The sequence below is a fragment of the Nicotiana tabacum genome, chromosome 16 (genome assembly GCF_000715075.1).
Source record: "Nicotiana tabacum cultivar K326 chromosome 16, ASM71507v2, whole genome shotgun sequence".
Lineage (NCBI taxonomy): Eukaryota > Viridiplantae > Streptophyta > Magnoliopsida > Solanales > Solanaceae > Nicotiana > Nicotiana tabacum.
In genome coordinates this window covers 44344015-44488193 of record NC_134095.1, presented here as the reverse complement: position 1 = coordinate 44488193, position 144179 = coordinate 44344015, and the positions used below count along the sequence as shown (strand labels likewise).

Genomic DNA, 144179 nt, shown 5'->3' with positions numbered 1-144179 from the left:
AGATATTGTGGGATTTGTAGCTCAGTGTCTCAATTGTCAACAGGTGAAATATGAGCACTAGAGACTGGGTGGCTTGCTTCAGCAGATGGATATTCCAGAGTGGAAGTGGGAGCGGATCACCATGGACTTTGTAGTTGGGCTCCCATGGACTTTGAGGAAGTTCGATGCTATTTGTGTGGTTGTGGATCGGCTGACCAAGTCCGCGCACTTCATTCCTGTGTGTACTACCTATTCTTCCGAGCGGTTGGAAGAGATCTATATCCATGAGATTGTCCGTTTGTATGGTGCCCTAATTTCCATCATTTCAGATAGGGGCACTCAGTTTACTTCGCAGTTTTGGAGGTCTGTGCAGCGAGAGTTAGGTACTCAGGTTGAGTTGAGCATAGCTTTTCACCCTTAGACGGACAGGCAGTCCGAGTGCACTATTTAGATATTGGAGGACATGTTGCGTGCTTGTGTCATTGATTTCGAAGGGTCATGGGATCAGTTTCTACCGCTTGCAAAGTTTGCTTATAACAACATCTACCAGTCGAGTATTCAGATGGCTCCGTATGAGGCTTTGTATGGGAGGTGGTGTAGATCTCTAGTTGGTTGGTACGAGCCGGGTGAGGCTAGGCTATTGGGGACAGACTTGGTGCAGGATGCTTTAGAGAAGGTGAAGGTGATTCAGGAGAAGCTTAGTACAACGCAGTCGAGACAAAAGAGTTATACTGATAGGAAGGTTCGGGATGTGTCCTATATGGTTGGTGAGAATGTTATGTTGAAGGTTTCACCGATGAAGGGTGTTATGAGATTTGGGAAGAAAGGAAAATTGAGTCCTCAGTTCATTGGGCCTTTTGAGGTGCTTTGGAGGATTGGGGAGGTGGCTTATAAGCTTGCTTTGCCACCCAGCTTGTCGAGTGTGCGTCCGGTATTTCATGTTTCTATGCTCCGAAAGTATATTGGAGATCCGTCTCATGTTCTGGACTTCAGCTTGGTCCAGTTAGATGATGATTTGACTTATGATGTGGAGCCAGTGGCTATTTTGAAGCGTCAGGTTCGAAAGTTTAGGTCAAAGGATATAGCTTCAGTGAAAGTATAGTGGAGAGGCCAGCCCATGGAGGAGGCTACCTGGGCGACCGAGCGAGAGATGTGGAGCAAATATCCTCACCTATTTGAGGCTTCAGGTATGTTTCTTGACTCGTTCGAGGACAGACGTTTGTTTAAGAAAGGGAGGATGTGATGAACTGGCTAGTCGTCTCATGAGTTACTGCTCTGTTTCCCCTATTTCTGCTTCTTATTGCTTTTTTCACTTGTATTTCATGTCATCGGGTTGATCGGTTTGGGTTCGGAGAGGTTTTGGCAAGGTTTGAGACACTTAGTCTAGTTTGAGGAAGCTTAAGTTGGAAAAGTCAACCGGATGTTGACTTATGTGTTAGAAGGCTCGGATGTGAGTTCCGATGATTCGGATAGCTTCAAGAGGTGATTTGGGACTTAGGAGCGTGATCGGAATGTGTTTTGGAGGTCCGGAGTAGATTTAGGCTTGAATTGGTGAAATTGGAGTTTTTGTGTTTTTCGGTTGATAGGTGAGATTTTGATATAGGGGTCAGAATGGAATTTCGGGAGTTGATATAGGGGTCGGAATGGAATTTCGGGAGTTGCAGTAGTTCCGTTGGGTCATTTGAGGTGTGTGTGTGCAAAATTTTAGGTCACTCGGACGTGGTTTGGTATACTTTTTGATTAAAAGCGTAATTCGGAAGATTTTGGAAAACTTAGGCTTGAATCCGATGTGTTTTGGTTGATTCAATGTTGTTTGAGGTGTTTGGAAGATTGGTACAAGTTGGAGTGGTGGTATATGATGTGTTTGTGCTTTTGGTTGAGGTCCCGGGTGCCTCGGGGTGTTTTCGGATGGTTGACGGAGAGTTGGAATTTTTGGGAAGTTGGAGAATTTTTCTGCTTCTGTTGTTTCCGCACCTCCGGATTGGGGAGCGCAGGTGCGATGCCACAGATGCAAAGAAATGGCCGCAGATGCGGTATGCTGAGCGCACCTGTGATGGCGCATGTGCAGTTATTTGATCGCAGATACGACTTTTAGTCATTTAAGTGGAAACCGTAGGTGCAGTGGTCAAGACCGCAGAAGCAGTTAAAGGGCCGCAGGTGCGGATTCCATGGGCCAGAAAGTATATAATGTTTCCTTCGCAAATTTTTGCTAAGTTCTCCATTTTTGAAGACGGGAAAGGGGCTAAGGCAGTGGATTTCAAGGGGAAATCGAGGAATATCAGTTGGGTAAGTTCCCTAAGCTTCATTGCTTGAGTTTATGATCATTTTTCCATTTTTTAATCATGGTAATAGTGGAAATTAAGGAAGAAAATTGAGGGATTAGGGCTTGGTATTGGAGACCTTGATTTGGGGATTTGAGGGCCAATTTGGTCGGATTTTGGTACTCTTAGTATGTATGAACTCGTGGGAGGATAAGGATTCTGTTGATGTGACTTTTATCGAATTTCGAGATGTGGGCCCGGGGGTCGGGTTTGGTCAATTTCGGGATTTTAGGTATAAATTGATTAATTTTGCATGGGCTTCATCCTTTTAGCATATTCTAATGATATGATTCTGATTTTGGGTAGATTCGGCGCAAGTTGAGGCCGAGGCGAGAGGCAAGGGCATCGCAGAGTAGTATTTCTTCTGGTTTGAGGTAAGTAACCATTATAAATCTGGAACTGAGGGTACAAAACCCCGGTATTTCGAATTGTTTTGATAAATGAGGTGATGCACATGCTAGGTGACGAGCGTGTGGGCGTGCACCGGTAGGGATTGTGACTTGGTCCGTCCCATAGTGACTATTAAGCCGCGTACTGATTTGAAATTTTATGATATCCCGTATTTTAGAAATTTATACTGTATTATAGGCTGTTGCCATGTTTGGGGCCTTGTGCCGCCCTGTTGAGACCCTTAGGGGCATTTTTACTATTTTTTATCACTCTATTTGTTTGAAAGCATATCCTCAGTCATGTTTTACCTGTTTATTATTTAAAACTGGTTTTATCACTTTACTTTTTAAAATGTGAGAACTGTTCGGACTGAGTTCCCTGATTTCTACTGTTATACCTGAGTGGTTGTAAGGTTAATGACTGAGAGAGGTTGAGGACCTAATGGTGAGTATTATATATATTATGGATTGGGCTGCACACCGCAGCGATACTTATATGGATCGGGTTGTGCGCCGCAACGATATGACGCTTAGACTGTAGGAGCCCCTCCGGAGTTTGTACACCCCCAGTGAGCGTAGTCGACTATAAACTATGAATCGGGTTGCACGCCGCAGCGGTTACTATGATTATTACTATTATGAGATATTAATGAGTCTGAGTGCTGAGAGTGAGTACTGAGTGACGAGAGTTGAGTCACGAGTGACTGAGAGGCTTCCCGAGAGGCCATATTCTGAGTGATACCTTGCCCGAGGGGACCATTTATGATAGTTTCACTGATTTCAATCTTCTTTTAAAACAAGCCTCTGTTGAAAATTGCTAAGTAAATGATTTCAAGTATTCCAATTGAAACTGAAGTTTTTATGACAAAACTGGTTTTTAAACTGTGGAGTTTAATCTGTTATTCTGTTGTTTACTCCTTTATATAATTTTAACTGCTTGTCACTGCTTTCAGACCTTATTTACTTTAGTTACTTACTGAGTTGGCATACTCACGTTACACGTTGCACCTTGTGTGCAGATCTAGGTGCCCGAGCGGTAGAGTGAGGGTCCTCAGCATTTTTCAGAGTTTGCCAGAGACTGCAAGGTAATTGCATGGCATCCGCAGCCCTGCTTTCGTCCTTCCTATCTTGTTCTTTTCTGCATTTTAGACTTGTTATGTATTAGACAGTCGGATTTGTATATTTAGAGGCTCTAGACTCGTGACACCAGATGTTTGGGCTGTGTTGGTCTAATGTATTACTGATTTCCGCACATTTTAGTTGTTGTATACATTTCTTATGAGAAATTGAGATTTAAATCCATGCTAGAAAATGGCTTTATAAAAGAAATTCGCTGTGATTAATGGTTTGGGTTGGCTTTCCTAGTAATGTGATAGGCGCCATCACGACCAGGTATTTGGGGTCGTGACATTATGCATGTATCTCATGTATGCATGTCAAATGCAATGCATCTTAGTGATGAACTCATGTACTCACACTCTCAGAGTACTCAATCTCACTGTCTCTCATTCTCTCTCACCATGCTCAATACTCAGCACACTCAATCACTCAGCACCGTACAATACCTCATGCGGCGTGCAACCCGATCCATATATAGCCATAAGGCCCGTTGCGGCGTGCAACCCGATACACACACACACACACACACACACATATATATATATATATATATATATATATATGTATACAACATGCGCTCACTAGGGGTGTGTACAGATTCTGGACGTGCTATAGTATAATATAAGAATCTGCACGGCCAACTCACGTGCTGCACGGACAACTCGCGTGCTATAGTATCAATATCTCACAATCAGGCCCTCGGCCTCACTATAGTATCAATAATCTCACAACCAGACCCTTGGCCTCACTCAGTCATCAAAATATCTAGTCTCTTGGGCTCACAATGTCATGAAACTAGCCCGACAATGATGATATGATGTATCAATAAATAACAACAGAGACTGAGTTATGATATGAAATGAATGAACATGACTGAGTATGAAATTGCAACTTAAACAAATAATTTAACAATAATATGATCTCGGTGGGTCCCAACAGAATAAGCATGTAGCCTAGACATCGTTTTTAACATGGATCACAGCTCAATAGCTCTAGTACGTTGAGATTTTATGGTTACAGATAAGATCAGGTAACTACGCAGTACCACAGGAATAACGGAGTCACAATTCACACGGTGTATGCCCACACGCCCGTCACCTAGCATGTGCGTCACCTCAACGCCAAACACATAATACGTAATTCGGGGTTGCATACCCTCAGCACCAAGTTTAGAAGTGTTACTTACCTCGAATAAGCCAAAAACCAATACCGAGCAGGACAAATGACACTCCAAAATTCCATCCCACGTGTACCGACCTCCGAACAGCTCGAAACTAGCCAAAAACAACTCAAATACATCAAATAAAGCCCAAGGAAACAATTCCAAATGATAAAGGTCGAATCCTTAATCAAAAGCCCAAAATCGGCCAAAAAGTCAAAACTCGGGCCCATGCTTCGGAACCAGACAAAATTCACAAAATATAACAATCTATTCAATTACGAGTCCAACCATACTAGTTTTACTCAAATCCGACTCCAAATCGATGTTCAAAACTCAAAAATTCGCATTATGAAACTTTAGGCAAAAATTCCCCAATTTCCTCTTTAAAATTCACAATCCAATTACCAAAAATGAAGATAGATTTATGAAATATAACCAAAACCGAGTAGAAAATACTTACCCTAATCATATGGTGAAAATCGCCTCAAAATTTCCCTAATCTGAAAATATGACCAAATGAACAATCCCTTGATATTAAATATTTTTGCCTAGCTATTTAGCCTCATTTTGTGTGCCAAACAATTTCGAAACTTACTTTTGATGCCTTCAATGGATTTCTTGTGAAATTTCAGTCAAGATAGGTTTTTGAATCACCCAATTTGACCTTAAAATGAGGGAAATATGATGTTTTGAAGTTTTAAATGATGTCTTGAAATTTAAGAGATAAAAAATGTCATTTTCGTTATTATTTTACACCAGAAAATCATCAACGAAAGAATTTTTGTTTTTCCACCCAAAACTCATTCGGAACCTTCCGGACAGAAATCATATGTGCGTTTCAATCATAAAACACGCTACGAACCTGCTTGCACACTTAAAACACCGAAAAGAGGTCATTTTGACCCGATATTGACCATGGTCAAACTCCAAATCCTTAACTAGTTTCTCAACCAGTGATCCAAAATATGCCCGAGCCCCTCGGGACCCCATTCAATCATACCAAGAAGTCATAAAATACGATACGAACTTATTCAAAACTTCAAATCACATCAAACAACATAAAAATGACGAATTGCACCTCAAATCAAAAATCAATGAACTTTGAATTTTTAACTTCCAAAACTCGCGCCGAAATATACCAAATCAACCCGGAATGAACCCAAATTTTGCTCACAAGTCTCAAATGACATAGCGTAGCTATTCCAATTCCCATAACCACAATCTGAATTTGATATCTTCATAGTCAACTCTCCCAGTCAAACATAGAACTTTCCAAACCTTCAATTTCCAACTTTCGCCAATTTGTGTCGAAACCTTCTAGAAACATCCAAATGCAAATCTGGGCATACTCCTGAGTTTAAAATCACCATTTGGACCTAAAGAAAGCATCAAAACTCCGTTCCGAGATCAAATTCACAAAAGTCAAACTTGGTCAACTCTTCCAACTTAAAGCTTCCTATTTGAGAATTCTTCTTCCAAATCAATTTCAAATAATCTGAAAATCAAAACCGATAATTTACACAAGTCATAATACATCATACGGAACTACCCATGCCCTCAAGTTACCGAGCGAAGTACAAATTCTCAAAACAATCGAGTCATTACAGATTTGTAATATGGGCACAAGATGCCAAGTGATTAGGGTTCGTTAATTGGGACTCGTGATTGTGATTATGAGGTGTGTTAACTCGAGGAAATTCTTGTATAAACCTTATGTGAGAGCGATTTTTATATTGGGTTGTTACATGTTTTCCCTTACATGGTTTTGGCGGACTTTAACCGTATTCTGCTTATTTTACAACATTATTACTTGTTGTTCCTGGTTGCTAATTGTTGCTTCTAGTTTTATATTGCAAGTATTGTTTTGTTATTCTTACCATGCTTAGCTTTATATTGATATTGTTCCTTGTAAGTTTTACATAGGTTATTATGTTTAGTGGGTATCTGGACTGTTCCTCGGCACTACTCCACCGAGGTTAGTTTTGATACTTACTGGGTACCACTGTGGTGTACTCATACTACACTTTCTGCATATTTTTGTACAGATCCAGATACTTCGGAGCACGCTGGTCATTAGTTAGCTGATTGTGAGTTGCGGAGGAGAGTTCAAGGTATATCTGCCATCGCGTTCGCAGGCCTCGGAGTCACCTTCTAAAATTTACTTTGTACTATTTATTTCTATTCCAGAACAATTGTACCTAGAGATTTGTTAGAAAATTCGGTAGAGCTTATGACATGTACCACCGATTTTGGGATATTGTATATCTATTAATGGTTGTTGGCTTTGTATAGAAATTTCTAGTTCATGTTAAATGGTTGATTTGTATAAATTTGTTAAATAACTCTCTATGCATTAGGCTTACCTAGTCTTGGTGTCATCATGACTCTTGAAGAGGGATTTTTTTGGTCTAACCATCTTTTTATGTAGAAAAAAACACCTGAAATGATACTTTTAGGGGCATGATGGTAAAAACAAGCAACACACAATATTCACTTTGTTATACACGGAAATCTCTACTGTCTACTATTTTTGCAATATTGTTACATTGTCCGATTGACCCGCTTGAATAAAATCCTGAGTCTGCTATTATTAACAGTATAGGTAGAATGACAGTAGTACTATATACATAACGGGCATCAAAACTTGTGAATATCACAAGATCGGAGGACTTGCATATGGTGTTCATTGACCTAGAGAAAGCTTATGATAAAGTTTTGTGAGAGGTCCTATGGAGATGTTTGAAGGCTAAGGGAGTGCCTGTAGCCCATATTAGAGCGGTCAAGGACATGTATGAGGGAGCTAAGATACGGGTAAGGACAACATGAGGATACTCAGAGTACTTTCTAGTTGAGATGGGGTTGCATCAGGGATCAACACTTACTTCATTTTTTATTTTCCTCGGTGATAGATGCATTGACGCGACACATCCAAGGAGAGGTGCCCTGGTGTATGTTGTTTGCAGATGACATAGTTTTGATTCATGAGATGCGAGGTGGTGTTAACAAGTGGTTGGAGGTTTGGAGCCATACCCTTAAGTCTAAAGGTTTCAAGTTGAGCAGGACCAAGACAGAATACTTGAAGTGAAAGTTCAGCGGGTTAACCAAAAAGCGTTGTGGATGTGAGGCTTGATACTTAAGTCATTCCTAGGAGAGAGAGTTTTAAGTATTCGTGGTCTATGATTCATAGTGATGGGGATATTGATGAGGATGTCACACATCGTATCGGAGCGGGGTGGATGAAGTGGAGGCTCGCTTTCGGTGTCTTACGCAATAATGCCATTGAGACTTAAAGGTAAGTTCTACAAAGTAATGGTTAGACCGGCTATGTTATATGGGGCAGAGTGCTGGCCAGTCAAGAATTTCATATCCAGAAGATAAATTAAAGTTGCTGAAATAAGGATGTTGAGATGAATGTGTGCGCATACTAGCTAAATAGAATTAGGAACGAAGTTATTATGGACAAGGTGGCAGTGGCCTCCATGGAGGACAAGATGCGAGAGGCGAGGCTTCGATAGTTCGAGCATGTTCAAAGGAAAAGCACAAGTGCACCAGTAAAGAGGTGTGAGAGGTTGTCCTTGGGGGGTCAGAGGAGGGGTAGAGGTAGGCCAAAGAAGTCTTGAGGATAAGTGGTCAAGCGGGACATAGCGCAGCTTGAGCTAACCGAGGACATGACCCTTGATAGGAGCGTGTAGAAGTTGAGGATTAGGGTAGAAGGTTAGTAGGCAGTCTAGTATTTCCCTTGCCTTCTTATTTCTGCAGTATTAGTGTTAGTATAGTATTATTTTATCCTTAGATGGCTATTACTACATATCTTGTATTGTATTACTTGTTATCAGTGCTTCTTTCATCTTGCATCTTGCTATCTTGGTCTCAGTTTTTTAAATATCTTGTTTTGTCATTACTATTATTAGTGCTTCTTTCATCTTTGCTTTAGCTGAGGGTCTTTCGGAAACATCCACTCTGGCCGTCCAGGATAGGGGTAAGGCTGCGTACATCTCTCCCTCCCCAGCAGGGGCGTATGTAGGAATTTTTATAAGCGATGTCGAAATTTATAGAAGAACTAGAATATTACTTTGATTATCATACTTTTAGACAAAAAATAACCTTAATTTATTGGTTTTGTTGGGTCTTAAGTTAAAAAAAAAATTGCGTTCAATTCTACTTCATCACAATTTTTAACTACAAAAGCTCTTTCAAATATTTACAAAAGAAAAATGTGCTAGTTGAGGTTTGAACCTTTGACCTCTTATAGCAAAATCAAGCACAAAACCAACACACCAAGATACAATTTATGTCAAGTGGTATCATTTTTTCTTACTTATCTGTTTCCGTACGGTATTAATACATATATTTAGTAAAATTTTCCGACGAAGCGGTGTCGCATGACACCGCTTGAGGAAGCGTGCATCCGCCCCTACTCCCCAGACCCCACTTGTGAATACATTAAGACATTGTTGTTGTTATTGTCGTCAAAACTTGTGAATAATTAACAAAGATGAGTAGAATAAACACACGTACCAAAGTTATGATGGGTGTTTAAAACTTGGGAACACGACAAGCTTTGCCTACCTTTCATGACTTATGGATAAGGGTATTTTTGTTGAGATATTAGTTCTAAGTTGATTGGTAGAAGTCTTCGACATTCTGCTCCAAGTTGGAAATATAAAATATGAAAAGTAGAATACTATATAAAGTACAGCTTGAAATGAAGTACAAATTAAACATAAAAGAAAAATGTTGCTTGATAATCTTATATACGTGTCTTATTTATCCAACTGTTGTCTTATAGAATACAGAAGCGAGGAGAAGTGATCTATATACATGCAAAAAAAGAATGAATAAAGATAAAGAATTGAAAAATTCAAGTCATGCAGTCAATGCACTAATGAAGTTGGGCAGATTTGGTTTTATAAAATCTGATGAGTATATTCTATGCATTTTATGCATGTCACCAAGATTGCGTTAGAGAACAACTTGGCAGATCCGTTTACTAAGAGCTTACCACAGAAGACTTTTGATAAGCATGTAGAAGGAATGAGTGTCAAAATTGTAGACGCATGGTTATTAGTCTAAGTGGGAGATTGTTAGAATATACTATAAGTCATGCGTATTGTTATAGTATTCTTTATGAACAATTATTTATTTACTTGTTTAAATTCAATAAAGTTTCATTTTAAATAGATCATGTGTTGGTTTGTGCGTCCATTGCTTACATTGTAGATGATTTAGTGTATAGAGTTTAGCTTATACACGGAAGATTAAATCATCGGTTCTTGTAAGACATAAAAGTTAATGTTCACAATCTAATGATGGAATTGGACAAATCATCGGAATGATTGTAGCACAAGATTAAATATAATTTATCTTGATTATAGGAATGGTTTAATTCCAACTTCTTGTGCTAGTACATTTTGTATGTATTGAACGGATCAAGTAGAGATGAGTATTTTATACTGACTTTATAAAATAATTTCTCTTGTCCATTTAATGTACTTATACTCTTAATCCTGATATAATTATTATTAGCTGTGTATGTCACTTGTTGTTTTGATTTATTAATAGGCGAGATTCTTTCGCGAGTCAATAAGCCTGGTAAATTGGATGACAATGATATACATTGGCGAAGTAATAATTAGTTGATGGAATCTATGTCTCGATTTTGAGATTGATGATACTCCTTTATGAAAGCTTATAAGTTTTCATGTGTAAACCCGACCGGTGAATTTTGTATCCGACACATGAAATAAGTTAAGTGTAAGTCTAAAGGAAGTAATCAATAAATTAAATAGTCAGTAATTTAATTTGATTGATTAGTATCTGAATCTTAACATGGAGAGTTAAATAATGTTTTATGGAAGAATTTCGAAATTGAACTAAGGAGTGTAATTACGAATTTTTAGTGGAATAATTCGTAATTTATTATGATGGAAATTAATTTTAGAATTTCGAAATTAATATCATAATAAGAAGCCTTGTTAATTAAATTCTGTGGTCCCTACTGTGCCTAAATAATAGAAAATAGTGAAAACTGTTACTTAGTGGAAAAGAAAACATGGAAACCGTCCCTTAGTGGGAGAAGGAAACCTAACAGGTTTTGAACATGGTTTTGACCTAAAAACGCAGCTATATATATGGATATAAGGGCTGGACGTTTGGGGAATGATTCTGACTGCAGTTTCTACTAGAATTTTGCCCACCCAAAATTCTCTATTTTCGGTTATTGTTTGGGTAACACAGTAGAAGACTGTGAAAATCTGCTGGTGTGTGGTATCAACTGAGCAACTGGAGAACGACATAGATTTGTTGTGTTTACGCTTCAAGAGGTAACCTTAAAATCTCCATACGTGCTAGTTGTTTAGATTACACGTGAATAAAATTCTGCTATTGCTTCCGCTGTGGTATATATTCCAACATAAATGTCACCCTAGTTTCTATATGAATTGCAGATTTGAGATTGCCCTTCTAATCGAAAAAAAAAAACAAAACAAGGCGGGACATAAAAATTAATTTGACCGCCGAAAAGCAAGTTTTTTAGCTGAAATCCAATCCGATGGGGTGACGGAGCAACTGTTGGGCCTAGCCCATAAGAGCCATCAGTCACCACTGTTGTTTCAATCGGATCTGATTTTCTGGAACCCATAACAGCCACCCGCCGCTATACGTTTTGAAAAAAGCAATCTTTGTTCTCTGTTTCCATTGAAATTGAAAGAGAGCAATCTTTCTGCAGTGGTGCATCTGTTTCAATTGAAAAAGAGCAATCTTTGCTTACCAGGTAATACTACTACTCCTATATTTTAGTTTCAATTTCTTCTCAATATCTATATATTAGTCTTTTGCTCTTCCCGCTTGTACCTTGAACTCCTTTTTCTTTTTAAAAATAAATCTTTGCACAATTTTACCTCTACAAAAAGACAGTAATCAAGACTCCTCTTTTCCCACCTATTTGTACTTGTAATCCAAATTTCTGCTACAAGACTTCTGCTACTATTTTTTTTTCTCATAGATTGATGTGATGAAACTGCTTTTCTTCTCTATATTCTAGTTTTCAAAACGAATTTGCACTGCAGAGGATCGCATTAGTCAGTTTGCCTGATGAGATTCTGGTACATATACTGTCTTTCCTTGGCGTTAAGGAAGCAGCAGACACCAGTGTCCTCTCCAAGCGTTGGTTAGTGGTTACCCTTGTGGAGATATATTTCTCGGCTTAATTTTGATGCTACCAAACCATTATACGAAGTATTACTGGATCACAAGCTTCGGAAAAGGCATATGAAGAAGTATGTGAGGTGGGTGAACCATACTTTGCAGAGGTGTAAAGCTCAGAGATTAGACCAATTTCGTGTTTGTTTCGATTTAAACAAATTCGCCCAGCATGAGATTGACAAGTGGCTTGAGTTTGCCTTTGCTAGGCAAGTTCAAAGGCTAGAGTTAGACTTGTTAAAAGGTGGGGAGAACCTTCGACTTTTTGATTATTGTTATACTTTTCCGGCCCAACTCCTTGATCTCAATCATTATGCTGGTCAACCTCATCCGAACAATGTCAACAAGTTCCCACCACTTAGGAATAATTTTAACTCTGTAAAAGTACTGTTATTGAAGTCCGTAAAAGTGACAGGTAATGTTCTTGAGTTCTTCCTGCACAATTGTCCATTTCTTGAAGAAATGGTGGTTCGTGGAGCGGCAACGCTGGTTAATTTGGAAGTTGTTGGTCCTTCCCTCAAGTTGAAACACTTGGGGATATGGTCCTGCCCCGATTTAGAATCACTTAAAATTCGGGATACAAACCTTGTAACGCTTGGGACTTCAGCAGGACACAAATTATTGCTTTCGAATGTTCCTATGCTGATTGAGGTAGACATTATGGACGCCACACGTATTTTGGATGATATATTGGCTCCGGTTTCCTGTGTTTTCTCTCAGCTGAAGGTCCTCAAAGTAACTGCTAATTTAGGATTGGTCAGTGAACAAAAATTTTAAATGTCTATTTGCCTTTCCTTTGCTTGTGCTAATTGGCGTGTTCTTTATATCTCCCACGCATATTTGGGGCATCACAAATTTCCTGAACTCACCAAACTCTAGAAATTTGTGGTAAATGTGCATATACTGGAAGACATGAGTGTCTTAGATTGCATACATGTGATAGGCGCTGCTTTGAGTTGAAGGTAAGTGTCTGTCAAATTGATTATTTCGAGTTCTGGTGGAAGAAATTAGTGCTGCTTGTGCTTCAATACTTCAATTCAGTTACATCACAAATCAAGCTTGGGTAGAATAGATTATGACAAGCAGGACATGAATGCGCGTTACTTAACAGGCGTTGTCTAATTTCTATCTATTGTAACCAGAGAGAATAACTTGTTTGTCTTCTATTCATGAATACAATGTATTTATATTTATACACTTATATAAGACTCTATTAAAGGAAACTAATCAAACCAAGTAAATGAAAATATCCTAAGAATCTTCTCCTACAATTGACTCACCTATCCTAAGTTGCTCCGACACTGCAGTTGAGGTGCCGCAGACGGAAAATTCGAGATGATATACAATTTAATTTCGGAAATCAGAACTAAAACTAGGGGAAATTTGAAGAAAATAGCACATTTTATCTAGGAAATCAATCATTTACTTATCTACAACTTGAGAATAAAAAAAAATCCGCATTTTACAAGCTATACGCAAGTATTCCACAAAATTTCTCATAATTTAGAGATATATTTATTTTTTTGAATTATTTTTAGCCGGATCCCCGCACCTGTATCCATACTAGGATCTGCAAACCCGAATCTTAGAAGTTACATTTCAAAGGATTCGACCTCTAGATCCGCACCCGTATTGGACACCCGCACCCGTGTCCGAGCAACTTAGCACCTATCTATGGAAAGTAATATATTTACAGCTCACTAATTATTCTGTAACAACTATTTTTACTGTGCCACTCTAATAATCTCTGCCCTTATATAGGTGTCCAAACTTCAATAGACTGTGAATAGTTGAGCTGGCTTAAGCTTTGACCTGTATTTATCACCTGAAACCAAATCCAATCTTCCATAGCTCTTCCACTTAAATTCTCTTATCGAATTACTGCCTTAAAATCTTACAGCTCGTTTGGTATGGTGGATTGACTCCAGAATTGAATTCTGATTCTGACATTTCATTGGTATTACTAATTCTGTCGGTGACTTGATAGTTGACCGATTCCTCTGTTAACCGAGATTTTCATTTCTTAATACTTGCGCATATAGACATTTGTTTTTGTACTTGTACAGTGAATATTTTGCTCTCAAACTTTTCCTAAAATTACTTAGACTGTAAACCCACTTGTCCTCATTTGGTGAACCAATTTCAGAAAAGAACAAGCCAACAAGAAAGTTGAGAAGTAAGTTGCCATTGGTAGTCGATAGGTAGGCCTGTCGCCTGTGAAGGATGAATAGGCTAGAATAGAGGCTGCGGAGATGACTACTTGGACGATGTTGTTGGAAATCAAGAGAAGCATTTGGCAGGAGGAGCATCGGGAGTTAGTATCCCAACCAAATTACTCTGAGGAATAGGGATTTGAATTGATGGTATGTTCTGGTAATAGAATCGGTGCTGTAGAGAACACTTGAGGTAGAGGTTTATGTCATGATCTCTCTTTGGAGAGGAAAGTTTAACCCTTTTTTATATATACTGAATGATGAGATAGATAAACTATTGTGAAAATTTAGTAGAATCTCATTTAGTATAGAGCAGTTTGTTCATGGATATAATTTTCACCAACTCCAGCTATTTCATTGGTACACCAAGTTCAGTTTTGAACGTTCCCAGACCCCAGTGTATTCCAATGCCATTTCAATGTATATGAACCTGGTATGGGATGAAGAAAGGCAGAGGTGAATTTAGGATTTCAAGGAGATGTGTGCACAATTAAAAAGAGGTGAATCTAAAATTTATATTTGACGGATTTAAGCTTCAAGTTTTTACTGTGAATTCATTACCATTTAGAAATTATAAATTAAAATTAAAATTTTTTTCTTATAATTTTAGTGATTTGTAACATGTGTGTGTGTGTGTATATATATATATTTGTATCAAAAATATTAGGATCATTGTATTATGCTACATCATCCACTGCTATTACTTTTAATTATATAAATTTTTGTGATGACAAAAAGGAAATAATGGATTTCAATGTGTTAGATTTGGAAATTTTGAATGAAAAAATCAAACAAAAAAAGAAGGAAAAAGAAGAAGAAAAAAAGACTTAATTAAAACACAAGAAAGGACACTAGACATGCCTACAAACCGAGAACATCTAACACAAGAAGGTGCCCTAAATATTTATTGCACTATGAAATTCTTGAGCTTGGATGCACACACGTATATTTAAGCATATTTTAAAAAATATAAAATAAATATATATAGTATAGAGAGAGGAGCATGGGTGCATGTACCCCATGCTCCAATACATACATACGCCTCTGAAGAAAGAGGACAATTGTCTAATTTTTCTTATTTTCTGTAATTCAGATATTTTAGAGACTAAAGAGTATTTCTCAACAAGATTGGGTAGCAAGTAATTACGTGGAGTCAAAGTCATCTCTTGCAGATGAAGTCACGAGTCTTTGCTGGCAAAATTCTTGGTCACCGAGTAATCATTTCTATATGTTCTGCAGCCGTATTGATAGAATCCTTGAACAAACTTTCATTTTGATATGAAGTTGTATCTAATTCGGCGAGTAATTATTTCCCAGCACGCCAGCCATTTGTTTTCATATACCTTCTTGAGTATTGGCCAAGGAAAAGATAGAGGAACGGGGAAGAGTGGGGAGCAGTTATTCATTTCCTATGGAACTCATTGCCTATGGGCATCAAATGACATTTGAAAACTATGAGATAAGCTCATCGGAACCTACTTGTGGGATTTCACTAGGTTTGTTATTGTTGAAGCGCATTGGATATGCACATCCTGAACAGCATTAGCACAGTTGAAAATTAATTGTTCGTTTAATGTCTTCCAACATTCTTTCAAAGACTTGACCTAAGCTTTTCTCTTAGAATATTAACCTGAAATGTGATAATAGGCACGGAAGTTGATAACTGTCAACAACAGGAATCCTCAGCATTTGCTTCTGAGTGATATCTGATTAAAAGTTACCTGACTTCATTGTTGAATAAAAACATTTGAGATTGTAGAAGGGTCAGAGTAACGTTCGATGCTTTGAAAATTGAGAGTTCATTTGTACTATGAACCTCAAAAGCTTCAAGCGCTCAAGCATATAAGGACAACATATGAAAAGCTGCTAAAATTCTCCTATCTAAAAGTCCTTGGTGTTGATTTTGTTGTTTGAACAAATTTGAAATGGAATTGTAATTGTTAACAACAGCGCTTTGCTCTCCTTGATCAAATTAGCAGAAGATATATGAAAATCTTTTTGGATGTTTATATTTTGTAACTTATGAATGTCCAGAGGAGAAACGGTGGTGCTGTCCGGGGAATGGAAATTTTTACTTTTGTGCTAGATTAGTTCTTTACTAGTTACTAATGAATTTATGCTGATAGTCAAGGATGGCTAATGAGTTTGGCTACCAAGTTACCAGCTGATTAGTCACTTAGGGTTTAATTTGTACCTGATTCCGAGGCTTGTTTTAGAAGTTTTGCGTTTTATCAAGTGTAATGGACAACTTATAGCGATATTTGTGAAATGTTGAATTTGTCAACTTGAGAACATGTTATATTATGTGGTACCAGGTGTTGGTTCATTTAGTCAAATAGGGTTAATAGGTTTTAGACCCATTTATCATATTGTTCTTACTTCCTATTGATTCATGTTTTGCATGTGTGTCCTTTTCCGATGTTATCTTTGACCAATAACCACTAAAGAAGAACTGGTGTCCTATTGATTCATGTTTTGCATGTGTGTCCTTTTAAGATTTCTCGATTATCAAAAAAAAAAGGAAACTTCATTTTCATATTTTGCTTTCTTTTTGGGAAAAGGGTCAAATGTTCCTTGTACTTTGCAAAATGGTCTAGATATGCCATTCATTAATAGTTGGGGTCAATCATGCCTTCGACATTACAAAATTGGTCCATATTTACCCATATTGCCCAACTTAGCAAATGGAATCAATAAAATATAGTAAAACCCATAAATAAAAGGAAAATAGAAAAAAAATTTAAAAAGAAAATAAAAGGAAAAAAGAAGAAAGAGGAACACAGATTCTTCCTCCTACACCTACTAATCTGAATACTAACCTTCACCTTGCAACATCATCTCCTCCAAAGGCCATCATTATCTTCATCCCCTTCACCATGAAAAAGCCAAGGTGTCGTATATGGCCTTGTTAGAGAAAAAGAGAGCCAAAAGGTGAAAAATAGGGAGCCCAAAAGGTCATCAAAAAAGTTTTCCGAAGACCTCTACTCCCTAGTAAAGAAAGACTGAGATGAGAGGTGAAGATTTTTGGGGAGGGTAATCCGGAAATCAGCGGATCAACTTTAGGAACAGAATAATCGTAGGGGAGGACCTTTATACTCAATGGCGATGGTGTAATTTGAGTCGTTCTTCCTTCGCCAACAGAGCTCTGGCCAGCATCATTCATCGGATAAGGGCTTGCGGCGGGACATGTTTTACAATATTGTTGCCCACGAAGGACTTGAGCAGTAATAATCCTTTTTTTCTTTTATTTATATGGATTTATTATATTTTATTGTGTCCATTTGCTGAGTTGACAAATAAAGGTATATATGGGGCTATGGGCTAGTGCTGTAACGGCGAGGCATTATTGACCCCAACAATTAATGGAGGAAATATCTAGACAATTTTGCAAAGTATAAGGGCAAATTTGACCCCTTCCCTTTTTTGGTTTCAAAAAGAGGGATGCTAAATAGTAGAGATACTAAAAAAACATAAGAAAAGCACCAATGGGGATTGGGGGGGGGGGGGGAGGGGGAGGAGTTAAGGGGAGAGGAGGCCAGATGTTTATTGCCATTCTGGGTGACATTGGGACAAATTGACCTGAATATTGGTAACGGTATGTGGATTTTTGCTAGTTAAGCTGTAACTTGTAAGTTCCCATGAATTGCTTTTACCTTGATGCTCAGCTGAGTTATTCTTCTCATTTCCAATATATTTCTTTTGTCATTTGAGCTTCTAACTGTGGTGATTCAATTTTCGTATTGGCAGTTGAAGTGGATAGAACCCATGAGGTCAAAAAGATAGTGTAGGAAGGCCGCAAGATGTCCCCTCCATCACCTCAAAGTGCTCAGGCTGTGCGGATATTATGGACGTACCAGTGAACTTGAACTCGTTAGGTACTTTTTGGAAAATGCTATTGCACTCGAGAAAATCATTGTTGATTTCCGCGCTCAACATGTCTCAAGTGTCCCTTTGACACTTGACGAAATTGAGGAGGAGCAAATGGCAAGAAAATCTGCTAAGCTCCAGCTTGAAGGTGAAGTACCTCAGCATCTTGAGTTGGTGATACTGTAAAACTAAGTTAATTACGGAAATAATGTGATGGTTTTCAGTTATTTTAAATTTTATGCTAGAGTAGAAATGTATGATTGTATTTCTAAGGGAGCTATAAGTTTGATCTAATTTATATATTGAAATTTCTCAACGAATCCAGTAGTATGCTGTGTTGTTGGTTGTAATATTTGTATCAAGTCAAATATACTACTACAACAGATACAACCAAATAATTATTACTCTAAAAAGGAACGGCCATTTCAAAAGATTGCCTTGTGTTTTTTTCTTGCCCGATGATTGATGCTTTCGATTTTAAGACTCTTATTATCAATAAGCCGAGTGGACCTTGTTGTAGTTAGTAAGCAGGTACTTTCTGAAGTCTATTCCTTTGGTGCTAAGCTTAGAAAGATTTTAATTTTGAAGTTCAACAGGTTCTTTTTCCATTTTAGCCTGGTAATAAGTTGGCCCTTACCAAGGGCTGTTGTCAGGTGGAATCTTCATTAAATATCTTTTTTTTTTTCTTCTCCCGTTATATATTCACTTATCAAATGACTCATATTTATCCTTCCAAACTGAGACTGCACCAGGAATTAATTATGCTTATACTGGGCCTAGAAAATCCAGATATTGTGTTTTGCTTTCTGCCAAATGAGGTGAGTGCTCAAAGGCATGCTTTCTGTGTTATAACCACCCACGTGTTGTTTACGTTTCCTTGACCCCTATAACTATAATCTTGGACCTAAAACCAAGTTTTATAAGCAATTATTCGTTCCATTTATTTTGAGTTTAAAACTGGAATGGTAATCTGTTTGTTTTCATTTCAATAATGAGAAAACACACTGTCGTACCTTAAGTAGAAAAACAACAACATATTTGGTGTTCTCACAGTGTGGGTTTGGAGAAGGTAATATGTATGCAGCCCTTATCTTTACCTTGTGGAGATAGAGAAATTATTCCGATTGACCCTCGGCTCAACAGGTTGAAAAAGAAAAACGATAGTGAAGAAGGCATGTTAAAATAATGAAGAGAAGAAAAATAACTACATCAAAATAACATAGCAATAATAAAATCGACACAGGGAAAACAACAGGTAGTAATAAAAATTGCAGGCTAAGATAATATATAGGAGAATGATAATAATAATAATACACATGATATGGAAAACATGGAACACATACGGTATCTCAAACTCGGTTGCTTATTAACCTTCTACCCTAATCCTTGACCTCCATATCATACTATCTAGGGTTATGTCCTCAGTAAACTGGAGATGTGCCATATACTGTCTAATCTCTTCTCCCCAATACCTCTTCGTATTTCTACCTCTCCTTAGACCCACAATAGTTACTGTCTCACACCTCCTCACTGGGGCATCTGTGCAGCTCCTCTTCACATGTCCGAACTATCTCAGTCTCGCTTCTTTCGTCTTGTCAACCACGGAAGTCACTCTCACCTTGTTCTGAATATCTTTGTTCCTAATCTTTATCTCTCCTAGTATGTCCACACATCCATCTCACCATTCTCACTTTCGCTACTTTTATTTTCTGGGCATGAGAGTTCTTGATAGGCCGACACTTCACCCTATACAACATTGCTGGTCTAATAACCACTCTAAAGAACTTACCTTTAAGTTTTGGTGCAACCTTCTTATCACACAAAATACGAGATGTGAGTTTCCATTTCACCCACCCTGCTCGAATATGATGTGGTACATCATTGCCAATCTCCGTTTACTTGGATTATTGACCCCAGATATTTGAAACTTCCTTTTTTGGGATGACTTGTTTACCAATCCTCCCCCCCACCCCCACCCCCATGAGGTATGTCACTGAACTAGCACTCTAAGTACTCCGTCTTGCTCATGCTCAACCTGAAACCATTAGACTCTATAGTCTGTCTCCAAACCTCTAGCATAGCGTCTAACTCCGCCGCGTGCTTCGTCGGTCAATACACTTTAATTAGAAAAAATATCGTCAAATTCAACTATGATCTAATTTATATATCGAAATTTGCTTATTTTGACCTAATTTTCTTAATGGATCCACCCCTTCTCTATTTGGTTGTAAAATATTCGTATCAAATCAAATATACAAATCAGATACGACCAGATAATTAATTAGTAGTATCTATATCTAAAAGGAATAGTTATTTGCGCCTTTTGGTCTTCGATGATAATGTTCAAACTAGTAAAACGTCGTTAAATTTAGAAATAATCTTTTCCTAACTCTTGAATATTAAAAAAAAAAACTAAAAATACCTATAATTTTTCTTTCAAAGGCTAATATATTTATATAAAAGTTCATAACTTCAATCCAAAGGTACTTTGCAAAACTTGATCTTCAAAAACTAGTAAAAGTCAAATCAAAACATCAATTCATGTCTTTTAACTAAGGTATATAAATGGATGTCAAAGTATCTCAGAAATAAAACAGAACTTTAGGGGAAGCAAATTCATTTACTAGGAATTTGGGTGATCACGTCCTTCATGTGGTATTTATTAGGATTAGGACTGAATATTTTTATTTCAGGCAGCCCGATTCATCGCTTTTATCATCAACAAAGAGAATCGCTCGATAAAGGAAGTCAGCTTTGAGAATAAATCATCCCTTTGCTGGGCGCTAGTTGAAACCAAAAATTACAAAAATCTAAGATTCACGACGAGAAGAGGAAACAACAATAACAATATACCCAGTATTATCCCACACTGTAGTGTCTGAGGAGGGTAGTGTATACACAGACCCTATCCCTACTTTGTGAGGATAGAGAGGTTGTTTTCAATAGACCCTCGGCTCAGGAAAGCATAGGCACCACATTAATGAAAATATAGACAAGAGGGGACAACACCAAAAGCCATATAAAAGCAGAATAAGGACAACAAGATAGTACGGTGATCAATAATTAAAAAAAGTAACGATTAGTCATAAAAACTACTACCAACAGGAAGCGAGACTGTGTGCATTACTTGTAGGCATATAAAATTCGTAAAATTAAATTCATAACTTAATTTGGACTATATTTTAAATTTAAGATATATTAGTCCAAATAAATTTATTGGGCTAATATAATTGGATTAATTATATAAGTCCGATATAGATGGACTTAATAAATTAGTCCAAGTTCATTGGGCTACAAGCGACGAGCCCACTCTATTAAGCCCAAGATGCTATCTTCCTAGAGGCCTAGTTGGTGACAGCCAATAGGACCATGCCATGTGTCAAAATGACAAGGCATGCCAGCCACATTAAAATGCTAATGAAATCGCGCCACGTGTGCAAGTGACATGTTCTGGCCAATCAAATGCGGTCATGTCACACTTCAATTTGATTGGTCGGAAAGAGTTTGTTCTTATCACAACTCTCCCTTCCACAACTATAAATAGGGGTATTCATAACTCAGAAAAGACACTGGAAGTTATAACAAGAAGCAAGAAAGAGCTCGTGGATCAAACGCTACAAATTCCTCCACAAGATTCAACCTTCAAGCAATCAAGTTCAAGTTCAAGAAATCAAGTTCAAGCTCAAGAACGAAGAACAAATCAAGTTCAAGCTCAAGAACGAAGAACAAATCAAGGTTCAAGGAGTACGAGTTCGAATCAAAGTTCGTGCTAGTTGAATTCAAGATCATCGTTTCTGGCAACAAATATAGATTCAAAATCAAGCTCGAAAGCCCTTGAATTTGTTTACTATTGGAAAGAAGAATCAGAGGATTCATAGAAATTGTAACACTCAAATATTTGAAATAAAATACTACGATTGTTGCGATATTTTTCGGTCTTGATTTTATTTTCTCGACGCAATTTATTGTCTACACTACTGTTATGATCACTCTAGACTACCTAATCTACTACCCTAATCCTCGACCTCCATACATTCCTAGCAAGGGTCATGTCCCCGGTCAGCTGAATCTGCGTCATGTCTTGCCTAATCACCTTTCCACACCTCTTATTTGGCCTACCTTTACCTCTCCATAGGCCCTCCAATGTCAACCTCTCACACTTTCTCATCGAGGCGTCTGTTTTCCTCCTTCTCACATGACCAAACCACCTAAGCCGCGCTTCCCGCATCTTGTCCTCAATAAGGTCCACACCCACGTTGTCGCGGATAACCTCATTTCTAATCCTATCTAACTTGGTGCACCCGCACATCCATCCCAACATCCTCATCTTAACATGCAACTTGCTTCTTGTTTGACATATAAAAATTGAAAATTTGGAACCACAATTTCAAGAAGAGGTCTTAACATGCAACTTGCTTCTTGTTTTCACCACCTAGAGCCACCCGATCATTTCTCGAAGAGCATTGGGCCCAGGGTGAAGCTATATTTACTTAAAGGCAGTCAATTGACCACCATTCGTCGAAAAATTACACTATATATATATTGTTAAAATATTAAGTTTTAGAGATAAATAATATATATTGAACACACTTCGTCGTAGAAGAGAGTGGCAAGAAGTCAGGGGGAAGCTGCTGAGGGGCTAGTTCATCTAAGCACACAAAGAGATGAACCTGGTTCATCTACTGAAGAAACCCTAGCAGACCTGCTAAAAAAGGTTGGGGAAAGCTATGATCCAAAGAAACGAAGAACTCCCAAACCAAAAGCCCCCAGTGTTCCTAAACCCTCCAAGAAAAGAAAGGCCTCATCCCCAACAACTACTGAAATTTTATTGCCAAAGAGAAGAGCTACAAGAAGCAGGGTGAAGTAGAGTGAGAGTGATCTTCAAAAGGCTCTAGCTGAGAGTAAAAATAAAAAGCTGGCTAGAGGAAAATGGAAGGTTGCAGAACCCTCAGAGACTGTGGAGGTTGAGGATATGGAACAGGTCCATCAGGAGGAAGTTCAAACAGTGGAGGTTCAGACCCCCAAGCCCAAAAAGCCCAAGACTTCTTCCAAGAAGTCTTCCTCTGTGTCTGAGGCTGCTGAACCTTCATTAGCCAAGAGGACAAAGTCTGTTGTGAAAGGAAAAAAAATGAAAATTTCTGAAGATGAGGAGTGGAGTGGAGAAGAAGTAGAAAATGATTTTGAAAAGGACAAGCTTGTCATGTTTGGCAAAAGAAAGATTTTGAAGGGTAGACTGTTGAATGACCTGGTGGAGCCAAGAATGATGAGACTGGTGGATGCCTTAGCTGCTCAGGGGTGGAAGGACATGGTCCTTCAGATGGATGATAGGCTAGCCGGGAATGAGATAATTGAGTTCATGGAAAATGCAGAGGTTCAGGATGGCAAGGTTAGCAGCCTGGTGAAAGGGGTTCAAGTGTCCTTTGATGTAGAAAAACTTGGAGAAGTCCTTAATATACCCTCTGAAGGGTTTGATGATTACACAAGGCAAATGTGGCCTTGTCTGGACTCCCTTCCTATTGCCCTTGAGATTACCATGAGGTTTTGTGATGCAGAGAATGTGAATGAAGCCAGGGATGTTCAGAAAAGTGAAATGAGGCCTCAGCACAAGGTCTTGTTTGAATTTGTCAACAAGTGCTTATTGCCCAGACAGGAAAAAAGGCACATTGCCAATTACATGGACCTATTTCTTATGGAGTGCCTGGAAAGTGGAAGGCAAATCAATTAGCCTGCCTTCATTATCAAGATGCTAGACAGGGTCATCAATGGCTGAAAGGCTCATGCTACCCCCTATGGCTTTATTCTGACCACAATTCTGGATAGGTTCAATGTGCCTCGGAAGAAATGGGAAATGACCTCAAGCAAGGAACATTTCGGCATTAACACTCTGATTGCTTGTGACTATTTAGTTAGTGCCATCCCAAATGAACCCGTTTCATCTAAGAAAACTCCTATCAACAACAAAGTCAGGGCTCTGGTCTAGGAATGTGAAGCCAAGGATACTGAGTATCTAGGCTCAAAGCTCGTGTGGCAGAGGTGGAATATGAGAGGGATGCTCTCAAAACTGAGCTTACCAAAGAAAAGGAGAAGAATGATAGAGTTCTTCATAATATGTTGAATCTTCTCCAACCCAAAAACCAACCCTCTAGCTCCTCCAAGCCTTAGGAATCCTAGCTTGTCTCTTCTGAACCTGTCTAGTACCTTCAGTGACCCAGATTAGGGATTTTTCTATCTTTTTGCTCATGTTTTAAATGTTTTTGCTTTCTGGTTGTGGATTGTGGTAGCAACATATCTCTACCAATGATATCTACTGTTTTTTGCTCTTGTTTATTGTTAATCTTTCCTTGATAGTTTAAATATGTTGGCTTGATTACTGATGATTAAACCATGATTGCACTTGCAGTTGCCCCAGTGGCCATGCGTACTAATTAAAATCTGGGACTCACACTTTGTATACAACTTTTCGATGATGCCAAAAGGGGGAAGAGATATTGTGCTTTACACATTTTGAAAAAGTAATATTTATAACCTAATTAACCTGGTCTTTGATGATAAGTGAATTTTCTAAACTTTGTATTGATTGTTAAGCTGAGTTCTTACAGGATCCATATAAGTAAAAAGCACAGAGTTTGTCATCATCAAAAAGGGGAAATTTTTTGGCCCAAGAACAGGTGAAGTTTTGAAGATTGACAAAAGAACTCATACATGGACCAGGTCCATCTTGTGAAGCACAGTCATGATCAACCTGTACATGTGAGATGCATGTGAAGGAGATAAGTCTAACTGATCAAGCAACAATATCTCCTGATCTGATCGAAAAGGTTGCATATTGGATAAGGAGAAAAAGATTCCTTACATGAAGAGAGCACAATTTAGGATTAAGATAGTGTTAGAGTTTGAGATCATCATGAACTCTTCTACAATAGAAGAGTAGCAATTGAATCCCACTCAAACTCTGATTACTAACCTATTAAATGTTAATGTTGTTCTCTTTTACAGGTAATGCACATAAGCAGAAGTTAAACTTAAATTGAGAGCAAAAGAGCAAGGCGATTAAGCTAGCAATTTACGTGTGATTTGAGTGTGCAATCTTGAAGATACTTAAACGAGATAGAAGAACCAGTTCCATGTGTCTATCTTTTATTCTAGTTCAATTATAGTAGGTGATTTTACATTGTACCTTTCAGCTTTCATAGAAGCAATTGTATTAGGTACCTAGAGTGTTCAAGTTAGAGTTAACTTAAAGTTGTCGCAACAGTTGAGGCTGTGTGCCACAACGGGATTAGAGTTAATCCTTAGGTTTACAAAGAGTTTTTGTAAATGCTATTTTGGCTCAGTGATTTTAGTGGAAGTTTGGGAAAATCCTACTGAGTAGTAGGTCGTGGTTTTTTCACCTTTTGAGCCAGGTGTTTTCCACGTAAAAATCTCTGTGTTCTTTATTTTCTTTACTTATTATTCCACAAACAGTAGTAGTTGGAACGCATAGAAGAACCAGGTCCTTATATAGTTCAGTTAAGCGAAAATTGTGTACCACACAAATCACCCCCTCTTGTGTGGTATTGACGTTTAAAACATCAAGGTTAAACATGCTAAATATTTTATTTTATATGAGTTTCTTTAATTCTTTTTAGTTTTCTTGAACTTTTAATGCATCTTTTATATATTATTGTGTTATAATGCTATATTATTAATTCATAAATTTAAACAATTAAGGATCTGTGGGGCTTACGTCCCATGTCTCGAGGCTTTCGTCTCGCTCTGTATTAAATAAAATGGCCCGCCTCACGCCCTCGTCTTTTAAAATACTGATCACAAATACGGAAGTAAAAAAGTAAAGATAGAGATTTAGAAGAGAGAACACTTAAAAACAAACATCCACTCAGTTAGCTATTAGATGAACCAAATCTATTGTAATCAACAATGGATTCTATTCACACACTTGCAAAGGAGTTCATCAATGTCTTTATCAAAACAATCTAAAAGGAGATATTTATATTAGGGCTAAAGGATAACTAATATTATCCTAAAATTATACAATTAGGCTAGAAAAGGAAAAATAGCTCCACGAATGGGAAACGTGGAGACGCTTCCTGGAGCCGTTTTAAAAACATGCCCATGGTTACAAATTGTGGAGCCGTTGCTCCTGCAGCTGTCTCTCCTTTTGTGTGCTTCCTTGGATAAGTTTGACTTGGGATTTGGTTTCCGTGACCTCTTGAAGCACTTCAAACTTTGCATGTCCATCAGAAATCCTTAATGATTAAATGTGATTATCCTTACTCCTTTGAAAAGAATCCGACCTCGAATTCAAGCCTTGAAACATGAGCAAAGGATCATGAATTAGTACATTATCATATCATGAGCATAACCTAGCCTTTACAAATTCCAAGCGAACCGCATTAATTTGCCCATCTCTACCAGCAAAACTAACTCTCAGATTGCTAACTAAACGCAGACCAGTGTCAATCTCCTGGCCTCCCTGGAAACATTTTAATTAGGAATTCAGCAATAGAAAACTATTACAGCATATAAAGGGCTTGTTTACTTTAATAAGCAGTCAATTACTCTCTCAACTGAACAATGGTTCCATCTCCCGGCCGATTTGGGCTCAATGACTTTATACAACTTTCAAAATGTATGATAAATCGGCTTCCAAGGAAGGTAATAACCACAAACTTTTTATTTACTTCCACTTTTTTAATCCTTCATCCTTCCACTTCAGTTTAAAATATTGTTAAAGTATTCAGCCAATTTCATAGAAGGGATAAGGCACTTTGTTGCTCCCAAACTCACACGCAAATATACGTGGTCGACAAGTAATATAGGATTGTAAGTCCAGATATCGTACCCACAGGGACTTGTAATTAACTATCAACTAAATTAAACCAAACAATTAATCTATTCAAGCGAATCCTAACGCCTATATTCCTATGGAATTAGAATTAACAAGAACGCATTAATAATTCCTGTATAGTAACTAAGCAAGGCGATTACGTATTTCCTATTCTAACCGCAAATCCTCTCCCCCGCAGAGTTAAGATCTTGCTCTACTCAATTTTATATGCAATCTAGAATTCCTTCTCCCGAGTTCAGCCCTAGATTCGTAGATAGTATTCAATTGGTGATCAAACAATCAAATAATTAAGTGCAAGATTGAATAAATAAACCAATATGATAAAATAATAAGAACAATTCAAGCTTCAAACTACAACGTTCATGTAGCACCCAAGACTGTAGAACTAATAAACTATGAAATTAAAGGAAAATAAGAGAAGAAAAACTAGTTAGAAGCCTCCTCCACGCGTGGTGTGTGTTGCCCCACGTGAATTCTCTTTCAAAGTATGTTAGATCCCTCTAAAGTGGCGTCCTCCCCTTCAAAAATAGGTTTAGTCTTGCTTTTATACATTTTTGGGTAGGTCTAGAGCCGAAATAACCTTGTCCCGTGTAAAATAGGACGAAATCCGCGTCAGCGGCGCCCAGCTCGACGCTAGGTGCCCACCAAGGCGCTCCATTATTTTACATTCTGTTTCGGGCGCCACAGGTAGGACTGTGGCGCCCAAATTCGCAAGTTTCCCGGTTTCGTTCGTTTTGGCTCAAATCTTGCGCGTTTCGCCCCCAATTGCTCCCGAATCATTCTTACACATAAAAACACTTCAAATTAACATAAATCAACACATTTAACATCCCAAATTCACGACATAAAAGTAAAATATGAGGCGATATACATAGAAATATATATGCTTTAAGCTAAACATCAACACCCCACATTTAGACTCTTGCTCGTCCCCGAGCAATTGGACTATCTAATAAACCCCCCAACTACGTACACGTATCAATTATAGAGGAGCACTTTAACTTTTAACCACACACTATACCCTTGACTATTATCAATACCGACACACAAGTATGAACACATACAATTTCACATTCTTTCCGTTTAAGCATACCCAAGTATAATATTTCAATTCAATAAATTCCAACAACCTATTTGTCACCACCTAACCTCAAGAGCCGACTTGCAACCACTAAGCACCCTCAACTCATGCACTTACCCAACAAGAAAGTTTACAACATCACCAATCATTCATGAGATCATGTGCCCTTACCAACAAACAAAAGAGTGAATATAGGTAGTCCACACATTCAAATATACTTTTGAATATAGATTAAGGACATCACACAATTGAGCAAAATTCGCTCACTCTCACAAATAATTCATATGCATCCCGTGGTCGTACCATAAGCTTGCCCGTAGTGTATGTCTCTTCTAATTTAAGCTAGCCAAATCTAGGATCAATTAGGACTTTTAAGGTTGCAATGTAAGCCAAGGGACGAGTATGATATATTTAGAAATAGTGACTAACCCTCCTAAGCACTTTAATACACTACATTCACAATTTAAGAATATATTCTTCTCAACCAATTTACTTGTCCCAAACCATATGCAACATAGCCCTCTTTTCAATCAAGCAATTCTATAATTCCACTAGCACAAATCAATAAGAATTGGAGGTGCGTGTTTTTCTACATTATTTGAACTATCATAATTTTTTTTCTTTTCTTGCAATTTTTCTTTTCTTTTCTCTTTTTTTTTCTTCTTTTCTTCACACACTCCATACATTAAAGTTCATCGGCTAGTGACTTTTGATTTCAACTTTAGTGCACCAACGGGCCCTTCCATGGTTCCACTCAAAAGCTACTCCCCAATCTCTAATCCTTACTTCTTTTAGCGACTAAGTGCCTTAGGAGGTAAAGGTTCAATCAATATCAAAGTAAGAACAAAATAGGGGTATGGCTTGTAATGTGGTTGCCAAAGAAAAGGTCTATAGGCTCAAAGAGGCTAGCAACGGATTTTTTTTTATTTTCTTATGTGACAAGCACATCTATGATCAAGCAAGAAAATGCCTACGTCATCTCCTAGATTAGCACAACTTACAATTTCGCTTCAATTAACACACGGGGCAAGTTCTAGACTACACAGGATAGCACAGAAAATCACAATCCTCACACACACGTTGCACATGACTCAATCAAGACGGTTCTGTTCAACTCTCAAGTTAAGCAAGCACAATTAAATGAGAAATTTAAGCAACATTGCACTATGTGGTATACAAGTCAAGCAACTGAGAAAAGGCTTCACAAAATATACTATTTACTTTACTTAGGCTTCACAATTCAAACCAAATACACGGAAAAATAGAATGTATGTCATAGCCTAATGTGCCAGCATCAACCATGTCAATGAGTATCTTAGAGCGACTCAGTTTCTTCCTAAACTACTCCTAAAAATAAATAAAGTACCCGGTTCAAGCTACACCCTTGGAAAAGAACCGGCGCCCAAAGAAAAACCAAGTAATACTACCTAACTATCTTTAAAAAAAAAATCTTTTTGGTGTCCAAAAAGATCCATCGTCAGGAAAAGTTTGAACTTTTTCTAAAATTTTTTTTTCAATTTTCGTTACTTTTTTTACCTAGACTATGTCTATAACGAGTTCTAAAAGAAAAACTAAATAAAAAAATAGTTTTATACAATTACACTTCTGAAAATAGTTTTCTCACACCATACTTATTTTATACATAGTCCTCGATGCATGATCATAGAGAAAAATATTAAAACAAGGGTGAGAAATACTCCCTGAGACCCTCTCGGGCCTAGCTCGGACATGATCCTCAATTTGAAGGGTCGGGACGACCCCACACTTAAGCTCAAACATGCTCCTCAACTGCAACTTCGGGTACTCAGACTTCCCCTACTCTGCAAAACAAAAACAACACGAAACTTGACACTATATAAAAAAATAAAAAATAAAATATTAAAATACAGACTGGGTTGCCTCCCAACAAACGTTTGATTTAACGTCGTGGCACGATGCCATCACTTTCACCACTTTTTCTTCCACTTTGAAGATACGAATTGCGCTTCCAATTTTGCATCAATTTTTCTGTCACGCTCTTGGGGTGGTGGTGCGAATACAAAAGAACCAAATAAATAATATCGCATCTTGCACTTCTTGGCTTTTAAGTGAGGGATGTCGTTTTGTCTCCTTGGCATTGCAAATTTCAGAATATAAACACTTTGTTCCTCATCTATTGGCTACTCCATATGCTCGAATGGATCAATTCCCATGTCACCAACCAAACACAATGCTGAAAAGTGTTTAGAATGAGGTCTAATACGCTCCAACTCCAAAATTGCATTATGTTTGACATCCTCAATTTTGCACTCTTCGTCAACCTTGGCATCATTCATAATAATTTGGTCGAATTGTTGAAATTCCTCTTTCCGCTCCACAAGCTAGCCAATATCCACGACAATTGGTTATAAGGCATCAGACGCCTCAACCTTCTTATTCAATTGAGCCTGCATGTCATGGATATCTTAGCCAAATTGGTCTATCTCTTGCCTGAGCTTAGTTCTTCCTTCTATCAGTTGTTCTGTCATATTTGAAAGACCATCACAGAGAAACTCCTGAGATTTTATCAGTTGAGCTTGTTCCTCTAGCCAAGATTGGCTCACTATATCTGCTTCTTCAAAATAATCTTCTTGTGGGAACTCGCTCTCTTCATCGAATTGAGGTTCTTCTTGGAAATTGGCCATTAATTCGTCCATTCTAGCCTGGAGTCTTTTGATCGTTAAGGCATCAAGACTTTGTTGCTCGACTATTTGCCTCATCATGTTTTGTTGCTCGGCTATTTGTCTTATCATGTCCATAATACGAGCCACGCTTTCCATATCCTCCACTTCATTGCTCCTATCAAACTCATAAAATTATTAGAAACATTATAATAAGAACTCTGAGAAGCATAGTAAGAATTAGGACAACCATCCCAATGGCTACCTTGACAACCACACACATTACAAAAATTCCCCACATCAGATTGAGATGCACAATTTTGCCCTAAGTGTAGTCCTCCACAAGATGGACAAGGATCACCATAATAAGAATAACCAATATTCGACCAATTATCATTCCAAGATGCCATGACAACAAAGATAATAAAATATAACTAAGTTAAAAAAAAAAAAAAAAACTTGAATAGGCAAAAAGTAAAAATCCAATCTAGTAGAATAGTTAATTTCTAAGTCCCCGGCAACGGCGCCAAAAACTTATTGCTCCCAAACGCACACGCAAGTATACGTGGTTGACAAGTAATATAGGACTGTAAGTCCAGATATCGTACCCACAGGGACTTGTAATTAACTATCAACTAAATTAAACCAAACAATTAATCTATTCAAGCGAATCCTAACGCCTATATTCCTATAGAATTAGAATTAACAAGAATGAATTAATAATTCCTATATAGTAACCAAGCAAGGCGATTAGGTATATTCCTATCCTAACCGCAAATCCGCTCCCCCTTAGAGTTAAGATCTTGCTCTACTCAATCTTATATGCAATCTAGAATTCCCTCTCCCGAGTTCAACCCTAGATTCGTAGATAGTATTCAATTGGTGATCAAGCAATCAAATAATTAAGTGCAAGATTGAATAAATAAACCAATATGATAAAATAATAAGAACAATTCAAGCTTCAAACTACAACGTTCATGTAGCACCCAAGACTCTAGAACTAATAAACTATGAAATTAAAGGAAGAGAAGAGAAGAAAAGCTAGTTAGAAGCCTCCTCCACGCGTGGTGTGTGCTGCCCCACGTGAATTCTCTTTCAAAGTATGTTAGATCCCTCTAAAGTGGCGTCTTCCCCTTCAAAAATAGGTTTAGTCTTGCTTTTATACGTTTTTGGGTAGGTCTAGGGCCGAAATAACCTTGTCCCAGGCAAAATAAGACGAAATCCGCATCAACGGTGCCCAGCTCGGCGCCAGGCGCCCACCAGGGCGCTCCATTATTTTACATTCTGTTTCTGGCACCACAGGTAGTGCTGGTGGCGCCCAAATTCGCAAGTTTCCCGATTTTATTCGTTTTGGCTCAAATCTTGCGCGTTTCGCCCCCAATTGCTCTCGAATTATTCCTACACATAAAAACACTTCAAATTAACATAAATCAACACATTTAGCATCCCAAATTCACGAAACAAAAGTAAAATATGAGGCGATATACATAGAAATATATATGCTTTAAGCTAAACATCACACTTTAAGCTAAACAGAGCAAAATCAGTATCAATAAGTGCTCACTAGAAACTAAAAATGAAAAATTAAAGCCTGAATGCACATCTCACATCTCAAAAATGAAATATTTGAATTTGGACGTACTAGAGAAGCTTATCACACAAAAAGTAAAAGGGAGAGGCCACCTGATACTAAAAGTCAGAGGTAAATGTCCTGTAACAACAGTTTATTGAGAAAAGGGTATTAAACGAGGCCAGCATCATTTCACAAAGAATATTTTAAGAAAAATGTATAAAATAAGTCGTTAGATAGATGATATGTTTGTGGACCATTGTTGCAGATATTGTAATAACATAGACCATAATCGCATCAATCAAAAAGGATATGGACCATAATCTCCATAAAAACCTAAATTTACCTCCATTCATGTCAAATCAAGAAGAATATCGAGCAAATCAAGTATAACCAGTGTTTGGAGCTGTTGTAGTTTCACCAGTTGGCTTAAAAGATTTGGCAACAACCTGTTCAATCCCAAAAATGGAAATGACTCTCCGGCCAAGACCTGCAATACGTGGTGGGATCCTTTGCCAAGGAACACATAGCAAGTACACACTGAGAATATATTGCATTGTTTAGAGGCCTCGGTCTTGTATGATTTATAAAACCATTCGTAACAGCATCACTCAAGATTCAGGAATCAGAATGTTGAGTGGAATCATTAGATAAGGTAGATCCATGCATGATGCCAGGTGTTGCAAGGGGGCTACTTGTCGAGGCTCTCCCATTGCGAGATATGCACTGACTGTTAGCCCCACTCCAAAAAAAGGGACAACAGAGACGGAACTCCACTTCCATGTGGAATACAATGACTCAGGATTGTATACACACTACCTGAAATCTTGACTGTGAAAGAAGGCAAGCAATTAGCCTGAGGCTTCCAATATGCAGCAGCAACCGACTTCAGGTGATTGTTACACCCAAAGCAAAACGTGCCAAAGCTGCTAAAGGTGGCAAGAACATGAAACCAAGGATCCTACTGATGTGATTACACTAAAGAGCCACAATATTATTGGATGTACAGTCACAAGATCGAGAAAGACTAATGAGGAGAAATCAGAGAACTGGACATGACTGTAAGGCAGCAGATACTTGCATCCAAGAATCAGAACTCACACAAGCATGGATTTTGCAACTTTCATGCTGAACCACTAAGAATACAATAGAGCACCAACAGAAAAATTTCGCCATTCCAGCATGTATATCACTGTTTTTCTTATCCTTTCTCCTATTTTGAAGCAAATCATAGATTTTGAACAAAGAAGTGACATGACAGTAAAGAATGATATCTTTGGCGTAGTGAGAGAAAAGTAGACATGATTATTATGTAACTTGGAAAGCTTTAATGTAGTTACGACATACGGTGCACGGCTGAGTAGGTGGTAGCATTCAATATGAAATTGGTGAACAATTATTAAAGGGCATGATTCTTTCAGCAAGTAAAAAGTTTCTGAACAATCTCTGAAACATATTTAGCAGATTTGAAACTTATACTTCAGAAAGAGATTAATTTACATAAATCGTGAGAAGTGCAACAATCTAAGCTCTAAATCGTGGCATAAAATAACATTAACATGCATTTTGGTAGGTACTAGCATACAGAAAGGCAATGAAAATGGAAATTCATCAATTTGCAAAAATGGTGAGATCAATCTAACTGTTACTATGTGGTACAGAAAAAACAAATTGTGAATCAGTTACTTAGAGACTGAAAACTAACTTTTTCGAATCATTGCCTAGTTTTCCTACTTTCCTATATAAAGAGGAACAGAATTCAAAAAACAAACGAAAAAGACTATTATTTCTTGGTAACTTTGATTCCATATGCTTCCAAAGCCTCCTTCATCTCCTTCTTAGTCTTGGAATCCTTGCAAAAAACCCTTACGTTGCCTTTAAATCCCCCAATATTTCGGGAGATTTGGCAAAAAGTACGAGCATGAATAGGGTTCTTAATTATCACCTTCCTCATTATTTTGAAGCAAGCTTCAACCTTCTCTAGATGCATGGACGGAGTAAGTTGATCGGAAGCTCGGTGGACTGCTTTTTCATACGGACCGAGGTGTTCATCATCGAGAGTGACCTCTTCAGAGGATGACTTGGGAGTGGCTGACTTGGGACTACCTTCGGAAGGGGACTTGGGACTGACTTCTTCCTTTGGGGCTTCACTGGTTTCTCCTTCGGCCATTTTACCCAAAATTGGGGCTTCACTGGTTTCTCCTTCCACTTTCTCCAAATTTTCAATATACCTTTCAAATAGCACAAACTCAGTTTCCCCAATACCCCTAACCTTAGGCTTGTTAGGATGACGATTTCTCCTATCCATTTTCATTTTGTGATTGATTGAACTGATGAGTGGGAAATTCAAATGATATATATATATACTAGTTTCTAAATAATGACATGCAGATGTTTAAGTCAATTTTATATACACGAGAAAAAATTATTTTAAAGCAACTGACATGGAAAAATGCAACAATCATTTAGATGCGAAAAATTAATATTATTACATTATCACAGTACTAGAAAAAAATAATTGGACGCCCTCTCTGAACCTGAAAAACATCATCTGAAACTGGAAAAAAAAAATCATTAATTTAGTTAAGTTAGTTCGATATATAATATGTGTACCTGTAGTTTTTAGAAATTTGTAATGTGAATGTATCTTACCTACGACTTTAACATGTTTCTATTTGACCTGCATAATATACATAGTATATTAGCAAACCTTGATAATTGCCCAGTTGCCTCATCAATTTTTCTGTAAGACGCAAGCACAACTTTTATCATAATGATTTATCTTTATATATATGTGAACATAACTCTCGTGCAAAGTTGATTTTGAAATCAAAAATAGATAAAGTGCTAATTAATGTTTGCATATTTTGACCGTAGATCGAAATTAGATAGCTAAAGTCCCATCATTTAGCATAAATACCCCTAGAATGAAATACCATTATAATATTATGCACATACCGCTACATACCATAAAGTACCTTAAACATTTCTCAGCACCCTTAAAGTCATCTCTAAAAGTAATAGTATTAGTAACGTTTAAATTTGTTGCGTCTTTGGAGCTTCAATAATAGGTAAGATATAACAACACCAACATCGACAACAGATTTCCAAAAATATAAACCCAAAACCAAAACCAAAACCAATAGAGTTGGATTGAAATCATGATTTTCCCGAATATATATATATGTATTTTGGTCTAAAGTCTCACTTATCCTTTTGCTTGGTTCGTGCGGTGCTTAAAATAAATCTTGACCAAGAATATGTAAGATGTGCCTTAATTATGGTAGAAGCAACTTTTCCATCATCACCAATATTGATTACTGCGATCTTCATTAAAACAAAAATTAGATTAGATTGTCAAGTCGCGGCATAATAGCCAAGATCTCTTCTCTAATATATTATAAATATACACGTCCAAAGGAAACTTGACGAAAAGAGTCTGCAAGCACCATAGAAACAAATATATCATTAAACTGATATCATAGTTGTTCTTTGATGAGATGGTCAATAATATCTATTTTAAAAGGCTAACTATAATCAATATTACAGACTTACACACAAATTCTGTCCATCGTGAACAGCTATAGATCCTAAATACATCCTTCGTGAATTGTCCTAGTTGCTTTTGAAAGATGCCGAAGAGGTAGAATGTAGCCAAGAAGATCCATTGGCCTCGAGATAATAACTTGAATATTCTGCTGAAACCAAAAAAGAAAAAAATCGATGAATAGATTGAACTGTAGTGTTCTTAAGTTTAAGGTAAGAATCAAACTCGCACTAAATATAACATGAAGAAATTAGAACACCATTATACTATAACAATAATTCTAGATGATATTTTTGTGACTTGCACCACATTAACTAAATTCTCATCGATCCATCAACAATGTCGTTAGTTTTGAAATTAATCTCGTTGCCTTGTAAATATATTGATGGCAAATTCTTATACCTTATCAAAAAGCAATTCTTATTCCATTCATAACTATACTTCTTCCACGCCTTCTTTTATTACAACTCTTCTTCCTAACATATAATATTTCCAGTTGTGTCCTTCCCTTGTGAGATCTTGTCAAAATAAATATAAATAGTTAAGAGTATAAAAGTCGATTAATATTTCGGGGATATTTTTATCGTTAAACATTTAGTAATTTAACATTCGGGCTTTTATAATAACTAGTCTTAGAGTATGCGCGTTGCACGTGTATTTGATATCACTGAATATAAATTTAGTAAAATTACATAGAGGTTATTTACAAAATTGTCTAACTTATTAAATAAAAACTAAAAAAAAACTGAAAAAATGATGAATGTAATCATATTTACCTACCTCAATAAAAGAAGGTCTCTGCTCTACAAATACTTTATTATTATGAAAGAGATTATATATACTAATAAATGTTATTATTTCCTTTAGCTCAATATTGATGAGTAATATCAGTTAGTCACATATTCCTAATAGATTTATCAACACTATAAGAAACTATAAAATACCATGGCAACAATTTTGGAATATGTTTTTTGACATTGTCTTAAATAAGAATAGCTTGAAATAGCCACTGGGCATAGTCTCTTGTACAATTCTGGTATATGCACGTGTCCAATCTAGGATGAAAAAATAGCTAACATTACAACTTAAATCTTTAAAGTTTTGGATGATCTGAAAATAATTATGAGCTCCTGAGTACAATTTTTGTATAATTTGCTTTAAGTCTTCTTCTATTGGTATTTTGAAGGGGAAGACTTCTAATGTTACCTGGATTATTGTTGTTCCATATGAAATAACAATTCTTAAAATTATAAATTCTTGTGAAATTAACTTACTCGACTTAAAGTTTTATTGGGTTATATTCCTAAATATTAGGAGTTTTTATTTAGTTCAAATAAGAAAAGATTTAATAGTCAAAATTTTAATTAATTTTGACGTCTTAAGTAATAATAAAAATACTAAGTAAACGGTAATCTGACCCAATATGAATTTATTTTAAATGATAAGAATATCAATCAATTTTGCGTTGAAGTTTCGTGCTTTTATAATAGTCTAGATAGATTGACTGAAGAGGACAAAATTAATAGAAAAGTAAAACATTATTTTTCTATATATTTAGTAGTTTTTAATTTTACTCTCACATTATTTACCATATAATAAGAACAAGTTAATATAATTTATTAAAAATTTAAGTGAAGTAAAAATTGTTTTTCAAAAAAAAAAAAATAATAATTATCCATTGATGTTAAATAATTATTTTATTCATCATAAATAAAATCGGAGTACCATTGTTATGTCACTTTCCATAAAGAAACTACTTGTACTAATATTGTTCTACTGTAATATCATCAAATAGTCAAAAGAGCGTCTCCAAAATATTTATGTAAGGTACAAAATCTAATTGAATTTAAAGTCTTATAATTTAGGTATCTATCTTAAATAGGGAAAGATTTAATACTCAAATTTTGACAAAATTTTAGGTCCTAAATATTAGGAAAATAACAAAATGATTATTTTATCTAGTGTGAATTCTATTTTTAAAGGATAAAAAAGACGAACGATATTTTGCTAAGGGCCTTCGTGCTTTTTACCCCATCTCGATGAGTAATTTTGTAAAAATAAAATCACATAATATTATATATGTTAAAAACATGTTTGTATTTGAGTTATAGAGTAAAATTTTAAGCTTACCATATTTATTAATATTGATTCTATATATAGCTAACTCAATAAAACAATAAACTTTGTCACATAAAAGTCCTCATTCATCTTTCAAATATATTTAACTTAAATTTAGTTATTTCCTATGAGCAAAATATAATATTGTTCTATTTCTCTAATCAATACGTAGCATTATATGAATTGTTTCTACTCTTGTTTTCGTCTTGAAGAGCTTTCTTTCTCTATCCATGCACACGCACATACATGTATTATATGCCTAGTATATAGATATCAAGTGCAACAAGTTCTGTATAATAATAACGACATGAAAAATCTCATTTATTAGGTATCTTAACTAAGAGTATACTTCATTATTTTTTTTATAGTACCTATTGTCAATCTAACTCCCTTATGATATCAGTAGGACACAATATATAGTATAAAGACAATTAAACTACATGAAGTTTAACTTCTATCAATTTCACATGATCGATGATTATTTGACTTTATCACAATCCTCATACATAAATTATATTATACCATTAATTATTTGAATTCACGAAATTGAGTTAGCTATTTTCCTATGGTATTCAACTTATTCAAACAGATTTATTTCTCATGTAAATATCTCTTATATTACCTTTCATTCACGAAAGTTCATAAGAAGTGCCTACCTATTTTTATTAAACTATTTAACATTGAAAACTCATGATGAATCCTTGTTTTTGATACTTGGATACGATATTATAGAAGAAAAGGGTAAACCTACTATTAATATAAATTCTTTATGCTCTAAGACAGAGAATCTAAATACCAAAAAAAAATAAAGTTGGAAAGCAAATTTAAGTTACGAATGCAATGACCCAAACAACCTAAGCAAAATTTGTAAATAAGTCAAGTTTTGAGCTGGTAAATGGTAATCGTATATAAAACATTGTAACGTACCTTTCAATTTTCAATTATATATCAACAATATATCCTAGTGCATGTGCAGCATTAATTTAACATGCGGCAGTATGGGCAATAAAAGAATCCTAATTACAAGGAAAGAATGAAGAAACAAAGAAAAATCTAAAGAAGCCTAAACCTAAAAGAAACCCACACACGGCAGTAAAGAAACTGAATCCTAGTCAAAGAAAAGCCTAAAGAATCCTAAAGAATTCATAAGGTATTTTCCTAATATTTAGGTTTTAAGTCAACTAAAATTTTGATAATTAAATTTTTTTTCTTATTTGAATTTTAATATTTTCTAATATTTAAGATTGTAAAGTCAACTAAATTTTACTTAATAATTCCTTCCTTACTTGAAATCACACACAAATCCTAGAACGTCCAACAAACTACTTGTTGATACTTTAGGATTCATAAGGTATCAGAAGTGATTTAACTACTTCCTTATTTGTCCGTATTGACAATAATAACTGAATTTCTATAAACAGTTATAATAATGCAAAGATAACTCCTATCAACTCATCGAAGTCATTAAGTAGAGTTCCTCTTCTTTTTTCTATATATTTTTTTTTAGGAATATTAGTTCTAACTTTTTAATAACCGCCAATGAAGGTTCACCTTTAGCTACTGCTGATATTTGAAAGTCAGGTATAATTTGCAATTGTTAAGAGAGCTCTAGCTATAGCGGTATACATAGGAGTTAGGAAAAAGATAGAGGTGGAGCAGAAGAACATTACTTCATTTCTGAATATTGAAAATGTACGGTCTACCTATTTACAAAACACTACTACTATTAGTACGATTTAACCGCTAACTACTTGTATTAGTCCACTAATTAGTTATAACTAATCACTAACTAACTCTACACTTAAATATGTGGAACTCACATTCCTCAACACTCCCCCTCAAGCTGATGGATGTTATACATTCTTCATTCCCAGCTTGCTCAGTAAGTACTCACGTTATTTCTTTGCACAATGCCTTAGTTAGTAAATCTGCAATTTGTTCTGTTGTCCCAACATGCTACGTTTGAATTAGTCCTTGCACCAATTTCTCCCTTACAAAATGACAATCAATATCTATATGCTTAGTCCTCTCGTGAAAGATAGGATGTGCAGCAATTTGAATAACTGCTTTGCTATCACAGTGCAAAGACACAGGTAATTTGATATCCTCGCTTAGTTCTCTGAATAGTCCAACTAGCCATACAATCTCAGCAACTGTGGTTGCCATACTTTGAAATTCTGCTTTCGCTGAGCTTCTAGACACTATTCCTTGTTTTTTTTAATTTTCAGGAAATTAGTGCACCACCAACTTTACCACATATCCAGAAACTGATCTTCTAGACTCCACACGTGCTCCCCAATCAGAATCATAATATGCTACAAGTTGATTGCAGCTACCAGTAGGCATAAAAAGTCCAAGTCCTGGTGTAGACTTAACGTACCTTACCACTCTCTTTGCAGCTTCCATATGAGAGAGTTTGGGTGCATGCATATATTGACTGAGTAAATGTACTACAAAGGCTATGTCTGGCCTTGCCATAGTTAGGTACAGTAATCTACCTATCAATCTCTGATAGATGCCTTTATCTTCAAGTAATATATCTTCAGATGCATTCTTACTTACTTCCTGATCAAACTCAACAGAACTGAGTTTATGATTGAACTCAAGGGGTGTACAGACTGGTTTTCCACCTGCTAGACCAAGTTCATAAACCAGTTCCAAGGCATACTTTCTCTAACACATCAAGATACCCTTTTGAGACCTTGAGAATTCAATTCCAAGAAAATATTTCAATTCTCCCAAATCCTTCATCTTGAATATTCCCTGTAACTCTTTTCTGACTTGTCTAATAAAGTGTAGACTGTTGCCTGTGATCAACAAGTCATCCACATATACTAGTACTATCACCAGTTATGTTCCTGTTTTTAGTAAAGAGAGAGTAATCATAATGATTTTGCACAAACTTCATATCTAGGAGTGCTTCAGTCAGTTTGAGATTCCATTGTCTAGGTGCTTGCTTCAGCCCATATAAGGACTTGTGTAATTTGCACACTTTCTGATAAGCAAGTCATCCACATATACTAGTACAATCACCAATTTGTTCCTGGATTTTTAGTAAAGAGAGAGTAATCGTAATGGGTTTGCACAAACTTCATATCTAGGAGTGCTTCGGTCAGTTTAAGATTCCATTGTTTGGGTGCTTGCTTCAGCCCTGTGACGACCCGGCCAGCCGTCTCATGAGTTACCACTCCATTTTCTCCATTTCTATTTCTTTATGCTTTGTTATCCGTGTTATGAGGTATCGGGTTGGTCGGATCAAATCCGGAATGATTTTGGCGAGGTTTGAGACACTTAGTCTCTTTTAAAGAAGTTTAAGTTGGAAAAGTCAACTGGATATTGACTTATGTGTTAGAGGGCTCGGATGTGAGTTCCGATGGTTCGGTTAGCTTCAGGAGGTGATTTGGGACTTAATAGTGCGATCGAAATGGGTTTTGGAGGTCCGGAGTAGATTTAGGCTTGAATTAGTGAAGTTGCTATTTTGGCGATTTCTGGTTGGTAGGCGAGATTTTGATATAGGGGTCAGAATGGAATTCCAAGAGTTGTAGTAGTTCCGTTGTGTCATTTGGGATGCGTGTGCAAAATATTAGGTTATTCGGACATGGTTTGGTTGGGTTTTTAATCAAAAGCGGAATTCGAAAGATTTTGGAAAGTTTGGCTTGAATCCGATGTGTTTTGGTTGATTTGATGGTGTTTGAGGTATTTTGATGACTGGAACAAGTTTGAATAATGTATTAGGATATGTTTGTGGTTTTGGTTGAGGTCCCGGGGGCCTCGGGGTGATTTCGGAAGGTTAACGGGAAGTTTGGATTGTTGTTACAGCTGTTGAATTTGCTGCTTCTGGTATTTTCGCACCTGCGGATTGGGGACCGCAAGTGCGGCACCGCATATGCAAGAGAGGAGCTGCAGAAGAGGGTTATGGAAGAATGTCAGGAACCGCAGAAGCGGTTAGGATGGACGCATCCGCGGAGTCGCGATACGAACGGTTTATCGCAGATGCGATTTTGGGCTGGTAAGTAATTTCCGGAGAAGCGGAGGAATGACCGCAAATGCGGTACCGCAGAAGCGGGTATGGGATCACAGATGTGAAAAGGTATGGGCAGAAGGTATAAATTATCTTCTTCGCGAAATTTTGATAAGTTTATCATTTTTGAAGACGGGAAAGAGGCTAAGGCATAGGATTTCAAGAGGAATCAAAAGATATCAGTTGGGTAAGTTCCCTAAGCTTAATTACTTGGGTTTAAAATTGTTTTTCCATTGCTTAATCATGGTTTTTGTGGAGATTAAGGCAGAAAAAATTGGGGATTAGGGCTTGAGTTTAAGAGGCCTTTAATTAGGGATTTGAAGGACCATTTGGGGTCGGATTTGAGAACTTTTGATATGTACGAACTCGTGGGGAGATAAGAAATCTATTGATGTAAAAATTATCTAATTCTGAGATGTGGGACCAGAGGTCGGGTTTTGGTAATTTCGGGATTGTACCCTTTATTGATTGTTTTCGCTTGGGCTTCGTTCCCTTAGCATATTTTGACGTCCTCGTTCTGTTTTTGGATAGATTCGACGTGAGTGGAGGCCGATTCGAGGGGAAAGGCGTCGCGAGCTAGAGACTTAGTCGGTTCGAGGCGAGTAATGATTGTAAATGATGTTCTGAGGGTTTGAACCCCGAATTGCACATCGTAGTGCTATATTGAGGTGAGACACACGCTTGATGACGAGCGTGGGGTCGTGCACTATTGGGGATTGTGACTTGGTCCGTCCCGATTGATGATTTTACCGCATATTTGACTGAAATATATTTTTTATCATCATTATTTGGGTTGAATGCCATATTTGGGGCCTTGTGCCAACTATTTGAACCTTTCGGAGATTTTTACTGGTATTTCCTCACTGTTTTGACTTTATACTTGAACCCAGTCATGTTATATTTCACTGTTTTTCATACTCAGCCATGTTTACTCTGTTTTAACACTTACATGATCTTTTAAATGATATTTTGGGCTGAGAAACATGTTTTACTACTGCCCTAGTGGCTTGTTAGGATTTTTGACTGAATAAGGCCGAGGGCCTATGTTGTGAGGAAACATTTGATACTGATTATGAGGCTGAGTGCCTGAGATATGTACGCCACGAGGTGGCTTGATTGATATGAGGCCGAGGGCCTAGTGATGATGTCACGAGGTGGCTTGATATTGCGCTTGGGCCGTAAAGGGCCCCTCCAGGAGTCTGTACACCCCCAGTGAGCGCGGGTACCCATTATGATGTGAGATTGAGCCCGAGGGGCTGGTATTATGATCTAAGATTTGAGCCCGAGGGGTTGGTACTGTTCTGAAGTGTTTCCCGAGGGACAGATTTATTGATATTATGCCCGATGGGCGAGCCTTTATGCGTTTGCTTTTCATAATTGACTGTCATTTACCTGCTTAATCATTTGGAAAAAAAGCTTTTCATGAAACTACATTTGAGATAAAGAATTTTACCTATCTTTCACTAATTTACTAGTTTTACTTGGTTTTACTGCTTCATTATAGAATGCTTTGTGCCTTACGTGATTTCTTGCTTTCGGTCTTTATTTACATTTGTTACTCACTGAGTTGGAGTACTCACTTTAATCCCTGCATCCTGTGTGTAGATTCAGGTGTTGCTGATCCTGCCAGTGTGAGTTGAGAGCTCCCAGCGGACATTCGGAGTTCACGAGGTAGCTGTTTGACGTCCGCAGTCCCATATTTCTCCCTCTTTGTCATTTCTATCTCTATACCAGATAGTTTGTAATAGTTTATAGACTTCTCAGACTGGTATTAGAACTTGTAGATGCTCATGACTAGTGACACCCCGGTTTCGGGTTGTGTTGGGTTGTTCTTCCGTGTATTTATGATATAATCTGCTACATTGGATTATTTATCATGTTTCGACTGTTTCTAAATGCTTAATTGTTAATAAAATTAGAAAATGGGAAGTGTCGGCTGGCCTTGTCTTCACAAGAGGCTCCATCATGACTGGGTCTGGGTTTAGGGTCGTGACAAGTTGGTATCAGAGCCTAGGTTACATACGTCTCACGAATCATGAGCAGGTTTAGTAGAGTCTCGCGGATCTGTACAGAGATGTCTATATTTATCCTCGAGAGGCTGCAGAACCTTTAGGAAAAATTTCATATTCTTCAAATTCTTTTCGTGCGAACTTGTTTATCCAAGTACTAAACTTCTGTTATTCTATTCTCTCACAGATGGTGAGAACACGTGCTACCGGACAGGATGGACGACCACTAGTGCCACCAGCTGTGGCTACCATAGGCCGAGGATGCAGTCGTGGTCGTGGTAGAGGCAGGGCAGCGAGGGCAGCACCTGTAGATCCACCAGCTGCCCAGTGCAGGACCAGGTCCTAGCTATGGACGCTCCAGCAGCACCAGCTCCGGCACCAGTTGTGCCCATTGTGATTTCGGGTCTTTAGGAGGCCTTGGCTCAGATCTTATCAGTTTGTACTGGCCTAGCTCAGGCAGTTTCAGCCACTACAGCCGCAGCTACTTCGTAGGCCGGGGGAGGTAATCAGACTCCCACTGCTCGCACACCTGAGCAGGTCATGCAGGGACTTCAAACGCCGGGGGAACATCCAGAGGATGCTTTGTACTGCATCAGAGGATGCTTTGTACTGCAGGTATTTTGGAGACCAGCAGGGTCTCTTTTACTATCTATTAGTTTTCAGGAGTTGCTATCACTTGGTGGGAGGATTTTGAGAGGCGTAGGCCTGTTGGTGCAGCACCCCTTTCCTGGCAGTAGTTCTCCATTCTTTTTATGGAGAAGTATGTGCCGCAGTATCGCAGAGAGGAGCTGCGTAGCGAGTTTGAGTGGTTGCGTCAGGGGGAGATGATCGTGTCACAGTATGAGTTGAGGTTCTCTAAGTTGGCTCACCATGCCATCTGGTTGGTTCCGACAGATTGGGAGAGGATTAAGAGGTTTGTTGATGGTCTCACTTATCAGCTCCGTATTCTCATAACCAAGGAGAGGGTATCTGGTGCTACGTTCGAGAAGTTTGTAGATATCTCCCGTGATATTGAGTCTGTTCGTCGCCAGGAGCGAGAGGAGAGGGAGGCCAAGAGGCCTCAAGGATCTGGTAGACTATAGTGGTGCTCCTTCGAGAGGTCAGTTTCAGCATGGCAGAGCCCGTCCATTCAGGTCTGCTCATCCATTCTCGCCTAGGGTATCGTGGGGCGTCTTCAGGTCATGGTTATCATAGTTCTCAGTAGGGCCAGTCATCACTTAGTGCCCTTCCAGCTCAGAGTTCATCCCGTGCTCCATCAGCTCAGGGCTCTTCTATGCTGAGTGCATCTGCTAGTCACTCCGGTGTGAGGGGTTCCCTTCAGTCCCCTTCTCTAGCAACTGGGAGTTGTTATGAGTGTGGTGAGATAGGTCATATGTGGAGGCAGTGCCCTCGTCGTCTTGCGAGCTCATCTCAGTAGAGGGTTCAGTCATCGGATTCAGCGCCAGTTACTTCACCACCACCCGCCCAGCCAGCTAGGGATGGAGGTCAGTTAGTTAGGGGTCACCCCAGAGGGGAAGGTCGATTAGGTGGCGGTCAGGCTCGTTTCTATGCACTTCCAGGCAGACCCGATGCTATTGCTTCTGATGTCGTTATTATAGGTATTGTTTCAGTCTGCCACAGATATGCCTCTGTATTATTTGATCCCGGTTCCACCTTTTCTTATGTGTCATCATACTTTACTCATTATTTGGGTACGCCCCGTGAGCTTCTTGCTTCACCTGTTCATGTATCTACCTTGGTGGGCGATACTGTTGTTGTAGACCGTGTACCGATCATGTGTGGTGACTATTGGGGGTCTGGAGACCCGTGTGGATCTTTTATTATTGTGTATGGTGGATTTATATATCATTTTGGGCATGGATTGGCTATCTCCATGTCGTGCTATTCTGGACTGTCATGCTAAGACAGTCACATTGGCTATACCGGGTATGCCACGGATTGAGTGGCGAGGTGTGACTGATTATGTCCCCAGTAGAGTGATCTCATTATTGAAAGCCCAGTGTATGGTTGGGAAGGGTTGTCTTTTGTATCTAGCTTTTTTGAGGGATGTCGGAGCTGAGACTCCTAGTATTGATTCTGTCCCAGTTGTGAGGGATTTTCTTGATGTGTTTCCTACAGACCTATCGATCATGCCACCGGACAGGGATATTGATTTTGGTATTGACCTGGTGCCGGACACTCAGCCCATTTCTATTCCGCCGTATCGTATGGCACCAGCAGAGTTGAAGGAATTAAAAGAACAGCTTTAGGAACTCCTTGATAAAGGGTTCATTCGGCCTAATATGTCACCTTGGGGTGCGCCTGTTCTATTTGTGAAGAAGAAGGATGGCACTATGAGAATATGCATTGATTATAGGCAATTGAACAAAGTAACAATTAAAAACAAGTATCCTTTGCCTCACATTGATGATTTATTCGACTAGCTTCAGGGAGCGAAATTGTACTCCAAGATTGATCTCCGTTCAGGTTATCACCAGTTGAAGATCGGGGACTCAGATATTCTTAAGACAGCTTTCAAGACCCGATATGGTCATTATGAGTTCTTGGTGATGTCTTTTGGGCTGACCAATGCCCCAACAACGTTCATGCATTTGATGAATAGTGTGTTCCGGCCTTATCTTGACTCATTTGTCATAGTCTTCATTGATGATATTCTGGTATATTCGCGTAGTCAGGAGGAGCACGCGGAGCATTTGAGAGTTGTGTTACAGAGATTGAGGGAGGAGAATCTTATGCAAAATTCTCCAAGTGTGAGTTTTGGCTCAGTTCAATGGCTTTCTTGGGGAACGTGGTGTCCAGCGAGGGTATTCAGGTTGATCCGAAGAAGATAGAGGTGGTTCAGAGTTGGCCTAGACCATCCTCAGCCACAGAGATTCACAACTTTCTTGGTTTGGCGGGTTATTATCGCCATTTTATTCAGGGTTCTCATCTATCGCATCGCCCTTGACCAAGTTGACTCAGAAGGGTGTTTCATTTGTATGGCCGGACGAGTGAGGAGAGCTTTCAGAAGCTCAAGACAGCTTTGACCACAACTCCAGTGTTAGTTTTGCCATCAACTTCAGGTTCATATACCGTGTATTGTGATGCTTCAAGAGTTGGTATTGGTTGTGTGTTGATGCAGGAGGGTAGAGTTATTGCTTATGCTTCTCGTTAGTTGAAGCCCCATGAGATGAACTACCCCGTTCATGATTTGGAGTTGGCTGCCATAGTGCACGCGTTGAAAATTTGGAGGCATTACTTTTATGGTGTGTCTTGTGAGGTGTTTACTGATCATCATAGCCTCCAGCACATGTTCAAGTAGAAGGATCTCAATTTGAGGCAGCGAAGGTGGTTGGAGTTGTTTAAGGATTATGATATCACTATATTGTACCATCCGGGAAAGGCCAATGTGGTGGCCGATGCTTTGAGCCGAAAGGCAATGAGTATGGGGAGTTTTGCATATGTCCCAGTTAGGGAGAAACCTCTTGCAGTTGACATTCAGGCTTTGGCCAATCGGTTCGTGAGGTTAGATATTTCGGAGCCTAGTCGGGTATTGGCTTGTGTGGTTTCTTGGTCTTCCTTATATGATCGCATCAGGGAGCGCCAATATGATGATCCGCATTTGCTTGTCCTTAGGGATAGAGTTTAGCATGATGATGCTAGAGATGTGATCATTGGTGATGATGGGATGTTGAGGATGCATGGCCGGATTTGTGTGCCCAATGTGGATGGGCTTCGGGAGTTGATTCTGGAGGAGGCCCATAACTTGCGGTATTCTATTTATCCAGGTGCCGTGAAGATGTATCAAGATTTGAGGCAGCATTATTGGTGGCAGAGAATGAAGAAAGACATTATGGGATTTGTAGCTCCGTGTCTCAATTGTCAGCAGGTGAAATATGAGCATCAAAGACCGGGTGTCTTGCTTCAGCAGATGGATATTCCCTAGTGGAAGTGGGAGAGGATCACTATGGACTTTGTTGTTGGACTTCCACGGGCTTTGAGGAAGTTCGATGCTATTTGGGTGATTGTGGATCGGCTGACCAAGTCCGCGCATTTCATCCCTATGTGTACTACCTATTCTTCAGAGCGGTTGGCAAAGATATATATCTGGGAGATTGTTCGTTTGCATGGTGTCCCAGTTTCCATCATTTCAGATAGGGGCACTTAGTTTACTTCGCAATTTTGGAGGTCTGTACAGTGAGAGTTAGGTACTCAGGTTGAGTTGAGCACAACTTTTCACCCTCAGACGGACGGGCAGTCCGAGCGCACTATTCACATATTGGAGGACATGTTGCGTGCTTGCGTCATTGAGTTCGAAGGGTCATGGGATTATTTTCTACCACTCGCAGAGTTTGCTTATAACAACAACTACCAATCGAGTATTTAGATGGCTCGATATGAGGCTTTGTATGGGAGGCGGTATAGATCTCCAGTTGGTTGGTTCGAGCCCAGTGAGGCTAGGCTATTGGGGACAGACTTGGTGCAGGATGCCTTAGAAAAGGTGAAGGTGATTCAGTAGAGGCTTCGTATAGCGCAACCGAGACAAAAGAGTTATGTTGACAGGAAGGTTCGAGATGTGTCTTACATGGTTGGTAAGAAGGTTCTGTTGTAGGTTTCACCTATGAAGGGTGTTATGAGATTTGGGAAGCAAGGGAAATTGAGTCCGCGGTTCATTGGGCCTTTTGAGGTGCTTCGGAGGATTGGGGAGGTGGCTTATGAGCTTGCTTTGCCACCCAGCTTGTCGAATGTGCATCCAATATTTCATGTTTCTATGCTCCGGAAGTACATTGGGGATCCTTCTCATGTTCTGGATTTCAGCACGGTTCGGTTGGATGATGATTTGACATATAATGTGGAGCCAGTAGCTATTTTGGGTCGCCAGGTTCGAAAGTTGAGGTCAAAGGATATATCTTTAGTGAAAGTGCAGTGGAGAGGTCGGCCCATGGAGGAGGCTACCTGGGAGACCGAGCGGGAGATGTAGAGCAGATATCCTCACCTATTTGAGTCTTTAGGTATGTTTCTTGATTCGTTCACGAACAAACGTTTGTTTGAGTTGGGGAGGATGTGACGACCCGGACAGTCGTCTCATTAGTCACCGCTCCATTTTACCCATTTCTGTTTCTTTATGCTTTGTTATCCGTGTTATGTGGTATCGTGTTGGTCGGATCGAATCCGGAATGATTTTGGCAAGGTTTGAGACACTTAGTCTCTTTTAAGGAAGTTTAAGTTGGAAAAGACAACCGGATATTGATTTATGTGTTAGAGGGCTCGGATGTGTGTTCTGATGGTTCGGTTAGCTTTGGGAGGTGATTTGGGAGTTAGGAGTGCTATCGGAATGGGTTTTGGAGGTCCAGAGTAGATTTTGGCTTGAATTGACAAAGTTGCTATTTTGGCGATTTCTAGTTGGTAGGCGAGATTTTGATATAGGGGTCGGAATGGAATTCTGAGAGTTTCTATAGTTCCGTTGTGTCATTTGGGATGTGTGCGCAAAATTTCAGGTCATTCGGACGTGGTTTGGTTGGGTTTTTGATCAAAAGAGGAATTCTGAAGATTTTGGAAAGTTTGGCTTAAATACGATGTGTTTTGGGTGATTTGATGTTGTTTGAGGTGTTTTGATGATTGGAACAAGTTTAAATAAGGTATTAGGATATGTTTGTGCTTTTGGTTGAGGTCCCGGGGGCCTCGAGGTGATTTCGGAAGGTTAACGAGAAGTTTGGATTGTTGTTGCAGCTGTTGAATTTGCTGCTTATTTTCCCACCTGCGGATTGGGGACCGCAAGTGCGGCGCCGCATATGCGAGAGAGGAGCCGCATAAGTGGGTTATGGAAGAATGTCAGGAATGGAAGAAACGGTTGGGATGGATGCATCTGCGGAGTCGCAGATAAGGATGGCTTATCGCATATGCGATTTTGGGCTGGTAAGTAATTTCCGCAGAAGCGGAGGAATGACCGCAAATGCGGTACCGCAGAAGCGGGTATGGGACCGCAGATGCGAAAAGGTCTGGGCAGAAGGTATAAATTGTCTTCTTCGCGAAAGTTTGCTAAGTTTATCATTTTTGAAGACAGGAAAGAGGCTAAGGCATAGGATTTCAAGAGGAATCATAGGATATCAGTTGCGTAAGTTCCCTAAGCTTAATTACTTGGGTTTAAGATCGTTTTTCCATTGTTTAATCAAGGTTTTAGTGGAGATTAGGGAAGAAAAATTTGGGGATTAGGGCTTGAGTTTAAGAGGCCTTTAATTGGGGATTTGAAGGACCATTTGGGGTCGGATTTGAGAACTTTTGATATGTATGAACTGGTGGGGAGATAAGGAATCTATTGATATAAAAATTATCAAATTCCAAGACGTGGGCCCGGGGCTCGGGTTTTGGTAATTTCGGGATTTGTACCCTTTATTGATTGTTTTCGCTTGGGCTTCATTCCCTTAGCATATTTTGACGTCCTCGTTCTGTTTTTGGATAGATTCGACGCGAGTGGAGGCTGATTCGAGGGGCAAAGGTGTCGCGAGCTAGAGACTTAGCTGGTTTGAGGTGAGTAATGATTGTAAATGATGTTCTAAGGGTTTGAAACCCCAGATTGCACATCGTAGTGCTATATTGAGGTGAGGCACACGCTTGATGACGAGCATGGGGTCGTGCACTGTTGGGGATTGTGACTTGGTCCGTCCCGATTGATGATTTTACTGCGTATTTGACTGAAATCTATTTTTTATCATCATTATTTGGGTTGAATGCTATATTTGGGGTCTTTTGCCAACTATTTGAACCCTTCGGGGATTTTTACTGGTATTTCCTCACTGTTTTGACTTTATACTTGAACTCAATCATGTTATATTTCACTGTTTTTCATACTCAGCCATGTTTACTCTGTTTTAACACTTAAATGATCTTTTAAATGATATTTTGGGCTGAGAAACATGTTTTACTACTGCCCGAGTGGCCTGTTAGGATTTTTGACTGAGTAAGGCTGAAGGCCTATGTTGTGAGGAAATATTTGATACTGAGTATGAGACCGAGGGCCTGAGATATGTACGTCACGAGGTGGATTGATTGATACGAGGCCGAGGGCCTAGTGATGATGCCACGAGGTGGCTTGCTATTGCGCTTGGGCCGTAAGGGGCCCCTCTAGGAGTCTGTACACCCCCAGTGAGTGCGGATACCCATTGTGATGTGAGATTGAGCCCGAGGGGCTGGTATTATGATCTAAGATTTGAGCCCGAGGGGCTGGTACTGTTCTGAAGTGTTTCCCGAGGGACGGATTTATTGATATTGTGCCCGATGGGCGAGCCTTTATGTGTTTGCTTTTCATAATTGACTGTCATTTACCTACTTAATCATTTGGAAAAAAAGCTTTTCATGAAACTACATTTGAGATAAAGAATTTTACCTATATTTCACTAATTTACTGGTTTTACTGCTTCATTATAGAATGTTTTGTGCCTTACATGATTTCTTGCTTTCAGTCTTTATTTACATTTGTTACTCACTGAGTTGGAGTACTCACTTTACTCTCTGCACCCTGTGTGCAGATTCAGGCATTGCTGATCCTGCCAGTGTGAGTTGAGAGCTCCCGACGGACATTCGGAGTTCACGAGGTAGCTGCTTGACGTCTGCGGTCTTGTGTTTCTCCCTCTTTGTCATTTCTATCTCTATATCGTACAGTTTGTAATAGTTTATAGACTTCTCAGACTGGTATTAGAACTTATAGATGCTCATGACTAGTGACACCCCGGTTTCGGACTGTGTTGGGTTGTTCTTCCGCATATTTATGATATTATCTGCTATTTTGGATTATGTTATCATGTTTTGACTGTTTCTAAATGCTTAATTGTTAATAAAATTGGAAAATGGGAAGTGTCGGCTGGCCTTGTCTTCACGAGAGACGCCATCACAACCGGGTCCGGGTTTAGGGTCGTGACAAGCCCATACAAGAACTTGTGTAATTTGCACACTTTCTGATACTCCCCCTGGCTTGAAAAGCCATATGGAATGTGGCATGTAAACTTCCTCTACCATTTCACCCTGCAAGAATGCATTATGCACATCTATCTGTAATACATACCAACTAGCAGTAGATAAGGCAACTACAGCTCTCACAATAACCATTTTGGCTACTAGTGAGAATGTTTCTGTGTAGTCTAGGTCTTATTGTTGGCTGTAGCCTTTGGCTACTAATCTGGCCTTGTATCTTTACACCTTACCATTGGATTTATACTTGACTTTGAAAATCCCTTTACACCCAATAAGAACTTTGTCTGGTAGCAAGTCTATTATAGACCATATGTTGTTTTCTTCCAAAGCTGAGATCTCAGCTTGCGTAGCTTCCACCCACTTAGGATCAGCACTAGCTTTGCTGAAGGAATTAGGTTCAATAATGGCATAATAAGTAGCTAAAGAGGCTAGATAAGCAGGAGAGAATTGATCGTAAGCCACATATTGTGAGATTGGATTTGAACACGTTGCCTTCTAAGGTTGAACCACATAATTAGTTAGCCACACATGAGGTTTAGAAGGTCTTGAGGATCTCCTAAGAGTTTCAAGAGGAGTTGAATGATCAGTGGGAATCTCTGCAGGCTCAGATACTGAGGGATCATCACTAACAGGTGTAAGAGGAGGTGACTGAGTGATATGAGAAATGGTATTAGAAGATAATTGTTGAGAACTATTATAGGTGGGAGAGGAGTCTGTGAACTCAAGAACAGGAAATAGATAAGGAACACCAGACCTCATATTTTTAAAAGGAAAGATATCTTCCTTGAACACAATATCTCTGCTCACAAATAAACTTTTGGAGTGAAGGTCATATAACACATAGCCCTTTGAAAACTTCTGGGACTGCTCTAGGACTAAACTTGTCTACCTTCTATACTTTAGTGACATAACATAAGCTCCCAAATACTCTAAGGTGTTTAATAGATGGAACCTTATGATATAATGCCTCAAAGTGTGTCTTTCCTTGAAGAAGAGCAGTAGGTAGCCTGCTCATTAGGTATACTTCAGTGGACATACATTCTCCCAAAAAATGCAAAGGTATATAGGCTTGAAATCTCAGTGCTCTAGCCATATCCAGAATTAATCTGTGCCTTCTCTCAATAGCTCCATTCTGTTGAGGAGTGTACACACATGAACTTTGATGAAGAATTCCAAGATTTGGCAATAAGGAGGTCACTTGCTCATTCATAAACTCAGTTCAATTTGCTGTTCTAAGACATTTAACAGAGGTCCTGAACTGATTTGTAACCATTGCAAGGAAATTTTTCAATGCCACAATAGTATCAGCTTTAGTGGTTAGAAGAAAGATCCAAATGTACTTTGAGTAATCATCAACAAGGGTCAAGAAATATCTTTTGTTGTCATGGGTAGGGATCCTATAAGGACCCCAAACATCTGCATGCACAAGATCAAAGACAGAAGTAGAGGATGAAGAGCTAAGATGAAAAGGAAGTCTGGAATGCTTTGCAATTGGACATACAGTACAATGATCACTAGTAAGATGCACATCACTTAAGCTATGTATTTTCTGTACTACCTTTAGAGGAGCATGTCCTAATCTTTTATGCCACAGATCAAACTTATTGTAAGATTGTGTGCTGCTTTCAATAGTCTTACTGACACACTTATTTGTACTACTAACAGTGGTATTTACAGTTGGTAGTAAATGTTGCTCAGAAAATTGCTTGTCTTCAGCCTTGAGATTGTAGAGGCCAAGTTCTTCTTTATCAATCCCCAGGACCTTCCCACTGAAGAGTTCCTAAAAGACACAGAAACCATGGAAGAATTCCACCATACACTTTAGTTCTTTTGTGATCTTAGAGACTAAGAGTAGATTATACTTGAATTCTGGAATATGCAATATGTTCTGAACCTTCTTATCTTTAAAAAGGGAACAAATCCCAGTGTGTGTAATAACAACCTTCTCACCAGTAGGGAGATATACTTTGTTTTTATCTATTTCTGATAATTCTTTATAGGAATCCAATAGATTTAAACTTTTCACCATGTGGTTAGAAGCTCTTGTATCTTTTCAATATGGCCAAGCTCTTGTTATTCCTGTAGTTGCTGAATTAGCTACAGGTTCAATATCCTTGCCTTTGTTCAACATCTGCTGGTACTTTTCTGGAGTAAAGAACTGAGCTGGAGAACTGAGAGTAGAGCTTCCCAAGGCATTGTTTTGAGCTTTTAAAGGTTGATTGCCTTAATTGCTTACATTGTTGGACTAAGCAATGAAGTTACCTCCTCTATTCTTGGTTTTGAAGTCAGTTGGATATCCATGTAGTTTTGTCAAGACCCAAACCGAGGGGCCGCAACGGGTACCCGGCACCTTACTCAAGCAAGTACCTGTCGTGCCCCCTTTTCCCTCCGCAAAAATCGGGTTTATGACATTTTGGTATGGGACAACTCTTTCCTTCTAGGAAAGGGATTTTCAATTTTGAAGAGTCGCCACTTAATGATTTTAAGGTGCGTTAGGGCACCTACAAGGTTCATTTCTAACTATGTTTGATTACCAGAGATATGGTAAAGGCTTGAAATTATCCCAAGGGGAAGGTTTTAGGCACCCCTCAGGATCCACTAGTGTGGTTTCTGGCCAGATAATTTTTTGTGCATTTGTATAATTAGCAAATAAACAAGTATGGCTCAAATAATAGGGTATTTAAGTTTAAATACACAAACGTAAGAAAACAATTAGTGAAAAGCGAAATTTTGAAAAGAGTTACAATCTAAAGCATACTTATGAATGTAAAGGGGTGTCCTAGGTTTGTTTGTAATATGGATTACATCAATGAAATACCCGGTATGACACTCCTCAAAAAAGGGGATACACGTGGTATTAGCGCACCGGTCATCATATCCATATCTACCCTTTCCCGCCCGTGAAGCTAATTAAAACGAGGGTTGTTCTCGACCCATATTGCATGCTGTTACCCGTCCCTTCCTATTAGTCCTAGAGGAATTTAGGACTCCTATCCTATAAGAAGGAGGTTCTAGGCAGACCCTCAGGATTAAAGGGACAAAATAATAAGGCGACATACAAAACAAGTAGGACTGCATTTAAAGGGAAAAACACAAAAACAGGTAGAAGGCTCAGATATACCTCCACAAATAATGCACATAGACAGCATGACCCATATACAATTAAGGTCAATATTTGAATTCTAAAGCATGGTATCTAAGTGATAACAACAGAACCAGATTTATTACATGACTCAGAAATAAGTCTGAATCAGGCTTGCCTACTGATTTTAACAGTTGATAATTAAATAAAGGCGGTTCTAATTTTATTTAATTTATTACCTAAGGTTTGCCTAGGCGTAAAGAAATATGCAGTAGTTATTCAGAATTATTGAGAGACGGTTTGGAAATTATTTTACCCTAAGAGCATGCTATTCTAGTCAAATGCAGAGATTATTACCAGTTATTTTAAACGGGATAATCAAGTGTGAAGCTGTTTTTACCTCTTTTATAATCAGCAATTCACACTAATGTGAATGCAAGTGCAAATAAGATCCTAAAACATGGTACCTAAGGTGCATGTATAAAACTCATGACGCAGAATTCCTAGAGCAGGATTTCTAAATGCATATGGCAGGATTGCAGAATTTCCTAAGAGCAGGATTTCTAAGTGCATATGGCAGGATTGTAGATAATAGTTAAGTGCTAATTATTAGCAGATTTTAACACATGATTTTGAAAGGGTGCACATGCTGAAACAATAATATGATACCTAAAGGCATGATTTCTAATGCATGCATGAGCCCTAAGCATAGTTTCTATTACGCGATTAGGAACATAAACCTAATAACATGTTTTCTGTCCTTAACAACTATAGCATGCATATTTACCCCATTCCTTTTCACTAGCCAACCCTAATGCTTGTTTGCAACAAGTTATTACAGACCAACATTGAAATGAATTATATAATAAAAATAAGAAGTTACACTATAGGAAGCCTGATTAGGACTTCCTCTCTGAGTTATGTAATAAACCACCTCAAGTGCCAATGTCATTCCATAGCCCTTCTCATATCTAGGTATGTCAGAGTTCCCTAAGGACCTCAAGGGATCCCGAGTAGTGCTCACACCCAGATTTCATAACCAAAACAGAGTGAGTGTAATGTGGAAGGGTCAGCTTTTATGTGTCCAGGTTCAGAGGGAGCTTAAGGGTCCAAAAGCAAGACTCACACAAAAGGGGCAAAACCTAGTGGTCTAAGAGTGTATGTGAGAGTGCTTGACATAGATTTAAAGGAGTTGAGTTGGAAAACAGTTTTGAAAATAGTCATGTTTGAAGTGAGTTTGCAAAAGACAACAAAATAGTTTTTGAAAAGGAGGAGGGAATAGGAGCAATAATAACTTGGAATAAGATAACACACAGAACAAATCTAAAGAACAATATCATTCCAGTATTCACAGGCAAGGATGTAAGGGGTTGGAGACATAGAGAAACCTAATAAAAAAATACAAACATGGTTGAGAAGAGATGCATATAGACCAACAAGTGCAAGGAACAAATATGGACTAATTGGCCTTTAGAACACAAACAATTACTTCAAAGAGTTAACAAGAGAATCATGCTTGAAATTAGAATTGTAGTAAGACATGGAGACAGGGTATGGGAGTTGTGAGCACGTGATTTTTTGCTTTACGAAAACTACTCCAAAAGAAATCAAAAATAAAACAAATTTCATCTGTGTACAATTTTGAGAATTTGCGTGACATTTTGGTAATTATTTTGTCCGTAAATGTTAACCCTTGTTATAGTTAATTGAAAAAACACAAAAAATACATGTTGCATGCATATTTAGGATTTAATTATGCATTTAGGAATTAATTAAACCATCATTTGGCTCTAAAAGGAAAATCACAAAAAATATACCTTTTATTTTATTCGTTGTCATCGTGTGATTTTATTTTAAGGTTTTAATTTGCGTGCTAATTGTTGTAAGTGTTAATTAATATTTGTGTAGTTTTATTTTTTGATTTTACAATTTAATTAGATTGTGTCTAAATTAGAAAATTAAAAGAAGAAAAAGAAGTTGAAAAAAAATGAAAATTCGGATTGGGCCAAACAAATCAGGCCCAAATCGATACATAGACCCAGTCCAAACGCCCTTGTGCCCGGTCCATTCCCACGGTCACTGAAACGACGTCGTTTCAGCGGCAATCATTCACAACCATTAACCCTCCATGAATCCAACAGCTCAAAATCCATCTCTTTTACCCATCCCTGTACCCGACCCGTTTCCCGGTTCGAACCGACCCCCAACTAAAACCAAACGACACCGTTCCCCTTAAGTGTATTGATCCGGGCCATTGATCTCATCATATCGAACGGCCCAGGATCAATTCCCTCCCCCGTATAAAACCTCAATCTCTCACCCCCACGCCCCCTAAACAAAACCCCCCTCTCACTCCTTCGTCTATCTCAAACTCAGAGACCGGTTCCCATGAAAAAAACCTAGACGCCACCCCACCCCTTCGCCTGAAAGCCGGCGGCAACGACACCGCTGGCCATGAAACTAACACCCCTGAACCACCATGACCCACTCTCTCCAAATCCACACTCAGCTTACCTCGAATCTTCCCTGAACGTCTCGAATCTTTATTTTAAGGTTCGAGCAAAAACCTGATCTACACCAACCGACCCCAAATTCACACCAGTCACTCCCCTGGCCTCACTCGTAACCAAATCGAGCTTGGTTTGGTTCGAATCTAGGTAGAGACCTTCTAGCCCCAAATCGGACCATGTGAACCCTAGAACTCCAAACCATGGGGGTCTGTCCAGTTTAAGAGGAAGAATTAGGGTCTAATAGACCTTAATTGAGGTGTTCTTAGTTGAGGACACTTCAATTAAAGTCCGTTCGACCTCAAAGAGGTCGAGTCCAGTTTGAGCATGGGTCATTTTGTTCTTAAGCTTCTGAGGTAATTTTTCCTTTCCTATTTGTTCCGTTGGTATTTGTTTATATCTGTTTTTTTGTTTGCTTATTTAAGGTGGTGTTATTAATTTTTTCAATTTTGTCAATTGATCCCTGTGTCTATCAATATGAAATCACCTCTGTACTTGTTCGAGTTTAATTATTTGCTATCGATTGTATGTGTTGTAATTCGCGTAGTCGATTCGATATATGTCGTCTATTAGTTTTAAAGTCATGAATGGTAATAATTTGATCCATCCTGTTTAATTCTGATTAAGCCATTTGTCTGAATTCAGTTGCGAACTGGTTATAGGATGTAGTTTGTTGGATAGTTAGGGTCCAATTGTTAGTTAGCTAAGTTTGAATTAGTTAGAGCTGAAGGGATTAATACAGATTGAAATGGGGGGGGGGGGTAAGGCAGCAATTCAGGGAATTTTAAGAGTGTATTTTTGGATTTAAAAGAGTCTGAAAATGGCTTAATCTGAATGGCTGTCAATAGGGTATTAAAATACCATTAAACTGATACATTGTTTAAGAATAGTGGGGAACAAGATTTAATGGCATGGGGAGTTTGATTAAAATAAGTTAAAATACCCATAATTTTGATTAAAAAAGGAGAAAAGCATGCGGTATTGGGGCTGTCAGGAATATCATGGGCATTTTCTGATTAGTTTTAGCATGTTTAAGGGGTATGGGCAGAGTTAAGGTATCAAGGCAGCCTGGTGCTTGCCTACTTTACCTATAAATAGGCTCATTTAAAATAAAAATTGAGGCTGGTTTTTCTGATCCTGAGAAGCCAGAGAAAAACAAGAGTGTTGAAGCTGGAAATTTAACCTAAAACTCTAGAGAAATAGAGGGCATATAGGCTAAGCTTTACATCAAAGAGCTTCAGCTTGTCTTTTCCTTTGAGTGTTTAACAAATCAGAAACTACTGTTTCTTGCATCTGTCTGTGTTCTTTTGGTACTGCTGGATTTTAGCTTGGTATTTCCTAGTTTTCTATTGGTTGAGCACTATTCCATTGGGTTACTGCTTGGTTTGCTGCTTGGTTTTCCTTAAATCTGCCATGGGGTGTCTATTACTGGTTATTATTGGCTTCACTGGTTGCTGTTGTGTTGCTGAATCTGCTGTTTTGCTACTACTACTACTGCTGACTTCTTTTCTACTCTGTTTCTGTTCCTCTACCAGGTACACGACTTTAACATGGCTGTTGTAAGTTGAAAATGTGAAGCGTGAATTCATGTGAAAAGTTGAAGTTGAAATGAAAACCAGAAAAGCAATCTGTTTGTTCGAAACTTGTTGTTACTATTTTATTAAGATCCTTAAAGCATTATTGATTCTGTAATTTGTAAAAAATAGTCCCGTCATTTTAGTTGTTTTTAATGGGCTGCAGAAAACTGCTATGCGTTAGATCATGTTATTGGAATAATGTAGTTTATCTCGTATTCAATCAGAACTTGACCATGTAATGGATGTTGGATATAACTTCCGATAATTTGTAAAGTAGCACTTGTGGTTTGATCCCCGAAATATCTAGTAGGTTGTTAACTAATCTTGGATTATAGCATGATTGTTTGAGTTCTTGGTCAACTAGATCTGAGCGTTAATCTTACCATCAATTGTTACTTTAAAAAAAGGGTACTGCAACATTTTAAGGAAAAAGAAGCATAGTTGTAAGTCTAAGGTTGTTAGTTAAAGTAACAAGTAAGGATAGACAGGCGTGATTTGGTGAGTTAGCGATTTCTTGTGGCTTGAATCATGCCAGGATTCCTGTATGTTTTTACTTTGTAACTATATTTCGGAACTAATCAAATATGCAAAAAATTATTAAAAGGCCCGGACTTTTCAAGCATGTAAACTAATTAGGACTTTGTCTTCTTTCATGTTTAGAGACAAATTTAATAGAAAACCATAGTCACTTTTAGGATTGCCTTTTTAATAATAAGAACGAGATGAGCCTCGCCGAGTAAAACGCAAAGATTGCAGGGCCCTCGCAAATGTATATATATTAATTACTTAGATTCCGGGACGGGCCGTTTAGCAAATTTCACGGCCCTACCAAAAAAATAATGATACGCTAGTCGCTTTAGGCGCGTATTTAATAATGTTATCTTCTTAAACTCGGGTGCACATTTATGTGACCCAAATCCAAATCTTAACGGAGTCGAAATGTATCGCTAATCACGGGTGCATTGATTGTGACGTGGTTCGAGATGCATGTCCATGACGTTGCAAATTCCTTTAAAAAATAATGAATGAGATGAGACTCGACAAACAAGAATACACAAATTGTGGGGCCCTCAACAGATAATTATTTCGAATGCTTAGATTTCGAGACAGGCCGCATGGCGAACTTTACGTTTTTTTCTCAAAATAACAACGCGTTAGTCTTTAGGCGCATATTTAATAATGTTATTTTCCTAAATTCGGGTGCACATTTATGTGACCCAAATCCAAATCTCAACGAAGTTGGAACGTATCAAAAATTGCGGGTACATTTATGTGGCGCAATTCGAGATGCATTCTCACGACGTTGCAATTCTTTGAATAAATAATAACAAAGCGGTAAACAGTTAAAATTGGCACGTAGGTTCATAATTGTATAAAATCATATAATCAAGCCAAATATGATAGTTGAGCGACCGTGCTAGAACCACAGAACTCGGGAATGCCTAACACCTTCTCCCGGGTTAACAAAATTCCTTATCTGGGTTTCTGGTGCGCGGACTGTTAAACAGAGTCATTCTTTTCCTCGATTCGGGATTCAACCGGTGACTTGAGACACCATAAATCTCCCAAGTGGCGACTCTGAAACAAATAAACAAATCCCATTTCGATTGTCCTTTAATTGGAAAAACTCCCTTCTATGCCCCTTTGCGGGGTGTAGGTGAAAAAGGAGGTGTGACAGCTCTGGTGACTCTGCTGGGGAGGTGAACCCAGAATCTCTGGTTCAGGGTTCAGAATTCGAGCTTAGATTAATTGTTATATTTGGCTTTATTTATTATTTGATCTTATTACATGTTTTGGCCTAAATGATGCTTTTTACCGCTTTGATAATATTTGAACTGTACATATAAACTGCGCCGAAACCTTCTCTTCTCACCTCCGGGGATGTGCTTACTGGTTGAGACTCCCTATTCTGTTAGTGTCAATACCCTGAAATAAAAGAGGCTCGGAAAGTTTACTGGCTGGCCTTTTGGTTCCCGGAAAGGAGCTCCTTCATCAACTCGAGTTGTCCGCTCGGGTACACTGTCTAGAACATATACCCAGGTTGAACCTAGAATAACTTGACTTCATGCCGGATCCCTAGTAGGAACGTTTATTTGCATCATGTTGCATTTGACTTAGGGGACTCAACACAAGGGGTTGGGTCCGTCTACGACAAGCAACCTGAAATGAAAAAGACCATCCTGCTGCATCCTGTTTGTTTTGCACATTTACTTGCTTCAGATCTGCATGCTGACCGGCTTCTGAAATAAGGAATTTTGAAAAAAAAGGAGAAAACATACAGCAGTGTAGGGAGCTAACTACTTAATTTTTTAGAAAACTAAAACCAATGTCCAAGTAGTGTCAGAACCCTGTCGAAATTTTGGAAAAAATGAAAAATTTGTCTTTTTTTAGTTTGATTTATTTGAAAAAGAAAAGAAAAGAAAAGAAAGGAGTCTTGTTTACAAGTTTAGTTAGGTTGGGCGAACTACGTCGGTTTGATTCTCACAGGGCGTGAGATACGTAGGCAACCCTCGTCGGGTCCAACCTCCCATTTTACAAAAAATAGCCCAAAAAATGTCAAAATTTTAATTTTTCGTCATAGAGTCGGGTGGTACCGCTTTTATCAAAAATAGCCGAATGTTCCCAAAGGGGACGCCAGAAGGCTGACTTTGTATAAGCGACCACTTTTGTCATTTTTTCATTTTTATTATTGATTGGTTAACCCGCACAACCTTAAAATCTTCGTCCCTGAAGTGCTGAAAGGTCTTGTTCGGAAAATCTGGTTTTTTAAGAAAAAATAATCAAATCGTTTTTAAATTTTCTTTTGTTTAATCCTATTAACAAATGTGCAGAATGAGCACGACTCAAAACGAACTTTTTTCAATCATGAATAAAATCCCCTTCCAGTTGCGGCTATGGTGGAATGATTTAGGCAAAGAAGGGCGTAACGAAGTCAAGAAACATCTGAAAGGTCTCACAAGTTTGTTGGATATCAGGCCTCGAGGGGATATTATAAGGGCACTGGTCCCTTACTGGGACCCTGCGCACAATGTCTTCCACTTCTCGGACTTTGAACTCACCTCGACTTTAAAGGAAATAGCAGGGTACATCGGCAGTGCTGAGGTTCCGTTGAGGCATAAATACCTGGTTGCTCCAAGAGCCGTAGCGGTGCACCAATTTTTGGACTCGTTAAAGATAGTTAGAACAATCCATAACCCTGACTTGGCAAAAGGTTTTTGCACTCTGAGCTTCATATACCAAAGATACGACCACATAGGAGGATTCGACAAGCTAGAAAACAAGTTGTGCAGCAAAAGTAACCGTCGAAAGTGGGATGAACATAGAAGGGTTGCTTTCATGATAACCTTCTTGGCTTTTAGTGTTCCCAAGAAAAGACAGGAATATTGACATAAAGATAGCTGGGGTCGTCAGTATTTTGCTCACTCAAAATGATAGCATGCTTGCGCCCATGATTGTATCTGATATGTTCCGAGCTCTCACGGCCTGCAAAGCCGGAGGGAGCTTTTTCGAAGGGTGTAACTTGTTATTGCAAATGTGGATGACCGAATACCTATGTCACGAGCCCAGTTCCTGAGCCATGGATCTTCTGAGAAAACCCGCATAGAGGAGTTCTACACCAGAATTAATGAGGTCCGCTTACCTGAAGGAGTCTCGGCATGGACCTCATATTTCCTGACCCTCAATGCTAGTCAAATACAGTGGACACTGGGATGGTTACCGATCGACGAAGTCATATACATGCCAGCAGCTAAGCCCCATTTTCTCTTGATGGGACTTAAAAGCATTCAACCTTATGCACCGTATCGGGTTTTGAGGCAACTGGGGAGGTGTCAGATAGTGCCGAAAGATGAGGATCTAAGCACTCAAGTGGTTGAGATCAGTTTCGATGGCCAGTTTCCTGAGGCAAGAGTCCGCCAGATTTGAAGCCAATGTCAATACTTAGAGGCAAATACTTGTGTGCTGAATCAGGCAAGAGGGGAAGTTTCACCCGGATATCAGGATTGGTACAAAGGGGAAGCGTCATCTGGAAGGCCGGCTAAAAGACCTCACCTTCAAGAATTTGCCAAGTCCTCACAAGAGCATTGGGACTAGTTGGCAAAGGAAAAAAGAATACAGGGCCACAATAGGCAAGCTGAAATAGCAGGTCATAGATCTTCAGTTTGAAAAAGAAGTTCAGACCACAACCAATGAAGGGGACAGAAAGAAATCAGCCCAAGAGAATGACTCCCTTAGAGCTCAAAACCGACAAGTCATAATGGATGCCGACAACCAACGGAGGAGCCAGTCCGATAAAAGGTTGATAGCAGGGTTAAGGAATCAGGTCATTGAAAGCCGAAAAGATTGGGAAAGATCCGAGGCTAGCATAGCAAGAATGCGATCTAGATGGGCAAAAGGTGCAGCAGCACGGAAAAAGCACCTATGGCAGGTGAGAAGGGATTTTGAAGGGAGCATTGCAATATTGAGAGAAACAAATTCCACTCTCAGAGATCGGGTCTTTAAACAAGCCCGAGATGCTAGAACGGACAGGGAGCGCTGCTATGATTCAATAGCCCGAATGGAAGAACAAATGGAGAGGTTCTAAGATCAGCTCGTTGACAACACTCAAGTATTGGGACTAAAGAATCAACGAATAGAACAGCTGTGTATGGAAAGGGATAGAATCAGGGGTAGGATCGATGAGGTTGGGCACTACATCACCACGAAGTGTTTAGCATGTGAGAAAATGCCCTGCGACACCCTTTTTTGCCTCAGTCATGGGTTATGTCCACCGGATTATGGAAGAATTAAAAAGCTTGCAAAGAGGTCTGGCCCCAAAGCCCTCGGAAAGGCCGAACGATGCCTCGCGAGCACCAAGATTCAAGGCTTTAATGTATCCCTAATTCAAGTCTGCACTTGTTGTATTTAAGAGTCAGTTGTCTACCCCTCTGTTCTCTTTTCATATCGAACAATGTTAATAGTGGAGTCTGTATTTTGATTGTCTTTTTTTCAAATGAGTAGCTTTTAATAGCATATTTTGGGTAATGAAATGAAAAAAAAAATGAAGAATTTTTTTGCGTCTTTTGTGACAGAACTACGCCCGGTCTGATTCATGCGGGGACATGATACGTAGGCAATCCACATAAGATTCAACCACCACTAAAAAAGAAAGAAAAAAAGGGGGCAGAGTGAATAAAGAAAGGACATAAGCCGGAATGATGCATACAGTCAGAGCAAAAACATGTTAGAAATGGTGAAACTGCCTAGGAACATTGCATTCCCCAATGTGAAATTACACTATGTGTTAAACTCTAACGCTAACAAGTTTGTTGTTAATATCAGAGAAAGAAGTTTCGAAACAGTTAGCTCGTTAGAACGTTCTGGCAGAGTACCACTACCACACAAGATCTAAAGGGCCCATTCTGAAAAGTATGTCTGGTTCGAACAAAAGTGTTGAGGAGGAAAAGACAGAGATGCAAGTAATGAAAGAAGAGGTAGACAGGTTGAGACAGGAGATAGCGGGGATGCACCTAGCCTGGGCTAGGGGACAAACATCACCAACCCTTCCCCCTACTCCTACCCTCTTGCCGGCTCGGACTCCGGAATACCCTCCCACTGGTCCATCAACGGGCTTCCCCATTGCCCAATACTATCAAGGGGAAACTTCTTATAATACCCAAGCTCCACCACCCAAACAAAACCCTCCTCCGCCAACTGTCCCTGTCTTCGGGGCACCTCCACCCGCCACACTGCAAAGGTCCTCCAGCGAGCCATTGTTTCAGGCTCACGATAACCAGTATTATCCCCCTGAACCAACCTTTAAAGCACCTGAGCTATATACTTACACCCCTCACCTCCAACTCCCGGCAGAAACTGAGAGGCCGGCTAAGAATCCAGAGCAGGATGAAATGCTTCGTAAAATGAAAAGCCTGGAGAAATCCTTCAGGAGTATGCATGGATTGGGCAGCCAAGTTAGTGTAGCCTACAAAGATCTGTGTCCTTTCCCCGATGTTCAATTACCGGTAGGTTTTAAAATGCCCAAATTTGATCTATACGAGGGACATGGTGATCCCATGGCACATCTACGAGGTTTCTGTAGTAAGATGAGAGGAACAGGTGGAAAGAATGAGCTCCTGATAGCTTATTTCGGTCAAAGTCTAAGCGGCTCTGCACTCGAATGGTACACGAGGCAGGATCCTAGCAGGTGGTATACCTGGGACGATCTAGCACAAGCATTTGCAGGTCACTTCCAGTATAACCTTGAGATCGTCCCGGACCGTCTCACACTATTAAAACTTGAGAAAAAGCCTGGAGAGAGCTTCAGGGAATTCGGATTCCATTGGAGGGAACAAGCAGCGAGAGTCGATCCGCCAGTGAGGGAAGGTGAAATGGTGGACTACTTCTTACAAACTTTGGAGCCAACTTACTTTGGTCACCTGGTGACGTCAGTTGGTAAATCTTTTAATGAAGTAGTAAAAATGGGCGGCATGGTTGAAGAGGGACTTAGGTCCAACAAGATAATGAGTTATTCGCCGATCAAGGCCACAACTCAAGCTATCCAAAGCGGCTCAGGGGTGCGCTCGAGAAAAAGAAGAGAGAGGAGGTTGCAACAGTCGAAATAGGTACTTGGTCCAGATCAAGAGGTCCTTCTCCTTGCTACCAACCCAGACCCAATTACCCAAATTATCCACCTACTCCATACAACCCTCCACCACCATATTATCCACCACAAGAGCCACACTTCGCCGTCCATCACGCTCAAACTTACACCCAGCCTCCGGCTCGCCCGCAATGGCGTGCACCGGCTTCCCAGCACACATATCCACCTCCACAAAACACATATCCACCACCAAGGGCCTATAGGAATCCTTCAGGACCAAGCTTCCGCGGAAATCAGGCTTTCGGGAATGAAAGGACGTAGAGGCCGAGAACATTCACTCCGTTGGGAGAAACCTATACTACTCTGTTCCACAAGTTGAGGCAGATAGGCTTGTTAAGTCCTGTCGAACCCAAATTGCCAAATCCCCTTCCCAGAAATCTGGACCACTCAGTGAGCTACGAATATTGTTCGGGGGCTCCCGGGCATGATACCGAGAAGTGTTGGAAGTTGAAGACTGCCATACAAGATCTTATTGACACAAATAGGATCGAGGTTCAGGCACCAGAGGCACCCAACATCAATGAAAACCCGTTACCGGTGCACCATGAGGCCCACATGATCGAACTAGTGCACAAAGGAGGGAAACCCAAAAAGCCCTCACAAACGGTAATGATGATTCGGGCCAGCCCAAACGAAAAGTCGACCAGTGAAAGGGCAGTGGTACAATTGGGAAAGGTAGATGACAAGCCATTTATGGTAGTGGGGAAAGGTTCGTCTGTTGCTGTGAAGAAGCCAGAGTCAATCGGGGTAGTGCTGCCGGGCGTATCAAGCACATCAGTGTTGGTAGTGAAGGGGGCCCGCGTAGAACCAGTTGTTATCAGGCCAGTAATGCAGTTGCCGATAACAAGTGAGAAAGCAGTGCCATGGAGCTACAGTCAAATGGCAGTGATGCATAAGGGGAAGGAAGTTGTGGAAGAAATATGCGAGGCCCAGGGCTTAACCCGTTTAGGAAGGTGTTTTGCTCCCGCGGAATTGAGAAGGACCAATCCTGTAACAATAAAAAAGCCAGTAATTGAGGAAGAAGCAGAAGAGTTTTTGAAGAAGATGAAGGCCCAAGACTACTCAATTATAGAGCAGTTGAGAAAAACCCCAGCCCAGATTTCATTGCTATCCTTGTTGATCCATTCAAGCGATCATTGTCAGGCCTTAATGAAGATTCTGAACAAAGCCCATGTCCCGGACAAGCTCTCAGTGAACCATTTGGAGAAAATAGTGCATAAGATCTTCGAAGTAAACCGAGTAACATTCTCTGACGATGAGTTACCAGTAGAGGGTACAGAACACAACAGGGCACTCTACTTGACGGTAAAATGCGAAGACTCGGTGATCACTCGAGTACTAATTGATAATTGATCAAGTGCAAATATCTGTCCTTTGGCCACTCTGAACAAACTAAAAGTTGCTGATGGTAGGATCCACAAGAATAGCATCTGCGTCTGAGGTTTTGATGGAAGCGGTACTGACACAGTGGGTGATATCGTACTGGAATTAACCATTGGTCCAGTCGAGTTCACCGTGGAATTTTAAGTGATAGATGTGGCGGTGTCGTACAATCTTTTGTTGGGATGACCCTGGATCCACGCAGCTAATGCAGTACCTTCTACGCTTTATCAAATGGTCAAATTTGAATGGGACAGATAAGAGATTATGGTACACGGGGATGATGGTACACAGGCCGTCAGTGATGCTATTGTGCCCTTCATAGAAACCGACGAGGACAAGGGCCCATGGGTTTATCAGGTTTTTGACGCAGTCTCAATAGACAAGATTCCTGAGGGTGGGGGCCTTCCACTTCCCAGGATCACAGCTGCAGCCTTCATGATAGCCTCAGAGATGTTGAACAACGGGTTTGTACCAGGAAAAGGTTTGGGGATTGATCTGCATGGAATGGTTCGGCCAGTTTCTTTGCCCAAGAACCTGGATACTTTTGGGTTGAGATTCAAGCCTACCGCATCGGACGTAAAGCGGGCCCGCAAGATGAAGAAAAGAGTCTGGGTCCTTCCTAAGCCAATCCATGATTGTCCAGATCATTTGTCAAAGCAGGGTGCAGAAAGTTACCAGTCCCGGAAGTTCTTGGACCTTTGATCGGGTCGGATGGAGATTTGAATGAGGGCTTTGAGAGAATGTTCGCAGATGTCAACATGATAGAGGCTGGAGAGGGATCCAGTAATGCAGAGATACAGTTTGTTGGGCCTAGGGCCAATGTCAACAATTGGACAGCTACTCCTCTTCCTACTTGAAGGGAGTCCTGGTAGTTGGCTCTGACTTTCCTTTTTGATTTCTGGATTATTCCAGGGTTGTAATCCGGATTCCCTTTTATTATTAGTATTGCTCAACAAAGTGTGAAACCTTGTTATCCCATGATTCAATAAAATGAGAAGTTTCTCTTTCATTCCTTATTTTATTTTTATTTTTAATTTTTGTTTCTTTCTTTTCTTTTTCTGAACAGTTCTTTTCATACTGGTCTTAACGACATGGCATGCACAACGGATCTTCAACCTAGTCTAAAAGATCAATCTGATTCCGAATTAACCATACAAGAGGTCGATTATGATAATGAATCGGAATACGATGAGGATGAAGCCTTCGAGGAGATAAACACGGAGTTAAGCCAGTTTGAAGAAAATTCCAGGCCCAACTTAAATGACACAGAAGACATCAATTTAGGGGATGCTAGCGATATCAGAGAAACTAAAATAAGCATCCACATTGCACCAAATATCAGGGAGGAATTGATCAAAATACTTATTGAATTCAAAGATGTATTTTCCTGGTCATATGACGACATGCCGGGGTTAAGCACGAATTTAGTGGTCCATAAATTGCCCACTGACCCGGTATGCCCTCCCGTCATGCAAAAATTGAGAAAGTTCAAGACGGATATGAGTGTGAAGATTAAAGAAGAAGTAACCAAGCAGCTGCAAGCAAAGGTTATTCGTGTCACTCGATATCCTGATTGGTTGGCTAATGCGGTGCCGGTGCCGAAGAAAGATGGGAAAATCAGGGTGTGTGTCGATTACCGCAATCTGAACATGGAAAGCCCAAAGGACAACTTTCCTTTACCCAACATCCATATCTTGATCGACAATTGTGCCGGGCGTGAGCTCGGATCTTTTGTATATTTCTATGCTGGGTATCATCAGATTATGATGGATGAAGAAGATGCGGAAAAGACGGCCTTCATTACGCCGTGAGGAACTTATTGCTACCGGGTGATGCCATTTGGTTTGAAGAATGTTGGGGCAACGTACATGAGAGCAATGTCTACTGTGTTTCACGACATGATCCACAAAGAAATCGAGGTGTATGTGGACGATGTCATCATAAAGTCTAAGCATCAGGAAGACCATGTAGCAGACCTAAGGAAGTTTTTCCAAAGACTTCGAAGGTATGATATTAAGCTCAACCCGGCTAAATGTGACTTTGGTGTTCCATCTAGAAAGCTGTTGTGATTCATCGTCAGTCGGCGAGGTATTGAACTGGACCCGTCAAAGATCAAATCTATCCAAAATTTGCCACCGCCGAAGAACAAGACAATGAGTCTGTTGGGAAGGTTGAACTACATCAGCAGATTTATTGCTCAACTCACAGCAACTTGTGAACCCATCTTTCGACTATTAAAGAAAGATGTTGCGATAGAATGGACGGTGGAATGTCAGGAGGTATTTGACCAGATCAAAGGATATTTATCAAACCCACCTGTGTTGGTTCCACCTGAGCCGGGGAAACCGTTAATTCTTTATCTAACGGTCCTGGAGAATTCGTTTGGCTGCGTGTTGGGGCAACACGACATTATAGGAAGGAAGGAGCAAGCCATCTATTATCTCAGCAAGAAGTTTACGGTGTATGAGGTTAAGTACACTCAACTCGAGAAGACATGTTGCGCCCTAACTTGGGTGGCCCAGAAATTGAAGCATTATATGTCCTCATATACTACTTATCTAATTTCACGCCTGGATCCATTAAGGTATATTTTCCAAAAGCCTATGCCCACAGGGAGGTTAGCAAAATGGCAAATATTACTCACGGAGTTTGAAATTGTCTATGTGACGATAAAGGCCATGAAAGCCCAAGCGCTGGCCGATCACTTGGCTGAGAATCCTGTTGATGAAGAGTACGAGCCGTTGAGGACGTATTTTCCTGACGAGGAAGTAATGCATATAGATGAGTTGTAATTACCTGAGGAACCAGGTTGGAAGCTTTTCTTTGATGGATCCGCAAATGCGAAGGGAGTTGGAATAGGAGGGGTACTTATTTCTGAAACAGGACGTCATTATCCTATTACAGCTCAGCTGCGTTTCTATTGTACCAACAACATGGTTGAGTATGAGGCATGCATTTTGGGTCTGCGACTAGCTGCAGACATGGATGTCCAGGACGTTTTGGTCTTGGGAGACTCGGACCTCCTGGTGCATCAGATTCAGGGCGAGTGGGAAATACGAGATTTGAAACTCATACCATATCGACAATGTTTGCACGATCTGAGCAAGCGATTTCGATTAGTGGAGTTCAGACACATTCCGAGAGTTCACAATGAGGTTGCCGATGCATTGGCCACTTTAGCATCGATGTTGCACCACCCAGACAAAATTCATGTTGACCCGTTGTACATTTCGTGATCAACATGCTTATTGCAACATGATAGAGGAAGAAGTGGATGGCGAGCCATGGTTTTACGACGTCAAGGAGTACCTCGGGATGGGGATATACCCGGAGCAGGCCACCGGAGATCAAAAAAGAGCCATTCGGCGATTGTCAAGTGGATTCTTCCTCAGTGGAGGAGTGTTATACAAAAGAATCCCAGATTTGGGATTGCTGAGATGTATAGATGCCAGTCAAGCCACGACAGTTATGACAGAGGTACATGCCAGAGTTTGTGGGCCACATATGAGCGGATATGTATTGGCGAAGAAGATTCTTCGAGCAGGGTATTATTGGCTCACTATGGAGCGTGATTTTATCAATTTCATGCGGAAATTCCATCAATGTCAGATACACGGAGATTTGATTCATTCTCCGCCGACAGAATTGCATACAATGTCAGCGCCATGGCCATTTGTTGCCTGGGGCATGGATGTCATTGGACCTATTGAGCCGGCAGCTACCAACGGTCATAGGTTCATTCTGGTGACCATCGACTATTTCACTAAGTGGGTTGAAGCTAAAACTTTCAAGTCGGTAACCAAGAAGGCAGTGGTGGATTTTGTTCACTCCCATATCATCTGTAGATTTGGGGTCCCAAAAGTGATCATCACAGATAATGGTGCTAATCTTAACAACAATTTGATGAAAGAGATATGTCAACAGTTTAAGATTACACACCGTAATTTCACACCATATCGTCCCAAGGCGAATGGAGCAGTTGAAGCAGCCAACAAGAACATCAAGAAGATACTGAGGGAGATGGTAGAAGGATCCAGACAATGGCATGAGAAATTACCATTTGCGTTGTTGGGTTATCGCACTACTGTTCGGACTTCAGTAGGGGCCACTCCCTATTTGTTGGTGTATGGAACCGAAGCAGTAATACCGGCGGAAATCGAAATTCCATCCCTTCGGATTGTCGCTGAAGCTGAGATTGATGATGACGAGTGGGTCAAAACTCGTTTGGAGTAGTTGACCTTGATTGAAGAAAAGAGACTGGTAGCTATGTGTCATGGCCAGTTATATCAAAAGAGAATGGTAAGAGCATACAACAAAAAGGTACGTCCCCGGAAGTTTGAAGTGGGCCAGCAAGTATTGAAACGCATCCTCCCACATCAGGCTGAGGCAAAGGGCAAGTTCGCCCCGAATTGGCAAGGGCCATTCATTGTAACCAGAGTATTGTCCAATGGCACTTTATGTTTAACATATATCGACGGGAAATGCGTCGACATGGCTATCAATTCTGACACAGTTAAGAGATATTATATATGATTTCTTTTGATTGTAATTGTTGTTTGTGGTTGGCATTTATCAGAGAATGAAATGACGGAGGCAATTCTTTCTTCTATCCAAACACTTTATCCTTTGCTTCCCCTTTTTAGCCTTATTTATTCTTTCATATCCCTCTTTTGGAATCAGTAATTAAAATGAAAGAAAAAGAAAAAAAAAAGAGAAAACAATGATAATAAAGACAAAAGAAAAATCACAAGAAAAACAAAGGAATTGGGAACTACGTTTGACCTGATTCCTCAAAGAAGGATACGTAGGCGCCTCACGGCTCGGTCATAGTGTAACAAAAAATAAAAATCCCCCAAGCAAGAAAAAAGTGTGGCAGAAGTTTGTGTGTATAATTTTGGGAAAGAAAGTTGATTCCAAGAGTTGTAATGTTTTACCCATCAAAATTATTTTGAACCTCTTGTTACCCCTTTTCTTTTAACCATACACAAAAACCCATATTGATGTCCTAAAAAGATCTCCCGATCAATATCCGAGAAGTGCTAAATCAATGCAAATGGAAGTCGGGAATAACACTTTGATCCCCAAAAAAAAAAAAAGAAGAAGATCATAAGCTGGAAATGAATTGATAGCCGAAAGAATCCCCAACAGAGAGAGTCATATCAGTAGCACTCCAATCCCCAGCTGAAAAATAAAATAAAATGAGAGAGTCTTATCGGTGAAAACCTTCACAGGCACCCTAAGGCGACGGGAGTTGAGAGAAATGAGAGAGTCTTATTAGTGAAAACCCCTCGAAGGGCACTATGAGGCGACAAGACAAGATTGGCGGAAAGGATCCGCATTTTGCAAAGAGTTGAGTGCCTATTTATCCCCAGCAACATGAGGTCGTCCGAAAGGTTGATTGATACAAAGACTGGGTTGATTAATCCGGAATGCGCGACATGATCGTTGGGATCAGCTATATCATTCAGATAAGTTCTTTTCTTTCCTTTTCCCCAGCATTTGTTCAGAAAGACTTTTTCTTTTTCTATTTTTTGAGATCATCACTTTTTCATTTCTTGGTTTAAAGACTTTACTTCCCCGGCAGTTGTTTTTGAAAAGGATTTTCAGAGCTTACTACCAGTCGCCAAAATAATTCAAAACAAAATGCAAATAGGACAGGCCCAAAAAATAAGGCGACAAAGCGAAAAGAGGTTGGTCTCAAGAACAAATGATGAATGGGTCTAGACCCCAAGAGGACCAAATTTCCAGGGGAAGTTGGAGAAAACGGAAAAGCAACAGTTAAAAGGTTCTGAGGATCCCCAGACTTGCAAGACACGGGGACAACTCCGACAGATTCTCGACCAAGCTCCACAATGGTCGGACAACACAGAGCGGGGAAGGAAGAGAAGAGAAGAACCATCCCCAGCAGGAAAATCAGCCCCAACAAGTTTTATAGCAAAGCAAGGAAGAGAAAAGAAGAACCATACCCAGCAGAAAGGGCACGACAACTCGCCCCGTTTTAAACTAACAAATTTTCTTTGATTTGAAGCAGGGAAAGGGAATATTACTGACAGCAGAAAGACAGGGTCACAAAGAAGATTATCAAACTGGGGCAGAAAATTTTCGTTCATTTCGAAATTTTTCGAGAAGTCTAACACAGGTTTGGGAAAAGCGATATCCCCAGCAGTTTTTCGGGAGAAGGCAAAACAAGCTTTAAAGAAAGCAATGTCAGGAGGAAGGTAACACAATTTTTAAGGGAGATAGTCTTCGAAGGAAGAATATAAACACAGAAACGGTTTGCAGAGGAATGAAACATCAGTCTTAAGGGAAGTAGTCTTTGGAGGAGTAAGATAACACATTTTTGAGAAAATGTTATCCCCAGCAGTTCGCATAGAAGACAGTACAAGTTTTGAGGGAAGTAGTTTTGAAGAAAGATAATTCAGGACAGAAGGAAAAGGGTTGATAGCATCCCCAGCAGGAGTAGCGCAACCAACCACCATGTTTAAACTCACAAGTTTCCTTTGTTTGAAACAGGGATGGAAGCTAGGTTCATATCAAAGCTAGGAAGGGTGAATTTTTCAGGTGTAGTGCCCCAATTCTGCTTACGCAAAAGGCTATTTGAGACGATCACACGTCACCACTAGGAAAAGCATTTCCTAGGCTAGGTCTTTCAAGTTCATTTTACCCCTAGGAGACGCATTTCCTTCTAAGTTATTTTACCCATAGGAGATGCATTTCCTCCTAAGTTTATTTTCCCCATAGGAGACGCATTTCCTTCTAAGTTATTTTTACCCATAGTAGAGACATTTCATCCTAAGTTTATTCTTACACATAGGAGACGCATTTCCTCCTAAGTTATTTTACCCATAGGAGATGCATTTCCTCCTAAGTTTATTTTCCCCATAGGAGACGCATTTCTTCCTAAGTTTATTCTTACCCCTAGGAGAGGCATTTCCTACTAAGTTTGTTTTACTCATAGGAGAGGCATTTCCTCCTAAGTTTATTCTTACCCCTAGGAGAGGCATTTCCTCCTAAGTTTATTTTTACCCATAGGAGACGCATTTCCTCCTAAGTTTTGTTTTACCCGTAGGAGACACATTTCCTCCTAAGTTTGTTTTACCCATTGGAGACGCATTTCCTCCTAAGTTTGTTTTACCCATAGAGATGCATTTCCTCCTAAGTTTATTTTCCCCATAGGAAACACATTTCCTCCTAAGTTATTTTACCCATAGGAGATGCATTTCCTCCTAAGTTTTGTTTTACCCATAGGAGACGCATTTCCTCCTAAGTTATTTTACCCATAGGAGAACGCATTTCCTCCTAAGTTTTGTTTTACCCATAGGAGACCCATTTTCTCCTAAGTTTATTCTTACCCCTAGGAGAGGCATTTCCTCCTAAGTTTTGTTTTACCCATAGGAGACGCATTTCCTCCTAAGTTTATTCTTACCCCTAGGAGAGGCATTTTCTCCTAAGTTTGTTTTACCCATAGGAGAGGCATTTCCTCCTAAGTTTATTCTTACCCCTAGGAAAGACATTTCTTCCTAAGTTTATTTTTACCCATAGGAGACGCATTTCCTCCTAAGTTTTGTTTTACCCATAGGAGACGCATTTCCTCCTAAGTTTGTTTTACCCATAGGAGACGCATTTCCTCCTAAGTTTATTTTTACCCATAGGAGATGCATTTCCTCCTAAGTTTGTCTTACCCATAGGAGAGGCATTTCCTCCTAAGTTTGTTTTACCCATAGGAGACGCACTTCCTCCTAAGTTTTTGGTTTTACTCGTAGGAGATGCACATCCTAGTCTGGTCTTTAGTTTACTCTCATCATTGCAGTAGAAGTGGTTTACAATTTGGCTAACAACTCACAAATATTCCTAGTGCAAACTGGGGCAAAAATTTCGTTTGTTTTTGTTTACTTTGGTTGCAGGAGCCCGCCTGGAGAACAGAGGAATTCATTTCAGTCTTTATATTTTAAGTGTTGAAGTTGGGAGCCCACCCATATAATAGAGGAGTACATTCAAGTTGGAAGTCAGGAGCCCGCCTGTATAACAGAGGAATGCATTTCAAAGATCAAGTCAGAAGCCAGTAATGCGGAGGGTTACAACAAAAATACCCCCAACATGAATCCCAGCAGAAATCAGAAGGAAGACCACAAGTCGAGCCGAAGTAGAGAAACAGCGGAGGAAACACAAATCAACGAGACAACAAGGCAACAAGGCAACGAGAGACACAAGAGAAAGACTGAAGATCTAGATAAGATTTTGTAATTCATAGACTATAGTTTAGTCTAGCTTCTTGTTTTCTTTCAGCATGGTGTAATAAGGAGGTTAGTAAGTAGCCGTAACAGCATGCAACAATAGTAACAGTAAATCCACAGCTCCATGGCAGTCTCAGCTACCAAAACTTCCCGAACTACATTAGCCTGATTCCCTTCTAGTCAGAGATATGTAGGAAACCTTTGAAGCAAAGGTTCGGTTAAATCTTTCAAAATTAGCTTCACACGGAGTACTCGAAGGGGCAAAAATCGCTCGTATCTTCTCACTTTATCGTTGCACGAAAACTCTTTGTGTTTTCGGACAAAGAGGGGCAGCTGTGAGCACGTGATTTTTTGTTTCACGAAAACTACTCCAAAAGAAATCAAAAATAAAACAAATTTCATCTGTGTACAATTTTGAGAATTTGCGTGACATTTTGGTAATTATTTTGTCCGTAAATGTTTACCTTTGTTATAGTTAATTGAAAAAATACAAAAAATACATATTGCATGTATATTTAGGATTTAATTATGCATTTAGGAATTAATTAAACCATCATTTGGCTCTAAAAGGAAAATCACAAAAATATACCTTTTATTTTATTCGTTGTCATCGTGTGATTTTATTTTAAGGTTTTAATTTGTGTGTTAATTGTTGTAAGTGTTAATTAATATTTGTGTAGTTTTATTTTTTGATTTTACAATTTAATTAGGAATTGTGTTTAAATTAGAAAATTAAAAGAAGAAAAAGAAAAGTTGAAAAAATGAAAAAAATAAAACTCGGATTGGGCCAAAAATTCAAATAGAAGTCAGGCCCAAATCGATACATAGACCCAGTCCAAACACCCTTGTGCCCGGTCCATTCCCACGGTCACTGAAACGACGTCGTTTCAGCGGCAATCAATCACAGCCATTGACCCTACATGATCCAAAGGCTAAAAATCCATCTCCCTTACCCATTCCCTGGCCCGACCCGTTGCCCGGTTCGAACCGACCCCCAACTAAAACCAAACGACACCGTTCCCCTTAAGTGTATTGATCCGGGCCATTGATCTCATCAGATCGAACGGCCCAGGATCAATTCCCTCCCCCGTATAAAACCTCAATCTCTCACCCCACGTGCCCCAAACCAAACCCCCCTCTCACTCCTTCGTCTCTCTCAAACTCAGAGACCGGTTCCCATGAAAAAAACCTAGCCGCCACCCCATCCCTTCGCCTGAAAGCCGGTGGCAACGACGCCGTTGGCCATGAAACTAACACCCCTGAACCACCATGACCCCCTCTCTCCAAATCTACACTCAGCTTACCTCGAATCTTCCCCGAACGTCTCGAATCTTCATTTGAAGGTTCGAGCAAAAACCTAATCTACACCAACCGACCCCAAATTCACACCAGTCACTCCCCTGGCCTCACTCGTAACCAAACCGAGCTTGGTTTGGTTCGAATCTAGGTAGAGACCTTCGAGCCCCAAATCGGACCGTGTGAACCCTAGAACTCCAAACCATAGGGGTCTGTCCAGTTTAAGAGGAAGAATTGGGGTCTAATAGACCTTAATTGAGGTGTTCTCAGTTGAGGACACTTCAATTAAAGTTCGTTCGACCTCAAAGAGGTCGAGTCCAGTTTGAGCATGGGTCATTTTGTTCTTAAGCTTCTGAGGTAATTTTTCCTTTCCTATTTATTCCGTTGGTATTTGTTTATATCTGTTTTTTTTTGTTTGTTTATTTAAGGTGGTGTTATTAATTTTTTCAATTTTGTCAATTGATCCATGTGTCTATCAATATGAAATCACCTCTGTACTTGTTCGAGTTTAATTATTTGCTATCGATTGTATGTGTTGTAATTCGCGTAGTCGATTCGATATATGTCATCGATTAGTTTTACAGTCTTGAATGGTAATAATTTGATCTATCCTGTTTAATTCTGATTAAGCCATTTGTCTGAATTCAGTTGCGAACTGGTTATAGGATGTAGTTTGTTGGATAGTTAGGGTCCAATTGTTAGTTAGCTAAGTTTGAATTGGTTATAGCTGAAGGGATTAATACAGATTGAAACAGGGGGGGGTAAGGCAACAATTTCAGGGACTTTTAAGAGGGTATTTTTGGATTTGAAAGAGTCTGAAAATGACTTAATCTAAATGGCTGTCAATAGGGTATTAAAATACCATTAAACTGATACATTGTTTAAGAATAGTGGGGAACAAGATTTAATGGCATGGGGAGTTTGATTAAAATAAGTTAAAATACCCATAACTTTGATTAAAAAAGGAGAAAAGCATGCGGTATGGGGGCTGTCAGGAATATCATGGGCATTTTCTAATTAGTTTTAGCATGTTTAAGGGGTATGGGCAGAGTTAAGGTATCAAGGCAGCCTGGTGCTTTCCTACTTTGCCCATAAATAGGCTCATTTAGAACAAAAATAGAGTCTGGTTTTTCTGATCCTGAGAAGCCAGATAAAAACAAGAGTGTTGAAGCTGGAAATTTAACCTAAAACTCTAGAGAAATAGAGGGCATATAGGCTAAGTTTTACATCAAAGAGCTTCAGCTTGTCTTTTCCTTTGAGTGTTTAACAAATCAGAAACTACTGTTTCTTGCATCTGTCTGTGTTCTTTTGGTACTGCTGGATTTCAGCTTGGTATTTCCTAGTTTTCTATTGGTTGAGCACTGTTCCATTGGGTTACTACTTGGTTTGCTGCTTGGTTTTCCTTAAATCTGTCACGGGGTGTCTATTACTGGTTATTATTGGCTTCACTGGTTGCTGTTGTGTTGCTGAATCTGCTGTTGTGCTACTGCTACTACTGCTGACTTCTTTTCTACTCTGTTTCTGTTCCTCTACCAGGTACACGACTTTAACATGGCTGTTGTAAGCTGAAAATGTGAAGCATGAATTCATGTGAAAAGTTGAAGTTGAAATGAAAACCAGAAAAGCAATCTGTTTGTTTGAAACTTGTTGTTACTGTTTTATTAAGATCCTTAAAGCATTATTGATTCTGTAATTTGTAAAAAATAGTCCCGTCATTTTAGTTGTTTGTAATGGGCTGCAGAAAACTGCTATGCGTTAGATCATGTTATTGGAATAATGTAGTTTAGCTCGTATTCAATCAGAACTTGACCATGTAATGGATGTTGGATATAACTTCCGATAATTTGTAAAGTAGCACTTGTGGTTTGATCCCCGAAATATCTAGTAGGTTGTTAACTAATCTTGGATTATAGCATGATTGTTTGAGTTCTTGGTCAACTAGATCTGAGCGTTAATCTTACCATCAATTGTTACTTAAAAAAAGGGTACTGTAACATTTTAAGGAAAAAGAAGCATAGTTGTAAGTCTAAGGTTGTTAGTTAAAGTAACAAGTAAGGATAGGCAGGCGTGATTTGGTGAGTTAGTAATTTCTTGTGGCTCGAATCATGCCAAGATTCCTGTATGTTTTTACTTTGTAACGATATTTCGGAACTAATCAAATATGCAAAAAATTATTAAAAGGCCCGGACTTTTAAAGCATGTAAACTAATTAGGACTTTGTCTTCTTTCATGTTTAGAGACAAATTTAATAGAAAACCATAGTCACTTTTAGGATTTCCCTTTTAATAATAAGAACGAGATGAGCCTCGCCGAGTAAAATGTAAAGATTGCAGGGCCCTTGCAAATGTATATATATTAACTACTTAGATTCCGGGACGGGCCGTTTAGCAAATTTCACGGCCCTACCCAAAAAATAATGATACGCTAGTCGCTTTAGGCGCGTATTTAATAATGTTATCTTCTTAAACTCGGGTGAACATTTATGTGACCCAAATCGAAATCTCAACGGAGTCGAAATGTGTCGCTAATCACGGGTGCATTGATTGTGACGTGGTTCGAGATGGATGTCCATGACGTTGCAAATTCCTTTAAAAAATAATGAATGAGACGAGCCTCGACAAACAAGAATACACAAATTGCAGGGCCCTCAACGGATAATTATTTCGAATGCTTAGATTTCGAGACAGGCCGCATGGCGAACTTTACGGTTTTTTCTCAAAATAACAACGCGTTAGTCTTTAGGCACGTATTTAATAATGTTATTTTCCTAAACTCGGGTGCACATTTATGTGACCCAAATCCAAATCTCAACGAAGTTGGAACGTATCAAAAATTGCGGGTACATTTATGTGGCGCAATTCGAGATGCATTCTCACGATGTTGCAATTCTTTGAATAAATAATAACAAAGCGGTAAACAGTTAAAATTGGCATGTAGGTTCATAATTGTATAAAATCAGATAATCAAGCCGAATATGACAGTTGAGCGACCGTGCTAGAACCACGGAACTCGGGAATGCCTAACACCTTCTCCCGGGTTAACAGAATTCCTTATCCGCATTTCTGGTGCGCGGACTGTTAAACAGAGTCATTCTTTTCCTCGATTCAGGATTCAACCGGTGACTTTGGACACTATAAATCTCCCAAGTGGCGACTCTGAAACAAATAAATAAATCCCATTTCGATTGTCCTTTAATTGGAAAAACTCCCTTCTATGCCCCTTTGCGGGGTGTAGGTGAAAAAGGAGGTGTGACGGGAGTAATCATGCAGGGGTCTATTACATATAATAGTTAGGACTTAGTATTAATCAAGTACATTAGGAGACATACTAATTGAGGGACATAACCAAATTCAAGTAGACATGCGGGTTACATTTGAACAAGAGAGGGCAGAACTTAAACATACTGAGTGAAGCAGTGAACAAGAAGTGCAATTAAACAACATGAGCCATTAAGTTAATGCAGAAAGAGATAGGGACTGACAAACAATGGGGGGCACATAGAGTTGAGTTTCAAAATTGAACTAGGAACATACCAGTTAAGGAAGCAAAGTGCAGAAAAAGTAAAACAATTAGAGTCTCACAGTCTAGCCTTGGCTTTCAACCGGCTAGACAAAGCAGTAGCACAAGTAGTAAAGAAAGAAGAGAGAGTTTGAGTGTGTATGTGTGTGTTCTGAAGTATTGTCCGTGTGTTTAAAGAAGAGAGGGTAGAGTATTTATAGTTTTTTAGAACATGCAGGAAAATAAGGTAATAAGTACTGACTTAGCATAATTATAGAAATAATACAAATCAGAATCAATTAAAGACCCGAACTCCCTTCAATTAGGGAGTCATAATTCAAACGGGTACAAGTTGTATCAAATAAGAAAAATAATTGCTTGTAAGACTGATTTTACCATAATAGGAATAGTCAAAACATGTAGCATGTAATAAGGTCTAAGTACATAATAGTTTCAACATAAGGAAAGTGCACGTTAATTAACAGCATATTTGGGCACATAAACAAGGTAGAGTACAATTTGATTCTAAAAATTAGCTCAAAGAATCACGGATGAGATTGAAAATCACAGGGAATTAGTAGAAAGTATCACAAAAGTAAGGAAGAAATTTCGAAAAATTAGTATAGAATTACAAGGAAAAGACACAAAATCAAAGATGTAGTTTAAGGAGATTACACAGAATCAACATAAATTATGTGAACGATCAATAAAACAAATAGTCGGACTTATTAAATGATAAATAACATGGGTTTGGACAAAATCAAAGAAACCTTAAGAACCAATTAGAACAGGAAGCACAAGAGCATATATAACACACATAAAGCCTAGAACGTTCATGATAGTCATGCAACACATCGCAAACAGATTCAAAGTAATTGCTAATATCAGAAAAAATCGTTTTTTGCAAAAAGGGTTTTGAAACCCTAGTCTGGAAAATGAAGAAATCGTTTTGAAATCGGAGAAATATTTTGAGGAAAACAGGTGAAAACCTTAAAAACCCATAGATCCATCACAGATCGGAAGATTTATAGCTAGGCTTTTCAGAAAATAGCAGAGACGAAGAAAAAATCAGTTAAAAAGTCATGGATACACTTAGATCTAAGACATATCTAAAGAAAACGTGAAAAATCTCAAGAGTTAGGGTTTCAGAAAACCCAAAGAAGGTGAGAAAAATTAGATCATTACCGGTTTCAGCCGGAAAAGCCATGGACCTTACGCAAACAGCCATGGATGTCCGAAAAGTAGCATAAAAGACCATGGATAGAAGTTGAACAAGATCTAGACTAGATCTCTTCGAGATCTTTCCACGGAATCACAAAAACAGACAACCAGGAGACGTAGGAGACAAGTATACATCTCAAACAACCATGGGAGTCCATAGATTGACTGAGGATCGAAGGGATTAGGGTTAGTTTTAGGTGGCAGAGGCTAGGGTTTGAGTTAGGTTTTAGAGAGAATTGGAGAAAAAAAGGATTCAAGGGCGGCGGATTGGTAAGAATGAGAGGGTTTGGGGGGTCGTTTGGGATTAATTATTGTAAGAGTGAACGGTAGCCGTTGATCTCTGTGATCAACGACCAGTATTGAAAGGTTTGGGGGTCGGGTTATAAAATCGGGTTTGGGCTTAGGTCCGGTGGGTTTAATTGGGCTGGGAATTGGGGTCTTGATTTGGCTATAATTAAAAGCCAAATTTGACTATAATTTAAATAGACATTGTTTCCCTATTTAAATTATAAAAAAATAGTAAATAGTTTCTGAAAATTAATTTAAAGGGCTAAAATGATTTATAACACATAATTAAAAATTTAAAAATAAAGGATCCAATTTTATGCGTATAACCCATAATTGAAACTTAAAAGGGCTAATATTGCAATTATGTGCAATTTAGCTTTAAAGATACTAAATAAAATTGTAAAAATATATAAAAATCTTCTTAGCCATATTTTTGGCATAAATATAGAAATACAATAGATGAATTATCAAAACCATAATTTTAGAAATAATTATTGGGGATTTTATGGATAAAAAGGGAGACAATAAATCAATTTAAAACCTTTAAAATTATGGAAAAATAATAAAACCCTTGGACATACTTATATATGCATACATATGCTATTTTGAAGGTATTTTGCATATTGAAAATATATAGGGAAAAATTGGGTATCAACAGCTGCCCCTCTTTGCCCGAGAAGAATGAAAAAGTTTCTGGGTAAAGAAATGATGGCCAATTTTGACCAAGCGAAACGGTTTGAAGAGGTTAGGCCGCACCCTAGCTTCTGAGCTTCCTACATATCCATGGTTTTACAAGAATCAGGTCGTATGTAGTTTAGGATTCACCTGCGGAGTATGCCGATTAGGATATTTCAAGAACGGACGCAATATCTAGGGCCGGGTGAGTGAGCGATTTACGGGTTAGGTTTGATATGGCTGAGGGAACTAGAGCGGAATCACTCATGCTGGGGTAGCTATTGCTCGCCGGTTTACCTGCAATTAGGAACAATACAAGCGTATACTGTGCATAAATTTAAACATGATGCAAATTCCCGTTGGACCATGAATATTGTCTTCGGACAGCGGGAATGATGTCCTTAGACCATGATGTCCTGGGCCATGAAGCATATGATAAGGGATTCGCAGGCCATGAAATGATGCTCTCGGACTATGAGGATGGTGCCTCCAAACCATGACGCCTTTGAATAATGATATGCAAAAGATTGAAAGAGATCTTTAGGCCATGACATGGTGTTCTTGGGATATGAAGATGGTGCCTCCGAACGATGACGCCTTTGGATGAGTTGGTGATATTTCAGCTCATGAAAGATGCAATAGTATAATGCGGACAAGACAAAGCTTAGTCTTGTAAATTGAAGGGTAGACCTTAGCCCGTAAGACAAGCAATATAAATAGTGTTTGGGATAATGCTTAGTTTCGAAGAAAATGGGAGGCAGAGCTTAGCCACGGAAGGAAGAATGATAGCCTTATGCAAAGAGGCGAATGCGGATGGAGGTAGAGCTTAACCTTGGAAGGCAATATTGTAGCCTTATGCAATGCTAATATGGATGGAGACGGTGTTTAGTCTCGGAAGGCAGAATGGTAGCCTTATACAAATTGGAAGGCAGAATAGTAACCTTATGCAATGTAGTTGCAGACGAAGAAAATATTTAGTCTCGAAAGTCAAAATGGTAGCCTTATGCAAATTGGAAGGCAGAATAGTAGCTTTATGCAATGAAGATGCAGATGGAGACATCGTTTAGTCTTGGAAGGCAGAATGGTAGCCTTATGCAAATTGGAAGGCAGAATAGTAGTCTTATGCAAGAATGCAGATGGTGGTAGAGCTTAACCTTGGAAGGTATAATGGTAGCCTATAAAATAACAAATGATGGTAGAGTTTTGTTAGCTAATAGCAGATTGCGGCGTTGTGATTACTGGGAGCACTATGACATACGAAACATCACTAGTGTGTGCTGATAGCAAATGTTGGCAAATGCAACGGTTTGGAGAGTCGTATTCTTGAGCAATGTTTGTTCTCTGCGCGTACAGTATGTTTAACGGTTTCACAATCCTAGTGCCTGCATCCAAACAAAAATTGTGAGTTTTGTAAGGGGGAGGTTAGTTATCCCCGCTGGCCTTGTTTGACTCATTCGACTTTGATCTGGTGATATCGTCTGTATCATTGGTGAAGCGTTGCTAGACAGAGCAGTTTAAATAATAAACATGTATGATTTTGTAAAAGTATGGCATAAATGTATAATTAAAAATAGCTTTCAGATAAACCGACGACTGTAACGTAGTTCGAGATATTGCAACCTCTCCTGCTATGGAATTTTGAGGGTCCTCCTCAAAATTCTGCCCCAGTTTGATGTGTTGACATTTCTGACTGTTGCTCGTGCGACAATCAGCTGAAATTACTTCAGAATTTTGAGGGTCCTCCTCAAAATTCTGCCCCAATTTCTAATTGCTGGGGAAATGAAATTTTTATTGAATTGTGACTAAACCCATATGGCTACCTACGTATCCCCTTTTAAACGGGAATCAGTTCAGGCGTAGTTCAATTTACATCCTATAAGTAAATCATAAAGATTACACATAGTAATGTTTGACTGTATCTGAATTGATCGACTTTGGCCAGACTTCTCCGTCCATTTCTACAAGTATTAGGGCTCCTCTTGTCAAAACCTGGTGAACCATATATGGAACCTGCCAATTGGGAGAGAACTTCCGTTTGGCTTCATCTTGATGCGAAAAAAATTTCTTCAACACCAGTTGTCCCGGTGTGAACTATCTTGGCTTTACGCTTTTGTTTAAGGCTCTGGATATTCTATTCTGATAGAGTTGACCATGGAAGACTGCATTCATCCTCTTTCTGTCTGTAAGGGCTAGTTTCTCATAGCAACTTTTCACCCACTTTGCGTCGTCGAGCTCAACTTCTTCTATTATCCTTAGGGAAGGAATTTCTCTCTAAGCGGGAATGAGAGCCTCTGTACCGTAAACCAGCATGTAAAGGGTTGCCCCGGTTGATGTGCGGACTGTGGTGCGATACCCCAGTAGAACAAATGATAACTTCTCGTGCCACTGTTTATGTTTCTCTATCATTTTCCTCAATATCTTCTTGATGTTCTTGTTGGCGGCTTCTACAGCTCTATTCATCTAAGGCCTGCAGGCTGTGTAATTCTTGTGTCTGTCAGATGTTGAAAGTTTCACACATAGGTTTCATCAAGTCATTGTTGAGGTTGGAGCCATTATCAATAATGATTGACTCTAGAATTCCGAATCGACAAACAATGCGGTCATGGACAAAGTCTGCCACGACTTTCTTAGTCACTGCTTTGTAAGATGCTGCTTCAACCCATTTGGTGAAATAGTCGATGGTTACTAGGATAAACCTGTGTCCGTTGGAAGCAGCAGACTCGATTGGTCCAATAACGTCCATTCCCCAGGCGGCGAACGACCACGGTGAGCTTGTTGTGTGAAGCTCGCTTGGAGGTACCTTTATCATGTCTGCATGTACTTGACAGTGATATCATTTCCAGACATATTGGATGCAGTCTGTTTCCATAGTTATCCAAAAGTAACCAGCCTGGAGTATTTTCTTTGCTAAGACAAAACCGTTCATATGTGGTCCGCAAGTCCCAGCATGAATTTCCTCTAGTAGCCTGGATGCTTCCTTTGCGTTGACACATATTAATAATCCTAAATCAATATTCCTCCTATACGGATTCCTCTGCTATGAAAGAAGTTGTTGGACAATCTCCGGAGTGTGCGTTTCTGAGTAGGATTTGCAAGCTCCGGGTACTCTTCTTTTGCCAAATATTTCTTGATATCATGAAACCAAGGCTTTCTGTCTGCTTCTTCTTCAACATGGGAACAGTAAGCTTGCTGATCATGGATTTTCACTGGAATGGGATCAATGAAATTCTTGTCTAGATGTTGTATCATAGATGATAGGGTAGCCAATGCATCGGTGAACTCATTCTGGATTCTGGGAACATGCTAGAATTCTGTTTTCGTGAACCTCTTTCTCAGTTCATATACATGATGCAGATACAGGAGTATCTTGGAATTCTTGGTCGCCCATTCTTTTCGTACCTGATATATAAGTAAGTCTGAATCTCTAATCACAAGCAGCTCTTGAATGTTCATGTCAATGGCCATTTTGAGTCCTAAGATGCAGGTTTCATACTCAGCCATATTGTTGGTGCATGGGAACCTGAGTTTGGCAGACACCGGATAATGCTGACCGGTTTCTGATACTAGGACTGCTCCTATGCCAACTCCTTTGAAGTTTGATGCTCCATCGAAGAACATTCTCTAACTGTCATAGGATTCCGCAATGTCTTCTCCTATGAATGATACCTCTTCATCAGGAAAATATGTTTTCAGGGGTTCGTATCCTCTATCCATGGGGTTTTCAGCAAGGTGGTCTGCCACTGCCTGTCCCTTGACCGCTTTCTAAGTTATGTAAATAATGTCGAACTCACTCAACAGGATTTTCTATTTGGCTAGCTTGCTGGTGGGCATGGGCTTCTGAAAAATGTACTTCAAAGTATCCATTCTCGATATGAGATATGTAGTATAGGCACAGAAGTAATGTCTCAACTTCTGAGCTACCCAAGTCAAAGCACAACATGTGCGTTCCAACAGAGAATACCGGGCCTCGTACGTGGTGAACTTCTTGCTGAGATAATAAATGACTTGTTCCTTCTTCCCCGTTTCATCATGCTGCCCCAGAACGCAGCCGAAAGCTCCATCTAACACTGTAAGGTAGAGTAATAAGGGTCTACCTGGATCAGGCGGGACTAAGACTGGTGGTGTTGACAGGTACTCCTTGATTCTGTCGAAGGCCTTTTGGCAGTCATGGGTCCATTTGGTAGTGATATCCTTCTTTAACATCTTAAAGATTGGCTCATAGATAACTGTAGACTGTGCTATGAATCGGCTGATGTAGTTAAACCTTCCCAAGAAACTCATCACATTCTTCTTGTTCTTTGGCAGTGGTAGTTCCTGAATGGCTTTGGCTTTTGATGGATCCAGTTCTATTTCTCGGCGGCTCACAACAAACCCCAGCAATTTCCCAACAGGAACCCCAAATGCGCACTTTGTAGGGTTTAGTTTCAAGTTGTATCTCCGCAGTCTATTGAAGAACTTCCTTAGATCTTCTATATGGTTAGTGGCCTTCTTGGATTTGATAATAACATCATCCACATATACCTTTATCTTCTTGTGTATCATATCTTGGAAGATGGCGGTCATGGCCCTCATGTAGGTGGCCCCTGCATTCTTCAGGCCGAATGGAATCATCTTGTAACAGTAAACTCCCCACGGCATAATGAAAGCCGTTTTCTTAGCATCTTGCTCATCCATCCAGATCTGATAATAACTAGCGAAGAATTCTACGAATGATTGTAGCTCATCCTTGGCACAATTGTCAATCAGGATGTGTATATTTGACAAAGGGAAGTCATCTTTTGGACTGTCCCGATTGAGATCCCGGTAGTCGACACAGACTCTGACCTTCCCATCCTTCTTTGGTACTGGCACAATGTTGGCTAACCATGTCGGGTATTCTACTACCCTGAGAACCTTAGCTTTGATCTACTTGTTGACTTTTTCCTTGATTTTCAAACTCATATTATGCTTGATCTTTCTGAGGTTTTGTTTTACTGGTGGACACATTAGATCAGTTGGCAGTTTGTGAGCCACAATGGACGTACTTAGACCAGTCATCTTATCATACGACCAGGCGAATATGTCCTCATATGCCTTTAGAAATTCTGTTTATTCTTTCTTCTCTAATGGCGATAGGTGAATGCTGATTCGTGTTTCCTTGACGTTTTTTGCATCGCCTAGGTTGACAATTTCGGTCTCGTACAGGTTGGACTTAGGTCTGTTCTCAAGGTTCTCAACTTCTTTGACAATCTCGTCGGGTATGTCATCTTCCTCTGAATCCGTGTCTATTTGTTGCGTTGCCTCATTGCATGTCACAGTCATTGGTTCATCAAGATAAGTAATAGTAATATTGTATAGGCAAAGTAAGGAGAGATAGCAATAAATATTAATTCATAAGAAAAATCAAACATGCTTTTGATAGATTGAATAACTATTTTGAACACTGAAGATCTTATTGCGGGAATTGAAAAGTGCGAAAAGAAAATCATTTAGTAAATAAAACAGTGAATAATGCTTGTTTTGGCCTTGCTACCCCGAGGCTCGTCGGGCTTTGGTTGTCCTGACGGTCTAATTCTTGAGATATGCCCCTCTTCTCACAGCCTGTATGGAAGGGCCTTCCTCCCCCTCTTCCTCGAGAATAACACAACAATCCATATCACTGTCCTCTAAATACAAGTTCTTTACTGCTGCAAGTGCTTCTTCTTCATTTGACCCATAGATAATGTCAGCCTATTGGAAAGTCTGCTCCAGATGCGGTATTGGCTGCTCTAGTGGATAGTAAGGACAGTGCCATAGTGGCGACCAGTTATTGAATTCTTCCTAGGTGTATTCATATCCCAAACTGAAGGTAGTGCCATGTTTCTTGAGTTCTATGGGTTTAGAGATTCCTTGGAGGTTCTTGCCGAGCCCCTTGCCAGGTTCGTACCCACTCTAACTTAGTATACTCTCGATTTTGCTATCCCACCATTTGTCTTTGTCGATAGCATTGACCCGTTCAATGTGGTGGTAAGTCTCTCCACCCAGCGTCCTTCTTCCTTCGATCGCCGGAATAGTCTGGAAACTGTATATAGGGTTTCTACCATCGTCGTGAATGATCACTTCCTGGTGATTCCATTCAAACTTTACTGCCTGATGCAGCGTTGATACTACGGCCCCAACATCATGAGTCCATGGTTGTCCCAGTAGCAAGTTGTAAGATGTTGGTACATTTATTACATGGAAATCAACCTCGAACCAAGTTGGTCTCATTTGTAAGCATAGAATAATCTCACCAATGGTGGATCTCTGAGAACCATCGAAGGCTTTCGCATTGATTGCTCCATCCTTTATCTCATGCAGCCCTTTACCCAACTTCTTGAGGGTTACCAGTGGACAAATGTTAAGACTAGAACCTCCATCGATCAAGATTCTGGTGATGAAATAATCTTCGTATTGCACAGTGATGTGCAATGCTTTGTTGTGCCCCAACCCTTTAGGTGGCAGCTCGTCCTCATGAAAGGTGATCTTGTGGCTTTCTAGCACTTGTCGTACCATATTATCCACTTCCCCGCTAGTGATTTTAATTGGTACGTACGCTTTATTCAGCACTTTTAACAGATCTTTCCTGTGCGCTTCCGAATTTTGCAGCAAGGAGAGAATGGATATTTGTGCTGGCGTCTTGTTTAACTGGTCGATGACCGAATATTCCTTGGCCTGTATTTTCCTCCAAAGGTCGTCCGGACCTATCTCAATGAGGGGCGGCCGATTGGAGGCCTGCTTTCTTGATTCAGCTAGATGTTCAGGAGTATAGACTCTACCAGTTCTTGTCATACCCTGTGCTACGACAGTATCTTCAATCCTGACCTTGCCTTTTTTTCTTGCCTTGGCTGTATAGTCCCAGGGTACAACATTTGTATAGAATGGTGGCAAGGTTGACATCACCACTGGGATCAGGCGCAACTATCCTCACTTCGAACGGAACATGTGCCTCGGGTGGCAAGACTACAACCTCAAATGATACGGGTGTATTTGTTGGAGACACGAACTCAACCTCAATTGGTGTTGGTGTCTTTGCGGATGGCACAGTTTCAAATTTGAGAGGTATAGACATATTCACCTCAGCATCCTCAGATGGGTGGATCTGGACTATGATTGGGTTGAGAGTAATTGTTGGTTTCTTTGGGTCATCACCTTCTATGATCAAACCGATTGATCCCTCAGGATCCCAGTCATCTTCTACTTCAATCAAGTGGATATCTCCACCCTTATAGTCTGGCAGAGGGTTGCTGCGGACATTTGGAGTGGGTTCTTTTTCCATAATAATCTTGTTATCAATCAAAGACTATATCTTATCTTTCAAGGAGTGGCACTCATCGATGGTGTGCCCTTTCATACCGGAGTGGTATGCATAGGACTTGTTTGGGTTAACCCACTGAGAAGGATTCTCGAGGGTTGCAGCAGGGATGTGGGTGATATAACCAGCAGCTTTGAGTCTCTCATAGAGCTGGTCGATGGGTTCGGCAATGGCTGCATATTGTTTTGGAGGTCTGCGACCAAAATTAGGTCGAGGTCTAGGGAAGTTTTGGCGTGCAGGGGATAATTGATAATGGATGGTTGAGCATTATAAGTTTGGTAAACATGAGCAGGTTGGGAGTATCTGGGTGAAGTAGGTTGATATGTAGGAGGTGGAGATGATTGATAGGTACGAGGGTGAGGGTGCTTGGTAATGTGGAGTTGGCTGGTATGTGAGTGGATGTGTTGGGTAAGTTTAGTAATTGAGGGGAGACTTGGTCTTTTGTGCAACCATCACGGCCCTTACGTCCCTTTTCTTGGACATACCACCGGACTGTAAAGCTTTATTTGTAGCTTGCAAGGCTTCGAAGTTTGTAAACATACCACTTTTGATGCCTTCTTCAATTCTTTCACCTAGTTTGATAATGTCGGAGAACTTGTGGTTCTCAATCATTAGCCGCTCATAGTACTGTGGGTCCTTGGGCCGGACAAACAACTTGTTCATTTTCTCCTCCTCTAAGGCGGGTCTGACCTTAGCAGCTTCAGACCTCCAGCGAGTAGCTTACTTGCAAAATGTTTCCGTGGGCTTCTTCTTCAAATTCTGGATATAGAACACGTCTGGTGCATTCTCTGTATTAAACCTGAATCTGTCCATAAAGTCAGATTCCATGCCTACCCAGCTTGACCACTTTTTGGGATTTTGGCTGTTGTACCAAGATAATGCATCTCCCTTCAAACTCCTCATGAACACCTTCATGCGGATTCTTTCATCCTTCCCTACTCCAACCAGCTTGTCGCAATATGTTCTCAGATGGACCCTTAGATCACCCACACCATCAAACATTTCGAACTTATGAGATTTGTACCCTTTAGGTAGTTCGACATCAGGCTGTATGCAAAGGTCCTCATACTTGTGACTTGGTCTGTCCCGTAGCGACTATTAAGCAGCATACTTGATTTGAAATCTTATGATATCTCATGTTTTAGAGATTGATATTATATTTTGGGTTGTATGCCATGTTTGGGGCCTTGTGCCGACCTGTTGAGACCCTTAGGGGCATTGTTACTATTTTTCCTCACTCTATTTGTTTCGAAAGCACATACTCAGTCATGATTTACCTATTTTATCGTTTAAAACGGGTTTTATCACTCTACTTCTTAAATGTGAGAACTATTCGGACTGAGTTCCCTAATTCTTCTGTTATGCCCGGTGGCTGTGAGGTTAATGACTGAGAGAGGTTAAGGACCTAATGATGAGGATTATATATATATATATATATATATATATATATATATATATATATATATATATCAGGTTGCACGCCGCAACAATACTTATATGATCGGGCTGCACGCCATAGTGATACATATATTGGATCGGGCTGCGCACCGCAGCGATATGACGCTTGGGCTGTAGGAGCCTCTCCGGAGTCTATACACCCCCAGTGAGCGTAGTCGACTATAAACTATGGTTGGGGTATACGCCACAGTGGTTATTATGATTATTACTATTATAAAATATTGTTGAACCTGAGTGCTGAGTGTGAGTACCGAGTGACAAGAGCTGAGTCACGAGTGACTGAGAGGCTTGCCCGAGAGGCTATGTTTACGAGTGATACCTTGCCCGAGGGGCCCATTTATGACATTTCACTGATTTCACTCTTCTTTTAAAATAAGCCTCTGTTGTAAACTGTTAAGTAAATGAATTCAAGGTATTTCAAATGAAACTGAAGCTTTATGATGAAACTGGTTTTAAAACTATTGAGTTTGACTTGATATTATGTCGTTTACTCTTCTGTATGATTTTTAACTGCTCGTCACTGCTTTTAGGCCTTATTTACTTTAGTTACTTACTGAGTTGGTGTACTCACGTTACTCCCTGCACCTTGTGTGCAGATCCAGGTGCCCGAGTAGCAGAGTGAGGGTCCTTAGCATTGTCAGAGTTTGCCGGAGACTGCAAGGTAGCTGCATGGTGTCCGCAGCCCTGCTTTCTTCCTCTTATCCTTGTTTTCCCGCATTTTAGACTTGCTATGTATTAGACAGTCAGATTTGTATATTTAGAGGCTCTAGACTAGTGACACCAGATGTTTGGGCTGTGTTGGTTTAATGTTTTATTAATTTTCGCACATTCTTAGCTATTTTATACATTTCCTATGAAAATTGAGATTTAAATCCGTGTTAGAAAAATGGTTTTATAAAATAAACTTGTTGTGATTGATGGTTTGGGTTGGCTTGCCTAGTAATGTGATAGGCACCATCACGACCGGGCATTTAGGGTCATAATAAGTTGGTATCAGAGCCTAGGTTACTTAGGTCTCGCGAGTCATGAGCCGGTTTAGTAGAGTCTCGCAAATAGGTATGGAGACGTCTGTATTTATCCTCGAGAGGGTGCAGAACCTTTAGGAAAAACTTTATTTTCTTGAAATTCTTGTCACGCGTATCTTTTGACCCGAGTACTAAACTTCTGTTATTCCATTCTCTCACAGATGGTGAGGACACGTGCTACCAGTCAGGATGGACGACCACCAGTACCACCAGCTGGGGCCATTAGAGGTCGAGGACGCAGTCGAGGTCATGGTAGGGGCAGGTGTGTGGACCGCACAGCAGCTAGGGCAGCACCTACAGATCTACCCGCTGCCCCAATTCAGGATCATGTCCCAGTTACGGACACTCCAGCAGCACCAGCTCAGGCACCAGCGACGCCTATTGTGATTCTACTCTTTCAAGAGGCTTTAGCCCAGATTCTGTCAGAATGTACCGGTTTGGCTCAGGCAGTCTCAGTTACTACGGCCGCAACTACTTCTCAGGCCGGAGGAGGCACCCAGACTCCCGTTGCTCGCACACCTGAGCAGGTTGTGCGGGGACTTCAGACACTAGGGGCACCTCCAGCCCAGCTGGTTGCACTAGCCCAGGAGTATGTGGTACCAGTTATGCCTGACGACGAGCAACATCGATTAGAGAGGTTTGGTAGACTTCAGCCTCCGACTTTCAGCGGTACTAAGGGCGAGGATGCCCAGGGTTTCTTGGACAAGGTTAGAGGATTCTTCATAAGGCGGGTATTCTAAAGACCAGTGGTGTAGCATTCACTACCTTTCAGTTTTCTGGAGCTGCCTTTACTTGGTGGGAGGCTTATGAGAGGCGTAGGCCTGTTCGTGCAGCGCCCCTTACCTGGCAGCAGTTCTCTATTCTCTTTTGGAGAAGTATGGCCACAGGCAGGTAGTTCGAGCATTTGTGTCAGGGAGAGATTATTGTGACACAGTATGAGATGTGGTTCTCTGAGTTAGCTCGTCATGCTATCTGGTTGGTTCCCACAGATTGAGAGAGGATCAGGAGGTTCGTTGATGGCCTCACATATCAACTTCGGATTCTCATGACAAGGGAGAGGGTGTCAGGTTCTACTTTCAAGGAGGTTGTTGGCATCGCCCATGAGATTAAGTCGGTTCGTCGCTAGGAGCGAGAGGAGAGGGAGGCCAAGAGGTCTCGAGGATCTAGTAGCTTTGGTGGTGCTCCTTCGAGGGGTCAGTTTCAGCACGATAGAGGTTGTCCATTCAGGCAGGCTTAGTCAGCTCACCCAGCTTATCATGAGGCATTGTCGGGTTATAGTTCTCACAGTTCTCATTAGGGGCATTCATCACTCAATGCCCTTCCAGCCCGGAGTTCGTCCCATGCTCTATCAGTTCAGGGTTCTTCCATGCCAGGTCCTTCTACTGGTCATTTCAGTGCCAGGGGTTCCCTTCAGTCCCCATCTCTAGCACCGAGGAGTTGTTATGAGTGTGGAGAGTTTGGGCATATGAGGAGGCAGTGTCCTCGTCTTCTTGAGGGTCCGTCTCAACAGAGGGGTCAGCCCTCGACTTCAGCTTTAGTTACTTTACCACCCGCTTAGGCAGCTAGGGGTGGGGATCAGTCAGCTAGGGGTCTCCCTAGAGGGGAAGGTAGATCAGGTGGTGGTCAGGCTCATTTTTATGCCCTTCCAGGTAGACCAGATGTTGTTGCTTCAAATGCCATGATTACAGATATTGTCTAAGTCTTCCGCAGAGATGCCTCTGTGTTACTTGATCCCGGTTCCGCCTTTTCTTATGTGTCATCATACTTTGCTCGTTATTTGGATACACCCCATGAGTCTCTTGTTTCACCTGTTTATGTATCTACTCCAATAGGCGATACTGTTGTTGTAGACCGTGTGTACCGGTCCTGTGTGGTGACTATTGGGGGTCTGGAGACCTGAGTGGATCTTTTGTTGTTATGTATGGTGGATTTCTATGTCATATTGGGCATGGATTGGCTATCTCTATGTCGTGCTTTACTAGACTGTCATGCTAAGATAGTGACGTTGGCTATAACGGGTGTGCCACGGATTGAGTGGTGGGGTTCTACTGATTTTATCCCTAGTAGGGTGATTTCGTTTATGAAGGCCCAATGTATGGTTGAGAAGGGTTGTCTCTCATATATAGCCTTTATGAGGGATGTCGGTACAGAGACTCCTAGTATTGATTCTGTACCTATTGTGAGGGATTTTCCTAATGTGTTTCCTGTAGACCTACCGGGTATGCCACCGGATAGAGATATTGATTTCAGTATTGATCTGGTGCCGGGCACTCAGCCCATCTATATTTCACTGTATCGTATGGCACCAGCGGAGTTGAAAAAGTTAAAGGAGTAGCTTCAGGAACTCCTTGATAAGGGGTTCATTCGGCCTAGTGTGTCGCCTTGGGGTGCCGATACTATTTGTGAAGAAGAAGAATGGCACTATGAGGATGTGCATTGATTACAGGCAGCTGAAGAAGGTTACAATTAAGAACAAGTATCCTTTGCCTTGCATTGATGATTTGTTTGACCAGCTTCAGGGAGTGAGAGTGTTCTCCAAGATTGATCTCCATTCAGGTTACCACCAGCTAAAGATCAGGGATTCGAATATTCTTAAGACGACTTTCAAGACCCGATATGGTCATTATGAGTTCTTGGTGATGTCTTTTGGGCTAACCAATGCCCCAACAACATTCATGCACTTGATGAACAGCGTGTTCCGGCCGTTTCTCATCTCATTTGTCATAGTTTTCATTGATGACATTCTGGTGTATTTGCGTAGTCAGGAGGAGCACGTGGAGCATTTGAGAGTTACGTTGCAGAGATTGAGGGAGGAGAAGCTTTATACAAAGTTTTTCAAGTGAGAGTTTTGGCTTAGTACAGTGGCATTCTTGGGGCCCTTGGTGTCCAGCGAGGGTATTTAGGTTTATCCAAAGAAGATAGAGGCGGTCCAGAGTTGGCCCAGACCGTCCTCAGCTACAGAGATTCGCAACTTTCTTGGTTTGGCGGGCTATTATCGCCGATTTGTTCAGGGATTCTCATCTATTGCATCACTCTTGACCAAGTTGACTCAGAAGGGTGCTTCATTCAGGTGTTGGATGAGTGCGAGAGAGCTTTCAGAAGCTCAAGACCGCCTTGACCACAGCTCCAGTGTTAGTGTTGCCATCAGCTTCAAGTTCATATTCCGTGTATTATGATGCTTCGATAGTTGGTATTGGGTGTGTGTTGATGCAGGATGGTAGAGTTATTGCTTATTCTTCTTATCAGTTGAAGCCCCACAAAAAGAACTACCATGTTCATGATTTGGAGTTGGCTGTCATTGTCCACACGTTAAAGATTTGGAGGCATTATTTGTATGGTGTGTCATGTGAGGTGTTTACTGATCATCGTAGCCTCCAGCACTTGTTCAAATAGAAGGATCTCAATTTGAGGCGCGGAGATGGTTAGAGTTGCTAAAGGATTATGATATTACTATTTTGTACCATTCGGGAAAGGCCAATGTGGTGGCCGATGCTTTGAGCCGGAAGACGGTGAGTATGGGGAGTTTGACATATATTCCAGTTGGGGAGAGACCTCTGGCAGTGGATGTTCGGGCCTTGGCCAATCGGTTCGTGAGGTTATATATTTCGGAGCCCAGTCAGGTATTGGCTTGTGTGGTTTCTCGATCTTCCTTATATGATTGCATCAAAGAGCGTCAGTATGATGATCCGCATTTGCTTGTCCTTAAAGACAGAGTTCAGCATGATGATGCCAGAGATGTGACCATTGGTGATGATGGGGTGTTGAGGATGCAGAGCCGGATTTGTGTGCCCAATGTGGATGGTCTTCGGGAGTTGATTCTAGAGGAGGCCCATAGCATTATTGGTGGAGGAGAATGAAGACAGACATTTTGGGATTTGTGGCTCGGTGTCTCAATTGTCAGCAAGTGAAATATGAGCATCAGAGACCGGGTGTCTTGCTTCAGCGGATGGAAATTCCAGAGTGGAAGTGGGAGCAGATCACCATGGACTTTGTAGTTGGGCTCCCACGGACTTTGAAGAAGTTCGATGCTATTTGGGTGATTGGGGATTGGCTGACCAAGCCCGTGCACTTCAATCCTGTGTGTACTACCTATTCTTCAGAGCGGTTGGCAGAGATGTATATCCGGGAGATTGTCCATTTGCATGGTGTCCCAATTTCCATCATTTCAGATAGGGGCACTCAGTTTACTTTGCAGTTTTGGAGGTCTGTGCAGCGAGAGTTGGGTACTCAGGTTGAGTTGAGCACAACTTTTCCCCCTCAGATGGACGGGCAGTCCGAGTGCACTATTCAGATATTGGAGGACATGTTACGTGCTTGTGTCATCGATTTCGAAGGCAATGCAAGTCTATAAGCCACCTCTCCCACCCGATCAAGAATCTCAAACGGGCTAATGAAACTAGGGCTAATCTTGCCCTTCTTCCCAAATCTCTTCACGCCCTTCATAGGCGACACTCGAAGCAACACCCGTTCACCGACCATGAAAGCCAAATCACGAATCTTACGGTCGGCATAACTCTTTTTCCTGGACTGAGCTGTACGAAACATATCCTAAAAGATCCTAACCTTGTCCAAGGCGTCCTGTACTAGATCCGTACCTAACAACCGAGCCTCTCCCAACTCAAATCATCCAACCGGCGACCGACATCGCCTACCATATAAAGCCTCATAAGGAGCCATCTGGATACTTGACTGGTAGCTGTTGTTGTAGGCAAACTTTGCCAAAGGCAAAAACTAATCCCACGAGCCTCCAAAGTCAATGACACAAGCTCGAAGCATATCCTCCAAAATCTGAATTGTCCCCTCGGACTGCCCGTCTGTCTAAGGATGAAACGATGTGCTCAACTCAACCCGTGTGCCCAACTCCCGCTAAACGGCTCTCTAGAAATGTGAGGTAAACTACGTACCTCGGTCCGAGATAGACACAGGCACACCATGAAGACGAACAATCTCCCGGATATAGATCTCAGCTAACCTCTCGGAAGAATATGATACTGCCATAGGAATGAAATGTGCAGACTTGGTCAGCCTATCAACAATAACCCACACAGTATTGAACTTCCTCTGAGTCTATGGGAGTCCAACAACTAAGTCCATAGTGATACTCTCCCACTTCCACTTAGGAATCTCAATCTTCTGGAACAAACCACCAGGCCTCTGATGCTCGTACTTAACCTGCTGACAATTTAAACACCGAGACACATATGAAACAATGTCCTTCTTCATTCTCCTCCACCAATAATACTGTCGCAAATCCTGATACATTTTAGCGGCGCCTGGATGAATACAGTACCAGGAACTATAGGCCTCCTTTAAAATCAACTCTCGGAGCCCATCCACGTTAGCCACACAAACACGACCCTGCAGCCTCAAAACTCTATCATCTCTTAATATAACCTGCTTGGCACATCCGTGCTGCACTGTGTCTCTAAGGACACACAAATGGGGATCATCATACTACCGATCTTGGATACGCTTCAATAATGAAGAACGAGCGACTGTGCAAGCTAACACACGACTAGGCTCAGAAACATCCAACCTTACGAACTGGTTGGCCAAAGCCTGAACATCCAAAGCAAGCAGTCTCTCACTGACCGGAATATAAGCAAGACTGCCCATGCTGGCCGACTTCTACTCAAAGTATCGGCCACCACATTGGCCTTTCCCGGATGATATAAGATGGTGATATCATAGTCTTTTAATAGTTCCAACAACCTTCTCTGCCTCAAATTTAGCTCCTTCTGCTTGAACAAATACTGAAGATTCTTGTGATCCGTGAACACCTCACATGCCACGCCATATAGATAATTCCTCCAAATCTTCAACGCGTGAACAATGGCTGCTAACTCCAAATCATGAACCGGATAGTTCTTCTCATGAATCTTCAACTGTCGCGAAGCATAGGCAATGACCTTGCCATCCTACATCAACACCGCACCAAGTTCAATACGAGATGCATCACAATAAAATGTATATGACCCTGAACCTGTGGGTAAAACCAACACTAGCGTCGTAGTCAAAGTTGTCTTGAGCTTCTGAAAGCTTGCCTCACACTCCTCCGACCACCTAAACTGGGCACCTTTCTGGGTCAACCTAGTCATCGGGGCTGCAATAGACGAAAACCCCTCCACAAACCGACGATAATAGCCTGCCAAACCCAAGAAACTCCAGATCTCTGTAGCTGATGCTGGTCTAGGCTAGTTCTTGACTGCCTCTATCTTCTTCGGATCTACCTGAATACCCTCTGTTGATACAACGTGACCCAAGAATGCAACTGAACCCAATCAGAACTCACACTTCGAAAACTTAGCATACAACTAACTATCTCTCAAAGTCTGGAGGACCACTCTCAGATGCTGCTCATGCTCCTCCCGGCTGCGGGAATAGATCAAAATATCATCAATGAAGACTATCACGAACGAATCCAAGTAAGGCCTGAACACTCGGTTAATCAAATCCATAAAAGTTGTTAGGGGCATTTGTCAACCCGAATAACATAACCAAGAACTCATAATGCTCGTACTGAGTGCGGAAAGCTATCTTAGGGACATCAGATGCCCTAATCCTCAACTGATGGTATCCAGATCTCAAGTCAATCTTCGAAAATACCTTGGCACCCTGAAGCTGATCGAACAAATCATCAATCCTCGGCAATGGATACTTATTCTTGATTATAACCTTGTTCAACTTCCGATAATCTATACACATTCGCATTGATCCATCCTTCTTCTTAACAAACAATACCGGCACACCCCAAGGTGAGACACTAGGTCTAATGAAACCTTTTTCAAGCAAGTCTTGCAACTTCCCCTTCAACTCTTTCAACTCAGGCGGGGCCATATGATACGACGGAATAGAAATGGGCTAAGTGCCCGGAGCCAAATAAATGCAGAAGTCAATATCCTGGTCGGGTGGCATACCCAACAAGTCTGAAGAAAATACCTTAGGAAACTCACAAACAATAGGCACAGAATCAATAGAAGGAACCTCGACACTAGAATCACGAACATATGACAAATAGGCCAAACACCCTTTCTCGACCATACGTCGAGCCTTCATATATGAGATAACACTACGGGTAGAATGACCAGGAATTCCTCTCCACTCTAAATAAGATAAATCCAGCAAGACTAAGGTCACAGTCTTGGCATGACTGTCCAAGATCGCGTGGTAAGTTGATAACCAGTCCATACCCAATATGACATCAAAATCAACCGTGTCCAGAAGTAACAAATCTACACAAGTCTCAAGACGCACAATCACAACTATACATGAATGATGGACATGATATACCATAATAGAATCACCCATCGGTGTAGATACATATACAGGAGCACTCAAGGAATCACTAGGCATGACCAGATACGGTGCAAAATAAGATGACACATAGGAGTACATAGATCCTGGATCAAATAGAACTGAAGCATCTCTACTACAAACCAAAACAGTACATGTGATAACTGCGTCGGATGCCTCAACCTCAGGTCTGGCTGGAAGAGCATAACATCGGGGCTAGGCCCCACCACTCTGAACTACATCTCTAGGTTGGACTCCTTCTAGCTGGCCTCCACCTCTAGCACCTCGAGCTCTACCTCTAATACCTTTACCTCCACCTCAACCTCTACCCCTACCTCTAGCTGGCTGGGTAGGCGGTGGAACACTCTGTGTTTGAACCATGGCACGGGAACCCTGGTGCTGAGAACTGCTCGGTCCTCGAGGGTAATATCTAGCAATGTGCCTTGTGTCTCCATAAGTAAAACAAGCCCTTGGCTGCTGGGGCTGACGACCCTAAAAACTCTAAAGTGGTGGCGCACTAATAGGAGCTGATGGTGCATTGTAGGACTACTAATCAGAATACTGCATATGAGAACCATAGCCACCTGAAGCACCGTGAGAAACCTGAAGTGCTGACTAAAAAGTCCTAGGAAGATGGCCTCTACCATATGAATCCCTGTCTCTAGACAAGGCGCCACTGAATCTGCCTGAACGACGAGGCCTCTTGTCAGACCCCTGACCACCTCCCTACGATAGAACCATCTCAACTCTCCTGGCCACATTGGCCACCTCCTGAAAAGAAATCTCACTCCCCATCTCCTTAGCCATCTGAAGTCGAATAGGCTGAATGAGTCCCTCAATGAACCTTCTCACACTCTCTCTCTCTCTCTTAGTGGGAAGTATGATAAGAGAATGACAGGCCAAGTCGATGAATCTAGTATCGTACTGAGTAACCGTCATAGAACCCTATTGGAGACACTCAAACTACATCTGATAGATCTCTCTATGAGTGATAGGGAGAAACTTCTCCAGAAATAGCTGAGTAAACTGCTCCCAAGTCAAAGATGATGACCCAACTGGTCTAGCCAAACAATAATCCCTCCACCAAGTCTTGGCGGATCCAGATAAGCGAAAAGTAGCAAAGTCGACCCCATTGGTCTCCACTATCCCCATGTTCCTGAGAACCTCGTGACAGTTGTCTAGATAATCCTGGGGGTCCTCAGAAGACGCACCGTTGAAAGTGGAAGTGAAGAGCTTGGTGAACCTGTCCATTCTCCACAAGGCATTGTAGACATAGCTGTTCCATCACCAGTCTGAGCTACCACACCCAGCTGAACTGCTCTAACTGGCTGAGCTGCTAGAGTTTGAAACTGGGGAGCCATCTGCTCTGGAGTGCGAGTAGCAGGAGTCTGGGCTCCTCTTCCAGCCTGAGAGACGGCTAGTGCTACACGAAGTAAGCCTGCCCGGGTGACACTCTCCATAAGGCCCACTAGATGGACCAGAGCATCCTGGAGTACTGGGGTAGCAATGAACTCCTCTGGGACCAGATCTGGGCCCACTGGAACTGCCTGGGCCGGAACCTCATCATCAAACTCAACCTAAGGCTCCGCCGCTGGTGCTGCTACTCTAGGCTGAGCTTTGCCCCTACCTCGTCCTCTAGCACGGCCTCGATGTCGCCCTTTACCCCTCGTGGGAGCTGCTGCTGGGGGCTCAGGCTGCTGATCAGTGGATAAGGAAGCGCGTGTTCTCGCCATCTGCGAAATAATAGAGTAGAAATTCAATTAGCATTGAGAAACCAAACCGCACGATAGGAAAGAATAGATGTGAAGTTTTTCCTAACTTTGTAGCCTCTAGGGGATAAATACAGACGTTTCCGTACCGATCCCTCAGACTCTACTAAGATTGTCCGTAAATTGTGAGATCTATGTAACCTAGAGCTCTGATATCAACTTGTCACGATCCGGATTTTCTACCATCAGGAGTCGTGATGGCGCCTACTCGTGGAAGCTATGCAAGCCGAATCATTACCCTTTTTATTAAACATGTTCAACAATTTAAAATAATAAGTGATTAAACAATGAAATAAGTAAAATAATCGAAAATGTGGAAGCCGAAACTTAATATTTCAACCAAACACTTCTACATAATTTGAAGTACAACACTACCCAGAATTTGGTGCCACAAGTCACGGACTGTCTAAAAATACTACAAATAAGGTTTGAATGAAATACATAAGTCTGTCTCTGAATAAGTAAAAATAGAAGAGAAAAGATAGGAGGAGATGCCAAGGCCCGTAGACGTCTGCAGGACTACCTCGGGTCACCTGTGTGGATTGAAGACATCACCCTCACTACGGTCCAAATGCTTTGGTATCAGTATCTAAACACAGTACAGAGTGTAGTATCAGTACAACCGACCCTATGTGCTGGTAAGTTCCTAGCCTAACCTCGGCGAAGTAGAGACGAAGCTAGGACCAGACTATCAAATAAACCTGTGCAGTTAAATCATATACAGTGAAAATAAAAGCAGATAATTGCAACTAAAGTTGGGCGGGAAAAACATGTTGCGGGGAGTAATAGGTATCAACAGAATAATAGTAGAAAAATGTAAAGAATGCCATAAAACAAATACTAGCAAAAAGATAAGGAATAAGAAATAAGAAATAAGTTCACATGTAATACCTGTTGTACCCCCTTTTCTTCCTCTTCAAATCGAAAAATTGGGTTTATGACATTTTGTATGGGACAACTCATTCCTTTTGGGAATGGGGTTTGCATTTTTTGAAAAGTCGCCACCTAACGATTTTTTAGGTGCGTTAGGGCACCTATGAGGTTCATCTACAACTACGTTTGATAACCAGAGATAGGGTAAAGGCTTGAAATTATCCTAAGGGGAAGGTGTTAGGTACCCCTCAGGATCCACTAGTGTGGTTCCCGGCCAGACAGTTTTTGTTAATTTGTACAGATAGGCAAGTATTGACTCAAATAGTAAGGAACTTAAATTTAAACACACAAGAGTTTGAAAAAAAATATTAAAAGGCGAAATTTTGAAAAGAGTTATACATTAAACACACTTGAGAATCTAAGAGGGAGGGGGTCCTAGGTTTGTTTATAATATGGATCACGTCAATGCAATACCCAGTATGACACTCCTCAAAAGAGGTGCTACACGTGGCATTAATGCGCCGGTCATCATATCCATATCTACTCTTTCTCACCCCGTAAAGGTAATTAGAGCGGTGATTGGTCTCGATTCTCATTGCATGCTGTTACCCGTCCCTTCCTATCAGTCTCGGAGGGATTTTAGGACTCCTATTCCTAAAAGAAGGAGGTTCTAGGAAGACCTCAGGTTTAAAGGCAAAAATGCTAAGTGACATACAAAACATATAAGACTGCAATTAGGGGAAAACATGTAAGCAAATAGAAGGCTCAGTTATACCTCCATAGACAATGCACAAAGGCAGCATGACTTATTCACAATTAAGGTCTGAATTTAAAATCCTAAAGCAGGGTGTTTAAGTCGATGAAGCAGAACCAAATATATTACATGACTCAGATAAGAAGTCTGAATTAGGCCTGCCTGCTGGTTGTAGCAATAAACAAAGGCAGCTCTATTTTTAGTCAAGTTATGACCTAAGGCTTGCCTAGGCGTAAAACCATATGCAGTAGTTATTCAGCGTTATTAAGACAGTTCCAGATTTTTATTACCTAATACATATTGTTCTAATCGCAGAAATGCTTGCTAATTTTATTCAAAAAGACATAGTGCGAAAATTATTACTTTACTACTTTTTCATGAATTAGTAGTTAACTAGGCGTTTGGACGAAATGCAAATAGGATCATAAACAGGATATCTAATATGCATATGCAAATGGCAGGGTTGTTAAACAAACATAGTCCCTAAGGCATGATTTCTAAATGTATGCATGGGTTGTAGAATTATCAAAATATAACTTTGTGAATACAGCTTTTATACCAATGTCATTATTGCCCTAAGAGCAGGATTTCTAAGAGGTAAATAAAGCATAGATTAATGAATGAGATGTTGAAAGTAAGAAACATGAATCCTAAGAACATGATTCCTAATGCATTGTATGAATTCCTAGACATTGTTTCTATTGCACAATTAGGAATGTGAACCTATTAACATGTTTTCTACCCTTTAACAAATATAGCATGCATATTTTCCATCCCTTTTCACTAGCCAACCCTATACTTGTTTACAAATTATTACAACCCATATGATTGAATTACATAAGAAAAATGTAAAAAATAAGAAGTTACAACCATAGGAAGCCTGATTTTGGCTTCCTCTCTGATTATGGAATAAACCACCTCAAATACCAATATTATTCCAAAGCCTTGCTCATATCCGGGCGTGTCAGAGTTTCCTAAGGACTTCAAGGGATTCCGAGCAATGCTCACACCCAGATTTGCATAACCAAATAGAGTAAGTGTAGTGTGGAAGAGCCAGCCCTTATGAGTCCAGGTTCAGAGGTAGCTCAAGGGTCCCAAAGCAAGGCTCACACAAGAGGGGCAGAACCTAGATTCTAAGAGTATAGTCAAAGCGCAGGACACATAATTTGGAAAAGAGTTTGTTTAAAACTGGACGGGCAAGTCCATTTTTCTTGAAAGAAATCAGTAACAGAGGTGTTGTAAATCAGTTGTAGTAAAAACTCAAACACAGAATTAGCAGTCATATAAAGGAGTCAAGGGACTTGGGGACACACAGACATTTGTCTGTAAACACATAACCCCAGCAGGGGTCTATTTTGGACATGCACTGCAATAGCTGATACTGGCATAATCACAAACCAGCCAGAAAAAACACATGGAAGGGATAGGGGTTTGGGACATAGAGGACCCAAATCAGAATCACACAATTAGTCATGCATTAGGCACATTATAGACTTGCTAGTTGAAGGACATAGACATAAACAGGTAAACATGCTGATCATTTTTTAAGAAGGGCAGAATTTTAGGCATGCTGAGTAAAGTAGTAGACAAACAGTACGACTCAACAGCATAAGCCATTAAGTTAGAAAGAGATAGTGATTTACAACAAGGGAACACATATGTTGAGTTTCAGAATTTAAATTAAGAACATACCAGTTGAAGGAGCAAAATGCAGAAAAAAGTAAAGCAATCAGAGTTCCAAAGCCTAGCCTTGGCTTTCTGCCGGGTAAACAAGGCAGAAGCAAAAGTAGTAGTAGAGAAAGAGAGAGTTTTGAGTGTGTAAATGTGTGTTTATGAACTCAGTTGTTCGTGTGTTTAAAGAAAATATGGTAGGGTTAAAATTGGGTTAGGGTCGGGTTTAATTAAAATTGGGCTGGGGGAATTTGGGTTCAATTTAGGCTAGAATTGAAATACAAATGGACTATTATTTAAATAGCCAATTTTCCCTTTTTCATATTATAAAAAAAAGGTAAATGGCTTCTGAAAACCAATTTAAAGGAATAAAATGATTTATAATACATAATTAGCAGAATAAAAATGCAAGACTCAATTTTATGAATATAAAACACAATTAAACCTTAAAATGGCTAACATTGCAATTATATGCAATTTAGCTTTAAAAATACAAAATAAAATTGTAAAAATATGTAAAAATTATCTTAGCCATATTTTGACATAAATATAAAAATCCAATAGATGGATTATCAAAATAATAATTTTGAAAATAATTATTGGGATTTTATGGATAAAAAGGGAGAAAATAAATCAATTTAAAACCTTAAAAAATTATGAAAAAATAATATAACATTTGGACATGCTTATATATGCATATATATGCTATTTTGAAGGTATTTTTCATATTAAAAATATATAGGAAAAAATTGGGTATCAACAGCTGCCCTTCTTTACTTGGGAAGGATGAAAGAGTTGTCGGGTAAAGATATGATGGCCAATTTTGACCGAGCGAAACGGTTTAAAGAGGTTTAAGACACACCCTGGATTCTAACTTGCCTACATATCCCTGTTTTTACAGGAATCAGGCCGTATGTAGTTCGGTATCCATCGGTGGAGTATACAGATAAAGTCATTTCAAGAACGGATGCAACATCCAGGGCTGAGTGAGTGAACGGTTTATGGGAAGGGTTAGGTATGATATGGCTAAGGGAAACTGGAGTGGGATTGCTCCTGTTGGGATAGTCTTTGCTCACTGGGTTACCTGCCAATAAACGATACAAGCATATATTGCATAATTTAAGCATGATGCAAATTCCCATTGGACCATGAATGTTGTCTTCGGACGATGAGGATGATGTCCTTAGACCATGATGTCCTGGGCCATGAAGCGTATGATAAGGGATTCGCAGGCCATGAAATGATGTTCTCGGGCTATGAGGATGGTGCCTCCGAACCATGACGCCTTTGAATAAAGGTTGAAAGAGATCCTCAGGCCATGACATGGTGTTCTCGGGCTATGAAGATGATGCCTCCGAACGATGATGCCTTCGGATTAATTGGCGATATTTCATCCCATGAAAGATTCAGTAGCATGGTGTGGAAAAGACAGAGCTTAGTCTTGCAAATTGAAGGGCAGAGCTTAGCCTGTAAGAAAAGCAAAATAAATAGTGCTTGGGATAGTGCTTAATTTCAAAGAAAAATGGAAGGCAGAGCTTAACCTCGGAAGGCAGAATGATAGCCTTATGCAAATATGAGAATGCAGACGGAGGTAGAGCTTAACCTCGGAAGGCAGAATGGTAGCCTTATGCAAATTGGAAAGCAGAATAGTAGCCTTATGCAAGGACGCAGATGCAGATGGAGGTAGAGCTTAACCTCAGAAGGCAGAAAGGTAGCCTTATGTAATGCAAGAATGCAGATGGAGACAGCATTTAGTCTCGGAAGGTAGAATGGTAGCCTTATGCAGATTGGAAGGCAGAATAGTAGCCTTATGCAATGCGGATGCAGATGGAGACAGCGTTGAGTATTGGAAGGAAGAATGGTAGCCTTATGTAGATTGGAAGGTAGAATAGTAGCATTATGCAATGCGGATGCATATGGAGACAACATTTAGTCTCGGAAGGCAGAATGGTAGCCTTATGCAGATTGAAAGGCAGAATAGTAGCCTTATGCAATGCGGATGCAGATGGAGACAGCGCTGAGTCTCGGAAGGCAGAATGGTAGCGTTATGCAGATTGGAAGGTAGAATAGTAGCCTTATGCAAGAAATAAAATGACCAACGACAGTAGAGTTTTCTTAGCTGGTAGCAGATTGCGGCGTTGTGTTTACTAGGAGCATTGTGATTGCGGAGCATTACTCGTGCGTGCTGATAGCAAATGTTGGCAAGTGCAACGGTTCTGAGAGTCGTATTTTGAGCAATGTTTGTCCCATGAGCGTACGGTATGTTTTAATGATTTTGCAATCCTAGTGCATGCATCTAAAGAAATATTGTGAGTTTTGTAAGGGGGAAGGTTAGTTTGTATCCCCGCTGGCTTTGCTTGACTCGTTCAGCTTCGATCTGGTGATACTGTCTGTATCACTAGGGTAGCGCTGCTAAATAAGCAGTTTCAACAATAAACATGCATGATGTTTTGTAAAAGCATGACATAAATTAAAAATAGCTTTTTAGATGAACCGACGACTGTGACGTGGTTCAGGACATTGCAACCTCACTTGCTACAGAATTTTGAGGGTCCTCCTCAAAATTCTGCCCCAGTTTAATGGGTTGATGTTTCTGACTGTTGCTTGCGTGACGATCGGCTGAAATTACTTTGGAATTTTGAGGGTCCTCCTCAAAATTCTGCCCCAATTTCCAATTGCGAGAGAGGAGGATGGAATTTTTATTGAATTGTGACCGAACCCATAGGGCTGCCTACGTATCCCCTCTTAAACAGGAATCAGGTCAGGCGTAGTTCAATTATATCATATAAGAAAAGCATAATCGATTACATATAGTAACGCTTGACTGCATCTGAATTGATCGGCTTTGTCCAGACTTCTCTGTCCATTTCTGCAAGTATGAGGGCTCCTCTTGTTAAAACCCGATGAACCATGTATGGACCCTGCCAGTTGGGAGAGAACTTCCCTTTGGCTTCATCTTGCTGCGGAAAAAATTTCTTTAACACCAGCTACCCCGGTGTGAACTGTCTTAGCTTGACTCTTTTGTTGAAGGCTCTGGACATTCTATTCTGGTGGCGTTGACCATGGCAAACTGCATTCATTCTCTTTCCGTCTATGGGGGCTAGTTTCTCATAACGACTTTTTACCCACTCCGCGTCATCGAGCTGAGCTTCTTGTATGATCCTTAGGGAAGGAATTTCTACCTCAGCAAGAATGATAGCCTCTGTACCATAAACCAGCATAAAGGGGGTTGCCCGATTGATGTGCGGACTGTGATGCAATACCCCAATAGAGCAATTGATAACTTTTCGTGCCACTGTTTATGCTTTTCTATCATTTTCCTCAATATCTTCTTGATATTCTTGTTGGCGGCTTCTACAGATCCATTTATTTGAGGCTTGTAGGTTGTGGAATTCTTGTGTCTGATCTTGAAAGTTTCGCACATGGCTTTCATCAAGTCGCTGTTGAGGTTGGAGCCATTATCAGTAATGATTGATTCTGGAATCCCGAATCGACAAACAATGCGATCGCGAACAAAGTCTGCCATGACTTTCTTAGTCACGGCTCTGTAAGATGATGCTTCGACCCATTTGGTGAAATAGTCAATTGCTACTAGGATAAACCTATGCCCGTTGGAGGCGACGGGCTCGATTGGTCCAATAACATCCATTCCCCAAGCGGCGAACGACCATGGTGAGCTCGTTGCATTAAGCTCACTTGGAGGTATCTTTATCATGTCTACATGTATCTGACAGCGGTGGCATTTCCGGACATACTGGATGTAGTCCGTCTCCATAGTCATCCAAAAGTAACCCACAGAGTATTTTTTTTGCTAAAACAAAACCGTTCATATGTGGACCGCAAGTCCCAGCATGAATTTCCTCTAGTAGTCTGGATGCTTCCTTCGCGTCAACACATCTTAATAGTCCCAGAGCGGGAGTCCTCCTATACAGGATTCCTCTGCTATAAAAGTAGTTGTTTGACAATCTCCGAAGTGTGCATTTCTGAGTACTCTCCTTTTGCTGAATATTCCTTGATATCATGAAACCAAGACTTTCCGTCTGCTTCTTCTTCAACATAGGCACAGTAAGCTAGCTGATCATGGATCTTTACTAGAATGGGATCAATAAAATTCTTGTCTGGATGTTGTATCATAGATGACAGGGTATCCAATGCATCAGCGAACTCATTCTGGACTCTGGGGACATGCTGGAATTTCGTCTTCGTGAACCGCTTTCTCAATTCCTGTACATGATGCAGATACGGGTGTATCTTGGAGTTCTTGGTTTCTTATTCTTCTCATACCTGATGTATAAGTAAGTTTGAATCTCCAATTATTATCAGCTCTTGAACGTTCATGTCAATGGCCATTTTGAGTCATAAGATGCATGCTTCATACTCGGCCATATTATTGGTGCACGGGAACCTGAGTTTGGCAGACACCGGATAATGCTGACCGGTTTCTGATACTAGAACTGCTCCTATGCCAACTCCTTTGAAATTTGCTGCTCCATCAAAAAATATTCTCCAACCATCATAGGGTTCTGCAATGTCTTCTTCTATAATGATACCTCTTCATCAGGAAAGTACGTTTTCAGGGGTTCGTATTCTCCATCCACGAGATTTTCAGCAATGTGGTCTGCTAGTGCTTGTCCCTTTACCGCTTTCTGAGTTACGTAAACAATGTCGAACTTATTCAACAGGATTTGCCACTTGGCTAGCTTGCCAGTGGGCATGGGCTTATGAAAGATATACTTCAAAGGATCCATCCTTGATATAAGATATGTAGTATATGCACAGAAGTAATGTCTCTGCTTTTGAGCTACCCAAGTCAAAGCACAACAGGTGCGCTCCAATAGAGAATACCGGGCCTCGTATGGGGTGAACTTCTTATTAAGATAATAAATGGCTTGCTCCTTCCTCCCCGTTTCATCATGCTGCCCCAGAACGCAGCTGAAAGCTCCACCTGACACTACAAGGTGGAGTAATAAGGGTCTTCCTAGCTCGGGCGGGACTAAGACTGGTGGTGTTCACAGGTACTTCTTCATTCTATCGAAGGCCTTTTGGCAATCATCGGTCTATTTGGTAGCAGTGTCCTTCTTCAACATCTTAAAGATTGGCTCACAGATAATTATAGACTGTGCTATGAATCGGCTGATGTAGTTGAGCCTCCCCAAGAAACTAATCTCATCTTTCTTGTTCTTTGGCGGTGGCAATTCTTGAATGGCTTTGACTTTTGATAGATCCAGTTCTATTCCTCGGTGACCCGCAATAAACCCAAGCAATTTCCCAGCAGGAACCCCAATTGCGCACTTCGCGGGGTTTAGTTTCAGGTTGTACCTCCGCAATCTGTTGAAGAACTTCCTCAGATCTTTCATGTGGTCAATGGCCTTCTTAGATTTGATAATAATGTCGTCCACATATACCTCTATCTCCTTGTGTATCATATCATGGAATATAATAGTCATGGCCCTCATGTAGGTGGCCCCTACATTCTTCAAGCTGAATGGCATCATCTTGTAGCAGTACATTCCCCATGGCATAATGAAAGCCATTTTCTCAGCATCTTCCTCATCCATCTAGATCTGATGATAACTAGTGAAGCAATCTAGGAATGATTGTAGCTCATGTTTGGTGCAATTGTCAATCAAGATGTGTATATCTGGCAAAGGGAAGTCGTCTTTCGGACTGGCCCAGTTGAGATCCCGGTAGTCGACACAGACTCCAACCTTCCCATACTTTATTGGCATTGGCACGATGTTGGCTAACCATGTCGAGTACTCCACTACCCTAAGAACCTTAACTTTGACCTACTTGGTGACTTCTTTCTTGATTTTCAAACTCATATCAGGTTTGAAATTTTTGAGCTTCTATTTTACCGGTGGACACATTGGATCGGTTGGCAGTTTGTGAGCTACAATGGACGTACTCAGACTAGTCATGTCATCATATGACTAGGCGAATATGTCCTCATACTCTTTTAGGAATTTTGTATACTCTTTCTTCTCTGATGGCGATAGGTGAATGCTGATTCGCGTTTCCTTGACATTTTCTGTATCTCCCAGGTTGATAATTTCGGTCTCGTCCAGGTTGGACTTAGGTCTGTTCTCAACTTCTTTGACAATCTCGTCAGGTATGTCATCTTCCTCTAAATCAATGTCTATTTGTTGCGTTGCCTCATTGCATGTCATAGTCATTGGTTCATCAAAACAAGTAATAGTAATGTTGTATAAGTAAAGTAATGAGAGAAAACGATAGTAATAAGTGTTAATTCATAAGAAGAGTCAAAATGCTTTTGATAAATTGAATAACTTCTTTGAACATCGAAGATCTTATTGCGGGAATTGAAAATGCGAAAGAAAATCATTTAGTAAATAAAATAGTGAATAATGCTTGTTTTAGACTTGCTACCCCGAAGCTCGTTGGGCTTTGGTTGTCTTGATGGTCCAATATTGAGGCGTGCCCCTCAGCTCACAGCCTGTATGGAAGGTCCTTCCTCCCCTCCTCCTCGAGAACAACACAACAGTCCATGTCATTGTCTTCTAGGAACAAGTTATTTACCGCTGCAAGTGCTTCTTCTTCATATGACCCATAAATAATGTCAGCCTGTTGGAAAGTCTTCTCTAGATGCGGTATCGACTACTCTAGTGGATAGTAAGGACCGCGCCATGGTGGCGACCAGCTATTGAATTCCTCCCAGGTGTATTCATATCTGACGTAGATAGAAGTGTTATGGTGGCCTAGTGTGTGGAAATGGTCATTTGTGGAGTTCTAAGGTTCTAGGATGAGTAGTGGAGTGTTGTTTGAGGTATGGAAGGTGTTACATTGGTTCTTTAGTGGAGCAGCGTGATGGTGAGGAGCGGGATGATTATGCTATTTTGGGATATTTTGAGGATATGTAAGGTTTTGAGTGTTGGGGAAATTGATATCTGGGGTGTTGAGGGAAAATGACAGGTTTGCCAGATTCCGAACCTGATCGAGCTCTTCTTGGAATTTCAGCAGTTTCTGCTCAAGTTGTGACACATTCTCATTTGGAACCCGAATACCCTGGCTATTAGTGGCCTCTACCCCTTCAGCCATGTTCTCCTTCCTGATGTTGTTCAAATCTTCCATCTTGCCTTTGTTCTTGCTTTTAACAGGACTAAGAGGAGGAGTGGGTGGAGGGCCTCTGGATCTTGTGAAATAAAATGATGATGCCAGAGTGCACGAACTAACCTTTGGGGAGGGGAATAATAAAAGAAAACAAAATAAAAACAAAAGGTAATCAAGTCAGTGAGGATTTATAAAAGGTATTGCAATATTTAAACACATAGTGTAGGAATGTAAAACGTGTCCTAATTTGGGGAACCTCTTTGTACCCGAGGCAGGCCTAGCGACAGATTGGTTTGGAGAACATAGAACACTAAATGCCTCATTTTATTGATAAAAATAAGACGATTCCCAAATCGACACTAAATAAATAGGAAATAAAAGTTAATCATGGCTATTGACCTTATTACATTTATAAAGTGAAAAGATAAACTCCTATCTACTTGGTCTCAGAAGGACCTTCCTCAGGTTGAATGCTCTCATTAATCAAATCCTCCAGTTCGCGTAGGTTCACCAGTAAAAATGTCTTTGCCAGGTGTTCTCCTTCGTTTCCCTCAACGTTCTGGCAGTCGGTGACTCTCTTCCTCACTTTTCCTTCCAATTCCAGCACATTGTATTCCAGATATTCCAACTTTTCGCTAGCTTTGGCAGCCCTCTCTTTCCACTCATTGATTTGGTCATTTGATGGAAGACTCCTCCACCAGTCTAGCAAAAGTGAGGGCGTGCTAATCATACCGAAACTGGGGACCTCGTGCCTCATTTTCTGCAAAACAAAAGGGTTAGTCCCTACCCCCACCAGACTCGACTATTTATCATCAACAATTAGCATGAAGCATTTAGTTCTCCAAATAAATGCACAGAATGTGATGATGTTCGTTTGGGTTTAGGGAAACCTAGTGGACTTTGGACAAAGCTATCTTAAAGGATCATTATGTGGACAACATAACTGACCTGGCTAGGTTTGACCATGATACATGCACAATTCGAACAGAGTAAGGTTTTTATGGGGTTTTAGACTGGTACCCTTGAGCTAACAACTCAAGGGGGAAGGCACAGAATTGTCGACTGCACCGTTGATCGACTAGTTTTACCGCAAATATGCCTTTTCAAATTTAGGGGGTAATGATATAGGAAGAGAGCAACCACTCATTAAAAGCGTTGCTATAGTATTTGTTTGGCACGAGTGGAGTATGATGTTGAGAATGATTATGCAATAATTAAAAGCATGTTTACATGTATTTACACGTTAAGAAAGCGATAAATATAGCAGTTTCATAATTTAAAGAAACAGTAAAGGAAAGAAACAAGAAAGATATGTCAGTTTTGCTTTTGAAGAAGAAATTAAATGGTTAAAGAAATTAAACAAGTAATTGCACATAGAGGGGTACAAATTTACAAAAACGGTATGAAATGGTAAGAGCCTAAAAATCCCCAGCAGAGTCGCCATGCTATCACGCCCCCTTTTTTTCCTCTCCACATAGGAAAATCGGGTTTTTGACATTTTGTATGGGACAACTCATTCCTTTTGGGAATGGGGTTTGCATTTTTTGAAGAGTCGCCACCTAACGATTTTTAAGGTGCGTTAGGGTACCTATGAGGTTCATCTACAACTACGTTTGATAACCAGAGATAGGGTAAGAGCATGAAATTATCCTAAGGGGAAGGTGTTAGGCACCCCTCAGGATCTACTAGTGTGGTTCCCGGCCAGACAGTTTTTGTGAATTTGTATAGATAGGCAAGTATTGGCTCAAATAGTAGGGGATTTAAATTTAAACACACAAGAGTTTGAAAACAATTATTGAAAGACGAAATTTTGAAAAGAGTTATAGATTAAACACACTTGAGAATATAAGAGGGAGGGGGGTCCTAGGTTTGTTTATAATATGGATAACGTTAATGTAATATCCGGTATGACACTCCTCAAAAGAGGTGCTACACGTGGCATTAATGCGCCGGTCATCATATCCATATCTACTCTTTCTCACCCCGTAAAGGTAATTAGAGCGGTGATTGGTCTCGATTCTTATTGCATGCTGTTACCCGTCCCTTCCTATCAGTCTCGGAGGGATTTTAGGACTCCTATTCCTAAAAGAAGGAGGTTCTAGGAAGACCTCAGGTTTAAAGGCAAAAATGCTAAGCGACATACAAAACATATAAGACTGCAATTAGGGAGAAACATGTAAGCAAATAGAAGGCTCAGTTATACCTCCACAGACAATGCACACAGGCATCATGACTTATACACAGTTAAGGTCTGAATTTAAAATCCTAAAGCAGGGTGTTTAAGCCGTTGAAGCAGAACCAAATTTATTACATGACTCATATAAGAAGTCCGAATCAGGCCTGGCTGCTGGTTGTAGCAATAAACAAAGGCAGTTATGTTTTTAGTCAGAATAACCTAAGGCTTGCCTAGGCGTAAAATCATATGCAGTAGTTATTTAGCGTTATTAAGACAGTTGCAGATTATTATTATTACCTAAAACATGTTCTTCTAATCGTAGAAATTGTTGCTAATTTTATTCAGAAAGACATAGTGCGAAAATTATTACTTTACTACTTTTTCATGAATCAGTAGTTAACTAGGCGTTTGGATAAAATGCAAATAGTATCCTAGAAAGGATATATAATATGCATATGCAAATGGCAGGTTGTTAAAGAAACATAGTCCTTAAGGCATGATTTCTAAATGTAGGCATGGGTTGAAAAATTATCAGAATATAATTTTGTGAATACAGCTTTTATACCAATGTTATTATTGCCCTAAGAGCAGAATTTCTAAACGATAGATAAAGCATGGATTAATGAATGAGATGCTGAAAGTAAGAAACATGAATCCTGAGAACATGATTCCTAATGCATTGTATGAATTCTTAGACATGGTTTCTATTGCACAATTAGGAATGTAAACCTAGTAACATGTTTTCTACCCTTTAACAATTATAGCATGCATATTTCTCATCCCTTTTCACTAGCCGACCCCATACTTGTTTACAAATTATTACAAACCAAATGATTGAATTACATAAGAAATATGTAAAAAATAAGAAGTTACAACAATAGGAAGCTTGATTCTAACTTCCTCTCTGAGTTATGGAATAAACCACCTCAAATACCAATATTATTCCAAAGCCTTTCTCATATCTAGGTGTGTCAGAGTTTCCTAAGGACTTCAAGGGATCCCGTGCAGTGCTTACACCTAGATTTGCATAACCAAATAGAGTAAGTGCAGTGTGGAAGAGCCAACCCTTATGAGTCCAGGTTCAGAGGGAGCTCAAGGGTCTTAAAGCAAGGCTCACACAAGAGGGGCAGAACCTAGATTCTAAGAGTATAGTGAAAGTGCAGGACACAAAATTTGGAAAAGAGTTTGTTTAAAACTGGACGGGCAAGTCCATTTTTTTTAAAAGCAATCAGTAACAGATGTTGGAAATCAGTTGTAGTAAAAACTCAAAGACACACAATCAGCAGTCATACAAAGGGGTCAAGGGACTTGGGGACACACAGACATTTGTCTGTAAACACATAACCCCTGCAGGGGTCTGGTTTGGACATGCACAACAATAGCTGATACTGGCATAATCACAAACCAGCCAGAAATAAACACATGGAAGGGATAGGGTTTGGGACATAGAGGACCCAAATCAGAATCACACAATTAGTCATGCATTAGGCACATTATAGACATGCTAGTTGAAGAACATAGACAGAAACAGGTAAACATGCTGATCATTTTTTAAGAAGGGCAGAATTTTAGGCATGCTGAGTAAAGCAGTAGACAAACAGTACGACTCAACAACATGAGTCATTAAGTTAGAAAGAGGCAGTGATTTACAACAAGGGAACACATAGGTTGAGTTTCAGAATTTAAATTAAGAACATACCAGTTGAAGGAGCAAAATGCAGAAAAAATTAAAGCAATCAGAGTTCCAAAGCCTAGCCTTGGCTTTCAGTCCGCTAGACAAGGCAGAAGCACAAGTAGTAGTAGAGAAAGAGAGAGTTTTGAGTGTGTAAATGTGAGTTTTTGAACTCAGTTGTTCGTGTATTTAAAGAAAAGAGGGTAGGGTTAAAATTGGGTTAGGGTCGAGTTTAATTAAAATTGGGCTGGGGGAATTGGGGTTCTATTTAGGCTAGAATTGAAATACAAATGGGCTATTATTTAAATAGCCAATTTTCCCCTTTTCAGATTATAAAAAATAGCAAATGGTTCTGAAAACCAATTTAAAGGAATAAAATGATTTATAATACATAATTAACATAAAAAAATACAAGACTCAATTTTATGAATTTAAAACACAATTAAACCTTAAAATGGCTAACATTGCAATTATATGCAATTTAGCTTTAAAAATATGAAATATAATTGTAAAAATATGTAAAAATTACATTTGGCATATTTTGACATAAATATAAAAATCCAATAGATGGATTATCAAAATAATAATTTTGAAAATAATTATTGGGATTTTATGGAAAAGAAGGGAGAAAATTAATCAATTTAAAACCTTAAAAAAATATGAAAAAATAATAAAACATTTGGACATGCTTATATATGCATATATATGCTATTTTGAAGGTATTTTGCATATTAAAAATATATAGGAGAAAATTAGGTATCAACAATACCGTTGCAGGCATGAAACCCGATCCCATTTCATATATTACTGTTGCAGGCGTGCAACCCGCTACCATTTCACATATTACCGTTGCAGATGTGCAACTCGCTCCCATTTTATATATTACCGTTGCAGGCGTGCAACCCGCTCCCTTTACATTTATCAACACCAATCATAAAAGAATCTCGACAAGGAAACAATAATAACAACATCCCGGCAAGAGAACAATAATATAACAATAACATCCTGGCAAGGGTACAATAATATGACAATAACATCCCGGTAAAAGTACAATAATACAACAATAACATCCCGGAAAGGGATCATTAATATGACAATAACATCCCGGCAAGGGAACAATAATGATAATCCTCATATAAAGCACAATAAACCACAACGGAGTCACAACAATTACTATACAAGACTCGCGGGCATGCTTGACACCGACGTATAGATACTCGTCACCATGCCTATACGTCGTACTCCATAATTAGCACATAGAAAATAAGACACAACTCCTAATCCCTCAAGCTAAGGTTAGACCAAACACTTACCTCGATTCCACGAACACAATTCAAGCCTCAACTATCGCTTTACCTCTTGATTCCACCACCAATTCGCTCGTATAATCGATTTGGAAGAGTACATGTCTTTGAAAATTCTCCCAAGAGAGTTTTGGTTTTGAAAGGGTTTGAAAAATGAGAGATTTTCAGCTAAGTTATAATTTGTACAGGTGCAGATATCGCATTTGCGAAGTCAGGTTCGCAAATGCGAACTCGCAAATGCGGCCCAAGCTTCGCAAATGCGAAGGTAGGCCAATCCTGCTGTCTTCGCATTTGCGAACGATTGTTCGCATTTGCGGTCCCTGTTGAAGTCGCATTTGCGACATAAGCCTCGCAAATGCGAGGGTTCCTGCCTCAGCCCATCATTTCAATTGTGATGGGTCTCTCGCAAATGCGAGCTCGCAATTGCGAAGCCTGCAGACCTGCAACAGACAACAGTTGAAAACCTGAAACTTCCTAAGTTCAAAACACCACGTGGCCTATCCAAAACTCACCCGAGCCCTTGGGGCTCCAAAACAAACATGCACACTAACCCAAAAACACCATACGGAATTGCTCGTGCAATCAAATCACCAAAATAACATCAACAACTATGCATTTAGCATAAAAATCCAAAAAAATCTCAAGAACTTTCAAAGTTTCAAATTTTACAACTAAGGTTCCGAATCAAGTCATTTCAAGTCCGTTTCTTACCAAATTTTACATGCTCGACTTAAATCACATATAAGACTTGTACCGGGTTCCGGAACCAAAATACGGGCCCGATACCATCAACTTCCAAATATTTTTCATTTCCAAACACATCTATATATTCCAGAAAATAATTTTCTTTAAAAATTCATTTCTCGGGCTTGAGACCTCGGAATTCGATTCCGGGCATACGCCCAAGTCCCATATTTTTCGCATTTTTTAAGGGCATTTCTAAGGGCATTTTTTATTATTTTTCGCATATTTTTACAAAATGACTTTCCTGCTACGCGCCCGGACTGCGCACGCAAATCGAGGTGAGACAGAAAGAGATTTTTTAAGGCCTCGAAACGCAGAATTTATTTCTAAAACAAGTGATGACCGTTTGGGTCATCACAGAATTTGACTATAAAGAAATACCAGCCCAAATCAATAAGGGTGAGGGGTTCTATTGGTTTCCATAAGTGTGACAACTTTGCTCGCAACACTTGGTGTGGAATTTTTCTCCCAAATATTTTGATAGTTAGGGAATTTTTCTAAGGTTGGTAGAGTCTGACTTTGTCCTCATTAGTCAGTGGGATCGAATGTTCCCGATGTTTAATTCAAATAAGAGAATGGAGGGTCATTGATGCCGTAGTTGGTACAGGGTAGATGAAAATTCACCTACGGGATATGGAAGAGGATATGCCCAAAAGAACTCCTTTAAGGAGATTAAGTTTTAGTATAACTATTTAGGGATATACCTTATAAGGGGTGTGAGTGTAGAATTTCCATCATATAGGAGGTGAAAGTGTTTGAATAAAAAAAAGGGGGGATGTTCTCAAAATTGAGTTACTATATTATATGAGTATTTGTGTAATTAAAAGGAATTTGAGATTCTTTAACGTTTAGTTCAAAAATCGAAGGAACTCAACATTAGCAAATTAAAGGCTGAGGGCATATACAGGAGAAGGGAAGTAAGAAGAGTTGCAGAAGCAATAGAGTGAAGGGGTTGAAAAAGAGAATCAATTGTCAATGTAAATAAAATAAAAGGAAGATATTGTAACAAAAAAGTTTGTAAAACGGGGCTAGTTCTTAAAATACCACGTATGTAATTCGCGGGTGTCCGGCGCGCGCAAGTTCTGGCTCCTTTTACAATCCGGGTTTCGGTCGGAAAGAGCAATCTTGTTGGTGGTATCAACAAACTGCATCTTTGTTCTGCTTCTTTCCTTCCCAGGTAATACTACAATATTGTAGTTTTAATTTCTTCTCAAAATCTATATATTACTCTTCTCCAATTAACTTTCCCCCCACATATTTTTTACTTCTAAAGCAAATTTCTGTATGATTTTTGAGAGTGTTGTGGTTATGGCCATGTTAGTACCTGATTGATTTTAGCAGTTGGAAGAAGAAAGAAAAAATACAAACTTTATCTCATTCCGTTAATTGTTATGCTGCAGGAGACTCATGGAGAAAAGACTGCGACTTTCCAGTAATTTTGTTCTAAGGAAGGTAAATCTTGCTACAAACTTCTGCTACTATTCTTTTCTCATTAATTGATTTGATGAAACATTTTTTATTCTCTATTTTTCTAGTGTTCAAGACAGTTTGCACTCCGGATGATCGCATTAGTCAGTTGCCTGATGAAATTCTTGTTCATATACTTTCTTTGCTTAGCCTTAAGGAAGCAGCAGACACCAGTGTCCTCTCAAAGCGTTAGTTACATTATATTCCTCGGCTTGATTTTGATGCTACCAAATCATTGAACGAAGTAGTTTTGAATCCCAAGCTACATAAAAAGCACATGAAAAAGTACTATGTGGGATGGGTCAACCCTACTTTGCAAATTTCGTGTTTGTTTCGATTTAAACAAATTCGCCCAGCATGATATTGACAGGTGGCTTGAGTTTGCCTTTGCTAGGCAAGTGCAAAGGCTAGAGTTTGACTTATCGACAGGAGATGTGGGGATTGGAGATCCTAAAACTTTTTATACTTTCCCGGCCCAACTCCTCGATCTCACTGATAATGCTTGTCAACCACATTTAGACAATCTCCACATGTTCATCAAACCTTTCTTGCATATTATAAGCCTATAAAGGTACTGTTATTTAAGAACGTAAATGTGACGGGCGATGTTCTTGAGTTCTTCCTGCACAATTGTCCTTTTCTTGAAGAAATGGTGGTTCTTGAATCAGGAACGTTGGTAAATTTGAATGTCGTTGGTCCTTTCCTCAAGTTGAAACGCTTGGAGATATGGTACTGCCACCGTATAAGATCACTTCAAATCTGTGATACAAACCTTGCAACACTTGTGACTTCAGCAGGAGACAAATTATTTGCCATTTGAGTTTGTGCAACTGTGGGTTCAATTTTTCTCATTGGCAGTCGTTTTGGGGTAATCCCACGAGGCGAGAATGGCAGGGTATGAAGGCTGTAATATGTCCACTACATCACCTCAAAGTGATCAGGTTTTTCGGATATTTTTGAAGTATCGGTGAACTTGAACTCGTTAGGTATTTTTTGGAAAATGCTATTGTGCTTGAGAAAATCATTGTTGATCCTCATAATCAATATGACCTTGTCCTGTCGGAATCAGAAGAAATTGAGGAGCAAATGACAAGAAATTTTGCTAAACTCCGACTTGAAGGTGAAGTACCTTCGCATATTGAGTTAGTGATACTGTTAAAGTTTATTTATGGAAATAATAATATGTTAATTTTCAGTTATTTGGACCCGTATATTTAAGCTTTATGCTAGAGGGGAAATGGGGTTTAATATAATGATTGTATTCCTGAGGAAGCTTTATGTATGATCTAATTTATATTTCGAAATTTGCTTATTTTGACCTTATGTAATGTTTGTGTCAAGTCTAGTAACAAGATTTATGGTGCTGGCAAGTCTACATACAATTTAAATGGAGTATTTATTATGGTTTACTTACACTGTTTTTACCTTTCTACGGTACAGTAAAAACTCATACTTCAGGTTGCCCCTCCATTTTGGCCTCTCATAATGACCTGAGACTTCTACCCATGTAATTAGTTGATGAACTAGCAAGTGATTAGCAATTTTTGATTCTAATAAGTGTTTTAAAAGGCGCCGGAGTAAGGCGAGCCGTTTTATATATGGCCCAGCGAGGCGTAAGCCTCATGAGTATTTAATTTTTAATATTTTATAAAATAATATAATTACAATAAATATTTATAAATAGGAATTGTATAAAAATTGAAGAATACTATAGATATGTGGAAAATATATATATAGATGCGCTCCATCTCCACAAAAGCTAGTCAAAACAATCTATTATATGCTACTTACAAGCACAAGTGACTTCAGTAGAAAAGAATAAAGTTTTCTACGTGGAGGAACAAAAAGGATGACTAACTTGCAATTTGAACTTTGAACTTGTTGTTACTAAAGAGAATGAAGTTCTCTTTGTATCTGTAAAAAAATTGAATATTCGTTTCTTTGGGAGATATTAGTAGACTAGTGGACAAGATAAAGAATTAGGAAGACCACAAATTAGGGCTTCAATCAATAAAAAAGGTCTTGACTTTTATATTTAATACATTTCAATTCATTTTTAAACTTTTGAGTAATTACAAGCTGACCTTTGAGAATTTGGGTATTATATGAAGGACTTATTCAACAAATTTTATTTTGAGTTGAAAAAGTCTCAAGGTCTTAAGCTCCACTAAAAAAATACGCATCAAACGCCCGGGTCATCACTCGTTTTGAAAGTAAATTTTGAGTTCCGAGGCCTTAAATTTTTTTTCTCACCTCGATTTACGTGCGCAGTCCGGGCACGTTTCCGGAAAGCTTTTATGTGAAAACTAAGTAAAATAAAAAAATTAACTTTTAAAATTTAATAAAGTTGACTTTGGTCAACATTCTTAGTAAACGGACTCGGACCGGTGATCTAACGGTCTCGTAGGGTCCGTAGTAAAATATGGGACTTGGACGTATGCCCGGAATCAAATTCCGAGGTCCCAAGCCCGAGAAATAAATTTTTAAAGAAAATTATTTTCTGAAAAAATATAAAGGCTTTTAAAAGTGAATTGATGTAATTTCTTGATGTTATCGGGCCCGTATCTTGGTTCCGGATCCCGGTACAAGTTTGAAATAATAATTAAGTTGAATTTGTGAAGTTTGGTAAGAATCAGAGTTCGTTTAGTATAAATCGGACCTTCATTTGAGAAAAATGAAAAGTTTGATGTTTTTGAGTGATTTCATGAAATCGAGGCTTAATTCATAGTTATTGATGTTATTTTGATGATTTGATCGAACGAGCAAGTCCGTATGACGTTTTTGGACTTGCGTGCATGTTTGGTTTAGAGCTCAGAGGGCTCAGGTGAGATTTGGATAGGTCGCGGAGTGAAATTGGACTTAGGAAAAAACTGATGTTGTGTTGCAGGTCTGCAGGCTTCGCAATTGCAAAGCCTGGCTCGCAAATGCGAGCACGCATTTGCGTAGAAACATCGCAATTGCGATGATAGGCTGGAGCAGGGAGACATTCGCATTTGCGAGGCTTAATGTCGCAAATGCGACCTTAGCAAGCACCGCAATTGCGAACAATTGTTCGCATTTGCGAAGAAAGCAGGGGCAGGCCTTCCTTCGCAATTGCAAAGCCTTGGCCGCAATTGCGAGTTCGCATTTGCAAACATGTCATCGCAAATGCGTTATTTGCGCATGTGTAAATCATAACTTAGCCGAAATTACTTCATTTTTCAAATTCTCTCAAACCCTAAGCTCTCTTGGGCGATTTTCGAAAAGTTTTTCTCCAAATCAATTGTAAGTCATTTCTAACTCACTTTCTTCAATCTATAACATCTTTTTACATGATTTCAATTTAAAATTAAGGGGTTTTTCATGGGAAATTGAGTGATTTTGGGTAGAACTTAGGATTTTCAAATTTTGGGGATTTGAACCTCGATTTGAGGTCCAATTTCAAAACAAATTATATAATTGAGTTTATGGGTGAATGGGTAATCGGGTTTTGGTTCGAACCTCGGGTTTTGGTTCGAACCTCGGGTTTTGGTTCGAACCTCGGGTTTTGATCATGTGGACCCGGGGTCGATTTTTGCCTTTTTGGGGAAATCTTTAGAAAACCTATTTTCATGCATTAGAATTGATTTATTTAGCATTTATTGATATCGTCAAGTAAATTGTGGCTAGATACAAGCGAATTGGTGGTGGAATCAAAAGATAAAGCAGTAGTTGAGGCTTAAATTGTGTTCGTGGCATTGAGGTAAGTGTTTGATCTAACCTTAACTTGAGGGATTAGGAGTTGTATCTTATTTTCTATGTGTTAATTGTTGAGTACGACGTACAGGTGTGGTGACGAGTATCTATACATCGGTGTCAAGCATGCCCGTGAGTTTTATAGTATGATTGAGCGACTCTGTTTCGTATTGTTCATGCTTTATATGATGATTTCTATTGTTGAATAAGGTTTGTGGAAGTATTATTGGTAATTGAACATTGTAGAGCGTTGGCTCAAGTTGAGAATTGAGTTGTGAAGTAATTGTGGAAAAGAGAAGAGGTTTATGATATTGTCTCCCTTATCGGGATGTTATTACTCATGATATTGTTTCCCTTGCCTGGATATTGTTGTTATGTTATTGTTCCCTTGCCGGAATTCTATTGTGATATTATTGATTCCCTTGCCCAAATTGCTTTGTGATTGTTGCTTGGGTGAGGAAGAGTGTAAAGCACGAAGGGTGATGCCGTGCGTGATTTTGAGAGTGTTAATGCACGAAGGATGATACCGTGCCGATATTGTGAGGTAAAAGCACGAAGGGTGATACCGTGCCGCACAATGTACAATGTCGCGCCATGATATGAGTGATGATGCACGAAGGATAATTCCGTGCCATGATTATGTGAGGTAAAAGTACGAAGGGTGATGCCGTACCGATTCTATTGATTTTTATGGTGAGGATGAGAGTAAAAGCACGATGGGTGATGCCGTGCACGTGTTATTGAGTTCCTGATTTTTTATGATAATTGAACTATGGTGTTCTTTACATTTCTCTATTGGTTTTCTGTTGTTACCTGATATTCCCCGCAACATGTTTCCCCCCTCCCATCTTTAACTGTAAATTTCTACTTTTATTTTTCCGTTGTATATGATTTAACTGCACAGGTTTATTTGGTAGTCTTGTCCTAGCCTCGTCACTACTTCGCCTAGGTTAGGCTAGGCACTTACTAGCACATGTGGTCGGTTATGCTGATACTACACTCTGTATTGTGTGCAGATCCCGGTGCTGCAGCTTTTGGACCACAGTGAGGTTGCTACCTTCCATCCAGTGGCGAAGACCCGAGGTAGTCCTGCAGGCGTCCGCAGGCCTTGGCGTCTCCTTCTATCTTTCCATTCTGTTTCTTTTATGTATTTTAGAAACAACTTTGTATTTATCTTTCAGACCACTGTTTGTAGGATTCGTAGATAGTCCGTGACATTGTGATACCAGATTCTGGGTAGAGTTGTATGTTGGATTTTGTACTAGTATATGGTTAAACTATTAGTTTTCGTCTTCCGCATTTCTGTTTATTATAATATTTCCGTTGTTGATCACCTGTTATACTGAACTGTTAAAAAGGCTAAGTAAAAAGGTTAATGAATCTATAATACTCGGTTTGCCTAGCTTTTATGAGTGGACACCATCATGACTCCCGGGGGTGGGAAATCCCGATTGTGACACATATGTCTCTTGAGACTTTCGCCCCACACCATCGCCTCGAGATATTTTTAATGCATCTCGCCCCAAAAACGCCTTTTAAAACACTATTCTAATTAAGCAAAACTTTTGTATATAGAGATTTGAGAAAGGTCTTTTGTAAAGCCTGATGTAGTGTTGAAGTTGTTCCAAATCCAATGTAGTAGTTACGGAAAAGCTCAACTTTTCTTGTTCCAAAAGCAAACAGCACTTCCTATTTGCCTATTTATTATATTCACCATGTAAAAGCTTATTTCATATTTATATCAAACCATATTAATTTACTAGGATTAAATTATAAATAAGGTGAAAACGTATTAGTTAATTACTGTATGATTAAATGATATGTGAAGACATGTATCATAGAAAAGGATAAATGTGGTGCTTTATCTCTAAATGAATTCCCTAAATTGCGCTTCTTTCTTAAATTAATTAGTACTTAATAATTAAAAGCTTGACGCCAGGGTCCCGAACAAAAGAGCAGAAATGCTATAATAACAAGTTAAAGGGGCATACCAACTTTCTTGCTGCATGAAAATTCACAAAAGTGCAACATAAAATAATAAAAAGTAATTACCGAATGCTTGGGAAAGAAAAAATAGTGCTATTAACTACTCTTATATGATCTTACTCATGACAAGTCAAGATACGTCCAAACAATCTATCTCTTTTCTAATTAATAATGACTTGAATATATATACAAATACATCGCGGAATTCATCTATTAAACATGAAATAACCAAATTGATCTTCGTCAAAAACAAGCAAAACATAATATAAAGACACAGTTAATTACTGGTGACTAGCACCAAGCTGGATCCATTGCATAGCTTTCTTTGCTTTTGATCCTCAATCCGTTCCCTTTCTAAGTGAATCTTTGCGTCTAAAAATGCCCTCTTAACTTCCTCATCCCCTGGTTTTTCTTGTAACAACATTTCAAAATCTTGAATTACAGCCTCCCATCTTTCCAACTATATATGCGACAGAATCAAAAGGCGAGGGAAAAAATCATTAGGTCAACGTATGATCAATGCAATAATAATAGAAATAAAGAAAAAAAAAGGGATGTGTAAAAAGAGTAATTTTACCTTCATGTAGCAATCAGCTCTTTTAACTCTAGCCTTTAAATAAGAAGGACGTAATACAAGAGCTGCAGTGCAATCCTCCACTGCTTTCTCAAATTGTCCTAACTTGAATCGACAAGCTGCTCTGTTAAATAACAAAACAGAATTGTACGGCTCCTTTTCTAATCCTTCAGTGTAAATAGAACAAGCGTCTGTGTATTTTGATTCCTTAAAAAGGTCATTACCCTTTAACCGAGCTGATGCCAACCCTTTAATTATTCTTAAAATTTTGATTATTTCATTGCTCAAATCAAGTTTTGCAGCCTCTTGAGCTGCAGCAATTCCATCGTCGAACCTGCCTACTGTCACGTAGACTTGTGCTCGAATTATTAACAAATAAGCTGTTTTAATTGAGCCGAAAAGGAAAGTACAAAGCTCCGTTTCAAAATTAGGTCCCTTCTGAATAGTGATGTATGCCTCCTCATGTCTACGCAACTTCATCAATGCCTCAGCTCTCATTGCAGAGATCTTTGAGTATAAAAAAAATAAAAGAAGGTAAAAAAAGCAAGTAAGCATCTCTAAACATGTAATGTTCCCAATTAAATTTGATGATTAAGACATGGACTAAGTTGTTTCAACCTGTGGAGCTGAATCTGCACCAAAAGACATTGCATTTTGACTCTCCTTAAGTAATGTGCTGTAATCCCTTAGCCTATGAGCTTCTACGCAGTTGCAGATACTTCCTGTAATATCTTGAGCCTCAGCAATGTCTCTTTTGTCAACTTTTCCTCCAGATTGTTTGTAATGTTCTATTGCTTTGTCTGCTTCTCCCAATCTGTTGAGGCGAATACTTTTTAAAGTATATCAATCAAAGTAAAGAAGACAATCTAATTAAATCTGATTGATCACGTTTTAGTACCTGAGATATAGTCTTGCAAGACGAGATTGAGCGTTGTGATAATAAGGGTCTAGCCGGATGGCCTCTCTGCATTCGATCACTGCCTCCATAAGACGGCCTAAACTCATCAAAGCTGCACTTTTGTTGCTATAATAACAAGCATTTCTTGGATTGATGGAAATTGCTTGATCATACAAAGCCATTGCTTCCTCAAATCTTCCATGCCTGTAATGCTCATTTCCCATAGACTTTAGCACATCGGGGTCCAATTTGTTTAACATATGGCTCCTTATACTAGGTTGTCTTACTATGTTCCCCATCAAGACTCTGCCTATAGTCTTTTGATCACTTGAGCCATTTTGGTTCTTTTGTTGCTTCAAATTTCCTAATTGGCCTAATAACATAATGTTTCCCGTGGAGGAAACACCGTTTAATATTCCATTCGCGTTGGATTTCCGGTGACTAATGACAGAGGAGGTGAAAGTTGGTTCCATTCTAAGCTTTTGACTGTTGGCGAAGTTGACAACTTGTGACATTTTGTTCGTGCTCGAAAAATTGGACGATTGCTTCGTGCTGATTCTCGTACCATCGGATGTTGATCTCCTAACATGTTTTTGATCATGGGAAATCGAATTCCTCAGAGTGGTTGAGTGTGGTTGAGTGGAATGTTTCACACCTAGTTTTGTTGGAGTTTTGACTGATTTCTTGGTGTCTAAATATGCAATGCTTGGCCTTATTGGTGTTAGATCATTGGCACTGGACTTAGTGGGAAGTGGTGGCACTGGTTGTTTACTTGACTTAGATTTTCCAAGTTGAAAAATTGCTGCCACTAGACCACAACCCAATTGAATTTCCACTGACCTCTCTGCAATTTCAGCCATAGCTCCTCTTTCACCACCCATATCTGTCACAATTTGCTAACTGTTGCTATTTTAGAGGAAATGGAAGGCTTTATCCAATGTTAAGTATTCATGAATCATAGCGAAAAGGTCAATGGAAAAGAGAGATTAATTTTTAAACACAATCCAATAGACACATGGTCCAAGAAAGGGGAAAGAAATCAAAGATAAAGCTTGAATATGAAGGGTTCAATGTGATAGCCCCTGATTTAGATAGAACAAATGTTTTAATTACTTATATATATACCCTTTAGATGGTCCTAGAGTGGACGTCAAGAAACCAACTTTATTTTCTTTTGCCGCTAGAGCTTTTGGCCTATCAAACAAAATTCCAAAAGGGGACAAGACTCGTCGCTCTAATAAAGTACCAACGAAACAAGAAAGTGATATTTGGAACGATTTCTTTAAAAAAAATTGCTATAGTGCCAAACAAGTAGGACCTTCCACCCAATCATAACAAACTTTTTATTCCAGCAGCAGGGGCAGTTCGACATTATATCGTGTCTAAGGCAAAAATAAAAAATGAGGTCTTAAATTTTTTTAATTTTTTTTTAACTTTTTAACTCATATTTTCTTATTGACATATTTATATTCTAAAAAATAATAATATGTATGGAGTAAAATTAATAAAATAATAAATAACAAATAAAAATAATACTAAAAAGTTAGAATGATATTACGACTGACTGATTCAAGAAGTTTGAAGACTTTGATTCCAAAATATCCAGTTGCTGGCTTGTTGGAGTCTTGGAGAAAGAAAGAAATCTAGTAGAAAGAAGATGAGCATGGCTTAAGAGGAAGGAAGAAGGGTATGTCTCATATATGGAACATGAAGAGTGAAATGAAATTGAAATGTTGGAATTACTTGGGAAGAAGAGTAAAAAATAGAATTGTCAAATCAAATCAAATTGAAAACTATTTTTCTATTATTTTAAGCTTTACTTTATTAATATATTCAAAAAAATTCTTTCACTTGCCTTACCCCCAAACACTATTAGGAGCAGGCCCTGTCCAGCAGGATTAGCTTAAACATTCACACGTGCAAACATGTTTCGTTCGCCAAACCTTCTCAAAAATCTAACACGCAAGTTGAGAGATTAAACTAGCGTTTGGTCATAGATTTTTTAATTTGTTTTGAAAAATTTAATTTGGGTGAAGTTTGGTTTGAAGATAAAAATGTGTTTGGACATCAATTTTTAAAACATATTTCACTTTTTTTTTTTTTTTTTTTGAAAAAACATGAACATGTCTTATACCCACAAGTTCTAAAAATTATCACAAATACCCAATAGTACCTTCAACAATAACATTCATTATATTATCACAAATTATAGTCTTGAACATAAATAAATTTGGTACAAAATTATTATTTTTATAATCAACTACATAATACACTAGCAGATGACTGAGAAGACGAAACAACATTGTTATAAAATAATAAATGGTGGGCTCTTTTATAAAACTAGTATTAGTACCCCCGCGATGCGCGGACAAATCATTTCAAATTGCGATATATGTTGTTTGAATCATGTACAAATAACCTTAAAATATATATCTCTTAGCTAAAAATTATATAACATGAGAATTTAATTATGAAGCAGGATATGAAATTATTGATCAGATCTCGTAGTAGACAACCAATCTTTTTAACATATATTTGTAACAACCTAACCCCTTGATTTTAGTATTTGCATTTCGTTCCGTTGTTGATATTAAAGAATACTAAACATGTCATATTGTGATCTATCTTGTTCGAGCACATTAGATCATATTATTTTAACAAAATTCTTACAATCACTTTATTTTTATCAGGAAGTCAAATATGTCTTATTCATCACATCATTTTTTACGTAAATTCTTTTTTTTTTGTTCTTTTCTTATAGTTATTGTATTATTTAATATTTCATATTATTATACCATCATATAGTTTTTTTGTTATCTTATAATTAAATTAATGTCTTGCTTATTATCTTTTTAATAGTATGTGATAAAAATAAATATTTTATTCTGGAAATTTGATATATTTTTATGCTTTTATCCTCTTATTCATAATATTTTAATCATTTAAATTTGTCAGTAATATTTTTAAATATAATTAATTATTTTATTTATCTATATTAAAATTAATTTAAAGTATAAGTATCCTCACACTACCTCTATTTTCTTTTTAATATGCATTCTCTTTCCTACTATAAATGTTAATTAGTTTTATATTAATATTTTATCTATAACCAAAATAATGTCATATTTTGTTTTAAATTATAACTTTTAATTAGTTTAAATATTAATACATAAGTTATTTGATTATCATGTTTCAAATGTATTGAGTTCTCTTATAATTAATTTTGTATTAGATGTAGTTAAATTTTCTTTCTTTTTTAGCTATAAGATAAATTTTAATTTTAATTTTAATTTTTATTATTAAGATTACCAATATTAGAAATTTATTTTCTACTTTTAAAAATTTATTTAATCATAGAAAAAAATTCTTAATTTTATGAACACATTATTTCTAAATATTGTAATAATATTTTTACTATCATTTTAATTCTTTACGTAATATTTTTTTTTTAAAAAAATTCAACTCAAACTCAAATAATTCTTATCATTTTGTTTTCTAAACTAGACCATATTTTAAAAAAATTATGCTATGCATTCAAACTCAAACTAACTACACTCGATTCAGGTATTAATCATAAGTCTAAAATATTATTACATAAGTTATTTGATTATCATGTTCCAAATGTATTGAGTTCTCTTATAATTAATTTTGTGTTAGATGCAGTTAAATTTTTGTTCTTTTTTAGCTATAAGATAAAATTTAATTTTTATTTTTCATTATTAAGATTACCAATATTAGAAGTTTATTTTGTACTTTTAAAAATTTATTTAATCATAGAAAAAAATTCTTAATTTTTTGATCACATTATTTATAAATATTGTAATAATATTTTTACTGTCATTTTAATTCATTATGTAATATTTTCAAAAAAAAAAAATCTCATCTCAAACTCAAATAATTTTATCATTTTATTTTCTAAACTGGACCGCATTTTCAAATAATTATGCTACGCATTCAAACTCAAACTAACTGCACTCGATTCAGATATTAATCACAAAAAAGTATTTTCTTAATTGTTTGAACATATTATATCTAAATGTTGCAGTAGTATTTTCACTGTCATTTTACTTCTTTACATAATTTATTTTTCTTGTCTAGTTTTAAGATACAAATTTAATCTTTGTAAAATTACCTATATTAGAAATTTATTTTATAATTTAAAATTTTATTTTTTATTATTATTATTTTATTTTTCATAAATAAGACTTCAATTTCGTGGTATTATTCATAATTTGAGCATTCACATCGTAGTTTTAAGAATTTCTAATCTTAAATTCAAATAGTCTTTTCTTTTCATTTCTAATAAGTTAACATAATTTTTCTATTTTTTAAATCTAATATATAGTCTTATTACGTTTTATGTGGCTTTTCATTAACTCGTAACTTTATTTAATATCATTCTCAACTACTTTTCTTTAATAATATAAGATAAATATATAATTTTTTAATTATAAATAATATTTATTTTGTTTCAAAAATATTGATCGAAAATATTAAATTATTTAAAATTTATTAATATTTTAAAGTATTGTATATTTACTTTATTTTATTTTCTAAACTTATGATTTATAAATGTCCTTACATTATCTCTAATTTATTTTTATTGTTCAATATTTTTAATTTTTTATTTTACTATTAGACTTGAGTTATGTGGACTTATATTATGACTTTTCTTATCATAATATAAAAAGCTTTCTCATCTCAAATTTAAATAAGTTTTACACTTTTTCCTATGATAAAAAATCTTAGTTTTTTTAAATTTATTCTTTATTATTGATTTTATATTATTCAATACCTAATATTATTACATTGTCATGTGAATTTTTATTAGCCTGTTTGAATTTAATATCTATTTTTACCACACTCATTCTAATATAATATAGATAAAAATTAAAATACTTTCTCATCTCAAATTCAAATAATTTTTATCATTCTATTTTCTTAATTGGACCATATTTTCAAAAAATTATGGTATGCTTTCAAACTTAAACTAACTAAACTCAACTCAAATAGTAATCATAGAAAAATATTTTCTTAATTGTTTGAACACATTATATCTAAATGTTGTAGTAATATTACGTATAACATATTCGTTTGCACGATTTATCAATATTAATATGAATTTATTTTTCTTGTTATTAAAATATCTTTTGATGATTATTTAATTTTTCTCTTACCTTATAATTAATTCTTATACATTATGTAAGATCTTATTTTGCTGCTTGAATTTATTTAGTTTTTAAACTCAATAAATATTTAATATCTTAAGTAATTTTTAGTTTTATTTTATATTTTAACTTACTCCAAAGTATAAATAGTCATAGGTTATCTCAATTTACGTCTTTATATATATATTTTCTTTCTATTATAGTTTTTAATTATTTTTTCACCTCCATATTTCTAGCTAACATAGAAGAAAATCTATGAGTGGATCAATATATAGAGATCAATATATAGATATAGATATAGATATTGATACAAATATACATATAAATTTAAATATAGATATATAGATTAGATTTGTCTAGATCTATTTAGATTATGTATAAGATTCATTAAACTACCTCCATTAATTATGTTTCTATATATAATTTCTAATTATTAATGTTGTCCTAAAATTACCAAGTGACTTCATTTTAGCTTGCCACTTGGCTTAACCACAATGCATACTACTTTCCTTTTAATATAATATAGTTATAGATACAAAAAATTGAGGCAATTTTTAAAAAATATAATAGTAATATTTTGGCCAAAACCAACACTGAGTTAGTTTTGGGATTTGTGTTTAGGGTTTTGAAAATATGCCAAAATATAAATAAAATTTATGAATAAATATGTATTTGCCAAAAAACCTAATATAAACGGGTCCTAAGAATCCTAATGTAAACTGAAAAGAAAAATATATATAACTAGAGGAGAGTTGAATTTGTTGCTCAACGTCCCAAGAAATGAACCCATTACTCAGCTAATACATTTCAGTATTTAAAATCACATTTAGTATGACGTAAGTTTTATTATCATAAAGTTTAAAAAAACACAGTCTGAACGAGTAATTACATTCCTTGTTCAAAAATTGGTGGTCTTGTTGTTCAAAGAAAGAAGTCGGTTAAAAAAAAGGAAAAGTATCAGTTTTTTTTTCCGGTTAAATAAATCAAACAAGAAGAGAAGAATAAAGTTCTGGTTACAGTCAGAAATTTAAAACAATAATTCTAGTAAAACATATATTATTCTGCACGTCCTTGTTTTAACAGGATTTTTCCAACAAAGCTTTGTCATTTAGTGTAAGAAATATTTGTGTTCACTTTGAGACCACTAATATAAATTCCAACAAAAAATAGACATTTCTTTTCGGCTGCATGGCTTTAGAAATTCGTCGGTACCTGCCGTCCATAATCCATTTTCAGCAAAATCAATATGAAACCATGAGTTTTTCATTCTTATAACTGGAGGAATTGACTTACTACTTTTATTTTATGAATAAAGTTAAATGCAATTCCGTTCGCCGACAAAATCGAAAAATTCCTCGAGTCACTTTATAGCAAGAAATGATTTTGTGAAAATTTGGTTGTTGGTCTGATTTTGTGAGAATAACTTGTGTCTAACCTTGCCAAAAAGGGAGTCAAAGTTTTCAGCTTTGGAAAGAGGACAATGCACCTAAGCTATCTCTCTTCTTCCATTTTCTAATTGAAGATCTTTAAGAAAATTGACATCATGACTTGGACCAATTTGTAAAAGTTTTTTGTGTCGCGATTTGGGCATTCCATTATCGTTTAGGAATGACTCGGATTTACCTTTCTTGATAGTGAATATGAGTGTTTAAAATATTTTCAGTTTTTAACAAATATTTGACTAATTTGTAGTATCAAGTCATGTTGAGGAATCAAGTCACAACTAATTCATTTGTATTTGGTATTACTTTTTACGCGTTTAGTTTGTATATTACGTTGTTCCTGAACCATTCAAATGAAAAAAAAATTGAATCGTCAATTTATACTTCTCTTTTCTGTTAGTAAACTGTATTTGTAAACGAATTCTGGAAAAAATAGAATAACATATAAACAAAAATATAAACGAAACAGAAGTTACTCCGAGCACACTGAATTCACAGTGTTTCCTTAAGGAATTTAACCCCCTCCTAGTACCCAAGGTTGTGGATTATTTTCTCCCAGGATAGAACGAATTACACACCGGTGTAGTGGTACTTCAAACCCCAGTGTTTCAGCGAACACAAAGTTCGGTAGCAAATCATACTTACGGTTGCTTTCTTTGAAGTTAAAACAATACAGGAGAAGGAGGAGAAACTCAGAAAATCGTATGGAAATTCTGAGAGAATGGACTTGTATTTATAGCCAATGTTGGGCTGAAAACTGAAGAGGTGCAACTCTTCAGAATGACTGTTTATGCAAAACGGCCATAGCATAAATGCCATAACATAAATGGCTATTTACTCAACAATAAACCAGGAGAATTGAAGAGGGTGGTTAATTTTCTGTTACAAAAACAGAAAACGGAAAAATGGAAAACAGTTGGATTTATTATTAATATTATTGGATTTAATAATAATATTCTGTTATTAAAACAGATATTTAATAACATTTGTGTTAATATTTACTATTAACAAATAAATTTGGTCCAAAAAATTAATCAATCAATTATTTGACCAAATCCGAACCCGAACCCGAACCCAGACCCGAACCCGGACCCGGAGCCGAGCCGAGCGAGCGACGACAACGACGGCGCGAGGCTTGCCTTCTTCTCAACTCTTTAAGAGCTAGAAGAAGAGCAATTGCTTATATACCTATAAAAAACCTCTTCCTCTTCCAATATGGGACAATGTCCCTTCATCAAGAAGGGAATCTCAAATGAAACTCAAATATTTCATTTTTCCTCCATTTCCCATTCACCATCTTTTAAGCATTAATATACTTAAAAACCCAACAATCCCCCACATGAATGGGGAATGGGTATATCACGGAAATATGCATGAAAAACTGTGCGATTCACAAGCAAGGATTAATTGCATCTGGATAAGTAGGTTTTCTTTTGAACTTTTCATAGTAAACTTATGTCGGATATACTCGGTCAATCGGTAGATTTGATATCTTTGAACCGTTAAACTTTGGTGTATACCTAGACAACCATAAGTCACACAACCAACCCTTAACCGTCTTTGGTTCTCATTGTTGTGTTCGTTTCAGCCTTGAAAACCGCCTGGTTTCATAAGTGCGTAGAGAACTGGCCTTACAAAATTCTCCTTGAAGCGGCTAACACTTCACACTTACATAGGTGATTCCTAAACGTGTCATCCCGTAGATACACTATTTGATATACCCCATATCAAATTTAAAAATCATTAAAAAGCCTTAACGCTTTATCCTTGGTACTGAACATTGTCTCATCACGAGAATGGACCAAAATTTTAGTTGACAATATTGAACTGTTATTAATGACTTTGTTTGATCTCCTTGAACCTAGATCTTGGGATCTCCAGTCTTCTAGGTAGAGTTACCACCACAATGACTTGTTCTCGGCCATAGTCTCATTCCCCTTGATGATTTCTCAACTACCTCTCTAGTTAGGCCTTTTGTAAGTGGATCCGGCACATTATTGCTTGGCTTTACATAGTCAATCGTGATAATTCCTCTAGAGAGTAATTGCCTAACGGTTTTATGTCTTCGTCGTATATGACGAGATTTATCGTTATACATAACGCTCCTAGCCCTTCCAATTGCCGCTTGACTATCACAGTGTATGCATATTGGTGCCAACGGTTTGGGCTAAAATGGAATGTGTTCCAAGAAATTTCGGAGCCATTCAGCTTCTTCACCGGTTTTATCTAAAGCAATGAATTCAGCCTCCATTGTAGAGCGGGCAAACAAGTTTGTTTGGACAATTTTCAAGATACCGCTCCTCCACCAATAGTAAATACATATCCACTTGTGAACTTTGAATCAGCTGAATCGGTGATCCCATTTGCATCACAGTATCCTTTAATCACCACAGGATATTTACTGTAGTGCAAAGCAAAACCCTGAGTATGTTCTAAATATCCCAAAACTCGTTTCATTGCCATCCAATGAGATTGACCTGGATTGCTCGTGTATCGACTCAATTTACTTATAGCACGAGCTATATCTGGTCGTGTACAATTCATGATGTACATTAAGCATCCCAACACATGAGCATAATCTAATAGTGATATGCTTTGGCCTTAGTTCTTTGCTAATGCAAGATTCACGTCAATTGGAGTCTTTGCAACTTTAAACCCTAAGCGCTTGAATTTTTCAAGTACTGTCTTAATATAATGAGATTGTGACAATGCCATATCTTGAGGAGTCTTATGGATCTTAATACCATGAATTAAATCAACAACTCCCAAGTCCTTCATATCAAACTTGCTAGTTAGCATACACTTAGTAGCATTATGTTGGCAATGTCATTACTCATTATCAGCATATCATCCACATATAAGCAAACAATGACTATGTGATTTGGAACATCTTTAATGTGCACACATTTACCACATTGATAGACACGCGTGCTACCCACAACTACTTGGCTTCAACTCAAGTAGAGCGCCTGGGTCTTGTTGTGCAAAAGAGCAAAGGCCGCGTCAAGGCTATCAACTCACCACCCCAAACATTGGGTGGAACAGCTACAAATGTCCCGGTGAAACTTGGCCCATACAACGGAAGCATCGACCTGCGCATCGCAATCATAGATGACTTCGACATCATAGTGGGTTTGGAGTTCATGAGGCAAACCAACACCATACCGATACCATATGCCAACATGCTCCTGATGATGGAGAAGGTAGTTAACAGACATGAACCCCTGGTTCCAGCTACCCTTCGCGGCAACAATCAGCTATCATGTCATCGGCCTCAAAAGACTGGTGACGCACCTCAGCATGTGAGGACTTGTCAGCCATGCCACAAGGAAAAGTCGGATCACTCATCACAGACGAGACCCTTGCAGCCATTACATGTCCCACATAGACCATGGGAAAGTGTTTCCCTCAGATTCATCACGGGTATTTGGGTTTATGGAGACAAAGGTTAAGAGGTTTAAAGCATCATCAGCTGCTCTTAGCCTTTGTAATTGATGGTCATTCAGTACAAACTTAAATCATTATCCAGGTGGTAGAATTTGGGTGCTATGGAAGCTACAAATTTTCAATGTGAACATCACAAAGGTTTCTGCTCAGATAATGCATTGTATGATAAAACATAGAGGAACTCAGTACAAGTTTCAAATAACATTGGTATATGGATTCAATGATCAAGGCCCAAGAAGAGGTTTGTGACAAGAAATTGAAAAAATATACAGCACTATGCAAGGACTAGGGACAGGGTACTCCAAAGAATGTGTGGGAAAGTTCTCACTCAAACAACTCAGGTCTTCTAGATCATTTTATACACGGAACAATAAACTTGGGGGCAATAGTCGAGTCTATAGCAGAATTGACAGTCTTAGTAAATGGGGAGTGGTTGAGTGTATTGCTAGGATTGGAGGTGCATTTTGGTAATACAGGTCTCATGGACCATTGTCCTGCTTTGATAAATTGGGATAATGGACCTCAGCAGAACCAACACAGATTCAGATACTACAACATGTAAAGTCAAGCCATAAATTTTCAGCAACAAGTGAAGGAAATCTGGGACAAGAGCATAGAGGGTACATGTATGTATAGACTGGTGGGAAACTCAACAAGCTCAAGTATGTTCTCAAAGCAATTAACAGATGCCAATCTAGTGATGTTGAAGGAAAAGCTATATAGGCATAAAAGGAATTGGAGGAATGTCAAAAGGAATTACAAAGGGACCCTGTTAATCTGGAACTAATAATGAAGGAAGGCTAGCTTTCCAGGCAATGCCAGAGCTGGACACAAGCAAGGAATAAGTACCTGCAGCAGAAATGCAAAATACATTGGTTGAATGCATGGGACATGAACACTAAGTTCTTCCACAGCATGATTAAAGCCAGAAGGAACTCCAACAGAATCTTTACTATAAGAGATGGTAAAGGGATCACAAAACTACTGCACCTGACATAGCTAAGGCTTTTGTGGAGTTTTACAAGAACTTGCTAGGTACAAAATGCACAAGAAGAACAAGAGTATGTAGTGCAATTGTAAAAGAAGGGCATGTGGTTTCAGCTGAACAAAGGAGAATGTTGACCATAGAATTTATGGTTCAGGAGATAAAGAAAGCCTTATGGGACATTGCAGGAGACAAAGCACTAGGACCAGATGGATATGGAAGTCAGCTCTTCAAAGACTGTTGGGAAATCATTAAAAAAAGACCTAATAGTAGGGGTGATAGAGTTTTTCAGAGCAGGAAACCATTGAAAATATGGAACAATACAGTTCTCACATTGATCCCAAAGTCAGACCATGCAGACACAGTAGATGACTACAGGCCAATTGCATGTTGCAACACTATCTATAAAATAGTGTCCAAAATATTATCTAACAGGTTGAAACTGGTCTTGCTGGATATTATATCAGATAGTCAAAGTGCATTTGTAGCTGGGAGAAACATAGTGCAAAATATCCTCATATGCCAAGACTTGGTGAGGTTTTACAACAGGAAGCAGACAACTAGTAGTTGCCTGATTAAAATAGACTTGAAGAGGAATATGATACAGTGGAATAGGAGTTTGTAGATGAGATGCTACATGCCACGGAATTCCCTCAAAAGTACATCAAATGAGTCATGAATTATATTACAACTGTGCACTACTCTATAGTTATAAATGGAGGACTATATGGTAGCACTTAAAGGGAAATAGTACTGAGGCAAGAAGATCCAATATCCCCATTACTATTTATTATATGCATAGAGTAATGGGGGTAGTAGCTAAACAGGAGGGCTTTGGGTATCATACCAAATGCAAGAATTTATACCAAAAAGGTTTGTTATATATAAGGTGAAATCCTTGGGGCAATTTTAAGGTAAGATAATTCTTGATTTAGAAGTATTTATGTCTAGCCCAGATTCATCACAATAAAAGTTCATGCAAGATTTTATGCAATGGTCTATTTTTTTATTTGCTTTCCCCATTAGGGTTATATCATCAGCAAAAAGTATGTGGGAGAAGGAGAGTCCTTTTTGTCTAATATTAATAGGATCACATCTTAATATGTCCACTTGGTGGTTTATTAATCCAGATAAAAGTTCAAGGCAAAGTATGAATATATAGGGGGATATAGGATCTCCTTGACGAATACCCCGACTAGGTTGGAAAAAATTTGTTCTAGCACCATTCACCAAGATCCCCATAGAGCTTGTGATTATGCAATGCATAATAAGATGAGATAAATTTGGGGGAAACTTGAAATATTTAAGGGTCTTATACACAAAAGACCATTCTAATATGTCAAAAGCCTTCTCCAAATCTAATTTGATTATCATATCAAAGTTGGATTTTTTTGATCTACGAAGGTTATTCATAATTTCTTGTATAATAATGGAATTATCACAAGCTCGTCTACTCTTAATAAAGCTGGATTGCATAGGACTGATAAGGTAAGGGAGGAAAGGTTATCCTATTGGCAATAATTTTAGTGATAATTTTGTAAGAAGTGTTACAAAGACCAACATGTCTAAAGTTTTTAAGGTTATTTGCATTAGGAAACTTAGGTATGAGACAAAGAAAGGTATCATTGATGCCGCTAGACAAGGATTGAGTTTTGAATACCTTTTGACAGTAGTTTGTAATAGAGTCACCAATGATATTCCAATTTTTTTGGTAAAAAAAAAGGATGAATGTCATCTGGGCCTGGAGCCTTAAAAGGTTTAAAAGAAAATATGGCCTTGGTGATTTACATATTAAATAAAGGGTTATCAAGGCTACTTAGGTCAACCTTATTATGCATGAGGGATCATTTATGATAATGTTATTAGGGGAGGAAGTTTTGGATGTCTTAAAGACTTCCATAAAAAAGAGAGAGTATAGTCAAGTATCTATTTAGGTTCAGAGATCCGGTATCTATTATCATTAGTGAAGTACATAATGGCATTACGACATTTACGATTAGAGGCCATAATATGATAATATTTGATGTTGGCCTCACCTTCATTGAATCAATTAATTCTAGATCCAAGTTTCCAGAAATCGTGTTCCATTTTTAAAATATTATTGTACTCAAGTTGTAAATTTGATTCTAAATCTTGTAAGAAATGACTTTTATGATAATTAGGTGATGACTGGATTCCACTTAGTCTAGCTAGAATCCTTTTTTTCTTTTTGAAAATGTCTCCAAATGTATTATTCTTCCATTTGATGACCTCATCTCTAAAAAGATTTTGAGCACCAATAAGGTCACTATCAATCCAATAGTGTTTAACTACGTTAATAAAATTCGGATGCCTACATCAAATAGTTTCCAAGTGGAAAGGTTTACTATAATGATTCACATTCTTAGGGATGAGGTTAATTAACAAGGGTTTGTGATCAGAATGAGTCTTAGGAAGGTGAATGACCACTGTTTTAGGATATATTCATTACCACTCTTTGTTAACAAAAAGTCTATCTAGTCTTGCACCACTTGTAACCTAAGTCTAGTAAATTACAATTGTTAATGCTATTCCATAAAGAATTACTACGCCTACGGTTGATGGGGTTACCACCAAGTTTCTACGGTTGATGGAGGTACTCCCCTCTCAAACTACTTGGATTTTTTTCTCTATTTAGGCTTTGAAAACGAGTAGAAAATAAGGTAACAAGTAAAGTTTTAACAAAAACATGAAAATAATCACAATCAGAATCAATTAATACAAGTACTTTCCTTTAATCAAGGAATTACTGTTTAAATGGATACTGACAGGAATAATTAAGGAAAGAAAACCAATTTGAGAAAGATTGATTTCTGACCATATAGAGGATATTAAAAGAATAGAGTAAATAATTGAGTCTAAGTACAAAATATACTTAATTTTGGGAAAGGATTCAGTAGGGGTAAACATCACAACAAAGGAAGGGAATCAATCAATTTACAAACGAGTGAAACCAGGGGTTTATAAGAAAATATTTGCAATCAGTCGTAACATTGAGGAAATCAAGATCAATCAAGAAGGAATCGTAATTCTGCACTTTAACATATAAATAGGAAGGAATGAACAAGAGTATCAGACATGCAGGTCCAAACATATTTGCAAAAGAAACAACTAAATAAACATACAGCAGTAGCAGGATTAGGCTAGGACTCAGTAAAAGAACCTACTCAAATCATGGTAGTCAACAAAGTCAAGTAGTCACATAGAACCAAAAATGAAGGAACCAGCCTAACACATAGCGACAGGTAAAGGAGATCAGCACACAGAAACAAAAGAAATTCTTTAAACTCGTAGCAATAAGTGAAGAAAAATTTATAAGGAATTAGAGTTTTAACAGAGCTGAGTTAAAAAGGTAAGAACTTTAGAATCAGTCAAGTTAAACAAAGTAAAGGATCTAAACACAAAGAACTCAGTCGAAACTAGTATACATACAAGACAAACAAAGACAGTTTCCAAAGCTTGGACGAAACCAAAATACTTAGGGTTTTAAACACGATGAACCAGGTAGAAGAAGAACATAAACAAATCGTTTAAACGTAGTGAAATCCTAAAACAACACTGAAAGTCGGAGAAGAGATCTTTTAAAAAGAGTTTAAGAAACCCTAATTTTTGAAGACGGAGAGTCGCTTTGAAAAAAATCGGAAAAGCTTTAAGGAAAACACTTAAGGGATTCATAACATACACAGATCTAAGATAGATCTGAAAGGAAATTGAAAGATCTTAAAGGTTAGGGTTTCAGAGAACCCAGAAAAGTGAGAATAACTTCGAGAAGTTATCGATCTAGCCGGAAAAGTCAAGGATCTGACTCGAACAGCCATGGATGGCCAGAAAGAGGCCATGGATAGGAGTTGAGCAAGGAATAGACCAGATCTCTTTGAGATCTATCCATGAAATCACACAAGCGGGCCACCAGGGACGTAGGAGACGAGTACACGTCTCAAACAACCATAGGAGTCCTTGGATTAGGTAGGAATCCAAGGGTTTAGGGTGGATTTGGGTGGCGGCGACTAGGGTTAGCCTTAGGTTTCAGAGAGAGTTTGAGAGGAGAGGGGATTCAAAGGCGGAGGGTTGGTAGAAATGATTTAGGTTAGGGTGGTCGTTTGGGTTAAAAAAGGTAAGAGTGAATAGGGGCCGTTGATCTTAGAGATCAACGACTAGGATGAGAGGGGGTCTGGGTCGGGTAGGATTTGATTAGTTTAGGGGCGGGTTTTAATTGGAATTGGGTTGGAAAATTTGGAGTCTAATTTAGGCTATAATTGAAATACAAATGGACTATTAGTTAAATAGCCATTTTTCCTCTTTTTACTTTATAAAAAGTAGTAAATAGTTTCTGAAAATAAATTAAAGCACTAAAATGGTTTATAACAATAAATAATAATTTAAAATATAGGATCCAATTTTATGAATGTAAAACCTAATTAAACCTTAAAAAGGGCTAATATTGCAATTATGTGCAATTTAGCCTTAAAAATACTAAATAAAATTGTAAAAATATGTAAAAATTACCTTAGCCATGTTTTGGCATAAATATAAATATCCAATAGATGAATTATCAAAATAATAATTTTGGAAATAATTATTGCGATTTTATGGATAAAAGAGGGAAATAAATCAATTAAAAAACCTTTAAAAATATGGAAAAATAATAAAACACTTGGACATGCTTATATATATGCATATATATATATATATATATATATATATATATATATATATATATATATATATATATATATATATATATATATATGCTATTTTGAAAGTATTTTGTATATTTAAAAAATATGAGGGAAAAATTGGGTATTAACAACTGCCCCTCTTTACCCGAGAAGGATGAAAGAGTTGTCGGGTAAAGATATGATGGCCAATTTTGACCGAGCGAAATGGTTTGAAGAAGATTTAGGCCGCACCCTGGCTTTTGAGCTGCCTACATATCCCTGGTTCTATAGGAATCAGGCCGTATGTAGTTCAGGATCCATAGGCGGAGTATACCGATGAAGACGTTTCAAAAACGGTCGCAATATCTAGGGCTGGGGGAGTGATAGGTTTGCGGGAATGATTAAGGTTTGATATGGCTGAGGGAACTGGAGCGGAATCGCTCCCACTGGGATTGTTGCTTGCCGGTTTACCTGCAGTTAGAAATAATACAAGCACATATTGTGCATAAATTTAAACATGATGCAAATTTCCGTTGGACCATGAATATTGTCTTTGGACGGTTAGGATGACGTCCTTAGACCATGATGTCCTAGGTCATGAAGCGTATGATAAGGGATTCGCAGGCCATGAAATAACGTTCTCGGGCTATGAGAATAGTGCCTCCGAACCATGACGCCTTTGAATAATGATATGAGCAAGATTGAAAGAGATCCTCAGACCATGACATGGTTTTCTCAGGCTATGAAAATGGTGCCTCCGAACGATGACGTCTTCGGATGAATTGGCGATATTTCAGCCCATGAAAGATGCAGTAGTATGACGCAGACAAGACAAAGTTTAGTGTTGCGAATTGAAGGGCAGAGCTTAGCCCGTAACAAAAGCAAAATAAATAGTGCTTGAGATGGCGCTTAGTATCGAAGAAAATTGGAGGCAGAGCTTAGCCTCGGAAGGTAGAATGATAGCCTTATGAAAAATGCAGATGGAGACAACGTTTAGTCTCGGAAGGCAGAAAGGTAGCCTTTTGCAAGAATGCAGATGCATATGGAGGTAGAGCTTAACCTCGAAAGGTAGAATGGTAGCCTTATGCAGAATGCAGATGGCGACAACCTTTAGTCTCGGAAGGCAGAAAGATAGCCTTATGCAAATATGTGAATGCGAATGGAGGTAGAGCTTAACCTCGGAAGCCAGAAAGGTAGCCTTATGCAAGTTGGAAGGCAGAATAGTAGCCTTATGGAATGCAAATGCGGATGGAGACTCGGAAGGCAGAATGGTAGCCTTATGCAAGTTGGAAGGCAGAATAGTAGCGTTATGCAAGAGATAAAATAACAAACGATAGTAGAGTTTTCTTAGCTGATAACAGATTGCGCATCATGATTACTGGGAGCGTTGTGATGTACAGAACACCACTGGTGTGTGTTGATAGCAAATGTTGTCAAGTGTAATGGTTCTGAGAGTCGTATTTCGAACAATGTTTGTCCCGTGGGCGTACAGTATGTTTAGTGATTTCGCCGTCCTAGTGCCTAAATCCAAAGGAAAATCGTGAGTTTTGTAAAGGGGAAGGATAGTTCGTATCCCCGCTGGCTTTACTTGATTCTTCCGGCTTTGATTTGGTGAAGTCGTCTGTATCATTGGGGTAGCGTTTCTAAACAAAGCAGTTTCAATAATAAACATGCATGCTTTTGTAAAAATATGACATAAGTGTATAAAAATAATTTTTTATATGAACCGACGATTGCAACGTAGCTCGGGACATTGCAACCTCTCTAGCTATGGAATTTTGAGGGTCCTCCTCAAAATTCTGCCACAGTTTGATGAGTTGACGCTTCTGACTGTTGCTCGTGCGGCGATCGGCTGAAACTACTTCAGAATTTTGAGGGTCTTCCTCAAAATTCAGCCCAGTTTCCAATTGCGAAGGAAATGAAATTTTTACTGAATTGTGACCGAACCCATAGGGCTGCCTACGTATCCCTCTTAAACGGGAATCAGGTCAGGCGTAGTTCAATTTACATCATATAAAGAAAGCATAAAGATTACACATAGTAGCATTTGACTGCATCTGAATTGATCATCTTTGGCTAGACTTCTCCGTCCATTTCTGCAAGTATGAGGGCTCCTCCTGTCAGAACCCGATGAACCATGTATGGACCCTACCAGTTGGGAGAGAACTTCCCTTTGGCTTCATCTTGATGCGGAATTTTTTTTATTTAACACCAGCTGCCCCGGTGTGAATTGTCTTGGCTTGACTCTCTTATTGAAGGCTCTGGACATTCT

At 39.0% G+C, this 144179-nt stretch overlaps 2 protein-coding genes, 1 long non-coding RNA gene and 2 pseudogenes across 3 annotated transcripts; 3 read left to right on the top strand and 2 right to left on the bottom strand.

The window, feature by feature from the left end:
• The first annotated feature begins 2166 nt into the window (after nt 1-2166).
• On the top strand, nt 2167-13378 carry LOC107783209 (FBD-associated F-box protein At4g10400-like; annotated as a pseudogene).
• Nucleotides 13379-16954: 3576 nt separating this feature from the next.
• LOC142170679 (uncharacterized) lies at nt 16955-18566 on the top strand. The gene is made up of 2 exons (XR_012700028.1): nt 16955-17607; nt 18131-18566. It is a non-coding gene; the product is annotated as an uncharacterized LOC142170679 (long non-coding RNA).
• Nucleotides 18567-40285: 21719 nt separating this feature from the next.
• On the bottom strand, nt 40286-52789 carry LOC142170220 (uncharacterized). Its single transcript, XM_075232068.1, has 4 exons — nt 52643-52789; nt 52256-52522; nt 51989-52108; nt 40286-40726 (listed from the first exon to the last, which is right to left on the bottom strand). Exons 1-4 carry the CDS (start codon nt 52787-52789, stop codon nt 40286-40288), a joined length of 975 nt encoding a protein of 324 aa, XP_075088169.1.
• A 1268-nt stretch (nt 52790-54057) lies between these two features.
• On the top strand, nt 54058-119837 carry LOC142170219 (F-box/FBD/LRR-repeat protein At4g00160-like; annotated as a pseudogene).
• Nucleotides 119838-124853: 5016 nt separating this feature from the next.
• On the bottom strand, nt 124854-127266 carry LOC107797867 (inactive TPR repeat-containing thioredoxin TTL3). Its single transcript, XM_016620790.2, has 4 exons — nt 126190-127266; nt 125910-126105; nt 125295-125798; nt 124854-125177 (listed from the first exon to the last, which is right to left on the bottom strand). Exons 1-4 carry the CDS (start codon nt 127068-127070, stop codon nt 124995-124997), a joined length of 1764 nt encoding a protein of 587 aa, XP_016476276.1. The 5' UTR covers nt 127071-127266; the 3' UTR covers nt 124854-124994.
• Between the last annotated feature and the right edge of the window lie 16913 nt (nt 127267-144179).

Excerpts from the sequence above, each read along its gene's own strand:
- LOC142170220 (XM_075232068.1), bottom strand. The coding sequence starts at position 52,789 with ATGAGGTCTGGTGTTCCTTATCTATTTCCTGTTCTTGAGTTCACAGAC. Across the intron at positions 52,523-52,642 it reads CTGTTAGTGATGATCCCTCA|GCAACGTGTTCAAATCCAAT; the intron begins GTATCTGAGCCT and ends CAACCTTAGAAG. Across the intron at positions 52,109-52,255 it reads AGTATAAATCCAATGGTAAG|ATAGATGTGCATAATGCATT; the intron begins GTGTAAAGATAC and ends TATGTATTACAG.
- LOC107797867 (XM_016620790.2), bottom strand. The coding sequence starts at position 127,070 with ATGGGTGGTGAAAGAGGAGCTATGGCTGAAATTGCAGAGAGGTCAGTG. Across the intron at positions 126,106-126,189 it reads CTTGCAAGACTATATCTCAG|ATTGGGAGAAGCAGACAAAG; the intron begins GTACTAAAACGT and ends TCGCCTCAACAG. Across the intron at positions 125,799-125,909 it reads GTGCAGATTCAGCTCCACAG|ATCTCTGCAATGAGAGCTGA; the intron begins GTTGAAACAACT and ends TTATACTCAAAG.